Source organism: Ceratotherium simum, chromosome 15 (assembly GCF_057802395.1).
Source record: "Ceratotherium simum simum isolate JZ-2026a chromosome 15, ASM5780239v1, whole genome shotgun sequence".
NCBI lineage: Eukaryota > Metazoa > Chordata > Mammalia > Perissodactyla > Rhinocerotidae > Ceratotherium > Ceratotherium simum.
The window spans coordinates 48,742,377-48,886,555 of NC_141914.1; the positions used below are offsets into that span (position 1 = coordinate 48,742,377).

The window sequence follows — 144,179 nt, forward strand, 5'->3', positions numbered from 1 at the left end:
TGTCCTATATAAAGTGGAGGAAGATGGGCATGGGTGTTAGCCAGGGCTAGCCTTCCTCAGCAAAAAGGAGGATTGGCAGATGTTAGCTCAGGGCCAATCTTCCTCACACACACACACAAAAAAATCACAAGGCTGATATGTCATTTTCTTAAATACTATATACACATTTATCAAACTAAAAAACACAAATTATACTGATTACAAAACGTATTACTACTTTTATACGTCAAGCAGTTAAAAAAAGTATTAATATTATGGATTTAAATGCATGCTTTTCATTATTTATACACTATTCTCATTATTATTTCTCATTTCTTTTAGAGGTTGCCTTCCTAGGGTTACAGCAATATTAATTACCTTGAGAGTTATAGTACCAAATGAAAAAAACAAAAAACATCAATGCAGGGTAGCCAAGGTTACAGATTCTGGATTGTGAGCATATTGGGCCTGGTTGTACCTTTCAAATCTTATCTGCTGATCTCCAGGCTGTACTTCCTTTTCATACTTATTTTTTGCAGCAAAGACTCTAAGGTAAAATTTAGGCTAAGATATTTTGGGCAGAGCAGAGTCAGAATCAATATGAACAGCAGGGGCTAAATCATGAATATTAGGGCTAGGGAACACCTTAAAATCAGTCTCTGCTCACTTCATTTTCTAAATGAGGGAAAAGAGAAAGAGAAAGAATCAGCTGCTGGTGGCAAGGAGGCTATTGAGATGGTCTTTTTAGTAGTCCAGGAATCATGATTCTATGATCATGAACAAAGATGATGGCAAAAAAAAAGAAGGCAAATGTGAGAGGCAGGGTAAACAAAACTGAAGACTTGCTGGTGACATGTAGGAGAATAACACAAAGTCAGGTTGAACTGCAAGTTTCTATCATCAGTAACGTGCCATGGGGAGTTGATTTTATAGCAAGGTATAGCATATTTACAGCAGAGCTTGCCTTGTTTCTCAAGGCAGTAAAATCAGTAGAGCCACTGAATGGAGTGACTGCCGTGGCACAGTGCTATTTTATATCCCCAACAGGGTTGGTTATCAATTGGTTTTTCTTCATCCTATGCAATAATTGTAGGTGTTTTAAAACAGTGCTACTCAAAGCATGATCTGTAGATCAGAAGCAGTCTATAAACTGTTATCGATTCACAATGAGGTAAGTACAGAAATTGCAAGCAAGCATTTAGAAACTTTAATAGCAATTTAACATTGCTGTGACATCCAAGTGCATGATCAGAGTACCTTAATGAAAATATTGGTCTTAAAGGATTGAAAAAAACCCTGGTCCTTTACAGACAGTTTGAGAAGCTCTGTTTTCAAAGACAAGGGAAAATATTCACAATATATGAAGTTATAAAAGCAGGTGATAAAATTTTATATTGTATGAGACTGCATTTATAAATACACGCATTTGTCTATAGTAAAAGTGGAAATATATTAACTAAAAAAAGATTAAATAAAATAATGTATATAAAATACTTAGAACACTGCTTGGTGCATAGAAACACTCAATAGGTGTTCCTGATGTTGTGGATGATGACGATGACAACAATGCTGGGACCTCTCTGCACTTGCCAGTCCTATTCTTACTGTTCTATAACCACCAAGTATCTCAATTCTATTCCAAAACTTCTGCTACTGCAACTACTGTGCTTACTGGTCCCTTACTGCTGGTGCAGACCCCACCCCAGAGGTCTCTGCCTCATCAGTGTGCCATTCCAAACACACATTTATCATTAATCAAAGATTCTTCCTATGGCAGCCAAGCCTCATGGTTGTCTGTCTTTCTGGGTCAGTTTTAATAAGAGTTAACAGGATATTAAGCCTACCAAGAAACCTAGACTACATTATGCTGCTTAAAAATCAAAATGCGTAGTGTTGGTTGTACAAGTCAGCTTACATCTTCCTTGCAGTTCTTATCTAGATTTACAAAAGAATGCAAATTTATTTAGAGGGTTATAGCTGAAAGAAACACAAGAGATCACCTAATGGAGATTAAGGAGTAAAGCTTTGGTAACAATATGTCTGAGTCCGTAGTCCAGCTTTGCCATTGCCTAACTGTGTGACTTTGGGCAAGTTATTCATCGTCTCATATCTCCTCTCTTAGCCTGAGGTAGCAATATTACTTATCTCTCTTTCAGCACTGACCAGCAAAGCGTGTGCTCAGTAAAGAATAGCTATGATTATTAGCACAACCCTACCATTTACAGAGCAGGAAACTAGGTCAAAGAGGCCCAGGATCACATGGTTGGTCAGTAATTGAACTAGGACTTGATGCCAGCGCTCTTTCTCATCCCCTCACTGCCTTTCACAACTCTATTCTGCAATTCTGTAAGTTCCCAGAGATACCTCAGCATTGTGTTTATTTTGCATTCTTGGAAAACATAGGCAAAAAATATATGTCAGTTTCAGTATATATTTTTATTTCGTGCATTCAATAATTTAATTCTGGAAAAGCAGTGGGGTGGACCTATAGATGGAGAGAAAGGGGGAGAAAGAGCAAATGCAACTAAGTTGTAATTCCTGTGTATCCAGTGGGTGTACCACTACTGGCTGGCCTCTGCCTTCAGGAATTCACATATGTTAATAAGCTGGGTTTACAAAATATTAAAAATCATCATAATTGTGAATTTATTCTGTAAATGGTTATACTGGGGCTTTCAATTGCAAACAACAGAACCAACTCACTCTAGGTAGCTTGAACAGAAAAAGCCTAATCATTCTCAAAGGTTAAAGCTGCTTGAAGCAGTACCCAAAGCCACCATGAGACTGTCCACAGGGCCTCTGGGAACAATAAGCACAGCCACTACCAGCAACCTTCGCCTCTGACGCCACTGAGAGCTCCATGCCTCTCAGCCAGACTCTGCATAACAACTCCTTCCTCACGCTGCTTTTTTGAGTCATGGGCATTCCAAGAGGGCGGCTAATGACAGAATCTCGGGCACATGCTGGGTGTCTGGGATGCGAGAGAGACTGGGAAGGTAACATTTGTAGCTTCCAGCTTGCAGACCTGGGATTCACAATGTGAGAAATTACCAACATTCACAAAGAGTGTTCAAAAGATTCCAGGAGGCCATAGATATATATACCAAATGCCCACTATGATGCTCACGTAAGTTTTCTTTGGAATAATGTCCCATTCATATGCCCCTAAACATATTCACTAGAAGGCATACGAAGAGTCAGATGATTCACCTTTTAAACAATATGGAATAAAATGACTATTTCTGGGGAGTTAAGTAGTTTAAAAATATCCTTCTTATTCTCTTTCCCTCCAACACTCCTTTGTCACCTAGTTTTCTTCCTATTTTCCCTCCTTTTTTACCTTCTTTTCCTCAGAATCTATGATTTCTCTAAATATATTTATCAGTATGTATAAATGATGACTGTCATTAAATTTGAAGAAAGTATAGAGTGAATTTACCAATGCTTCATAATATTCATTCGTTCCAAATATTTGTTAAGTACCTATGATGTTCTAGGCACTGTTCTAGGCACTAGGGATACAGCAGTGAATAAATGAGACAAAATCTCTGTCTCCTTAGTGGATAGAATGAGAATTTTAAAGCACTTCAAGACCTCACAAAAAGTAATCAGCAAAGTAGGACCAAGTTCAACAAGAGAAAAGCAAAGTACAGTATACAATTCAATTTTCAACAATAACACTCTAAAATAAGGACTCTCCAGACAGCCCTGATCTAACATCCATGCTAATCCTCCTCTTTTTTGCTGAGGAAGGCCGGCTCTGAGCTAACATCTATTGCCAATCCTCCTCCTTTTTTTTCCCCAAAGCCCCAGTAGATAGTTGTATGTTATAGTTGCACATCCTTCTAGTTGCTGTATGTGGGACGTGGCCTCAGCATGGCCGGAGAAACGGTGCGTCGGTGCACGCCTCGGATCCGAACCTGGGCCGCCAGTAGCGGAGCGCGAGCACTTAACCACTAAGCCAGGGGGCCAGCCCTCTATGTGTTTTTAAAAATAATTATGATATGGGAATATATTAGCAGATATATAAAGAGCAAAAGTGAGGACACAACCCTGCAGTCCAGGACTTTTATGCGGCTTCCTCTTCTTCTGTCTACTGTTTACATATTGTTAGTTCTGCACTTCACCCTCTCTCTTTCTCACTTTTCATACTGTCAATGTTTTAAATATTCAAATTTACATCTCCAGCTAAGATCTCTATCCTGAGATCCACACCCAGACATTGAACTGCCTACCAGAATCTTCCTTTGGAAGTCTCACAGGTTCTCAAACTTCAGTAAGCCCCAAACTGAACTCAATATTATCTTACACATACCTTCTTCTGCTGTATTTTCTAAGTGAATGGTGCCATCTACCCAAATGCCCATGTCTCTAGAAAGCTTGGAGTCATCTTCCTCTCCTCCCTTTCCCCAAATTGTAGTAGCCCAGCAATCCTGTGTATTATACACCTCTAAACCTGTCAGGCTATTTCCACCCCTTCTGCTGCTATTTTATTCAGGGTCTTAGCTCTTCTCACCCAGATCATCACTTCCAGGCTGACACCCTGACTTTCACCTTGCCCTGCCCACTACAGCAGGCATACACCATCAGAATAATCTCTTTGAAAATGTAGATCTGATTATGGTACCCACCTTCCATTAGACTATTTCAGTGGCTTCCCTAGCCCTCAGGTCAAGATAAAGCTTAAACTACACCTTGACAATCAAGGAACTTCATGATGTATCTACTGACCCCTTCCCCTGCCAAGGGGCAAGGCTAGCCCTGAGTTGTGCCTTGGAGCCCAAGGGTCCAACTGGGGCAGGGTATTCTACCCTGAGGAAGGTATAAATGCACACTTTGGACCAATGATTGCTTTGCAGCACCTCAGGTTACCTTCCTCAAGTTTATGACGGCTTGCATTTAGAAAGAAAATGATAGTTATTTGTTTAGTGTCTGAAACCATACAAGATTGAACATTTATACTAACACAATTAAACCGAATCAACAGAGATTTTGGTTAGTTTTAAGAGAGAGAAGAGTTTTCCTGTTTGATTGATTACACTGAAAGCAAGTTGTAAAATCTCTAGAGGTGTTTAAAAACATAATCTTATTTTGAGTAATTAGATATTAATCTACCAGGAGACAGGCAGTTGTAGGAAAGAATTTTTTAAGAAACCTCATAGCATTGTGATTTTTGTGGTGGCAAATTTTATCTTCCCCACTGCTATGCCTGGTTAAATCTTTTTTGCTTCTTAAAGTTCAAAGCAAATATCACCACTTCTGTGAGCCTTCTTCTACCCAACCTCTAACTGGATGAATTAATTGCTCCCACCTCTGTGCGCAGTGGCACTTCTCACAGTGTATTATTCTTGTGTTTTGCTTCCTATAGTGTATTATTCTGAGCTATACAAGTGTGTCCCCTCTTTAAAGGCAGGAAAGTCACAATTTTGTAAACTCACTGCCCCTTGCCCCCTCCACTGCCCTCCAGCATAATGCATGCAATATGTATGCATTCAATATATTTTTGTTGGATTTAACTGAATTGCAAGTTAGTGTCTTTAATGCACTATGCTTTGAAGGGTTTGAGGTTTTTATTTGCTATTGTTGAATACATGAAAGTAGCTTGTGAAATCACTATTATTGCTTTACAGTCATACCTTCTGTTTGTAACTAGGACTTCTTAACATAGTTAGAGCATGAACTAAATTGAATATTTTTCCAAAGTCAAGTATTTCTAACCCTTAAATAATTTTTGAAAAGCATCATACTAATATAAACTGTGGTTAATAACAATGGAATATTTCAAGTGTTTACAAAATCCCTTTAGTTACCAGCATCTAAATTAACATATGTGTCATACGCATCCATATTTGGCATACTTTATAAAGAGTCTAGGTGATATTAGTGAAGGAGTTTATTCAATAATCAGTGTGAGGAGTTCAAACCCGGGAAAACAGTTCAACAGAGCACTCTGATGGAACTGCTCTGAGGTGTGTGAGTTTAAGTGCAGCTTGTATCTCTTTCACAAAACGGTACATGCGGGGAAGAGGAAAAGAAAAAAAACTTACAACTAGACGTCATATATGTCAAAAAAAGGGATAGAGTACATCTCAGCTCTTCTCTAGATTATACACTGAAGGTAACATAAACAAGAATTTCTTGGTTATACATCAGACGAGTTCAGAGATGCCACCATTTTCTATGTGTGGAGGGAGGCAAGGACCAAGATTGTTAATTAGTCCCTCAATCTCTAAGAAATAAACCTGGGAAATGTGATTGCGAGGCACCCGTTTATCTCTCCCTGTTGTGGATCTGTCCAGCTGGCGTCTTCAGTCATGAGACATGGGGTTGCAAGGTCATTTCGACACAGGCTGAATATGGCCTGCATGGCTGCTTCATAGTACAGCATGGATATTATTGTACTGACTTAAAGCCTATGCAGTTTGCTTGCTAGATTTGCCTGTTAGACCAGGCAAAGGAGTCCCAAAAATCTGGCCACAAGTGTAAATATTCTTTCAATGTAGTGGCTGATAAGCCATTAACACAGACCCAACAATGCTTTGTCTAAGAACTGAGATAAAGACATGGGAAAATTAACATTATATATTATGAATTTTAGTACTAAATGAAGGAGAGGTACTTTTTATCACTAGACTATACATCCCACACCACACTGAATGTTATTTTTTTTGCCTTTATATCCCAAAATCTAGCATAGTAATACTAACAGTAAATATTGTTTAAATAAATAAGTGAAAGAATGAAAATATGAATGAGACCAAGCAAAAGTCACACTTGAGAATGACAGTAGTATAATAATCAACCTCGCTAGAAAATTATGTTTCGTACTTTTTATACAGAGAGAGAAACTGCACTCTAAAAAACAGAATACTTTATATCATTATCTCCTTAGGTTTTTATGATCTGTAACCTTAGCATTTCCAAGAGAGATATTTCCAATAAAAATCCTGACTTTAATTTTAGTTGAGGTAGATGTAATTTCTGGGGCAACCAGAATATTTCTCTACCCTTATCCCTTTTTTGCACACAATGCATGATGTCTAAAAATTCTACCATTAAATAATATAACTGTGTTTCTAGTTTGAAGGGTCGCAAATTTTAAAAAACTAGGGCTTTTAAAAATATCATTTTTAGGGGCTGGCTCAGTGGCATAGTGGTTAAGTTCACGTGCTCTGCTTCAGTGGTCCAGGGTTTATAGGTTCGGATCCCAGGCACAGACCTACACACCACTTGTCAAGCTATGCTGTGGTGGCGTCCCACATACAAAATAGAGGAAGATGGGCACAGATGTTAGCTCAACACCAATCTTCCTCACCAAAGGAAAAAATATATATATATATATCATTTTTTATTTGTGAAGGAAGAATAGAGAAGTTACTCATTCTATCCTAAAGAGAGAAAGCTTAAAGAAAAAAATATAGACAGCCAGCCCTGACGGTCTAGTGGTTAAAGATCAGTGCATTCTGCTTCGGTGACCTGGGTTCTGTTCCTGGGCTCGGAACCACACCACTTGTCTGTCAGTAGCCATGCTGTGGCGGCAGCTCACATAGAAGAGCCAGAATAACTTAAAACTATACAACAAAACTATGTACTGGGGCTTTGGGGAGAAAAAAGGAAAAGAGGAAGTTTGACAAGAGATGTTAGCACAGGGCCAATCTTCCTCAAAAAAAAAAAAGATTGCATAATAAAGAATTCTCATTCTACCAATCTCACAGAATTATATGAATTAAATGAAAAAACACATATGAAAGAACTTTGATCATGGAGAGTTATACAATTATCAGAATCCAGACAGTAGTACAACAGTAGTACTAGTGACTGAAATAGGTGAGATAAGGAGCACAGGCATCTCCATTTTATCACTGAATGATCAGACCAGAAAGTGAACAGAAAAGTACCAAACCTGAGCAGCAATTAATTCCTAAGTATGGTAGATACTTTGACCTTCAAGATAGCTTTAGTGTTGAGTTTCTTTACTATCTTACAAATTCTAGTAGTTACGGTAATCTATGACCTGGCTAAAATGAAAGCTTAGCCTAAACAGTCAGGAGGCATTTTTCTCAGCAAGGAACCTGTAGGAAACGGGTCTTCTTTCAGAATGCCAAGAGTTCCCACAACAAAATTTGATTGCAGAACTGGCTTGGTTCCTATCAACTCAGTTTAGGCCTTGAGAAGAACAAAACAAATGGACTTAGAAAAGCTGGAAAGGATAAAATTTTATAACAACAAAAGTGAAAAAACATAAAAATTTTAAAAAATTAGTGGGGTGTAGTTATTGTGAGGTAGATGATCAAAGAATTTATAAAATCAATGAGACCTTCATTTAATATAAATAGGCCATCATATACAATAAAAAACTCAGTACATGTATGTTTTTTCAGACTAGCCAGAGAAGTAGTCTCTTTTTACTTTGTTATAGGAGTACAAAGAATACAACTTCATATGTTGGATGCTGAGATCTCTCCCACTGATTATAGAATTGATCTTGCAATTCTGTTTTTTAAGGAAGGCTCTATTTATAAAGTAATTTGTAATGAGTTAGTCATGAGTATTGCAAAAGCTGAAGGATTCATTTTACCTAAGGAAAGGAAAAATAACTTTAGGCCAATGAGTCTTGAAGAGTTTAATTATGCTCCATGTTTCTTCCTAGTGATAGAATATCTTGCCAAATATACATTCCTGTGATTTGATTATGAGCACCTATTGAGCTAATACTATATTTCAGTCATTACTTGTTTTTTTCCCACATAAATTCCTTTTTCATGATAACACTTGTATTTTTCTTATAAAAGTACATTTTTAGAGCCTTATTTAAACTGCCTTTTGGAATATGTTTAGCCTGTATTTCCATTCTCATATTCAACTCAATGAGCTACAAGAAAACATAGAAAGACAATTCAATTAAATCAGGGAAACAGTACACAAAATGAGATGTTTAGACGCCGGCCCGGTGGCGCAAGCGGTTAAGTGCGCACATTCCACTGTAGTGGCCCGGGGTTCGCCAGTTCAGATCCCAGGTGTGCACTGACACACTGCTTGGCAAGTGATGCTGTGGTGGCATCCCATATAAAGTGGAAGAAGATGGGCACAGATGTTAGCCCAGGGCTGGTCTTCCACAGCAAAAAGAGGAGGATTGGCAGATGTTAGCTCAGGGCCAAACTTCCTCACAAAAAAAACAAAAAATGAGATGTTTAACAAAGAGATAGAAATCATAAGAAGAACCAAACAGAAATTCTAGAGCTGAAGAATACAATGAATGAAATGAAAAATGCAATAGAGAACATCAAGAGCAGACTTGATCGAGCAGAAGACAGAATCAGTGAGATTGAAGACAGGAACTTTGAAATTATCCAGTCAGAGGAGAACAAAGAAAAAAATGACAAAGAGTAAAGAAAGCCTACATGAGTTATAGTATACCATCAAAAGGACCAATTTGTAATCATTGCTATTTCAGAAGGAGAAGAGAGGGAGAAGGGGACAGAAAGCTTATTTAAAGAAATAATGGTTGAGAACTTCCCAAATCTGGGGAGAGATTTGGATATACAGGTTCATGAAGCTCATAGATCACTAAACAAAATCAACTTAAAGAGACCCTCTCCAAGGTACAGTAGAATAAAAGTGTCAAAAATCAAAGACAAGGAGAAAATTTTAAAAGCAGTGAGAAAAAAAAAGCTTATAAGATAAAAGGGAACCATCAAAAGGCTATCAGTGGATTTTGCAGCACAAACCTTACAGGCCAGGAGAGAGTAGGATGATATATGCAAAGTGATGAAAGAAAAAAACTGCCAGCCAAGAGTACTCTACCTGGCAAAGCTGTCCTTCGGAAATGAGAAAGAGATAAAGACTTTCCCAGACAAACAAAAGCTGAGGGAATTTATCACTACTAGACCCACCTTATAAGAAATGCTGAAAGGAGTTCTTCATGCTGAAATGAAAGGACACTAATTAGTAACATGAAAATATACAACACACTGGTAAAGGTAAGTATATAGTCAAATTCAGAATACTCTAATACTGTAATATGGTGGAGTGTTAACCACTTAACTCTAGTATAAAGTTTAAAGGACAAGAGTATTAAATATAACTAGAGCTAAAATAATTTGTTAATGAATACACAATATAAAAAGAGGTAAATTGTGACAACAAAAACATAAAAGGGGGAGAGTAAAAGGGTAGAGATTTTGTATGCGATCAAAGTTAAGTTGTTACCAGTGTAAAATAGACTGTATATCTATAAGGCGTTTTATGTAAACCTCATGGTAACCATGAAGCAAAACCTACAGTAGATTCAAAAAAGATAAAGAATCAAAGCATATCAATACAGAAAATCATTAATTCACAAAGGAAGGCAGCAAGAGAGGAAGAAAGGATCAAGGCAACTACTAAACAGAAAATAATTAATAAGATGGTATTAGTAAGTCCTTATCTATTAATAATTACTCTAAATGTAAATGGATTGAATTCTCCAATCAAAAGACATTGAGTGGCTGGATGGATTAGAAAAACAAGATCCAACCGTATACTGCCTACAAGAGACTTACTTTAGTTTTAAGGACACACATAGCCTCAAAGTGAAGGGATGGAAAAAGATATTCCATGCAAGTGGAAATCAAAAGAGAGCAGGGGTAGCTATAATTATATAAGATAAAATAGACTCTAAGCCAAAAATGGTAACAAGAGACAAAGAAGGTCATTAACTAGTGATAAAGGAGTCAATTTATTAAGAAGATATAACAATCATAAATATATATGGGTTTAACATTGGAGCACCTAACTATATTAAGCAAATACCAACAGATCTGAAGGGGAAAATAGACAATACAATAATGGCAGAGGTCATCAATACCCCACTTTCAAAAATGGATAGATCATCTAGACAGAAAATCAACAAAGAAACATATGACTTGAACCATGCCTTAGACCAATGGACCTAACAGACATATACAGAACATTCCATCCAATAGCAGCAGAATACACATTCTTCTCAAGTGCATATGGAACATTCTCCAGGATAGACCATGTGATAGGTTACAAAACAAGTCTTAGCAAATGTAAGAGGGTTGAAATCATATCAAGTATCTTTTCTGACCACAATGGTATGAAACTAGAAATAAATGACAGGAGAAAAACTGGAAAATTCACAAATATGTGAAAATTAAACAACATACTGCTGAACCACTAATGAGTCACAGAAGAAAATAGAGGGGAAATTTAAAAAATATCTTGAAACAAGTGAAAATGAAAACACAACATACCAAAACTGTTGGGATGCTGCAAAAGCAGTTCTAAGAGGGAAGTTTATAGTGATAAACACCTATATTAAAAAAACAAAGATCTCAAATAAACAACTTAACTTTACACCTCAAGGAACTAGAAAAAAACAAACTAAGCCCAAAGTTAGTAGAAGGAATGACATAACAAAGATCAGAGCAGAAATAAATAAAACAAAGACCAAAAAGACAATAGAAAAGATCAATGAAACTAAGAGATGGTTTTTTGTTTGTTTGTTTGTTTTCCAGTGAGGCAGATTTGCCCTGATCCATCATCTGCTGTCAATCTTCCTCTTTGTTTGCTTGAGGAAGATTAGCCCTGAGCTAACATCTGTGTCAATCTTCCTCTATTTTGTATGTGGGTCGCCACCTCAGCATGGCTGACGAGTGGAGTAGGTCTGTGCCTGGGATCTGAACCTGCGAACCTGGGCCAGCAAAGCAGAGCGTGCTGAACTTAACTACTATGCCAAGGGGCCAGCCTCAAGAGATGGTTTTTCGAAAAGAAAAACAAAATTGATGAACCTTTAGCTAGACTAAGAAAAAAGAGAGAAGACTCAAATAAATAAAATCAGAAATGAAAGAGGAGACATTACAACCGATACCACAGAAATACAAAGGATCATAAGAGACTACTGTAAACAATTATACACCAACAAATTGGATAACCTAGAAGAAATGGATAAATTCCTAGACACATAAAACCTACCATGACTGATTCATAAAGAATAGAAAATCTGAACAGACAATAATAAGTAAGGAGATTGAAACAGTAATCAAAAATTTCCCGGGGCCAGCCCAGTGGTGCAAGCGGTTAAGTGCACACGCTCTGCTGCAGCAGCCAGGGGTTCGCCAGTTCGGATCCCGGGTGTGCACCGACTAACTGCTTGTTAAGTCATGCTGTGGGAGCGTCCCATATAAAGTAGAGGAAGATGGGTATGGATGTTAGCCCAGGGCCAGTCTTCCTCAGCAAAAAAAAAAAAGAGGAGGATTGGCATTGGATGTTAGCTCAGGGCTGGTCTTCCTCACCAAAAAAAAAAAAAAAATTCCCAAAAAAGAAAGTCCCAGAACCAGATGGTTTCCCTGGAGAATTCTACCAAACATTTAAAGAAGAATTAATGCTAATCCTTCTCAAACTCTTCCAAAAAAATCAAAGAGGAGGGAATACTCCCAAACTCACTTTACAAGGCCAGCATTACCCAGATACTAAAGCCAGATAAGGACACTATAAGAAAAGAAAACTAGAGACCAATATCCCTGGTGAATATAGATGCAAAAGTTCTAAACAAAATATTAGAAAACCAAATTCAACAGCACAATAAAAGGATCATACATCATGATCAAGCAGAATTTATCCCTGGAATGCAAGAGTGGTTCAACATACGCAATTCAATAAATGTGATACACCACATTAATAGAATGAAAGATAAAAGTCATATGATTATCTCAAAAGATGCAGAAAAAGCATTTGACAAAATACAACATCATTTCATGATGAAAATGCTCAACAAATTGGGAATAGAAGGAACATATCTTAACATAATAAAGACCATATATGACAAGACCACGGTTTACATCATACTCAGTGGTGAAAGGTTGAAAGCTTTTCCTCTAAGATCAGGTATAAGACAAAGATCCCCACTCTCCTTACTCCTATTCAACATAGTACTGGAAGTCCTAGCCAGTGCAATCAGACAAGAAAAAGAAATAAAAGTCATCCAAATTGGAAAAGAAGAAATAAAATTGTCTTTGCAGATGATAGGATCTTACATAGAGAAAATCCTAACTATTCCACCAAAAAACTGTTAGAACTAATCAACAAATTCAGCAAAGTTGCAAGACATCAAATCAACACAAAGAGATCAGTTGCATTTGTATACACTAACAATGAAATGTCTGAAAAAGAAATAAAGAAAAAAATCCCATTCACAATAACATCAAAAACAATAAAATACTGTGGAATAAATTTAATCAAGGAGGTGAAAGACCTATACACTGAAAATGATGATTCCTTTGATGAAAGGAATTGGAGAAGACACAAACAAAAAGATATTCCAAGTACATGGATTGGAAGAATTAATATTGTTAAAATGTCCATACTACCCAAAGCAACCTACAGATTCAATGAAATCCCTATCAAAATCCCAATGGCATTTTTCACAGAAATAGAAAAAACTATCCCAAAATTTGTATGAAACCACAAAAGACCCCAAATAGCCAAGCAATCCTGAGAAAGATGAATAAAGCTGGAGGCATCACACTTCCTGATTTCAAACTATACTACAAAGCTATAGTAATTAAAACAGCATGGTACTGGCATAAAAATAGACACATAGATCAATGGAACAGAATCAAGGGCCCAGAAATAAATCCTCACATATAGGGTCTAGTAATATTTGACAAGAGAGCCAAGAATACTCAATGAGGAAAGGATAGTCTCTTCAATAAATGGTATTGGGAAAACTGGATATCCACACACAGAATAATGAAATTGGAGCCCTATCTTAACGCCACTGTCAAAAATTAACTTAAAATGGATTAAAGACTTAAAAATAAGACCTGAAACCATAAAACTCCTAGAAGAAAACATAGAGAAAAAGTTCTTCAACATCGGTCTTGGCAATGATTTTTTGGATATGACACAAAATGCACAAGCAACAAAAGCAAAAATTAATAAGTGGGACTACATCAAACTAAAAAGCTTCTGCACAGCAAAAGAAACAATTGACAAAATGAAAAGGCAACCTACCAAATGGGAGAAAATATTTGCAAATCATATATCTGATAAGGGGTTAATATCTAAAATATATAAAGAAATCACACAACTCAGTAGCAAAAAAACCAATCTGATTAAAAAATGGGCAGAGGAACTGAACAGACATTTTTCCAAATAATACATACAAAGGGCCAAGAGGTCCATGACAAGGTGCTCAACATCACTAGTCATCAGGGAAATGCAAATCAAAACCACAGGGAGATATCACCTCATACCTGTTAGAATGTCTATCATCAAAAAGACAAGAGACAACAAGTGTTGGGAACATTTGTGCTCTATTGATGGGAATGCAAATTGGTTCAGCCACTATGGAAAACAGTATGGAGGTTCCTCAAAAAATTAAAAATAGAACTACCATATGATCTAGCAATCCCTCCCCTGGGTATATATCTAAAGAAAATGAAAACAGAATATCAAAGAGATACCTGCACTCCCAAGTTCATTGCAGCATTATTCACAATAGTCAAGATGTGGAACCAACCTAAGTGTCCATCAACAGATGTATGAATAAAGAAGATATGATATTTCTACATACACATAATGGAACATTAATCAGGCACAAGAAATGAGGAAATCCCGCCATTTGCAACAACATGGATGGAACTGGAGGGCATATTATGCTAAGTGAAATAAGCCAGACATAGGAACATAGGAAGACAAATACTTCATGATATCATTTATATGTAGAATCTAAAAAAAAAAAAAAAAAAAGTCAAACTCAGAAACAGAGAGTAGAAAAGTGGTTGCCCAGGGCTGAGGGGGAAGAGAAATAGGGAGAGGTTGGTAAAAGGATACAAACTTCCAGTTTAAGTCAGACAGAGAAAGACAAATACTGTCTGATATCACTTATATGTGGAATCTAAAAAATCCAAACTCACAGAGACAGAGAGTAAATAGTGGTTGCCAGGGGCTGGGGTTAGGGGAAATGGGAAGATGTTGCTTATAGGATACAAACTTCCAGCTATTCATACAAAGATGAATAAATTCTGAGGATCTTATGTACAGTGTGGTGGCTATAGTTAACAATACTGTATTATATACTTGAAAGTTTCTGAGAGCGTAGATCTTAAATGTTCTCACCACAAAAAAGAAACGGTAATTATGTGATGTCATGGAGGTGTTAGCTCATGCTATGAGGATAATCATTTTGCAATATTTCAGTGTATCAAATAACACATTGTATACCTTAAACCTTTACAATGTAACGTGTTAATTATATCTCAATAAAGCTGGAAAAAAATAAAACACAGGCATCAAAATTTTACTTTAAAAAAAAGGATTTGGGTATTTCTAAGTGGTTTCTCTCTCAGAGGGGATACTCAAAATTTTGGATCACTTTTCAAAATTTTACATACATAAAAGCAGATGTGAATTTAGTAAATTTGGTTTTTTTAGTTATTATGTTATGTACCATTCTTCACCTGATTATATTTAGCTGTGGAGGAGAGATAATGATCTCTTTTTCACATTGTCAGCCTTTTAGATCTAAATATTAGACTTTATCAGCTATATATATTGATTAAACTTTAGCTATGTGCCTAGAACTGTGTTGGGACCTGGATGTATGGCTTAGGATGTCACTGGATTAGGTAATAACTTTAATTTGGTGTTCAAATCTTTAAAAAGAATAACTTTCTGGGAATAAACTAGGGACCTAACAAAAGTAAATATCCAATAGAACTAATAAATAATTGATTTTTTCAATTATTTATAAAAAGTATTTAAAAATCAAGAGGCAGTAGAGAAATGTAACTGAATAAATAACTCCCTTGATTTATTTTTAATATAACTAGTTGCTAAAATTTAAATGTCATCCTGACTACTTGGCCTAAGAACTTAGGCCCGTGGACATTTTTAATAATTAATCATTATAAAGCATATTTTATCAATATAAATCACTTATTCTTGAGAAGTAGTCACTGATTATCCCAGCATTGATTTACATAAATCGGTGAAACTAAATCGGTGAAATAAATTCTGAGTGTAAATCACTAACTCTGGTTACACCAGTAGTTCACTTAAGAACAGATCTGAAACTTCTGCTGATAAATTTTATTATTTTATATCATTCATAAAATCAATAGAATTTGCTCCTGAAAGCATCAGTCTCTTGCACCCAAACCTTCGATTACCCAGTGTGCTTACATACACCTTTCTCCCCTGGTCTGTCTGATGTGCTTTTACTCACCTTTGAAGACTATTCTTTCTACACCTCTACTATAGCACTTACCAAGTTTTCTTCTGTTTATTTTCCTGTTGACTATTTATTTTCTTCCTACTAGACTGAGAACTCCTTCCACGTAGGGATACTGTCCCACTCCCAAGCATGGTACAGTGTTCAGTACTTAGTAGGTCATCGGTTAATGTCTGCCGATCTTAGAAGATAAATAACATCCATGCCCAAAGATAATTGTAACATATTGTGATATTATATAAGTTTGAATATTATCAATTCTTGATACAGTTTTATAACGGACCATGAAAAGATATCTGCTTCTTGAATGCACACATAAAATGGAAGGAGCCACTTTATATCAAGAACTATGAAATCATTTTCTCAGGGATTATAGGAATATAAGCCTTAAGCCATAGTTGTTTGCATCAGTCTGAAAATCTGAAAAAATGGAAAACGGAGAAAAGATACTTAACCAGGACTCTACTGAACAACTAGCTTTTAAGCAGGCAAATATTCAATAATCTTTCTGAAATAAGAAAATCATTTTAGTATTTTCAGAAATATTGAAAATTACTTTAAAACAGGTTCCTTCAGGATACAGATACCCAATAACATAATTCTCTTTCCATCTAACTCATCTCCATCTTTACCCAGAGGTAGGTCATTTGAGTTGGCTTTGTCAGAAAACTAAGACTCCTACTGCTTGTTGGTCAGTTAGCAGTTACGGAAGGTGCTTCTATGACAAGCTTCAAGGCCCAAACACACTACATGCTGAACTTTATAAAATATTGTCACTCTGAGAAAGTGACATTTCAGCAGATGCCTAAATAATAAGAATGGTCCAACTAGAATGAAAATAGCGGGCAGAGAGTGCAGGGTAGAGGAAACAGCACAGAACAACCTGTACAAAGACGCTGGGGCAGAAAAGCCTTAGCATATCTGATGTACTGAAAGGAAGCCAGTGGGACTGCAGCATAGAGGACAGGTAGGGGGGCACGAGGTGAGTTACAGAGGTAGGCAGAGGCAGACCAGCCAAGGTTGGTAGGCTTGGAAAGGAGTTTGGAATTTTTCTGAAGATAATATTTAAACTCACAGGTGATTGGCTGGAATCCTGAATGCCAATTCACCACTTTCCATCAGACACACCCCAGGACCAACAACTGCCCAGTTGTCTTCACGGGCCACAAACTAATTTTACAGTAATTTAAAATTGCAGTAAAATACAATAATTCACAAACTAATCCTCTTTTCTGGTGGGTAGATCCACCAAATACGCCAAAATAACAATCAGTTCCCTGGAGAGCACAGAAGTTTTTGTTTTTTTATTGTTTTTGTGAGGAAGATCAGCCCTGAGCTAACATCCATGCCAGTCCCCCTCTTTTTTCTGAGGAAGACTGGCCATGGGCTAAAATCTGTGCCCATCTTCCTCCACTTTATATGGCAGGCCGCGGTGCATCGGTGCACACCCAAGATCCGAACCCGGGCCACCAGCAGTGGAGCGCGCGCATTTAACCAGTACGCCACGGGGCCGGCCCCACAGAAGTTTTTAAAAACTGAAATGTGCCTGACTTTAAGCAATAAATACCTTTGGTCATGGGCCGGCCCTGTGGTTTAGCGGCCAAGTGCGCGCGCTCCGCTGCTGGCGACCCGGGTTCGGATCCGGGGCGCGCACAGACGCACCGCTTCTCCGGCCATGCTGAGGCCGCGTCCCACATACAGCAACTAGAAAGATGTGCAGCTATGACATACAACTATCTACTGGGGCTTTGGGGGAAAAAAAAAAATAAATAAAATTATATAAAAAAAAAATACCTTTGGTCAAAGACCCCAACTTGTGTCTCATGGCAGAGCAGCTTTCTCCTTCAGGAGTACCTGAGCTAATGCTGACCAGACGCTGGTTAAAAAAAAAAATTGGTTTCACATGTTTTCTACTGACCTTAAACCTTCTGATTTTTAAATTTCTATCTCATTTTAGAAGATAGGCGTGTGTGTGTGTGTGTGTGTGCACGTGCCATAGATTCTTTGGGCAGTACCAAGCTTATGTTTCTGCAAGGCACACAGCCACCAACACAGGCCATGATCCTCCTCACATATACTCTTCTCCTACAGCCTGAAATCCGAACAGTATAGCCAGTCTTTTGAGTTGAAAACAAAGAAAGTATTATTTCCAAGAGGCCATTAGTCAATTACAAGGTGCAGGAAAACTACATCCCCTACCCTCACCCCACTCCTTTTCCCACTAGCCTGAATTAGTTATTAGATTAGGTGTCAATCCAAAGACAAAAGCCTGAGCTTCCTAAGGTGAACAAGGAGAACATCACCTGTACAGGAGTTGCCCAGACTATCTCAGGAGGCCTGGAGACCACTATGGGGGTCGGGGGACCCAGCTAAAGTGCTTCCATTACTCATTTAACTCTTGGGTACTGTACTGAATTGAACAGTGCCACACACCCTTCCCAAACTCACTTCCTTCCCAGTACCTCAGAATATGACCTTACTTAGAAATAAGGTTGTTGCAGATGTAATTAATTAAGATGAGGTCATACTGAGATAGAACGGGCCCTTAATCCAATGTGACCAATGTCCTAAGAAGAAGAAGATAGGAGAGACAAAGACTGATACACAGGGGAGACAGCCATGTGAAGACAGAGGCAGAGATTGGATGCATCTACAATCCAAGGAACGCTGAGGATTGCCAGCAACCACAGAAGCTAGCACGAGGCAAGAAGGATCCTCTCCCACAGCCTTCAAAGAGAGCATGGCCCTGCTACACCTTGATTTCAGACTCCAACCTCCAGAACTGTGAGAATAATTACTGTTGTTTTATGCTACTCAGTTTGTGGGACTTTGTTATCACAGCAACAGGAAACTAATACAGTTACTGAGGGCAAGATTCAGAACACTGGGAGATGAGGCATAGAAGCAGTCCCTGACTTGTGGGTTTATGATGGGAAGAGGAGGCAGTATGATGCTCTCAATCAGGAAGCAACACTGCCATTTTTCTAGAGCTGCCTTTAGGCTGGTCTATGCTGGATTTTTTTTACAAACTCATGGATCTTTTGGATGATGATCTAATAGGATGGTTGCAAGGAAAAGAAAAACTTCCTTTTGTTCTTTGAAACAAGCCAAGGTTTTCTGTCTTAAGTGAGTATAAAGCTGTCACAATTGGCAAGACCAAGGATGAACTTCAAACCATAATCAGTAGAGGGTGTTATGCAAATTAGGCACACATGCTATAAATACAGTAATTCACAAACTAATTTTCTTCAACATATCATGTGGTGACTTTGACCTTAATCAAATGTTTAACATTGCATTTAGATCATATTGCTAAGAATGTTGCTGAATATAACCATGAGTACATCACAGGACTGAACCCATCATCTTATCTCCCAAGCTGCTCTTCATCCAATATTTCTTATGTCAGTTCATGACATTACCCAAACCAGAAACTTTGAAGTCATTATTGACTCCATCCTCTCTCTCCTCTTTCAAGAATCTAGTTAGGAAATTCCACCAATCTAACTTCTAAATAATTTCTTTCACTTTCACTACCCACCACTACTCTGTTTCTCTAGATCAGACAGTCCACCTTCTGGCCTCTTCTTCTAGACCTCTTTTGTCAACTTGTCCCCCTCCTTCTCCTAAACAGTAAATGACAGGGCCGGCCCCATTGCTTAGTGGTTAAGTGCGAACGCTCCACTACTGGCGGCCCAGGTTTGGATCCCAGGCGCGCACCAACTCACCGCTTCTCCAGCCATGCTGAGGCCGCATCCCACATACAGCAACTAGAAGGATGCGCAGGGCCGGCCCCGTGGCTTAGTGGTTAAGTATGCGCACTCTGCTGCCGGCGGCCCCGGTTCGGATCCAGGGCGCGCACCGACGCACAGCTTCTCCGGCCATGCTGGGGCCGTGTCCCACATACAGCAACTAGAAGGATGTGCAGCTATGATCATACAACTATCTACTGGGGCTTTGGGGGAAAATAATAAATAAATAAATAAATAAATAAATAAAAAAGAAGGATGTGCAACTATGACAAACAACAATCTACTAGGGCTTCAGGGAAAAAAAAGGAGGAGGATTGGCAATAGATGTTAGCTCAGAGCCGGTCTTCCTCAGCAAAAAAGAGGAGGATTAGCATGGATGTTAGCTCAGGGCTGATCTTTCTCAAAAATAAATAAATTAATTAAAAAAATAAAAAATAAAATGTTTAAAAAAATAAATAAAAAAAATAAACAGTAAATGACAACGCCCTCAAGCCTGCTTTTCTTCCTCCCCCCCCCCCAACATTCTCAGCTTCTCTCTCATCCACTGTCACAGCTTCAGTTAGACGATGAAGATTCCCATGCTTACATCTCCAGCTTGGACCTCTCTTATGAGCTCCTGACTTGTAAGCCTACGAGTCTACTCAATATCCCTACTTGGATGTTCCATAAATACCTCAAACCTAAATACTCCAGACTGAATTTGTCATTTTCCCTCATATCTTTTACTCTTCCACCATTATTTATCCAGATGCTTCAACAAAAAACTTGGGAACTCACCTTGACTACTCCTTTTCCCTCCCTCGCCAAGTGCTTTTGATTCTATCTCTTAGATATCTTTGACTCTTCAACCCTATTACCATCACTTGACACAAGTCTAAATTAATATCATCTCTTTCTTGGACATCTTAGAAGCAACACCCTCCCAACAACTTCGCTGCTCTCCCCCCACCAATATACTGTCCACCTTGCCACTAGATCTAATGGCAAACCCTTCAATGCCTCCCCATTGCCTACAGGATAATGTTCAAATTCCTTGGCATAACATAAAAGGTCCTCTATCACGTGACCTCTGTCTAACTCTTCAGGTTACACTCTCCACCTCCTTGCATTTGCTCCAGAAATATCAAACTACTTGACGTTCTATGTTCACACCACATTTCAGGATTTTTGTATATGTTCTTCTCTCTGTTTGGGATAGTCTTACCTAATGTCCACCTGCACACTCCTCTTCAACCTGCAGAATCTGCTCAGTCATCACCTTTCTTGTGGATCTTCTTACTCCCCACTCTTCCAGAACAGAACTAATCATGACTTCCTTTGTACTACGTCTCTGAACTTTGTACACATTTGGAAAAAATCTGTTTATCTGACTTTCACACTAGAGTAGACACTTTTTGTGCGAAAGGGACTATTTTCATCATGACAGCACCTACCACAGCGCCTTGCAGAGAGCAGGACTCAGTAAGTGTTTGTTGAGCTAAAGTTCTGCTTGTTCTTGGATGAAGAAGCCCACTTCACACAGCATAGTAGATGGCACTTTGGGTAAATTATTTCAAATAATAAAAATAAAGATTTTGTTAAACAATGATACTGCTATGTCAAATAATTAGGAGATTTTAATAAAAACTAATTTCAGATAATCCTATATAAATGGAAATGTCAATTGCTTGACTCAAATTACACTTTATTTCCTTAGAAGCAGAGCATTTTATTGACTCTTCTCTCTTTATCACCCTTCACTATCTGAGTATGTCCTATCTCCCCTGTCTCTAAAACACATCCTAAATCTGCCCGTTCTCTCCATCCCACTGTTACACTGCCACTCCTGGCCATCATCGTGTCTCATCTGGATTCCTGAAAAAGCCTCCTGATTGGCCTGTTCTATGCACAGCAGCTGGTGTGCTTCTTTTCAAATACAGAGCAGATCCTGTTACTACCCTGCTTGCTGCAAAGCTTCCAATTGCTTCCCATTGCACCAGAATATCCAACCTCCTTATCATGGCATACACAGTCCTAAAGGATCTATCCTCCTGCACCTGTGCTACCTCTCTGACTGTGCCAGTACCACCACCCCTTGCCCACTACTCCTGCCTCACTCGCACTCTTTCTGTTCCTTGACCTCATTAGCACCTTAGAGCCTCTGTACTTTTTCCCTGGCCTCTCGATTCCTGCATGGCTGTCTCCTTAGTCATTCAGGTCTCAGTTTACATGGTTTCTCCTTAAAGACGTCCCCAACATCAACCAATTGAAAGCAGGAACCAGCCATGTGGTGTCACAACCCTGTTCTATTTTCTTCATAGTCCTAATCACTTAGCAGCAGAGTTGAGCGGTAAAGCACAACGACGTGGGCTGACTCTGTGGGCTTCAAGCCCAGCTACACCTCTCACCAGCTGGGCGGCCTGGGGCTAAGCACTTCATCTTTCAATGCCTCTGCTTTCAGAATAATATCAGCACCCACTTCATAGAATTGTTATGAAGGCTAAATGAGTTAATACATTTAAACTGCTAACCACAGAACCTGGCTTATAGTAAGCGTTCCATGCATGTTAGCTATTATTTCTTTATTTATTGTTTGGCTCTCCTTTCTGTACCTTACACTCACCCCACCACCACCATCCACACCAAGCATGCAAATCAAAAAGAGCAGAGACCTTGCTGCCTTGCCCCTACTCCTTTATGTCCTAGCGTGGGCCAGGTATATTTGTTGAATAAAAGAAGTATTGGAAACAGTGATGAAGGCTTTTATCTCAAACTGGTCTCATTTTTTAAAACTCCCAGATCTATAGAAGAAGCACTAAGAATTATCGCGGTTTCTTTGTTCCTGCTTAGTTTCTATCTCTTGGTGCACCACTTAAGGGAAGTTGCACTGCACTGGGAGGCAGGAGAAGTAAATATTGGCTCTATCACTTACAAATGAGAGAACTATAAACAAGCCGCTCTGGGCCTCAAGAGGCTCATCCACTAAACTGAACTTTTTTTTTTTTTTTTTTGGTGAGGAAGATCAGCCCTGAGCTAACATCCATGCTAATCCTCCTCTTTTTGCTGAGGAAGACCGGCTCTGAGCTAACATCTATTGCCAATCCTCCTCCTTTTTTTTTTTCCCCCAAAGCCCCAGTGGATAGTTGTATGTCATAGCTGCACATCCTTCTAGTTGCTGTATGTGGGACGTGTCCTCAGCATGGCCGGAGAAGCGGTGCGTCGGTGTGCGCCCGGGATCCGAACCCGGGCCGCCAGCAGCGGAGTGCACGCACTTAACTGCTAAGACACGGGGCCGGCCCTAAACTGAACTTGTTACTAGCGGCTGAAGATGGAAAGATGGGTCAGGTGTGGGAATTTTTGTTGTTGTTTCTCTGTTTTGTCATCAGCTCTAAGATCTATGATTTTACGAATATAATCAAAATCCAGGAAGAAAATACTAAAGTCCACAAGGTAAAATTTTAACTTATTTTACAGTTTATCTGAAAGCAAGACGTGTTAAGCAATCCAGTAGTCAGCTGGGTTTATCTTTGGGATTATTTCTAATCACCCAAAAGATTAGCTTCTAACTTTATTCACATACATCCACCCACCAACATATACATCTTTACCTGTCTACAGTTATATGCTTAATTAGTAACCACAAAAAAAAGATACAAAACAATGATCTCAAACTTGCAAGCTTGAAACAACATTGAAGCGTGCCCTTCATATGAATGTTTTCTTCCAACTTTGAACACGAAACAAACTTTCTTCTAATAATCTCATTATTGGTCCCAAATTTATGATTATTTCACTTCTTTGGATCAGATTAAATTTAAATTATTATATTAAGGTGCAAAATTATATGCACCAGGTCTTTTAAGGCCTCAATCAATAAGTTTGGAGTTGTTCTCTCACCATCTCCTTGAAATAGTTCTTCCAAATGTTTCCCTCTGGATCTCGGGTTGTAGTTCTGCTGGTGAAGTTCTCTCTCCCACTCGGTACCCACCCCTGCTCCAATCTTTAACAAGAAATCTGGATTCAAGTGCTTTTTCTGCTGCCATTGACCCACTGAAAGAATTTTTTCAGGTGGTGTTTCCCCATTTATTTTTTCATTTATATTAGTATAGACTCCTGGATTTTTATTTTATTCAATGGTTTATAATCCATTATTATTATTTACTTTGATACCAAAGTCCCAGCTTTAGCCATTAGGAGATCCTTCAAGCTGCCACCTGTGTCCTTTGGACTAGTCCCCATCATTTTGGATCACTTCACTACCTTCTAGCACAACAGGTATTTTTGTGTATTTTACCTGCCCCAGCCCTGGAATCAGGCTTTTTTCCCAAAGAGCGGTGGCAAAGAGTTGTGGTTTCTTTTATTGGAGAATGGGACTTGGAAACCAGGACTTGGGTGCTAGATGGGCTACTGGCTTGTCGTTGTTGGAGCTAAGAATTTGTAATTATCATATCAGCTAGAATTTACATTCCATTGCAAGTCTGGCTCTAGAAGACCATGGATTTTTATTATCTTTCTCAGTATCTCCATTTTGAGTAAGAATGGCCCAACTGCTTTAGACAGACAGAGACTCGTCATCCTGAAACTATTCCAGGTTTCCATTCCAGAACCTTCAGGAGGGAGCCCTTGGTCACAGCGTGCAGTGCAGACCTGTGTCCTCCAGAGACCGCTGTGCTGCGCCAGGCGCAGCCCCAGAGCTTTCTCAAACCTGGAGTGTCTGCCGCACTTTGCAAGGACACCGAAGAGGGGGCACGTCAGCGCTCCTACTTCCTCCCGACGCCGCCTCTGATTGGCTCCCGGGCTTATAAGAAACCAGTGAATGAGCGGCTGGTGCTGGCAGAAACTTGCTGGAGGTCTTTGGGTGGCATCGCCGTTTCGCCCTCATCTACCCGCGGGCGAGCCAAGCCCGGGGAGGATGAAGTCGTCCTGTGTCCTGCTCACCGCCCTGGTGGCGCTGGCTGCCTATTACATCTACATCCCCCTGCCCAGCTCCGTGTCCGATCCCTGGAAGCTGATGTTGCTGGACGCGACTTTCCGGAGCGCACAGCAAGTGGTGAGACGCAGCCCAGCGCTGATTCTCTCTTCCTCCTCCTAAGCAGTATTTGAAGGGGGAAACAAAATTTCCGGACCCTGTCCCCCGAGAATGCATATTTTTCTAACGCAATGTGGCTATCGCTTTTTAAGGTGGTTCGGTCTGGCATTTTCAGTGTCGCATTCGCCTCCTTCTTGCTAGCAGCGGGCTAGATCTGTCTGCATTGGTGACGGAGAAGGTGAAGTTCTTGAATAGAATTTGACAACTGTTTAACCCTTCATCTGTCCTAAATATCCACCTCTTCCTTGGCTTGCAACGTCAAAAAACCATCTTTCAGCATTTTATAAACCATCCCTCCCCCATTTTCGTTCTCCTGTAGGGGCCGGCAGAGAGGAAGTTAAATGTTTTAGGAAGGCTCTGGGAAAAACAGGCTCTCATGCCGGGCGACGCAGCCACCTTAAGAGCAGTAGCGGGCATGGGCGATCGCCCAGCGTCCCCTGACTGTGGAGCTCTCCATCCCCGGGGGCAGCAGTCAGGGCTCCTGTAAGCCCTTGAGGACCCGCGGGGCTCTCCCATTTCGTGCGTGGCATTTGTCAGCTCAGCCTGAGAGGCCAGGAGGCCTGGCTGGAGGCGAGGCGGCGGAGGCGGCAGCAGCCGGTGTTCGCATGATGCATTTGTGTTCTGTCTGCCCTGCAGCATTTATTTTACGTCCTTGGAGGAGAAAACATTTGCCTGAGCCAGGATACCCTGGCTTACCCTGCCAGGGCAACATTTCTCTCTACTGTATCATGGGTGTGTATTTTTTTCCCCCCGAAGACAGGAAAATATAACTGTCTCTGGTTTGTTCTATGGTAAGAGGTGCTGTTTTTAGTGCCAGAGAATCTAAAATCTAGACTAGGATCTGCAGACCAGGCTGAGCCCTCAGATTGAACAGTATTTCTGAGCAGCCTGCTCCATCTAAACTCCTAACCCTCCTCCAGAACCAAGTCTCCTCCCTTCCCCTACCCTTGGGCATTAAAGGTTATTTTTGTAAACTCCTTTTTTTCAGGACTGACTAGAGAAAGAGAGACAAAAAATCCTGATTTTCCTAGAGGATTGATGCTCCTTTTCCTGTCCATTCTAATTGTGTGTAGGATTACGTAGTCTCTGAGGCTCTGGCCTATCAAAAATCTCCTTAGCTAGGGCATTGTAGCATATTCCTAGTAGGAATTTGCTTTTCTTGAACCCAGCCACACTCTCCACCCAAGCCACCTGTTGTCTCTTAGGAAGGGTCTATGAAGCTATAGATCCACTTCCTTCCCTCCTGCCTGCTATAATGTTGACATGGTGGAAGAATGACCATCCCCTTCTCTAGCATTGCTTCCAAGATAGGCAGTCGTCATGTAGGAAGCCCTGCAATCCTTCTCCTCCTCCAGAAATTATGTAATTCCGGAGTAACATCCTTCAAAGATTCTGGGGTACAATGGTATTTACCTGTGTGGGTTAAATGGCCTTCTACAATAAGAATAATGGCTAATAAGAATAAGAAAAACAGGAAAAAAAGAATCAAACAGAAATTATTCTTAGTTTTCAGGTCACCAAGGAAGTATTCCCCACCATAAGTAATTTGGGAAAATCCAGGTTTGGAGAAGAGCCTTTTATCCTCAAGTAGGCTGCCAAACAATCAGAGGCAAGGCCTTTGGACCCCATGGTCCTTTACAGAATGTGCCCGCGGCTGTTGCTGGGAATGATAGTGTTAGTAAGGCCAAGTCACAGAGAAGGATGAGGTAACAAAATATGGTCATCTGACACTGTGGCTTGAGAGTGGGTTTGCACAGAAGTGCCTCTCATCACTTGTCTTCTGAACTGTGGGATATCAGCAAGATCATTCAGATCACATGGAAGCATATTCTACCCAGTAAAGCAATTTACCAATGTCACTTCAAATTATCCTGGGGAAAAGGCAATGTGGCTTTGCCTTTTTACACTGTATGTAAATAAGAGCATAACTGTTAGAGTCAGGCCTCCCTGAATCCCATCCCAGCCAGGCCACTTGGTGGCTGTGAGGTGAGGCAATTTACTAACCTTCTCTGATCCTCAGTTTTCCCTGTAAAATTGGGCTAATGGCTACCTTGTAAGGTTGCTGTGAGGTTTGGTAATGTATTTAAATGCCTGGAATTTGTTGTGGTTATTCTTTTAAAAGTTGTCCCAAAGGTCCACTATGGATTGTGGGGGAAATCGGTGGGATTGCCCAACTTTGCTGAAACAATATAACAAATGTAAACTGGAAGCATTTTATCTCATTGAATCCTGGAGAGCTACCACTAAATTGCATGCCAGATCATTTTAGTTAGAGTTGATTGGCTCAATTACAAAAGCAACTGAAGCTACTTCAGAGAGATGAAGCTTGGCCTACTTCTTAACACAGCAGGCACCTGCCTAGCATCAAGAAATATGAATGCTACCTTTATTCTGTTGACATTAGCAAATGTGTCACCCCTCTGTGCCCCTTCTTATCTCCTTTATCTTGTGCAGATAAGTCAGATTATTGAGATTATGTTCCTTGTACTTTTCTTCCTTGGGGTCCTCCAATATTACCTAAGAAGAAGCTACTTGGGATCTTTCTCTAAGTAATCTCAAATACAGATGCTACATTAGAATCACCTAGAGAGTGCCAATAAACCCCAATGCCCAAGTCACACTCTATACCAAATTTATTCAGTATCTCTGGGAGGTGAGTCCCAAGTATCAGTGGTTTTAAAAGCTTCTCAGGTGATTTCAATGTGCAGCAAAATTTGAGAACCAGTGCTCTTTAAGATAAATAAAATGCATTGCAGATGTAGATAATATATTTTCCTTAAACTGCTCAAGTTATATTGCACACATGTTACTGAGAATGAGCCCCTTTACATTAGCATGGATTAGTGTATCAGATTAGTTGGTTGATACTTGGGCTCTAAGAGTCTAAGGGGATAAAATACTAGCTAGGCAAATTTCAGTGTTATAGCAAAGCCATTGTAAGACTTGAGCAGTGGAAAAGCGCAAGCAAAAGGGGGTCTGGGAAGAGCAGTGGAGAGAGAGGTTTAGAGGAAGATTGGGCAACAGGAAACCAGAGGGACACAAGGAGGGAGTTTGGGCAGTTTACTGGTTTCAAAATGCTACGTAAGCAAAGATTTTTAAAAATGGTAATCCCAGTAGAGGTGAAGATACTGAGAAGTGTACACTGCTGAGTTTGGCAGTATCCGTTGGAAGCGTCTTTATTCTTTGACCCAGCAATTTCTCTGGATAAATTTCAGTAATCACGGATATAGGTAAAGCTGTAGCTATAAACATGGAAGCATTTTACAGGATCAGAAACCTTGTTCAACTAGTGCAAAAGCACTGCTATTTATGAGAAATATGGGGGAACATTCAGTAACCTTTTTTTCTTTCTTTTTTTGCAGCATTATTTAAAAGAATGAAAACATAAGAACAATAAGAAATTGAGTAAATTATGATAAACCCATATTTTGGAATACTATGCAGTCAAAAAGTTTAGGTTGTACAATAACAGTGAATGGCCTGCAAAAGATTTGTATTGTATGTTAAGTGGGAAGATGCTACAAAACAGCATATACGCCATTATCCCATTTAAAATATCTGTATATCAAAACATATAGTTATGTATATCTATATATATATATGTATAGAAAAAGCAGAAGGATATAATTTAAAATATAGTGATTTTTTCCTGGGCTGTAAGGTTATATCTTCACTTTTCACTTCTGTATATTCTAGTTTTTTTCTACAATGAACATGTAATAATTAGAATTTATTTAAAACCTTTTTTGTAGTAGGTTTTTGTAGACTTCCTACTTCTAAAGTGGAATTGATGTGCATACACATATCAATGTGGTTAATATTTTAGTAATTGTTCTATGAAGACAATCAGATTTCTTTAAAAAAGGCATCCTGGATCCCCTGATACAGCTGTCACAGTGGATACTGCATGCTCACTTAGAAGTAATTCCGATTGAAAGCCTACTGTTTGAGGTTTTAGGGAGATGCTAAAACGACCTAAAAGAAACTACAGCCTAGTAGAATGGAGAAGCCGTGTTAATATCCAGCTATTAAAAAGTTGGGAGCTGACAGGTATTACAGAAGAGGTACAGTTACAGAAGCTCATAGGAGAGAGAGGTTATGTACGGTTTAGAGGGCTGGTAAAGATGGTGACTAAAGGTAATAAGGGTATCTGAGGGAGTTCAGAGCAAGAGCTTGGCTTGTCTTATCTTGATCACCTCCTAACTTACTAGTTCTTATACTATGTATCTTTTCGATGACATAATGTAAAAGAGAGGTTGTTGAAACTGATATTTCTGCTGAATGTCCCACCTATTTCTTATGGATGACAGTGCTTCTGGACTAGTTGAGCATGATTTTTCATCCTGTAAAATGTCTCCAACCCTGTTGAAATCTAAAGTGATCTCACCTGGATTTTCTGTGCATGCTGTGCCTTCGGGCTGTGTGGGAGTGGTTTAACTGACAGCTCAGCTGGATGTTATGCAGAACTCCAACTTGCAAACCTTTTTCATAACCATTCATGACCTGAAATGTTGACTAATGTCAGGTAAATTTCAAGTCAGGAACTTGAAAACATTAGTAAATAATAAGCTTTGTCTACCTTCTTCCAGACCTGCTCTGATACATATTTCTTCACGTAAATTAGAGAGTTCACCAACCACAATAATTTTTAGCTGATTTGATGGGATTTTCCTTAAACACCTGGCAGCAGAAAGGCTTTAAGAATAGCTTCAAGGGGAGTATTTAACCAGTACTAGTTCTGACAGGTGAGCAGCCTGGGTTGGTCTCTGTAGACAGCACCTCCTGGTGGATCCCAATCGAACATTAAGGTCAGATTGATTCAGCTACGAGATCTGTTAGACAATGCCTAATTTATAGTTTCATTATTTATTTTTCCTAGAACTCTACACATATAGCCCTGAGCACAGAAATGCCAACATTATTACTTTATTTTAATGGGACATCCAATTTGTAATATGTGGCTTGAGCTTGATCTGAAGACATTTCTGTGAGGTGTGAAAGTGCAATAATCATTCTTAAACATTCTATTAATGCGCAATTACATTTTTTAAAATAGTGATGGGGCTGGCCCAGTGGTGTAGTGGTTAAGTTCGTGCACTCTGCTTTGGTGGCCTGGGGTTCACAGGTTCGGATCCCAGGCGTGGACTTACACACTTCTGGTAAGCCACACTGTGGTGGTGTCCCTTATACAAAATGGAGGAAGACTGGCACAGATGTTAGCTCAGGACAATCTTCCTCAAGCAAAAAGAGAAGGATTGGCAACAGATGATAACTCACGGCCAGTCTTCCTCACTGAAAAAAGAAAGAAAAAAATAGTATATTTTTATTTTTACTGCCACATAAAACTGTGGGAACTGTTTACCACTTATTTTCTCCTTCATTTTATGTTTATAAAGAATTAAGAAATGTAATTGAATTTCCAAGTGGCAAACCTAGCTATATTTCCTACCTAATCTGTGACATATTATGAAATTTTAACAATCTATCTTTGTGTTTCCAAAATAAAATTAAAATCATACCATTTGGAAGTCATCATTCATTCATTAAATATTAACTGAACACCAGTGCTAGGAACTGGCAAAACAAAAATGAAAAGGCACCTACCGAATTTTGAGGAGTTTACAGTTGAGTAAGGGGGAGATAAACCTATTGCTAGTTACAGAGTGTGCACCTGAAGGATGGAAGAAGAGTTATGATAGAGGCATTTATGGGTTGCTGCAAGAGCCTTATTTTTTGGGGGGGGGGGGGCGGCGGAGAAGATTTGCCCTGAGCTAACATCTGTGCCAATCTTCCTCCATTTTCTATGTGGGTCACCACTACAGCATGGCTGATAAGTGGTGTAGGTCCGCACCCAGGATCCAAACCTGCAAACCCTGGGCTGCCAAAGCAGAGTATGCCAAACTTAACCACTAAGCCACAGGGCCGGCCCCTGCAAGAGCCTTAAAAAGGACATCTAATGTAGACCTGATCATCGGGAACTTTGACATCTAATCTGAGTTATCAAAGTTGAGTGTTTACAGTAAAAATAACTAACGTCTTTTAAGCACATAGTGAGTATTTACTCTGTGCCAGATTCTGTGCTATGTGCTTTGCAGGTAATTCATTTAGTCCATGCTATAATCCTATGAGGTGAGTGTTCTTATTTTCCTTATCTAACAAAGGAGGAAACTGAAATGCAAAGAAAGGTAACTTGCTCAAGATGACACAGTTTATAAGAGGTGGAATCATGATTCAGCTCCAGCCTGTGCTCTGAGCTCAGGAGCTTAACCATTGTACAGACTGTCTTGCCATGGGAGCTAGCTGAGTGAAAGAGGTGGAGGAGGGGAAGAGAGGGGAGAAAAAAGAGTGAGAAGGGCACTCCAGCCAGAAGGGACATTCCAATGGGAGAGGATGTTACAGCTAAGGAACTAAAAGTGGTTTAGGCTGGCTGGAGCATAAAGCTTAATAGTCAGGAGATGAGGCAGGAAGGAAGCACAGGCCAGATAATGAAGGGCTCTGTGGGCCAAGAAAGGAGCCACTGAAAGATTTTTAGCAGGGAAATCACGTGGTCAAATCTGTGTTTTAGAACGGTCTTTCTCAGTGGCAGTGTAGAGACTAGAGTTTAAGAAAGCAAGTGAAGGTGAGAGACCACTTAGGAAGTAATCCAGGTGAGAGGTGAGAGCGTGAACTAATAAAGTAGGGCTGGTTGGGAGTGAAGCTGACCGGAGATGCTGGCGGAGGAATAGTGTGGAGTGAAGGAGGGGAAGGAGTCAAAGTTGACTCCTGGGACAGACTCTGGAGTAACTGGGTGAATGCTGATGATGACCCTGAGTTAGGAAGAAGAGCAGATCTGAGAGTGAAGATCCAATAGAGTTTTGGACCTTGTTCTGCAGTGTCCATGCAACTAGTCCAAGGATAGCTGTTCATAAATAGCTTGTATATACAAGACCAGAGCTCAGCAGAGAGAGAGAGCTGGGCTGGAGATATGGGATTTGGGAGTGGTCAGTGAATGGGTGGTGGTGGAAGTAGCGGGAATGAATGTGTATGGACTGAGAGTAAGAGTGGGAGATCCTACCAAGGATACCCCGGAGGCACCAGTGGTGAGATGAAGAGGAGGCTAGCCCTAATAGAAAGGAGACCCTAAAGAACATAATTTTTATTATACCTTACGTTTATGTAGCACTCTAGGTTTCACAGAGGGTTTCACTTCTATCATCTCATTTTATTTTTACAGTAAATCACTGGTTGGCATTAGTTATTTCCATTTGTCAAGCGAGGCAGCTGAAGTTCAGAAAGGATCAATGACATCCCCAAGGTCACATGGTTAGTTATACTGGCCAAACAGGGACTGGAATCAAAATTCCTAGACTCTCAGTTTCATTCTCACTGCTGGGCCAGGCTGACCTGGAAACAAAGTCCTCCATGATGGACTGGCTCCTTTTTTGTCCCGGATGTTGTCTCTCTGACAGGCCCCTCATAGCTGCGGCCACGCGTATGGGAATACTCATGATAACTTTGTCACTAGTACACGGTATCCTGACTTTTTTTTTAATGTCCCACGGTTAAATTCATCTACACTAGTGTTTCCCAACCTTTTTTCATGCAAGAGACTTGATGACATCCGTAAAGATGCCGGGGGAGACTGGAGGAAATATGGGGGGAATCTGCATGGGCTTGAATGACAGAATTCACAAGATTTATAAAGAGAACTATGCAAATGGTTCTCAAATAGAATGCCAACACTGGTAAGTTTTTAATAGTTACAAAAAATGGTTTTAAGTTTTTACCCCCATAAAACACCTAAATATTGATATCTTGTGGCCTACCTGCTGGGAAGCTCTCCTCTCTATAGTTGGTAACTATTTAAATACATGTTTATTATTACTGCTATTAAACACAGTCTCCACGTTGCATATACCCAGGTAGCCATATAATTTATTGTCCAAACCAGAACTTTTTTGAGAGTGATAAGGGCTGCTATTAGTAATCACGCCAGAACAACCATTTTAAACCAGAATTATTCCCAGAGAAATCTGAACAGATGCTCACCTACATTTCTTTGACTTGCGTTGACCAGCATAATCAAGTCAAAGTTGTAGAATGATCCCTGTGCTCCCTGTTCTGCCCAAATCTGACTGTTAACCTTCCACTAACTCCTCACTCCCTAGCTTCCTGTCCCCCAGGATAGCAGCAGAATAAAAATACTAAGTTCCTTAGCTGGCGCTTAGGGCCTGCCACAGCCTGGTACCATTCTGCTGAATCTAGCCTCACTGTGTTCCCAGGACAGTCCACACTCTCTGTCTGACACCTTTCCTCCTGTTGTCACCTCACCTCCCACCCCCTTACTTTGGCCACATCCCACACATCTTTCGACACCTACTCAAAAATCATCTCTTTTGGATACTTCCCCTTTTTCCCCAGTCAGCCTTAATTTCTCTTTCCTTTGCATTCTGCTAGCATTTTGTTTTTCTTTTATGGCTCTTATATTTCTTTCCCTATGTTGATATTTATGTACAAGCTCCCCACCAAATCATAAGTTTTCTCACCTATCATAGGCATAAATTCTCTCTTAATGTTTTAGGCTTTTTTTTGGTTTGAAGGTCATTCACGATAGAGAAAATGGGAATTCGTGGTTCCGCTTTCTTTCGTTCTTCTTGTTACTTTATTTGCCCCAAGGGGCAGACCTAGTGCTTCCATGTGCTTCTGACTCTGAATTTACCCAAAAATGGCTTTTTGTTGTCCTTTGCAACTCTTTTTTTGCAAGCCTTGCTGTCTTCTGGGTTTCTAACTTCCTCATAGTATTTTTGCAGACTTATGTTTGTTTTTGAATTTGTAATGAATTATGTGCCTGTTTCTAGCTAAGCAGAGTTACAGGCTGTCTTCTTTAAAGATGGCTCTCAAATCCCACATTCATTTGATATCATTCTACCTTTTCCTTTTCCTCCTGAATGGATAATTGATGAATGCCCCGTAAGAAATTAATTTGACTGCCCCTCTTCTGTGCTGCCTGTGCCATAATAGTCTCTCTGCCCTGAGACTCAAATTACCTTTTCTTTGACTGTTCTGAAGTCTGCTTTTTTAAACTCAAAATGTTTATTTCACTAGTCCTAGCTTATGCATCAGTTCTGAGATGGGGTCACTCTGTCCCAAGGTTTCAGTCACTTCCATTTCATGGCACAGTTCTTCCTTGTCAGTGAGAAGCAAGTCTAGGGCAGCAATAACCCCGGCCTCCCTGACTTTCTTAGCAAGGCAAGTCAATTCTTCTGCTTTTAGAAGATGATCTGCTTTTAATAGAAAAAGATTGCTGGCAGATATCTGCATAATCATGGATCTATTTACTGAATGGTAAACACAACCACCTTGTGAGGTAGCAGTTAATGTCCTCATTTTGTGAGAAAGGAAATAGAAGCTCAGCAAGGTTAAATAACTGGTTCAGAGACACATGACTGCCTAGTGAGGCTGGCTGTGAGCCAGGTCTGCTCGTCTCCATAGCCCTTTCAACTCTATTCCACAGCTTCCTATTATGACCGTTCAGTCTCCCCTCTTCCCCTTCCCACCAGGCCCTCCACTCTGAAATTGTTTGTACTAGTTGGGTGATCCACATTAAGAAAGCATCACAGGGAAGAAGTGTATTATATACTTACAAATTTCAGTCCCGGAAAATTTTAATATATATTACACATTGAAAAGTGTTCCATGGTTAAATAAGACTGGGAAATGCTGAGTTAAACAGAGTTACCCGGGATTTCTTTTTTAACTGTAAAACATTTCAAAATTCCTACCATACTAATATGTATGTTGAATCTTAGAGAATAGACACTAAGACCCAAATTTAAGTGACTATAGATCCTTATTTTACAGGAAAACCTCATAATACTGATGGTATATTTACCGAATTTGGGGAACTGTTTTCATAGTGTTTAAGAGCATGGATTTTGGGATCAGGGAGACCTGTGTTCAAATCCAGACTCTGAGCATTAGCTATGTGACCTTGAAGAGTGTGTTTAACCTATGAGTTTGTTTCCTGATCTAGTAAACGTTCACGTGACTTAGCCATAATGTTATTGTGAAGACTGCATGAGATAATGTGTATAAAGCATCATTGTTTGTCATCATCATCACACATTACTTAATATGTAAAGCACTTGGAACAGTACCTGGCGCATAAGAAATATATTTAGTCCCGATCTGATTTTTGGCAATTGTCTGCAGTAGACTCCAATAGTAATATGCTGTTTTTTATTCTTTTGTTTTCACCATTATTCTTGTCAGTCTGCTACTGCTCTCAGGTTTATGGATTTCTATACAGGTGTAGATCTTCTTAACCTGGACTGCTGTTGGCTACTGCTGCCGGGTTTAAATCCTGGCAGTAGCAGTTGCTAGTTGTGAAATTAGTTGGGCAAGTTACTTAAATTCTCTAAGCTTTAGTTTCTTTATCTATAGAAGTGGGATAGTGACACTTTTAGTGCCTCCCTGAAGGCTTGCTATATGGATTAAATGTGATTGTGTGTATAAGATTCTTAGCACAGTGGTTGGTATATAACGAGAACTAAAAACCTCTTCCTATGGTTAAAGTTCTAGTGTCCATGGGCTTATTAGTTTGCTGATGTTCTAATTGGATATATGAATCATCCACATCATCATCGCTAACTCATATTGTTCTATTTTACATGTATATTACCTTAATCTTTATAACAACCCTGTGATATAAGTACTGTTTTTATTCCTATATTGTAAATGAAGAAATTGAGGCACAGAAGGGTTAAGTAATTTGCCCAAGTTACACACCCAGAGCCAGAATTCTAATTCAGGCATCATGGCTTTGGAGTTAGTGCTCCAAAAGCTGGAGAAATGGTAGGTCACTTAGACTATCGCTGTCTTAGATCAAAGATCTCCACCAGGCTTTGCCAAGGTATCAGTCCGTTTTAGAATATTATGTGTCAACTGAAAAGAGTTCCTTAGAGTTTAGGTACCTAAGGTATAGCTGGTGACGTGACATTTTGTTATATAAATTAAAGTGCTTTACTTGAATTCGGTCCCGATAGGCTATCTTGCTTCCATGTGAAGGTAGCGAAGAAGTGCTTGCAAGCAGGGTTGATGTTTTCCTCAACAAGTGGCTTTGGATTTTCTCAAATGATTGCCGTCTGTTGGGCCCGGACATCTGGCCTATAACTATGGAAAGGATGACTTTGACCGCAAAAGTTATTAAAGGCAGGTGTCTTCAATTGACCACCATCATAGAGGAAATTCACCTTGGCCTCTATCATTAGTTAATTGAGCAATCATAATGTGCTGGGCACTGGGGTTATAGCAATTCACAAAACAAACAGCATTTGGCCTTCCTGGGGCTATAATCCTGTGCCAAAAATATGTGACAAATAATTATATAAAGGAAAATGTAGGAAATATGGGGAAATTTATTGGCAGGTCAGTGATAATTGAAATCCAGTAAAGACATGAAATCCCCTAAGGAAACAGCGTTGAATGAAAGAGAATAGTTTTAGAGTTGCCGAGAAGAAGTGGAGCCAACAAAGGAGACAGAGCAGTCAGGGAACAGAGGAAAACAGGGGAAATATTGTCAAAGAAACCAGTGAACCACCAGGTGGGGATGGTCATCTGTGTTGAATTCTCCTGAGAGATTGAGGAACATGAGGATGAAATCAGCCATCAACTCTGTATCCTGGTGGACCCCTCAATGTTTCAGCCACAGATGTATCAGCCCGGCAACTGTGGCTTGTACATTTCAGCCTTTCAACCTGTAGCCTGTTTGTTGGAACCACTTCAAGGATGTCTGCCAAAACTAATGTCTTGACTTTGGCAAGTTGATATTGAGCTATCATTTCTGCCTGGAAATAGCCAAAATATTTTACAGCTTGTGATTAAAACCTGAGGTGGAGGTTACTGATGGATATTACTGATGTACTAAATAGTTTTATATATAAATATATGTAATAGTTTTATATATATATATAACATTTTAGTACATTTAAAAAATAAATATATATTCAAAAAAAAATTAAACAAGGGGAATTAAGTAAAGAAACTTCCCTTCCCCAAATAACTAACTTTAACGTTGGTTGGTTCATCTATGTGGAAACATATTTTAAAATCTGGACTTTTTTTTGTTTTGTTTTGTTTGTGTGTGAGGAAGATAAGCCCTGAGCTAAAATCCATGCCAATCCTCCTCTTTTTTTTTTTTTTTTTTTTTTTTTGCCGAGGAAGACTCGCCCTGAGCTAACATCCGTGCCCATCATCCTCCACTTTATGTGGGACACCGCCACAGCATGGCCTGACAAGCGGTGTGTCAGTGCGCGCCCAGGATCCGAACCCCGGGCCGCCAGCAGCAGAGCACGTGCACTTAACCACTATGCCATGGGCTGGCCCCTAAAATCTGGACTTTTATATGCTAAGTAGCTTTTCCTGTCTGCTTCAAAATGAGGTTCACAACAGATGAATATTCAACTTGTTCCCTTCTAGACTGATGCCTATTAATTCTATGGTTAGCAGTGGACGGTTTAAATGCACATACTATACTTTGTCAAGGACAGTGGGCCAGCATTTTACAGGACACACCACGTGCCAGGTTTGGGTCTGAGCAGCCACAGAAGCTCCTACTGCCCCAAACTAATAACTTGTCAGTCTTATTTCCCCATATAGCCAACTAAAATTGCATAATTCTGCAGCTTAAATGAAGATAGATCTTGGATGAAAAGAAAAAACATTGTTATTGGTTATATCTACAGAAGGAACCTCTTTGGAAGTGATTTTCCATTACTCTAAAAACATTAACATGATTTCCTGACTCCATAAAAGCATATTTTTGGGCAAATCATAGAATTTTAACTGCTTAGAAAGTTGGACTTTCATTTGAGTGTTTTCAGTGGTTAAATGTCTTTATGCCGTTCTCTCCCCTCCCCCACCACCATTTTTTTCCATTTTCATGTTTCAAACAGTGGCAAACAACCATGGGTAGCATTTTTAAGTTCTATATACCTGTTATCCTTAAAGTTGTTGCAATACAGATTGGTCCCCGTGGTTTTATGTGCACGTGCGAGAGCCAGGTTTACTTAGAGTCTTTTTGTAAACACTGAAGTTACACTTAAATGTATAGTGTTACACTCTGTTACAGCTCTTCCTCTCTCTGTTCATAGAGGAAAACCAGGCATTATTCATTCTCTAAAATGCCAATGTATTTTCAGCAAACTAATCACCTGGAACATGCTAGACACTGCAGAGATCTTGAGGTGCTCACATCCTAGTTTGGAAAAACCAACAAGTAGGCAATTCCAAGAAAACATGCTGAGTGCTGCAGTTTATGGTCCAGAGTGGGCACTGTGGGAGCCCAGCAGAGGAAGCCTCTTATGTCTGGGGAACTCAGGCAGTGGATCCCAGAGGAAGTGCCGGCTGAGCTGAGTCTGAAAGGATGAGAAGCAGCACATCAGACAGACAGGGAATGACGGGCATTCCAGGAAGAGAAAACAGCAGGTGCAAAATTCTGGGAGAGTATGGCACACATAGGGAGCTACTTCTATTGAGTTTCTGAAAGGTAAAAAATAAAAGTTTGAAGGAGATCTTTAGACAACCAGTCCATGGGTGGAACTAGTCTCAGTCTTGTGTTGTTAAGATATATTTCACCGTCTGGGCCGGCCCCGTGGCTTAGTGGTTGGGTGCGCGCGTTCTGCTGCTGGCGGCCAGGGTTCGGATCCCGGGCGCACACCGACGCACCGTTTCTCCGGCCATGCTGAGGCCGCGTCCCACGTACAGCAACTAGAAGGATGTGCAACTGTGACGTACAACTATCTACTGGGGCTTTGGGGGAAAAAATAAATAAATAAAATTATTAAGAAAAAAAGATATATTTCACTGTTTTAATTGTGGTAACTTTAAGTAAGTTAATAGTAGGATTATGAAAGCACACAACCAATGTATGATTTTTTCAAGAATAAGTATTACTTGGCAAATTAAGCTTTAAACTACTTATTAAAAATATTCTCTGTTACAAACCTGTAAAGTAGTATTTAAATTTTGGTGGCCAAATATATGTTGATTGAAAACAATTTGTTTTTCTAACTGTTTGGTTTTAGTGGCCGTTTGTCTTAAACAAAAACTTCTTTAAGTCAGTCTTTCTTGTCGTGTCCCTATGGCACTGCTTCAGAAAGTCATTCTTTGTTTAGAGTTTGAAACAAACACAGCAGTTGTTGGCAGCTATGGTGGCTTACTTGAGACAAACGCTTCTTGCGTGTTTGTCAGAGGAGTTGGGTGTAAGGTTAAAGAACCTGAGCTCTTGTTTTAACCCCCAACTCCCCAGTCTAGTGTCCCTCTCACCCTGATTTTTCTCTCTCATTCCACCCTGTTCTTCCCTTCCATAGAACAGACTGCCATCTGTAATTGTTTAATTACTCCTAAGTAGTTTGTCTCCCTAAGTAATTCTGTCTCCCCTAACAGGCTGGAAGCTCTGTGAGGGGAGGGAGCATGTCTGTGGGCTTCATCACTGTGTACCCAGCTCCTAAAAGTCCCCGGCACAAAGTAAACACTCACATTTGCTGAGTGAATAATGGTGAGTGACCCAAAGTCCCTGGACAGCTTCTACAGTAAAGAGGGGGGTGACAACATCCTGACAGGAAATTTTCCCTGTACATTCCCACATCTCAAATAAGGCAACATCATTGGATCAACCAGGAAACTATGTTTGCTTTTGCCCTGGATTCCTGTCCCTTCTCCACGAAGAGCCCAAGTATGAAAATGATAAAGAGTCAGCTGCCTACTTTTTCAGAAAGCATGAACTTAGAAGCAATAATGAAAGGAAACATAACATATATTCATCCTTTCAACAATTATATCGAGCACTAATTATGTACTAGGCAGTATGGTAGACCTAGGAGAACAGAGGTGAAGGAGGTAGATATAGGAACTGATAGTGACAATACAACAAATGTCAGAAGTAGATGCTTCTGTACTAGAGAGTACTGGGGCAGGAGTGACTGAGGAGTGAGTTGAACAGGGTGCCACAGAGCAGGAGGCATTTGAGATGGATACCGAAGGATGAACTGGAATTTGGTCATGAGAGGAAGCAGGAGAAATTCCAATAAGAGATGGAACCCTACAGTTCACCCTTCTGTATCTTTGAGGAAGGTAGATACTGCATGGGTGAGACAGACAAGCTGTGCAGGCAAAGGTGTGTACAGGGAAGTGGTGTGTAGGAATGTGAGTAGGTAAAATGTGCATTTAGGCAGTAGGTGGATGTCAGAGGGTGGAGAATGTTCTTTAAGTTCTATAATCCCTGGCTGTCACAGCTACTTTTAAAATTTTTCCCATAGAAGCATCCTTTAGTAAATTAGAGGACTGAATTGTTTTTTATCTACCATAACAGGTATATAATTATGCTATAGAAAATTTAGAAAATAGAAAAATTCACCTATAGTCTTAACATAACACAGCTACCATTTGCTTTTTGTTATAGTTGTTTTCAGGCTCTCTTTGTGTGTATATGTTGCTTACCTTTGTGAGACGCTGTCACACAGAACATACAATTTTATGCATAATTTATTTTATTTATCATTATACCAGAAGGAGGTACCACATTATTAATGTATAGTATTCCCTTCTCTTTATAATGGATGCATCAAAACTTATGTGCTATTTTTAATGTAACTATTCCCCTATTACCAGAAACTTAGACTGTTTAGTTACTTGCTATTATAAATAATGTTACAGTGAACATATTTGTGAATATAATCTTTTTGTTTTTAGGACTTTTTCTCAAGAGATTCCCCAAAATTAGAACTACTAGATCAAAGAGTATAAATATTTTTGCAGGTCCTGTTTCTATTTCCAAGTTATTTTCCTATTTATATGGCTAATAGCAATGTGAGAGAAGACCAGTTGTACTGTACTCTTTCCAGCATGAACTATTATAATTGACTTTTTAAACTTTGGTAATTTAATAGCTTAAATGGATACCTTGTTTACTTGTAATTTCTTTGAAAACAGTTGAAGTTAGAATTCTTGTTCATTCCTTCAATTACTATTTATTGCACATATATTTTGTATCAGCTCTATTCTGGAGAAAAAGTAGTAAACAAGTATAATTCCTGCTCTCACACTTTATATTCTTCCACTTAAGGAAAGAAACTTTCATTTAAAAAAAATACTTGAGAGGTAAAATATTTTCACAAAATTCATACAGCTGGTAAGCAACTAAGAAGGGATTCCAACCTGGTCTTTCATTTCAATCCCATGGTTTTTGCAATCCGCTACACTACCCTGCAGAAGGAAATATAGGGGCTTGTCATCAGGGTGCCTGTTCCTCCAAGTATCTTTCTCTAAGCTTTAATCTAATGGTGATGCCATTGATAGTACTCAGAATGTGTCTATAAAACATTTTTTAGAAATTTTATTCCAAGCCGTTTCACAAGGTGCGCGTGAACATCAGTCTCATTGCTTCATAGTTTCTCCTTGTTTATGAACAAAATACAGTCCTCAGCTTGATTATACATCTTGTTATCTGGAGGAACTTTAGCTTTTCCAGAAATCAATTCAACCTCAGGGAAAGAAGATTTGTCCCCATTAAGGGTATACAAAGGAGTGAACCAACGTCTCTGGAAGCAGTTGTAAAAAAAAAAAAAAAAAAAGTACTTTAGTCAGTGGTAGCCATGTTGGATCACATGTGTGAACTCCCTACTTTGCAAGGGTGAAGACATTTACATGCTGTGCAAGTTGTTTTGGTTTTCAGTTTGCGTGAGGACTGTCAGCTTCCACTGCTGCTTGGGTTGTAGGGCTCTGTGTGTCCAGAGCATCTGTGGGTTTCCACCAAGTGTTTAACGCATCTGTCAACCTCAGGGAGAAGCACCGTGACCCCTAGCACAGTATTGGGCACCTATCATAAGACCGGTTATAAATACCCACTTCCTGGCATCCTTGGTAGGGGGTAAAGGAGACAGCAACCAGGCAGCTGGGACTTTCTTTCATACTTATATTTATCATATATCATATTATAGTATATTCTCTTTAACACATTTCCCCTTCTCTTCTAACTCTAACCCAGTTAATTATCTCAAAAAAATTAATCTTTGTCCCCCCCATTTCTTTTGTGATCCCCCATGAATGACCATAATTACCTCTAACTGTACTCAAATCAAGGAAAAGGAAATTTGTGTGTTTTGAAGGGAAAAGAAATTTTAAAAAGAAGCAAGTGCATCAGCCTCTGCAGTCCTTGAGAGGACCTGTAAATCCCATTCCGATTCCCCATAATCCCATGTCCATTGTCATTGCTCTCTAATTAAACTGCATCTATGCATTGTCATAATTTAAAATATAAAGTAAATAAAACCAAAAAAGTCAAATATTTCGAATTTTATGCTTGATTTTGTTTACTATTATCCAGGTTGGAGGATAGAGCACTGTCAATTATGTGTATTGTTTATATGAAAAAATGTGATCTGACTTGCAAACAACCAGCCTGAGAGCCAGAGACTGACTTGCAGATATGTTATTTTTGGGCCACACTGTATATTAATCATTTTTAAATTCATTGCCAACACTTAAAATTCAGGATCACACAATAATCTGGACTTCCTGCTTCTCTGGCAACACTGGGCCAGAATTTCCACATCACACAATCACCTGGGGGAGAGTAACATCTTCTTCCTTATTCAGGACATTGTGTCTCTAGTTTGCCACAAGCCTTCCCACTTCCTGATGTTTTACACCTGTTTTACTCATTTGCATTAGCTGCCTTGGCCCCTGAAGACATGAATTTATGACTTATGTTCTACAATGAACATTCATTTAATGTTTCATGTAGTTAACAAATATTTATTGAACAATTTTCATTTTACACATGTATTCCAAATGGTTCCTATGCTCAAGGGGTTCAGAATCTATTTGGGGAGACAAGACATAATCACACAGCAAGTAAAGTAATATAAGAGCATAAGCCTAGAGATGTCCGGAGGCAGTAAGTACATGAGTAATTTTCAAATGGGCAGTACAATTCTGGCTGTGAGCTCAGAAAAGGGTGAAGACTGTGAGCCAGAATGACCTTGGAAGGGTTAAGATCAAAGCTGTACCTTGAAGAGTGGGTCAGAATAGCGTTGCAGGAAGGCTAGGGGAAAGGATGAGAGAAGGAAATTATATAAAATATGAACAAAAGCAAGTTGGTAAGAATGAGCATTTTGGGGAACTGTTTGATAAGCCTGTGTGGTTGGATAAAGGAGCTGTTTAGAAGAATATAGGCTACCACTCATCAGTGAAAACAGACCTCCATCTTTTAATTCTCCCTATCATTGTCCATTCACTTCACAATTGTTCTGGAAATGCCCAAACAGAAAGGCAGCAAGCAGTTTGTGCAAACACTGGTGCACCTCCCTTTATGCAAAGCATGTTTTCCACTTTCTTAAAACTCCTTCTTTGTGTTACTTTTTCCTAGTTCTCCCTTCCCCAAGAAAAAATGGAGAGGAGGAGTTGATTGTTGTCATAGTATGGTCTCTAGAATCAACTGGGAAAACTTGGAGAAAATAAAAAGGAAGCACAGAGAGGAGGAAAGGGCAGTTTGGCGTGTACTACCAACTTTTTAGAGGGGCCCAGGTTCACTCAACCTGTTCATCTAAAGACTAGGGCCCCCATCTGAAGAGTCTCACCTTCAGTTCACATTCTGGGCTTGTTCCTTTAGTTCCCTGGAACCCCTGAGAAAGATCCTTAGGATGGCTTTGCATGCCCAGGTCCCAATGTTTAGTGTCGCATAAAAGTTGTGTAACTGGGGAAACCCAGCACAGCCCAATGTCTGATCGGATGTAGAATCAGGCTGAAATAATAAGATCAAGCATCCACGCTCTCACCTCCCCCCACAGGCATATACTATGTGAACATTTGCAGTTCATTCCAGGGCAAAGGGTTGGATATTGAGTGTGCTGGAGACCAGAAAGAATTGGATCCAGCAGAGGCGAAGTAATACTTAGAGAGCTCACAGTCCCTGGCCTGGGTCTCCGAGCTGGATTAGAGCCCTGGCTCTGGCCCCAAAATAAAGCAGGGCCTTGGTAAGTCATTCAAATGCAGATTCAGTGTTGATCTGTAAAACTAGGGGGCTGGACTAGGCAAGGCCTTCCCAAACCAGTTTTAAGGAAATTTAATAGGTATGAAAAGATTCAAGACTAAGCAGAGTTAAATAAATTTCTCTTTTACTACTGGGACTTGGGTCTTTAAAAAGATCATGAATTTCTGAGAGAAAAATTGATATGCCTCATTTCCTAAGTTTAGTTAATCACAGGATCACAGAACCCTTCACTCTGTTCTCTGTGCAAAATTATCTCCCCAAACTGCTGTTCCATAGAACTCAGTTTGGGAAAAGCTGCTCTGTGGTTTTCCTTCCAGCTCTAACATTCTAACGTTCTAAGTGTGTAAAAAGGCAACAAAAGCCTAGGAAGCCAGAGATGTCAGAGACCTCGGGGACCAGGTCAGCAGATAGTGAGGATTTAGAATGATGCTATTGAAACATGGATGCTGTAGCTCTAGGTCTGACAGGCAGATGGAACAGTAAAGTGGGAGGGCAGAATTAAAAGAACAAAAATAGGTATACAGTAAAGCAATTTTTCTATGAAGGGGAGAGAAAGAAAAGTTACGGTCTCAGAAACTTTCTGAGATAAACTGGAACTTTTTCCATAGAGAAGTAGTGTAAGAACATGGAACTACGAATCTGCTGACCTGAGTTCTTGTCCAAAGATGTCAGTAACTGGATGATTCGGGGCTTGTCATCCACCTCTCTGGGCATCAGTTTCCTCAATTTTCAAAGAAGAGAGTCTCTATATATGGGCCTTTTAGGTTTTGAAATTGTTTGACTTTATTTGCATCCAGTTTAAGTTAGTAAGGATTGAGCCCTCTGGAAAAGGATTTGGCCAGGAAAGATGTGCGAGGAAATGAGGGCTGAGACCTAGATTAGAGAGAATTAGGTCAAGAGAGGCCCTTGACAAGCTCTGCGAGGATGGATCTTTAATGGACTCTATGAAACTGTGAGTTCCAACTACTGGGATTTCTCTACAGAATTGCACATAGACTAGATGGTATCTGTTCAGTTGGCTCCTTGTGTTAACATGGCTTAATTTCCCAACTAAACCCACCAGACATCTGAGCTAGATTGAGTTATCATTAACTCTCCTAAGGAATTGATTTACTTGATTAACTTTCACCCAGGTTTACGGTTTTTTTCATTAGTAGAGTACCTGATAATTGCACATTAGTGAGCCATTTCCAATTTTTGTCTGTTTGTAGTCTTGTGATATATTCTAGATTTGATTTTCTTGGGTATTTGCTAAGATTTAGTAATCTCATAATTATGAGACACAGTAATGCATGTCTTGGTAAATAGTTTCAGATAGACGGGAAGCACCAGTGTATTTCTTTTTCAAGCATTAAATACATAGTTCTAACTGTGATTATGGACACTCATTCATTCCACAAGTGTTTGTTGTATCCATACTGTATGCCAGGCAGTGTGCTAAGTGCTAGGGATGAAGCAGTGAGCAAATGCATTGTTATTATCCTTGTGACCTGTGTGGATGGGCACCCAGCTTCAAACAAAGAACTATAGCCTATGCAAACATCCACTCCCTCATTCATTTTCATTGAATTATCCTATTCATTTTAAGTCGTAAAAGAATGATAAAAGGGTAACTTTCAGCGAAGCTTTATCAGAAAGAAAATATGCTTAGTCACCTTATTTACCCAATACCCAGTATGAGAGGAGGAAAATGTTTGATAATACGAAGTTGTATTAATACCACAGTGGTAAATAACCTTATGCTTATGTTTCTTTTTAAATCACTGGGTCACACACAATTCAAAACCCACAAACAAACTGAGAATCTTTACATTAAATGTGTTCTTCCTGAAAATCCTGAACTGCTATATGCCAGTCTATCTTCAAGCAAAATTTGATTATGTGCCATTTTATATTTACACAGCAAAATAATGAAGGCATAACTAACGCAGGCAAACTTAAACCTTTTTTACTTCTGAGCTGGGGGTGGGGGCACACACTTGGATTGGTGTTTTTCGCAGCCTCATTAACAGTAGTGTCCTGATCTCCAACACAGGCTTCCTCCAATCCACCACTCTCCTCTGAAGTGTAAAGCTGATGATCTCTGAGTTACAAAAGATAGCATTTTTCTTGAGTTCTGCTTTTTCTGCACTAGGAAATTTCAGGGCTAAAGGAGTTGAAGAATTAAGCGCTGAGCACATGTTCAGTTTTGCCTTGGGTCTTCCATGTGTAGTGCGATGAATGGGTTTCAAAATGAAAATCCTTAGTTCATACCTACTTGACAACCCTTATAAACCTCAATTTCCAATCCTCACCGATGAGATCATGAAAAAATAGTCTCAAGTTTAACTCTTCTTCTTCAACACCTTTGAATATATTGTGTTCAAAATGAGAATCAAATTCAAAACTAAGGGGCTGGCCAGGATCTGATTGCTTTCATTTAATATATGGATTTTAGGAACGTCAGAATAGGTTCACATTGTATTTTAATCGAAAACCTGAGCCTTTTTAAAGTTCACCAAATATTTTTAAATGTTTTAGTGGGGTTTTTTCCCCTTCGTTTTCTTTCTCCTCTTCAATCTCTCCCTCCTATTTCTCGGTGTCATCAGATACCTCAGAGTTGGGATCCTCATCATTAGACTCTACCTCATCTTCCTCCTCCTCCTCCTCTTCCTTTTCCTCCTCCCCCCACCTTTTCGTCCTCCCTGAATCCTCAGCCTCTAAGGTCCATGCGGATCCCTTCATTTCGCAGTGAACTCATGGATCTCGGCAAGTAAGGCCTTATAGATGTCATTATACTTTTTCCCCAGAGCCTGAAATTTCTTATCAAATTTGTCTTCTATCTGATCACGTCGCGTCTGCAGCTTTTTGAGGGCAAGAACTGGGCATTTCACAGAGCGAGGCAGGCTCTTACTAAAGCCGTTGTTAGGTGTTGGTACAATGTCTTCCCGGGCCTGGGGCTCCTCCGCCAAGTGATCGGCGCGCCGTCTCCTCCTCGCTGCGCCCTGCCCCTCGCCTTTACCTCCTCCGCAGCCGCCTGGCTCTGCTCCGAAGGTGCCTTGTTTCCTGAGTGTGTCACGTTAGAGGACAAGCGACAAAGGTGAAGGGTGGCTCCGGAGGAGGCCCGGCAGCCCAGCAGCACCGGAAAGGAAAGAACGTGGCCGCAGCGAGGAGGAGCTGGGGGCGGGAGGAGGTGGAAGGAGGGCGGGCCTGAGACTAGAGCCGCGGCCCAAAAGGAGGCGGGGAAGCGCCCCACCTTGATGAAGTCGCTGCCACCCCCATCCGTTGCAGTTTTACAGCCCTCTGCGCATCCACTTATCTCTGCGCACCGGCTGTGCAGGAGCCTGGGTGTTGGGTACGCATATGACTCCAACCGGGTTTCTACCCTCCAAGAGTTCACAGGGGAGACAGACACAAACCAAACCTCACACGGAGAAAGGACAGGTGCAGAAATGGAGATGTATTCAAGATACATCTTGATAGAGAGCATGACACGCAAGGCATAAAGCGATCAGTTCCCTGCGGAGGAGGGGCTTGCTGGGGGAGCTGAAGGATGGGAATTCGGGGAAGGGACCTTTCAATCCTAAAGGAGGCAAGCAGTGGTCATGCAAACGTCCTACCGTGGCTTGTCATCGCAAGCCCTGCTCTTAGCAGCATTGCTCCCAGTCTCTTCACCCGTTACCGTTGCAAAGAGTCAGTAACAACAAAAACTGCCTAACACAAGACTATTTCACACTTCGAATTGACTAGGCCAGTGCTTCTCAACTGGAACCTGTAAAAGAACCACCTGGAGAGACTCCTGGGCCCCACTCCTGGAGATTATAATTCAGGATGTGGAGTTGGGGCTCAAGAACATGCATTCAGATGCTGCCGGTCTGTGGGCCACCCTTTGGGTAGCATAGGACTGGACAACTTGCTTGGTTGTGTCATGGTGATAGAGATAAGATATAAAAGAATAGTTCTCAATAACCTTCTCTTAAAAGCAGGTGAATTATAAAAATTAACAATTTACTAACCTGTTGGTGAGCCAAACTCCTTTCATCTCTTTGGTTGGCATCTCTCTTTTAGTGGAACCAGAATTTTCTTCCCTGGGTTTTGTCCTGGGGGTTGAGAAGGAGGGAAGAGGAACTGAAAAGGGAATAGATGTTCTTAAAAAGCATCATAAACACCAGATTCAAAGTCATCAAATTAAGAATATTTTACTACATTAAAATACAGTGCCAACCCTATTTCTTTCAGGGCCATAGGACAGTAGCCCACCCCAACCTTCCAACAAGCCTTGCTCTTCTGTACCTTTGTATGTTACTATACTTTGTTCCACTGTGTGGACCGGCCTTCTTCCCCCTTTTCTTCTGGCAAATTGATATTTGTTCTGACAAGAGATTTTTACATATTGAGGTATATGGGGTAGCTATTCAGGTTCAAAACTGATTTGGCTTGAACTGAAGAAGCCTGACTTATGGCCTATCAAACATACATTGTCTATCTGCTTTAACCATTAAAGTAAAGAATGCATTCTCAAGATAAGAATGCATACTTCCCCTCCCATGCCCTAGTTAGTCCCTTTCTGGACATCAGAGTCATGTTGACCTGCTAGTTCACAACTAAATACCTCTTTGAAACTTTGACAGATATGTATCCTGGGCGTGTTTAATGTATGTCCTTGGTTCTAAAAAGATATAAGACTGTACTGAAAACCATGGTTCTCTGGAATGTTTTCTTCCTTTCTGGAAAAGGCCTTCCTGGATTATAATCCTCACTCAGGCTCAATTAAAATTTACCTTATCTCTCTTGTCTATAAAATGGTTATAGGTTATTTTGCCTTGACAGTTCTTAGAGACCCAGATCAAATGTCACCAATGCTGTCAACACATAGCAAGCACCTCCAGGTGGAAATTGTTACTTCTTTCTCTGTGTGTGTACCCGTGGTACCTATCACACTATGGCATTGCAGTGTATATTTCCGCCCTACACACTGTCAGCTTCTTAAGGGTGGAGCCCATCTTTGTATTTCCCAAACCAGTTTTGGTGTCTGGCACACAATAAACACTCAAATGTTTGCTGAATGAGTGGATGAAAAATAGATATGAGCCCTGTTCCTCATGACGGGGTATCTAACCTATAAATTCACCTCAGGAGGGCAGTAAGGTTATCTCATCTGTTGTATAGATATTTTGATTTAGACTTAATGTTAGACATTAAACACATTAGATTGTTTGTTGTAGTTGTGGATCTTGACTCAGTGTTTGTGAGGAGTGAATTGTTTCCATTTCCTGAATCGGTTAAAGGCCCCTCTCCTGGGGCGGATTTAAAACCTCCATTGTTAGGGACTCCAGATGCTATCACAACAGCCCTGCCTTCCTTCTTGAACCTCTGGGACTGGTGGCAACCATCCTGTCTCCCATGATGCCTCAGGCCAAGGAGGCACTGAGCTGCAATGACTTGAAACTGCTGGCTGTAGAAATTCTAACTGCCGTGAAGCCACCGGCTTTTGTACTGATGCCAATATTCTTAGGCACTGTTTACATAGGCAAACTAGTCCTGCTAACCAGCACAGCAGATGTGCTGGCAGATATGCTGCCAGAGTTGGGGATACATTTCATGTATCCCTTCCCCACCCTGATTTTAAACCTTTTACTCTTAAAAGTTCAAAACCTGTGTGATGGGAGACGCTCAGCTTTAAATAATGGTTTGGTTAGTGATTTTCTTCTGAGCTCTGAGTAATAACATTCAGAGTGATTGGGCAGACAGTTGGGCTTTTGGCTTCCGGTACTCAGTTTGCCTCTTGGAGGTTTATGATCCTAGGCAAGGCATTTAACTTCTCTAAGCGTCAAAAGAAGATAAAATGACTGTAGTACCTCCTCCTCCTGTTTCCCAGGTCCTTGTGAGATTCAAACAAGTGAAAGTTCAAATGGTAATAAACTGTAAAACATTATACAAAAGAGTAATGATAATTTATTATGTATTTTATATAGTATGTGTTAATTTGTTATAATCACACTCTGTGTGTACACAAAGGGGTCTTAATTATAATCTTCATCTGAATCTGGCACTTCAGACATCTGTAGAGATCCATAAAAATCATTTGCCTTATATCTTTGGGGTTTACATGCCATTTAAGAAACCATTTTTCCAAGGTCATGTCTAATTTGCTGCTTCCTGCGCTTTACATAAAGCAGAAGATTGACTCAACTTCTGGAGTGTCCTGTGTAACACGCTTGTGGAGTCAGGCAGAGGGCGTGAGTGGGTAGGCTCTAGATTGCTATATAGCAGAGGGGAGTTTGGGAGGTTTTGTTTAGAGGTTTAATTCTTTTGTGCTGCCTTTAGTCAGCTGCTGTTGGGAACACTCAAGTGAAAACAAACACTGCTTGTCCTGGCAATCAAGGGAGGCTTTTAGCAGCTTGAGTAGCCTTATGAAGGACATTTGTTTATGGCCAGCTGTACATGGGGCGCTGGAAAAAAATGATACCAAGACACAGACCTTGTCCTAAGGAGTTCACAATCTAGTTATTGCTATTATAGGTAACAGAGATGTGAGTAAAAAAGGACTCAAATTAATTTTGTAAAGTCACGTTTCAACCCTCGTGTGTGTGTGTGTGTGTGTGTGTGTGTGTGTACGGAAGGCAAAGGGGAGTGAGACAGGAATAGGACCCAGAAAGACGTGTTACCAGAGAAGGCTTGAGAGAGAAATGTGCTGGAGAGGAAGAGCTGGAGGAAAGGGGAAGACGGGGATGCCTCCTTGGCCCAGAGCAGTCAAGACTAGAGCTGCTCACCCTGGGTGAGTCCTGTATCTTTTCTGGGCCTCAGTTTCCCTTTGTGTAAATATGGGAGACTACCTGTTCGTTCTAGATGCAAAATCTTCCAGTTTTGTGATGTAGGCTTGAGAATAAATCAACTTGTGAGTGGCAGTAGAGGATGATGGTTGAGGGGTTCTGGAGCCAGAGTGCTTGGGTTCAGATCCAGCCCACTGCTTCCCACCTGTGTGACCTTGGGCGATTCACTGGACCACTCTTGGTTTGAGACTCCTCCACTCTGAGAGCAATGACTGGCAGACAGCAAATGTCAGTACCTCTGAGCTATTATTCCCCTTGACATATCTTGATAGAATATAGGAGGCCTTTGGAGCCGAGCAAGTACTTTGGCAATATAGAAACTATTTGTATTCTGTGTGATAGTAAAAACAAACAAAAAAGTGTAGGAACTGGAAAGAGACAAGCTTATCCTTTCTGTGCTCCCATAGATTGAACTGCAGCCTGGGAGTGAGAGAACAAACTGAAGGCTTTAGAGGTGAAGGGGTTAGGGTATCGGATCCCTCTGTGAGCTCTTTCCGTTCTCTGTTCTAGGTTACCTTGTTAATTGAGTAGTGGTGAGGTTCTCCTCAGGTTTCCTTTGTAGCTTGTAACGAAATATTTGGATACAGGACTAAACACATTTGAAAATCTGTAATAGAGCACTCTCATCAGAGAACCCAACTGTTACATAATTATATTTGTGCTTCACAAGTTGGCTTAACAATTCCCTCCAGTGCTTTGCTACATGGAAAGGGCGCAACTGTGCCCCACAAAGAACTCTTTTGGTCCATGCCTACTCTCAGAGTGTGGGACAAAAGGTTTATTTTACAAAAGTAATGCTGAGTAAAATAAATAAGGGAGGAAGGACTGCTCTAGGAAGGGTCCCTACCCAGATGGGGATCTACCAAAGGCCTGAGCAAGGCTCCTGCCCGTTCTGGGCCCCGGGAGAGAGGGGACCACAATAGGTCATGTGGATTTACTCCTCACCTGCCTTCTTTTTTTACTTCTTTATCTGGGAAACTGGAGCCCAGAGAACTTAGGAAGCTTGCCCAGGTCATGTAGCTAATGAAGGAGAGAGCCAGGACTCTGCTCTGGTCTCTGTCCAAGGTCTGTGCTCTTTCCTCTCCATCATACTTCCTTAACCCTTTCTGCCCTCCTTCAAAGAATTTCAAGGCAGGATAATGAAATGTGATTCTTCACAACCTTGTCTTCTGAGGAAGCCTTTAAGATGGGGTTTACAAGCTACAAAGAGTCTTCAAGGGCTCTGCTACCCTGAAGTCCTTGTATATCTCTCAGTTTAGGAACATGCAGCTGGTAATTCAGCCTGGCTCCAAGCTTATGTGAGATTTACTTTGTGAGTTACCAGAGCTAAGCTAAGGTAGTGAGACTTTATTATGTACGACAGACTGAAATGCTATGAAGGACAGACATAAGCAAATAAAAAGAAGTAACATTGTGAGCACTTATACTAAGTTCTATGCCAGGTATCCTTTAAAAAAAGCACTATAAAGTAGGTATTATGGTCACCCCAATTTTAGAGGTAAAGAAAGTGAGGCAGAAACAGGTTTAGTGACTTGCCCAGAATCACCCAACTAGTAAGTGTCAGAGCCAGGATTGAACCTTGGCTGACTTACTTCATGGTCCACACCCTAAAATACTATGCTATGCTTGGATGAGCAGGGAAAGAGGAAGGGTGAAGCGGAGGAAGTAGAATGCTCTCTGGGGGCTGGGGAAACCCTGATTTGTAGCTATTGCTTATTTCCATGATGTAGATACTCCCGCAGTGGCCAGTTTCAAGCTACTGACCTGATGTCAACTGTCTTATAAATTTAACAATTAGTTTTCATGACCTAAGGAGAACTGGTTCCAGCACACCACTGAAGGGCATTGCCAAAGAGAATAGCAGATAAAAAAAATAAAGTTATGAAAGTTATGCTTAAGTATGCTTGACTCTAGAGAACTAGAAAGTACAAGGGGTGGGGTGGTGTGAAATGTGATCAGAACGCACAGTGGGATCACACTAGGATGCCAAGTTCAGATGTGTTTTTCTGTAGGAAACTGGAAATCGATGGAAGTTTTTAAGCAGCCAGGTAATGTGATCAGCCTTTTAGGGTAAGAACTCGGACAGCAGTATACAACAGGTTATAGAGAAAGAAAAGTGTTGTCTAGAATTCAAGTTAGTAGGCAAATACAAGGCAGCAGTGCGAGTGGGGTGGAGGCTGGGGGTAGAACTAGATTCAGAAGATGTTGGCAGGTGGAATTGACATTAATTGGTGATTGAGTGGATATCATGTGACAGAAGGAAGGAGATGAAGAAAATATCAAGGTTTCTAGCTTGGAAGCTAGACTTATGGTTAGATCGTTAATTGAGAATTTAATGGAGTAAGTTGCCGAGTTGGTAGTGGAGAAGGGAAAGTAGAACATGTTAATTTTTGAAGAGCTTATTGGCTAGATCCTGGAGATGGTTGGAAATATGGACCTAGAGCTTAAGAAAAGATCAGAGATAGACATTTGGAAGTCATCAGCATATGGCTAGTAAGCACCTCCTATTTGCTAGGCATTGTGCCATAGTAGTACATTGGCTTGCTTGGCAAAGGCAAGAATTACAAAGTTGAATAAAATAAAAAATGGAACCTTGGGGAACACCATCAATTAAAGGGCCAGAGGGCAGGAGAGGAAGAAACAATCAATGAAAGACACAAAAAAAAAAAAAAAAAAAAAGGAATTAATTACTAGCATGGGAAGAGAAACAAGATTGGAGAAGTTAAGGAGGAAGACAGTCTCAAGAAAAAGCAAGTTGTTAAATGCCTGCAGAGAGGCAAAGTAGGTCATTGGTGTTGGCAGTGGGGTGGTGGGCCACTGGTGAACCTAAGAAGGACAGTTTTGTCAGAGTTACGGGGGTGGAAGCCAGTTTGTAATGGGTTGCCTTCAGAGAGGACAGTCTTTGAAAAGCCACTGTCTCTAGGGTAAAGACAGACCTGATCTCAACAGAAATCAAGTTCTGTTTAGAGGAGGTGCTCTCAGCTTTCCTCCCTACTCCCATAAACGCACCCATTACAGCCTCCCCCAAGGCCACCCCTTCCATTGATTTTCCAGATCCTATCTCCTTCTTCTTCCAGGGTCTCAATTCACTTGTCATTTCTCCTCTACAACCTTTGTCTCTCCTTATTCACAGGCTCTTTCCCTACGAGCATGCTCAAGTCTCTCTCATTAAAAGAGAAAAAAGTTTATTTACTCTTTCCCTCAGCCTACTGCTTTCCTTATCTCTACTAACAGCGACAGTACTGTCTACATTCACTCTCTCTATTTCTTCACTCCCACTCACTTTGCAACCCATTACAATCTGGCTTCCAGCCCCATATCTCTGACTAAACTGTCCTTCTTAGGTTCACCAATGATCCCATAACCCCAGTGCCAACACCAATGACCTACTTGGCCTCTCGGCAGGCGTTTAACAACTTGCTCTTTCTTGAAACTGTCTTCCCCCTAAACGTCTCCAGTCTCTTGCTTCTCTTGCCATGCTAATAATTAACTCCTCCTCCTCTTTTAGAGGGTGGGGAGATCTTTTAATGATTGGTTCTTCCTCTTCTGCCCACTGTCCCTTTAAATGATGGTGTTCCCCAGGTTTCGTATTTTATTTTATTCAACTTTACAATTGTTGCTTTCCCTAAGCAAACTGACTTTCCCTCTCTGGTGGAATTTACCATGTGGCCTAAATCCTCCCAGAAATGGTGCTCAGACAGCCCTGTCCTTTCATCAGAGTTGGATTGGATTAGAGACCCAGCCCCTAGCAAGTAAAGAAATGTTTTTATCTTTGTAATTGGGGTGGGAACAGGAAAAAGGACTTTGATGCCTTCCCATCCTTACTGGAGGAGAGGGATGCTGAACACTTGTAAAGCAAAGTGTGGTTGGTGGGCAGAAGACTAACGTGTGGAACACCTGCCCCCACCCCACAAACATCTGTGTGCTTTTCCCCACCCTTCTCTCCTTCTCCAGTCTACTCTTCTTAATTAAAACTCAGTTAACTTAGCTGATACTGTCTCCAGGCAGCCTCTCTGGACAGCCTCTGTCTCTTCTCTCCCAGGCTGCATTATACATACCTTTGTACTTTAAGGTGCATGTCTCTATTTTTGAGGTTTCTACATCATATCATAATCATCTATTGCGTCTAGGATACTCCCACATTTGTATGTTCCCCCAAAATAGGCCCTTGTGCTTTGTCCATCCTTGTACCCCCAATGCTTTGACCAGTCATGCCCAAATAGCTACCTAATAAATGTTGGTTGAATGAATTAGTTGACTAGATTTACTTAGTGCTTCTCAACCTTGCTGTGTATCAAAATCACCTCAAGAGCTGAAAAAATTCCCATGCCTTAGGTCACATTTCCAGAGGTGAGTCTTTAATAGGTGTGGGATGGAACTCAGGCACTGCTAATTTTTAATTAGCTTCCAGGTAATACTTATATGCTGCCAATTTTGAGAACCGTTGGATTAAGTGAATAAAATAGATATACCAGTGTCTGCTATATACCAGATGTTTTAATTAAATTCTCACAATAACTCAAAGGAAATGAGATTTGTTTTTGTTAACACATGGGGAAAAACAGAGGCTCAGAATGATGAAATAACTTTATAAACCAAAGTTGGTAAGAGGCAGGGCTGGGATCTGATTTTGTTACCTTACATGGCCTTTCCAGCTTCCCAGGCAGCTTCTCTTCAGTGGTGGAGAATCCATTTTTGTCTCTTATCTATCCTTTCAGAAATGGAGCCTTGGCCAACTGGCTGAATTGTGTAACATTTGGAGAAATGTGGCATTAGCTCTAGTCTACCTCCAAGAATGAGGTTGGATGGGAGTCAGCCCATGCAAGGGCATGTCTGTGTCACAGCTATTCTCTTTCACATTTATAGGACAATTACGCCTTTTTTCTGGGCTGGGCACTCAATCTTGCCTTCAGGTCTCTTTCTCTGGAGGATGGCCATTCCAGTAGCTTGTTAGCCAACCCTCTACATACACCCCACCCTCCACTCCAATACTGAAATGAGCCTATATATAAATCTTTTTTTGTTTGTTTTGTTTATTGCAGTAACATTGGTTTATAACATTGTATAAATTTCAGGTGTACATCATTATACTTCTATTTCTGTATAGATTACTTCATGTTCACCACCCAAATACTAATTACAACCCATCACCACACACATGTGCCGAATTATCCCTTTCGCCCTCCTCCCTCCCCCCTTCCCCTCTGGTAACCACCAATCCAATCTCTGTCCCTATGTGTTTGTTTATTGTTGTTATTATCTACTACTTAATGAAGGAAATCATACGGTATTTGACCTTCTCTCTCTGACTTATTTCACTTTGCACGATACCCTCAATGTCCATCCATGTTGTCGCAAATGGCTGGATTTCATCGTTTCTTATGGCTGAGTAGTATTCCATTGTGTATATATACCACATCTTCTTTATCCATTCGTCCCTTGATGGGCACTTAGGTTGCTTCCAAGTCTTGGCTATTGTGAATAACGCTGCAGTGAACACAGGAGTGCATGTATCTTTATGCATTGGTGTTTTCAAGTTCTTTGGATAAATACCCAGCAGTGGAATAGCTGGATCATATGGTAGTTCTATCCTTGATTTTTTGAGGAATCTCCATACTGTTTTCCATAGTGGCTGCACCAGTTTGCACTCCCACCAGCAGTGTATGAGAGTTCCCTTCTCTCCACATCCTCTCCAACATATGTTGTTTCCTGTCTTGTTAATTATAGCCATTCTGACGGGTGTGAGGTGATATCTCATTGTAGTTTTGATTTGCATTTCCCTGATAGTTAATGATTTTGAACATCTTTTCATGTGTCTGTTGGCCATCTGTATATCTTCTTTGGAGAAATGTCTGTTCAGGTCTTTTGCCCATTTTTTAATTGGGTTGTTAGTTTTTTTGTTGTTGAGATGCATGAGTTCTTTACATATTTTGGAGATTAAGCCCTTATCAGATGTATGGTTTGCAAATATCTTCTCCCAATTGTTAGGTTGTCTTTTCGTTTTGTTGTTAGTTTCCTTTGCTGTGCAGAAGCTTTTTAGTTTGATGTAGTCCCATTTGTTTATTTTTTCTATTGTTTCTCTTGCCCAGTCAGACATGGTGCTTGAAAAGATGTTGCTAAGACTGATGTCAAAGAGTGTACTGCCTATGTTTTCTTCTAGAAGTTTCATAGTTTCAGGTCTTACATTCAAGTCTTTAATCCATTTGGAGTTAATTTTTGTGTATGGTGTAAGGTAAGGGTCTACTTTCATTTTTTTGCATGTGGCTATCCAGTTTTCCCAACACCATTTGTTGAAGAGACTTTCTTTTCTCCATTGTATGTTCTTGACTCCGTCAAAGATTAGCTGTCCATAGATGTGTGGGTTTATTTCTGGGCTTTTGATTCTATTCCATTGATCTGTTTGTGTGTTTTTGTGCCAGTACCATGCTGTTTTGGTTACTATAGCTTTGTAGTATATTTTGAAATCAGGGAGTGTGATACCTCCAGCTTTGTTCTTTTTTCTCAGGATTCCTTTAGCTATTCGGGGTCTTTTGTTGTTCCATATAAATTTTAGGATTCTTTGTTCTATTTCTGTGAAAAATGTTGTTGGAACTTTGAGAGGGATTGCATTGAATCTATAGATGGCTTTAGGAAGTATGGACATCTTAACTATGTTAATTCTTCCAATCCAAGAGCACGGAATATCTTTCCATTTCTTTGTGTCTTCTTCAATTTCTTTCAGCAATGTTTTATAGTTTTCAGTGTACAGATGATTCACATCTTTGGTTAAGTTTATTCCTAGGTATTTTATTCTTTTTGTTGCAATTGTAAATGGGATTGTATTCTTAATTTCTCTTTCTGTTACTTCATTGTTAGGGTATAGAAGTGCAACTGATTTTTGTATGTTGATTTTGTATCTTGCAACTTTACCGTATTTGTTTATTACTTCTAAAAGTTTTCTGGTGGATTCTTTAGGGTTTTCTATATATAAAATCATGTCATCTGCAAATAGTGAGAGTTTCACTTCTTCCTTTCCAATTTGGATCCCTTTTATTGCTTTTTCCTGCCTGATTGCTCTGGCTAGGACTTCCAGTACTATGTTAAATAGGAGTGGTGACAGTGGGCATCCTTGTCTGGTTCCTGTTCTTAGAGGGATAGCTTTCAGTTTTTCACCATTGAGGATGATATTAGCTGCGGGTTTGTCATATATGGCCTTTATTATGTTGAGGTACTTTCCTTCTATACCCATTTTATTCAGAGTTTTTATCATAAATGGATGCTGTATCTTGTCAAATGCTTTCTCTGCATCTATTGAGATGATCATGTGATTTTTATTCTTCATTTTATTAACGTGGTGTATTACGTTGATTGATTTGCGAATGTTGAACCATCCTTGCATACCTGGAATAAATCCCACTTGATCATGGTGTATAATCTTTTTAACATATTGTTGTATGCGATTTGCTGGTATTTTGTTGAGGATTTTTGCATCGATGTTCATCAGTGATATTGGCCTGTAGTTTTCTTTTTTTGTGTTGTCCTTGTCTGGTTTTGGTATCAGGGTAATGTCAGCTTCGTAGAATTAGTTAGGGAGCTTCCCCCCCTCCTCAATTTTTTGGAAGAGTTTGAGAAGGATAGCTATTAAGTCTTCTTTGAATGTTTGGTAGAATTCACCAGGGAAGCCATCTGGTCCTGGACTTTTATTTTTGGGAAAGTTTTTGATTACTGTTTCAATCTCCTTACTGGTGATTGGTCTCTTCAAATTCTCTACTTCTTTTTGATCCAGTTTTGGAAGGTTGTATGATTCTAAGAATTTATCCATTTCTTCCAGATCATCGAATTGGTTGGCATATAGCTTTTCATAGTATTCTCTTATAATCTTTTGTATATCTGAGGTGTCTGTTGTAATTTCTCCTCTTTCATTTCTGATTTTACTGATTTGTGCCTTCTCTCTTTTTTACTTGGTGAGCCTAGCTAAAGGTTTGTCAATTTTGTTTATCTTTTCAAAGAACCAGCTCTTGGTTTTATTAATTTTTTCTATTGTTTTTTTGGTCTCTATTTCATTTATTTCTGCTCTGATTTTTATTATTTCCCTTCTTCTACTGATTTGGGGCTTGGTTTGTTCTTCTTTTCCAGTTCCTTTAGGTGCATTGTTAGATTGTTTATTTGAGATTTTTCTTGTTTGTTGAGATAGGCCTGTATTGCTATAAACTTCCCTCTTAGAACCGCTTTTGGTGTATCCCATAAATTCTGGCATGTTGTATTTTCATTTTCGTTTGTCTCTAGGTATTTTTCGATTTCTTCTTTGATTTCTTCGTTGACCCAGTCGTTGTTCAGTAGCATTTTGTTTAATCTCCACGTATATGTGGCTTTTCTGATTTTCTTCCTATAGTTGATTTCTAGTTTCATACCATTGTGGTCAGAAAAGATGCTTGGTATTATTTCAATCTTCTTAAATTTATGGAGACTTGTTTTGTGGCCTAACATGTGATCAATCCTGGAGAATGTTCCATGTGCATTTGAAAAGAACGTGTATTTTTTGGTTTTTGGATGGAATGCTCTGTATATATCTACTAGGTCCATCTGTTCTAGTGTGTCATTTAAGGCCAATCCTTCCTTATTGATCTTCTGTTTGGATGATCTATCCGTTGGTGTAAGTGGAGTGTTAAAGTCCCCTACTATTATTGTGTTACTGTCTATTTCTGTTTTTATGTCTGTAAATAATGGCTTTATATATTTAGGTGCACCTACATTGGGTGCGTAGATATTTACAAGTGTTATATCCTCTTGTTGGATTGTTCCCTTGATCATTATGTAATGCCCTTCTTTGTCCTTTTTACAGTTTTTGTTTTGAAGTTTATTTTGTCTGATATGAGTACTGCTACCCCAGCTTTCTTTTCATTTCCATTTGCGTGGAGTATCTTTTTCTATCCCTTCACTTTCAGTTTGTGAGTGTCTTTAGGTCTGAAGTGTGTCTCTTGTATGCAGCATATATATGGGTCTTGTTGTTTTATCCAGTGCCACCCTATGCCTTTTAATTGGAGCATTTAGTCCATTGACATTTAGAGTAGCTATTGATAAGTATGTACTTACTGCCATTTTTTAACTTTTTTTTTTCTCAGTGTTTTAGTAGTCCTTCTCTGTTCTTTTCTCCTTCTATACAGAATTGATGGTCTCTTTAGTTTGACCTCTGTCTGAAAGCTCTACTCTTTAACTCCCCTCCTCTCTCATTTTATGTTTTTGATATCATATCTAACCTCTTTTTTGTGCATTTGTATCCATTACCCTCTTATCATGGAAATAGATAATTTTTCCTATTTGTGTTCTTCTCTTTTCCCCTTAAATCAGTCCCTTTAACATTTCTTGTAGCACTGGTTTCTTGGTGACAAACTCCTTTACTTTTTGCTTGTCTGGGAAATTTTTGATCTCTCCTTCCATTTTGAATGATAACCTTGCTGGGTAGAGTATTCTTGGCTGTAAGTTTTTTCCTTTGAGCACTTTAAATATATCATGCCACTCTCTTCTAGCCTGTATGGTTTCTGCTGAGAAGTCAGCTGATAGCCTTATGGGGTTTCCTTTGTATGTGACTTGTCTTTCTCTTGCAGCTTTTAGGATTCTCTCTTTATCTTTAATTCTGGACATTTTGATTATGATGTGTCTTGGTGTGGGCCTCTTTGCGTTTATCTTGTTTGGGGCTCTCTGTGCTTCCTGTACCTGGATGTCTGTTTCCTTCCTTAGGTTAGGGAAGTTTTCGTCTATTATTTCTTGAAATAGATTCTCTGCCCCTTTGTCTCGCTCTTCTCCTTCCAGGACACCTATAACATGGATGTTAGTGCGCTTGATGTTGTCCCAGAGGTCCCTTAGACTGTCCTCACTCTTTTTAATTCTTTTCTCTTTTACCTGTTCAGCTTGGGTAATTTTTTCTAGTCTTTCGTCCAGCTCGCGGATCCGTTCTTCTGTATCCTCTACTCTGGTTTTGAGTCCCTCTAGTGAATTTTTCATTTCCAGTATTGTATTCTTCATTTCTGATTGGTTCTTTTTTATATCTTCCGTTTCTTTGTTGACATTCTCACTGAGTTCATCTATTCTTCTCCCCAGATCAGTGAGCATCCTTAACACTCTTTGTTTGAACTCTCTGTCAGGTGGGTTGCTCATTTCTGTTTCATTTAGTTCCTTTTCTGGGGTTTTGTCCTGTTCCCTTACTTGGAATGTATTCCTTTGCCTCCTCATTTTGCCTCTTTCCCTGTGCTTGTGTCTATGTATTAGGTAAGTCAGCTATGTCTCCTGCTCTTGGATAGGTGACCTTATGTAAGTGATGCCTTAGGAGGCCTGCAGTGTGCGTCCCTCAGTTCTCAATGTTCCAGGGGTGACCCCTTTCTGGGCTACATGTGTCCTTCTGTTGTGGCCTGTTTGCTCTCCCTGTAGGTGCCCAGGGAGACCGAGTTATGCTCCTGGCCAGCTGTTGTAATGCTCAGCTGCTTGTAGTTTTTGTGGGCCCTTCAGTCTCTTTATCAGGTGTGGGGAGCCCCAACACAGTTGGCTACAAGTATATGATGTATATTTATTACGAAGAGAAGTAAAGAAATCACTTAGAGTTTTTGGAGAACTTTATCATATCCCACATTCACTAGAAGATATGCTGGGATCTTACAAGTTAAGTTAAGCAGAAGTTACATCTTAACTTAAAAGTTACCGATGGTCAAGTTTTTCTAAACATTTAATTTGTAAGTTTTAATAAATTAAGCAAACATTCCCTAAATACTCTAGTTAGTCTTAAAACTTGCTAGACATAAACATTGTCAAGTTTGTTCTGTGGTATATAAACTGAAGTAACAGTTTTATTTTATAATATTGAGTATCAGTTGGCGATAATAATAAACAGTTACATAGTACTTAATATGTGCGAGGCACTGTTCTAAGTGCTTTCCATAGGTTAACTCATTTAATCTTCAGAATGACTCTATGAGTTAGATACTATTATTTCCATTTTACAATGAGGAAATTAAGGCACAGGACATTAACTAAGACATACAACCAGTAAGTAGTAGAAATGAGATTCAAACCCACGCAGTCTGTCTTCCTAGTCTATGCTGTTAAGCAGTGTTCTGTATTTGCCTGAACACACAGCTTGGGAATTAGGGCAATTTTGTACATTGACAGAGGAAGATTGATATCGTGCAGTAATTCCTGAGTATCACTTAACCTGGACTGACACTTTTACCACTTGGCCTGAGCAACCGTGAACATGGGAATTCTCAGCAGGTTGGAAGGGGAGGCATAGGAATATCTTGATGTAGTCAAAAGGTCATGATGACCATTAAATCTTTTAAGGGAGCAGTCGTCAGAGTGCAGAGTGGGCACATCATTGTAAAGACAATGATGATGAGGATATTGAAAGAATTGGATTATGCCTCCATGATGCACCTAAAACTTCTCTTGGCTACTAGTGATGACTTCCTAGTTATGTTAATGGTCATTTTTCAGTCCTTAGCTTCCTTCCATTGCCAATTGTCAGCTTTTTAAAAAACTTGTTCAAATTTGACTTTTGTACTATGATTCACTCTTAGTTTTCCTCTTGCCAGTCTCTAGATTTCTCCTTCTAGATTCTTCTTTCCAGCCTGTCAAAGAATGTTTTCCTCCATGGTTTGTTTCTTTGTCACTGTGTTTTGTCTCTTTGCTACCTCTCTGAGTCTTACTGTTGTTTGAGTTGTTATCAGTTACCTCTGAGCTCTTCTTCCAGGCCTGACCTCCTTGAGTCTCTGGCCCTGCATTTGCTCTCTGCCTTTTGGAGCTGTCTACCTAAATGTTTCATTGGCTTTAAATGGAATAATTCTAAAATGGAACTCATTGTACCTTCCCTGGCTGTTCTTCTGCCTATGTTCTGTTTCTCATACCCCAAGTGAAGACCCTCCAGCATCTTTAAATCCTGCCTCTGTGTCCCACCAGCCTACCTGATCCCACTCCCTCCACTCTGTGAGCAGTTGCCAAGGCCCATCAACTCTGCTCATGATCTCTCTTGTATTTCCCACCCCCATATCCTCCTGGGGCTGACCTTCATTTTCTCCTCTGTGGACAGTTGCCAAATTCTTATAGCTGATGCCCTTGCCTCCAATCTCTCTGTCACCAAACTATTGTATACACCTCAGCTGCATAATTCTTCCCAAAGTATAGTCTCATTAAAAAAAAGTGTCCAAAAATCTTTACTGTTTCACCATTGACAGCTAACTAAGGTCTACACATAAGAGCATTTAACCTGCCATCGTCTTTCCAGCTGTACCTTCAGTCAGACTGGATCGTCCTCTACATCAGAAGTTGCTCTGGTGGCCTGCAGTCATGTTTTGTTTGGTCTGCAGCTTAAAAAAACAAAAGAAATTAATGTGAATCAATGCTTTAAAACCAGAGGATTTCCCTTAAAAGTTAAAGTCTTAGGGAAAGTCCAGAGGACTGTGAAAGCTTAAGGAGAGATGGAAATTTGGGGAAAGGGAGGGAGTCGTCAAGATTTAAATTCTTAGCGGCCAGCCCCGTGGCCTAGTGGTTAAGTTTGGTGCATTCTGCTTTGGTGGCCCAGGTTTGGTTCTTGGGCACAGACCTACATGGCTCATCGGTGGCCATGCTGTGGCAGTGACCCACATACAAAGCAGAAGAAGATTGGCATGGATGTTAGCTCAAGGCAAATCTTCCTCAGCAAACAAAAGAGGAAGATTGGCAACAGATGTTAGCTCAGGGCCAATCTTCCTCACCAAAAAAAAAAAAAAAAAGTTCTGCATTAGTGGATCTCAGGTGATCTGTACAGTGGTCTTAAGTGAAGTCATGTAATTTGCCTGCCAATAAAAAAAAATTAAATCTGCATTTAAAAGTACACACAAACTTTACAACATTTAAGAACTATAACTATAATTTTCATGCAGATAAATGTTCTATGAAATTGTTTTCCTATAATAGGCAGGAGTAGAACAGAATCTGGAGAGCAGAATGAAAAAGCTGTTTGACAGGATGAAATGGCCATTATTGGAAAAGTTGGAGAACCACTGACGTAGAATACAAAGATTTGAACATGAGAAATGAAGCAGGCAGTGAGTTACAGTAGATGTTCTGTCTAATGTGGTTGGTTCCTGTTGAAATTTGACCACATGCTAATTACTGATGTGTCTGGAGTATCAATGTACTGTGGCTTTTCCCCAGCCTCTGCCTTCCCCTTTGACATGAGCATACAGAAGAACTTTTTAGAGATAATTATTTTACATCTGTTTAACCTATTATCATTTCAGAACTTGATAATCAATATGGTCCTAATAGCAAATGTACATAATGGGAAAAATGATAATCTCAGCTTCCCTAGAAACATTGGACTATCTGACTAACTAGACAGAAGTAATACCTTCCTTCTCTGAGCTTGTGCAACCCTTTATCTAGGCCTCTCTTAGTAAGCTTGTATCACTTAGCTAACTAACATCAGCTATTCATTTACAAGTCTTGGTTCTTCTCTATTTCGCTAAGCTCCAGAAGACTGTCTCTCTCTCCCTCTTAAGATTTCCTGCCCACAGAATATATCCCCTAATTTATATGTTGAATGAATTAACAGAGAACAGCCCCATTCACAAACCTGACAACTAACTTGCATGTTAAGAAGCAGAATGCCGTTTCTGCTTGGCTTCCTTTGATTCTTGCTTGCCCTCTGACCTTCAGTCGTCAGACCTGGGTAGAGAGCCAGTGGCCCACCTGTTTTGCGTGTCAGGTTCCACTGAGGTGTAATGAGTACTCTTCATCCCTTTCCTTCTCCTCAGGCAGAATTCCCCTCCTAGATCCTGGAATGGTTATGGGGGCCAGTTTTAAGACCTCTAGCACTGCTTTCAAGTACTTCAACTAGCCAAGACTGGGTCAATTCACAACCTGTGGGGCTCTTAACACTCAGCTTGCTTCTTTGTGCTACTGGAGTTTTCCAGCTACTTCTAAAGAGGTTTCAGAAAACTTTTTCAAGAATGTGTCTTGGGTGGATCTGAATCTCATTTCACAAACTCAAGGATGCAAGAAATATAACTTGATCTTATATTTTGAGCCTTCATTCTTTAAGTAGGACTTAATCCCAGTGAATTTAAGTATTCCCCCATTGCTGTTTGCTTTTAGGTTTTGGAGGGTCTTATACAATGTTGAGGCATAATGAGCGAGGGATGCCATCTGGGTACTTATTCTCAACCCACATCATTGTTCCACCTGGTCCTTGGTGTGTGATCCTTACAAGCTGCACTAGGATATCCTGTCTTCTTATCTATAAGAGCCCTTCAAGTCCATTAGTGCTCTCTTCTATTCCAGTTGGACCCTTGAGAACGTATAATGGATTTTGGATAATGGAGAGGTTGTCTCAGATCCATCTGCAAGACACTCATACAGCCCTTGCTACTTTTAGGTCTCTTCTGTCACATGGAATCATTCCGCTGCTCCTGCACCAGCTGGAGCCTGAGGAGCTCTCTGAGGCCGTTTGAGGCACTGTCTTCCTAGGCATACCTTGCAGTCACACTTCCCTAGAGTCTTGCCTCTTTCCAAGTTTCTATCTGGGCGTGGGGCACGTGTCTGCTGCTCTTAGATTTCACAGAGATGTCTGCAGGTTACTGTGTCTCAAGGTGCTTTTTTCTTTGGATCTCAGATATCAATCCACACATTCTTCATTTCATTCCAACACTTTCTCCTCCCCTCTCCCCCCACCTAGCTTGGAGAATCATTTTCTATTCTAGGAGACTTCTTATCCATCACGTAATCTTGTAGATCAATGTCTATTTTTTAATTCTCCAAAGGATATAGGCTTTTGAAAAGCAAAAGCAGAAAGACACTCCTGTTTCTTTGCTATTTGTTCTCATGACCCTCCCCTGAAGTAACAACTACAGACAGACTTGGCTACTGATTTTATTTGCTGGGCAGTAGGGATGGGAGGGGAGTAGTGAGAAGAGCTAAGAGAAAGAGTTGATATTGGAGGAAAAAAGTTAGATAATATTCACAATTTTATCATGCCATATGACATCACATAGACATGTGAATGTCACGCCAAACTGGATAGGACTCAGAACAGCTTCCTGGGCCCGCAGTGATCTACACCAGCATCTCTAGGGCAATTCTGTATGTTCTGCAGCCCCCTCATAAGTTTCCAGAATCCAACTTCTGCACTGGTTATTTAATCTTTAAGCTTCTTTTCTCTCCTCTTCTCAAGTAGAATAACAGTACCTCACAGAACTGTAGCCAGAATTCAACAACCTACCCTAGCACTGTAGGCACTCAGGCAGTGATAACCATTATTAATAATAGTAGTAATAAAAGTACTTAAAGACAGATTACTGTTTATTTCAAAATTTGAAAATGGAGAGAATCAATCTCGATATTGTCTCTAGGATAACTATTTTTCATTCTCTAATTGATCAACACAATTCCAAACATTAGCACAGTTTTATTTTAGCACCTTTCCGAGTTTTTTTTCTACCCATCCACCCTTTCTTACCCGCTTCTGCTTATGTTTTTTTCCTGCATAAACCAACTGTCCCTTCTCCAATCAGCACTTCTGCCCCCACACCACCCTGTCAGTATTGTAAACAATGCAGATAGTTGTTCAGAAGTTCTGTTAATGCAGATGATCACAGGCTAACACAGCAGAAGTGTTTCTGGAAAGGTATGGGCAAATCAAGTCAAGTCTGCATGCACTCAGAGCGTGCAGTACACAAAGGAAACCTGAGGTGGAATCTCTGCAAAATGAACAATCTTCTCCGATCTGTTTTGTAAAGATAACTCACTTGTTTTACAGCTTTCCTATAGCTGAAGGAACTCATATATAATTTGTCTTAAATATTCAATAAAGTCTTCATTTAACTAAAAAAAAAAAAAAATACAGTCCAGAAAGTAACAGAGCAAAGTCTGCCATTTCTTTGTTCATATTTTCTTAATTCATGCCTATCAAGCTACTTGTCCTGTGAGAAATGGAAGGACCCTTTGTGTTCTCTATTAATTGATAACAATGTTGAAAGTGTTTATCATGGGAACTCTAGAAATCTGAGTGAAAGCAGTCAGTCTCAGCTCGACCCTGGCAGATCTCAATATTCCCCAAGTTAGACTGATATTTTACCACAAGACTCAAATGATGATTGCCTTTTCCCAATTTGCCAAAGACCTTAAAATGATGGTTAGAATCCTCTGTATGTGCATGTCCGTGCACACACACACATTTATTTGTTTGTTTGTTTTATATCAAGAACATTAACAGTTAAATTTTTCAGTAAATTGGGCAAACGATAATATAGAAGTTGAATTAATTTATTAATATTCATTTGCTCTGCTGCTGCTTATATTGTCAGCAAATGCGTATTAATAGAATTGCTGGAATAGCTGTTCATGGCTAGATTAATTGCCTCTTGTTCTTGTGTTTCATGAACAGTGGCTAATGGCTTCATAATTCAGTGCTTTCCAACTCTTTTCATGGCAAGGCATATGTATACAGTAATAATATTTTACATGGGACACTGGGGTAAACGGCTCAGGAGCTTGGCTGCCCAGGGGCTGAGGGATCAGTCACAGCACATCTGTGCCCACTTCAAGGCACACAGGGTACCCTGTGCACATGCTGGGAAGCTGTATCATGGTGTATCGCAGACTTGATATAGTCCTGATTTCTGCTAGTAACATTGTTTCCTTGATCTTATGATGGCATTAAATATTTCACTAACTATCAATGTTCTGTTTCATGTTCTACACAAGGGCATTGTTACTCTCCAGCTGTTCCCTTTCCCTGGGTTTGAGAGCCGCTAGGAGATACAGTATCTAAGTTCATGCTCTGTGCCAGGAAAGTTTCCAAACACTCTTTGACACTTCTGGTCCTCTCTAGTTTGACTAGTCACTAGCTTCAAGTTGGCTTCCAATTCTCCGGCTTTGAAACATGGCCATTAAGCCCTGGAGGGAGGTCAGTTTTATAAGTGTACTTAATAGGAAGAGCTTGTGTAAGAAGTGGACAGAGGGGAATACGCGCTGCAGGGTCTTTGCTGGGTGGATGACTTGGGTCTCTTCTCCCTAGGCTCCATCTCCAACCAGATACCTTCCTGTGAACGCTTAAGGTGGAGCTTGACGCCCTCGGGGTTCAAAGGAGAAGAGATGGCTGGCTGAATGTTCTTTGCATGTTTCTGAAAAGCTCCTGGTTGTGTCTGAGCTGGTCTGCTTCTAAATGCCAGGGCTGCAGTTGACTCTGCTGCTTCCCTCTCACACATTCATTCCTTTCTCCTACTCTCAAAACAACCAGACACACTTAAATGTATAATATATAATATTTAAGCTAATATAATATAAATATATAATGAGCTTAAAAAAACTTTTAAAGTACAGCAAATATGAAACCTTCCTTTCTTTTATTTGCATTTAAATAAAGAATTCTTCCTCCACTCCTAGTATGTTATTGGAACTGTGATGTGCTGGTTTAGTGGGAAAAAAAGGGACTGAATCCTGGAATTCACAGTTCCTAGGTTTGAGTCCCAGAAGCGCCGCTTATCCAGCTAAATGGGCAAGGTCAGCTAATTTCTAAGCCCTCTCGATAAAATGGGCCTGATATTTCCAGTCCCATTTCCCTCTCGGAGCTGATCTCAACATCAAAGATCTCCTGTATGAAAAAGCTTTGGAAGCTCTGACAGTAGAAGGTAAACACAATTCCTTCTTGTATTGAAAGAGCCCTTAAGTATTGTGGCAGTTGCTTTAAGAATGCAAATACTAAGAGTTGGTGAGTGTGGCTCTGGTGGTGACGAAGTTGACTGTGCTGTCCCTTTTTATTCCCTCCCTCACCCTGCAGAGCAACCTGATACACTACGTGGGCCTGAGCCATCATCTGCTGGCACTGAATTTTATCATCGTTTCTTTTGGCAAGAAAAGCGCACGGTCATCTGCTCAGGTGAAGGTGACCGACACTGACTTTGATGGTGTGGAAGTCAGAGTGTTTGAAGGCTCTCCAAAGCCAGGAGAGCCGCTGAAACGCAGCGTGGTTTATATCCATGGAGGAGGCTGGGCTTTGGCAAGCGCGAGTATGTCCTGGTCACCTTCGGGTTCTTTGGGGTTGTGGTTGGCCGTGGGAGAGAAGTGTGATTGAGTTGAACTTTCTTATTGGGTAAGGAGAGGGGGTCCATTTGACATGATTCTCCTGGACAGTCTCAGTTACCCCTATTGTCCCAGCAAAATTATTAATATTGACCCCCTTTCACATGAAAGGGTCCTAGTTTGGATTATTAATTATGTGGTTACCCTCCACAAAGATTTTTGCCTGTTTGTTTGTTAATTCAGACAAACTGTTTTGAAATTATTTCCTGTGACCTAAATCATAGACTAACTTATGGTAAAGTGCTGACCATAGCTTTCTACACCAAAACAAGGTGAAGTTTCATTGGGCCAGAATATGAGGCAATTATCTGTAGCTCTTTTGCCAATTTGTGTTCTGAAGAAATCTATGAAACAGAACAAGTATCTCTGAGTACACATGTTAACTCATCAACATTTCATCTGCTTGTGAAACCAAAGGTGAAAATATAAAAGGTGTGCCACCACTAAAAGGAAATGATCTTGCAAAGGTTAAGAATATTCTCTGTAGCATTGGATAACTTCATGAGCAGAACACGTTCAAAATGGCAGGCGGCGAAGTGGAACAGCCCAGCAGAAAGCCTACTCAGGAGGATGTAAGGGCCTTGTCTCTTCCTGTAATTACCACAGAGTTACTTCATCTTCAGCCCAGAGTTTTTGGCATCTGCTAAGTTTAAATGCAAGGGCAACTTGTTCTAGTTTCTTTGGTTTTTTTAATAACACATTATTTTTCTAAGGCAGCAAAGGCTAAAAAGTATAACTTTTTCTAGTAATCCCATTACACTTAACTCTGTATTCATCATTTATTCTTTTATTCACTGATTTGTTCACGTTTTCAACAGATATTTGCTGAGTGTGTAGGTTTGCCGAGGACTGAGGGGTTTCATACTTTCAGTACAAAAACGCAAACAGTTATGTGTAAACCGGGACCTTTGATTACCCTAATTTGTGCTAGAGGATGGGGATATAAAAATGAATAAGACAGAGTCTCTGCCCTGGAAAAGATTGAGTCAGTAGCATTGGACACTTGCTAGGCCAGATATTACATTAGAGGCCAGGAAGTGTAGGTGCCAGGAATGGTGTGGATTATACGAGTCAACCTGGCCTTTTCCACATAATTTTGACTGATCACTCCTGTTGGAGGAAGAGCTTGGGTTGGGGAGGTATGCAGGTGGTTATGTAGTTATTAAACTTCTGATTCTAAGACTGCCTTGGAAAGCCTATAAATAAGGGAATATTTGATTTTCTCTTGACACAATCCAGCTCTTAATTTATGGGAAGAACAGTTAAAGGATTAAATTTTTCCATATTAAAATTGCTTCTGTCACTGCAAACCTTTGAATCCTCTTTCTAAGAAATCCTAATGGGGCCAGCCCGGTAGTGTAGTGGTAAATTTCGCATGCTCCGCTTCGGCAGCCCGGGGTTCGCAGGTTCGGATCCCGGGTGCAGACATATGCACCGCTTATCAAGCCATGCTGTGGCGGTGTCCCATATAAAGTAGAGGAAGATGGGCACAGATGTTAGCCCAGGGCCAATCTTCCTCAGCAAAAGGAGGAGGATTGGCAACGGATGTTAACTCAGAGCTAATCTTCTTCACAAAAAAAAAAAAAGAGTGGATGGTATTAAATAACCTGTTTTATAGTGATTGCTCCTCTGTCTCTTTTAGAAATCAGGTATTATGATGAACTGTGTACAGCAATGGCCGAGGAATTGAATGCTGTCATCGTCTCCATTGAGTAAGTAATTAATATTAGTCATAGAACAAAACCATTTTTAAGAAAGGATCTTAGATAACCATCTAGTTACTTTATTTTATAAGCAATAAAATAAAGTGTAAAATAAAGATCCAGTGAGGTGAAGTGATTGTTCCAAGATCATGCAAAATGATTTCTGATATAACTTAGAATTTCTTGAGTTAACTTGGTAGCACCTTGAATTACCTTTTTATTTTAGTTTTGGAGACTTCTCGAAAAGGAATTAACTGAAAATGAGAGAAATATACAATCAGCTATCTAGAGCATGTAAGTTTGATTACTGCCTTTTTAATCTAAAACCTACTCAGGGCCGGCCCCGTGGCTTAGCAGTTAAGTGTGCGCACTCCCCTGGTGGCGGCCCGGGTTCGGATCCCAGGCACGCACCGACGCACCGCTTCTCCAGCCATGCTGAGGCCGCGTCCCACATACAGCAACTAGAAGGAAGTGCAGCTATGACATACATCTACTGGGGCTTTGGGGGAAAAAACAAATAAAATTATAAAAAAATAAATAAAACCTAATCAGCATTTTAAAAGAATCTTTCCTACAGCCACGAATTGGAAAAGTTATTCTTCTGGAGTCAGGTTCTATAACTCAGACCTTGTAAAGAGTAAAGTGTTCAACAAATCTTGGTTGATATAGTTATTATTATCATTATTAGTAGTAGTATTAATATCAATGTTTTGAGTTGTTTCTGTTCTAGATTAGCCATTTTTCTGGGAAACTAAGAAGAATGTGAATAATAATTATAACAATTATGATGATGGTAACAATACAAAAATCACAGTACTGGGCCGGCCCCGTGGCTTAACGGTTAAGTGCGTGCGCTCCGCTGCTGGCAGCCCAGGGTTCGGATCCCCGGCGCGCATGGACGCACTGCTTCTCCGGCCATGCTGAGGCCGCGTCCCACATACAGCAACTAGAAGGATGTGCAGCTGTGACATACAACTATCTACTGGGGCTTTGGGGGGGGGAAATAAATAAATAAAAATCTTAAAAAAAATCACAGTACTTATTCCCCGGCAGGCACTGTGCAGATGCTGTTGCATACGTTGTTTCTCCTCTGTCAGATCTTTGTTCAAATATCATCTTTTCGGCAAGGCCTTCCTTGACACTCCTATTTATAATTGGAACCCACTTTTCCTCTGCTTTATTTTTCTCCAAAACTGTCATCAATATCTGACATCTTATGATGTATTTATTGTACTGGGTGGAAGTAGACAATGTAATTCCCTAAAGGCAGAGATTTGGGGGATTTTTGTCTGCTTTGTTCATTGTTGATCATTAGTGCCTGGAAATGTCCCTGGCAGACAGTGGGCATTCAATAAATATTTATGAAATGAATAAATAGTCTTGCTTAATTCTCATATAAACCATTCAAGATAAATATTTTGATATTTTCTTCATAGATGAGGAAATTGAGGCCCAAGAAGTTAAGTAACCTGCACGAGGTCACATAGCAAGCCAGTCACGTAGATAGAGTGGGGAATTGAGCCCAGGTCAAATCACCCCGAGGCCCCTGTGTTTCTTTGATCCAGTATCAAGCCAGTATTTTTTTTCTTTTTTGTGAGGAAGATCAGCCCTGAGCTAACATCCATGGCAATCCTCCCCTTTTTTTTGCTGAGAAAGACTGGCCCTGGGCTAACATCTGTGCCCATCTTCCTCCACTTTATATGGGATGCCACCACAGCATGGCCTGACAAGTGGTGCATTGGTGTGCGCCCGGGATCCAAACCCGGGCTGCCAGCAGCGGAGCGCGCACACTTAACCGCTACGCCACGGGGTCGGCCCCTCAAGCCAGTATTGAAGGAAGCTGATAATGCTGAGTGACAGGGTTATGGTGACATCAACCACTTTCCATGCCCCGTGCTTATCCAGCTCTCCTCTTCTCTCTGCCTTTCTCTGCCAACTGCTGTCTGGTTCATAGCTCATCTCCTCCTTGCCCCTACTCCAGATCTGAGACTTAAGAGAATCCTTTCTTCTGCAGTCCATTTGGAAGGGCTGGTCTCCTGAGACATTTAGGCAGTTCTGATCCTGTGAACAGCAGCCTCGGAGTCACACAGAGTGGTGCTGTGGCTGCCTCCTCAGTGGATTTGGCTCTAGACAGCTCCGGACAGCTCGCAGGCCTCGCTCGATCCTTAGCTAGGCCTCCCAGATCAGTCAAGGGCCCTCAGTGCTGTTTTGTAATGCAGGTACCTTCAAGTAAATGATTGCATCATCTGGCCTGGGCAGCTGGCCAGAGGAAAGCAGGGGCAGTTTAAGCAGCCAAGCCCCATTATGGAGCAAGGACCTACACCTTGATGCTGGGGAGCTAGCCTCAGGGCCCCTTGACTGGTTTCTCCAGCTCCTCAGAGGCCTCGGGAAAGGAGGGAAGTTGCGCTTCCTGTACTTGGCACCACGAAGGCCTTACCCTCCACAGGCCTTACCCTCCAGGGCTTCAATATAAGCAATTGGCAATGTGCCTAAGCTCTTCCTACATGCCCTTCTCCACCTGCCAGCATCTGTCTCAAATAAAACAGGGGTTCTTTTAAGTCTAGGCTTATCATAAACCACACAAGGATGGATAGGATGTTTTTAAGAAGACTTTTTAAAAAGAACTAAAACATAAAAGGGACTGCTTTTGTTTTAACTTTTCATTGTACCTAATCTATGCAGTGTAGCATCCAGAAGTTTATCAACGGAGGGGTATCAGAGCAGCAGGCAGGTACCATTACTCATGACTGTGTGACCTCAGGCAAGTCATGTAACCTCATGTGCAAAATGAGGTTGGGAATCCTTCCTGTGTATCTAGAATGTGAGCTACTGGGAGGAGAAATCATATCTTCTTTCCTTTGGGTCCGTATCACCCAGTACAGGGCTTAGGGCATGCTGCTAAGTAAATATACTTTGAGCTGGGTTAATGACTTCAGAGAGCTGTCATGAGAATCAGTTCGGACAGTGGAGATAAAAGGGCTTCAGATGCTCTAAAGCGCTAGACACGTCTGGAGGATTAGTGCTCCAGCCCACAGAATGGAAAGTTCCATCCTACAAATTTCTTTATCAACGTGTGCTTGGAACTCACAGCACTTTTCTTTGCAGAAATAATGAGCTAAAGTGGTTATTCTAACCACCAGGCCAGCCAGCACACAAAGAGCCACATAATCTATGGTTTTTGTTTTGTTTTGCTTTGTTTTTGTGAGAAAGAATAGCCCTGAGCTAACATCCGTTGCCAGTCCTCCTCTTTTTGCTGAGGAAGATTGGCCCTGGGCTGACATCTGCGCCATCTTCCTCTACTTTATATGGGATGCCACCACAGCATGGCTTAACAAGTGGTGTGTCAGTCTGCGCCCAGGATCCAAACCTGCAAACCCTGGGCCGCAGAAGCGGAGTGTGCAAACTTAACCACTACACCACCAGGCCGGCCCCTAACCTATGTTTTAGTTGAGGTATAGCCAACATCATATGATCGTGATGTTTCTCTTGAAAAAGATGTTCAGAGGTCTAACTTGGGAACATATTTCTTCTCACTGCTCACCTCTTTCCTCTTTCTTTTATTCCGTAAACATCTATTGAATTCCTGTTATGTGCCAGTTCCTGTGTTAAATTCTGGTGACATAACAGTGTGAGTAAGACAGATATAATTCCTGCCTTCATGGAGGTTACAATCTATATGAGAAAGCAAACTTTGAACAAGTAATGTTGAGTGTGATAAGTGATGTGAAGTAGAGGGGTAAGTAGTAATGGAAGCATCTAATAGGTAAGATCTCACCTAGTTTGAAGCATCAGAAAACGTGTCTTAAGAAAGTCATGTTTGAATCGAGCTCCTAAGGATGAGCAGAACCTAGTTAGACAAAGTGAGTTGGTCATGGAAGTACAAAGTGGTATATTAAGAGGGCTTGGGAGGAAGGGAAGGAGACAGAGAGCATTAAGGGAATGAAATATGAGAGAAAACAGATGGAGGGACTTATACTTCTGGTGATGACTAAGGAAAAGAAGAAATAAGGGTGGATGATGCTGAGAGTCTTCAGGAGGATGGTGGACCCTTGGTTCTCCTGGGTTTCCACCTTCTCCTAGCAGGGAGGCTATCTAGAGACTGCTGCTCCTTATCCTGAAGGCCTACAGGAGTGGGTAGTGGTGCCATGGCTTTGCTTCATGTGGGTTGGCCTTGGAGAAGGTCATAATCTGAGGAAGCTGGCGGGCAAGGGTTAGGGGCAGCCCTGGTAATGGAACTGGGCACCAGGAGTTGGGACTCCTCAGGTCATGTCACTGGTGCTGGCTCAAGGTTCTGGGGACAGACCCAGCAACTGAGGTAACTACAGCTCTCAAGGTGTGAAAACAGAAGCCATGGCTTCTACTCAGTAGCTTTTACAACACTATGCTATTTTTATAATTGCATAATAAATTTAATAGGTTTGTTAAGTGAAAAAGTTCATCTTATAATACCTAAGATACATGGATGTATCCTCATTTATGTAATCTGGGAAGGTCTAATTTTATATTCATAAACTTATTTTCATAAACTTCAGTGCCATTTAGCTCTAACATGGTACCTTTTTACCTGTAGTTTATATGATAAAACACAACACTAGGACTATAAGACATACGGAAAGAGGAAGATTAAATTTCTTTTTTTTAAAGATAAAATGCAAGGTAATGACAAAGTAGCCATGTTGGATATTATTAAATTCTATTTAATTCTATAAATTCTATTATTAAATTCTACAAGGCATTTATGTTGCTTTTTGGGTGTGGAAAACTGTTTGAAGTTGTATTTTGCTGTTAATTAAGTCTTTACTACACTTATAAACTCTCCATTTTATGTAAATGGAGACCTATTCCCATTCCGCCAAATGGCAGGTGCAACAAAACTTTACAGAGCTGTGAAGAAGAATGTTGCTAATGGAGACAGAGAAGAAGCTGGAGCGCTTATCTTAGTTTGCTGCTAACAGGGTTATAAGCAGTGAGACTTTTATGCCTCTGTTTTTTCCATCCATAAAATCACAGTGGTTTTAGGAGGCACAATACAACACACATCTCGATAAATTGTCGTTCAAGTGCAATACTCTGAAAAACCCAGAGCGACGATGACCTGGCTGTGCCTTCCCTCTGCTCCTTCTCCTGCTCTTCCTCTGAGTCCTGAGGGGAGAAATCCTCATGCATCACTGCCACCTGGGCAGCCCTGGAAGGTGGGCAGACCAAACTCCTAACAGTTCCCCTCCAAGAAAGGGGAGATTTTGCTCAAAACTCTCCTTTTACTCAGTCCAGGCCAACCTTAGTAAACCTGAAGGCCAGCATCACAAATAATTTAATGCTACAGAAAGATGATACTGTGGCTTCTTTTAAGAAGTAGATTGTTTTATTTTCTTCAGTATCGTTAATTAAGGAATCTCTTTTTAGACATATTTGACTAATGTCATCTTGGCTCCATTTTCTACTAACATAAAACATCCACTAGTGTCTCTCTTGTGGTTTAGATCTGTTAGAATTCCTGGGGGGCGGAATTGGAGCTTTATAATTAGAGCTTTCTTTAAAACAGTCAGTGCTGCAGCTCCAGAACACCTATGAGCTCAAAGCACAGTGAGGTTGTGAAGCCTAGTTCCACCCCCACCTGAACCCTACGGAGCTATGTTTCGCTTCTGAAACCACACAGGGAAAGGACGCCAGGAGAACGCGGCTCCAAGCCCGCATGGGCTGTAGCCTCTGGGGAGTGCTCTGGCTCTCTATTTACCATCGAGGTGAAAGGCGAGGTTGGCATCTGAATGGGAGGAGGCAGTTTAGATAAACACAGAGAGCCTGGGGAGCTCCCTGCTGTGTACATAGATAAAGTCTTCAATTGTGAACAGAGCCTCAGAGAACTGCATCATTTAAATGGATCACAGTTCTAGGCTCAGTCACTCCTAGGATTTTAGTGAAGCATCCTGACCTTGGTCACTTCTTTTGAACATTATACTTATCCAATCAGCCAAGCCTTTTCTAATCTCTGCTCTCCTTCGCTGAGTCACTGGTAGTCAAAGCCATCTCCAGGGCCAATGTTGAGAGTAGAATCAGAAAAGAAGACCCTTCTTCAACCTTTATGTGCAAACCACATTTTCAGAACAGCAGGAGTAACAATTATCCATTCACAATCCTTCCTGTGCAATTTGATTATATGTTCATTTAATGGAAAGGTAGCTTCCACCTGTTAGAGGAATAGATTATTCCTCTGGAGTTGTCTCCCTCAAATAGAGAGCACAATGTGGATGTAATTATTGATTTGATTCAGATAACCCCTACTGAAGATATGGGTTCTCTAAGAGTGAGGAGAATATTAACCTTTTTGTGTTCTCAGGATGAATCTATTGAGCTCTTCTTAGGAGATGGTGAAAAGGGAAAAAAAAGGCTAAAAAAGGAGTGAGATTTTCTCTCACTCCTGCTGAATCTAATAGGAGTATAATTTCATTCCAGAATATCACATGTACCTTTCACCTAACTGGCACCACATGAAGAGAACTCAGTGTCCTTGCCGACAGCAGAAGACTGTACACTGGTTTCCAGGTTAGGTTATTTTGAGGGCGAATGCACATTACAACACTCTTAAAACACTGGTGCCATTCAGGGCCTCAACTTAACAGGCTTGGAGCAACTCACATTTCCCCTCAACTCCGGGCTTGTGTGTGATATCTGCCTTTGACTCTAGGAGCAATTTGTCGGTCATTATGAGCATTGCTCCATCTCCCTGGTCACTGTTAACAGATAAATTAAGTTAATAAAGTAAGTAATAGATCGTAGAAATGGTGCTGCTTATTTCCGGTGTGTATTCATCAAACTCTTTAGTACATAATTATGACTTTTCATCTATTTCTAGAGGAAGTTGAGGTATCTGTGTTATGACCTCATGTCAGACTTTGAGTGTTCCGAGGAAGGAGAGTTATTTTGGCTGGGCTCTTAGAAGGTTTCATGGAAGAAGTGGCATTTGAGATGAGATTTCAAGGATGGGAATATTTAATGAGGAATTGCTGGGGGGAAGGACATAGGGGATGGAGAGAGGGACCAGTGCATTGGGAGCAGGAACAGGGAGATGTGTGGCTCAGACCTCGGTGCTGTTTTTGTTTTTGTTTTTTTGTGAGGAAGATCAGCCCTGAGCTAACATCCGTGCCAATCCCCCTCTTTTTGCTGAGGAAGACTGGCCCTGAGCTAACATCCGTGCGCATCTTCCTCCACTTTATATGGGACACCGCCATAGCATGGCTTGACAAGCGGTGTGTTAGTGCGCGGCTGGGATCCAAACCCTGGGCTGCCAGCGGAGCGCACGCACTTAACTGCTACACCACGGGGCTGGCCCCAGACCTCAGTGTTTTTGTAAAGCTCCCAAGATTATCCTAATTTTTTTTTTTTAATGACCACTTTATTTATTTATTTTTTGTGAGGAAGATCAGCCCTGAGCTAACATCCATGCCAATCCTCCTCTTTTTCCTGAGGCAGACTGGCTCTGAGCTAACATCTATTGCCAATCCTCCTCCTTCCTGCCCCCCCCAAAGCCCCAGTAGATAGTTGTATGTCATAGCTGCACATCCTTCTAGTTGCTGTATGTGGGACGCGGCCTCAGCATGGCCGGAGAAGCGGTGTGTCCGTGCGCGCCCGGGATCCGAACCCGGGCCACCAGTAGCGGAGTGCACGCACTTAACCGCTAAGCCACGGGGCGGGCCCCCAAGATTATCCTAATGTGCATATAGAGTTGAGAAACTCTGAGCTGTGCATAGACTATAGGAAGTGGGGCCCTTGGCCAGACGAGTAGATGAGTTAGGAACAATTTTTTTTTTTTATGTTTTTAAAGCCATATAGTTATTACTTTTCCCACCACAGATAGTGTTATATGACATATATTTTATATGTAAAAGGTATAAAATAAATGTTTAAAATTTTGTTTGGAAGGAAGAAAAGTATGTTATTGAGGGTGTACCATGTGCCAGGCACAGTGCTAGGTGGTTTGTTTAGAGAATAGTGCAAAACCATTGAAATCAGGAGAGATGTTCAGGGATGTCAGAAATCCACAGTTTTGAGAATTTACTGCTTTGGTGAGGTAATGAGAACACACACACATATTCAAAAGGCTGTGGGTTTTGAAGATTGAGAATATTCTAAAAGGAAGGGAGGATACCTTTTAAAGTCAGTCGTGAATTCAGATCACAGCTTCGCCACTTACTAGCTGTTGTAGACGAGTTACGCATCCTCCTCTAGCTCATGCTCTCATCCTTAAGCCCGCAGGTTTGCTCTGAGATTTGAGTGAAACACAGCTGTGGAGCACCTGGCGAATGCCTCACCTGGCAGGAATAAGATAATTTTTATAGAGTGTACACACTTATTAAATTGATTAAACCCCATTCCTGAGTTTACACCGAATTTTGTTCTTCTAGTAGGAGGGATGCACAGCAATAGATAAGCAGAAGCTGGCACTTATCTCTGCAGTGAGGTGGGCAAATTGAGAATGTATTTGCCATGAATTCATCAGGTGCTGTAACTCAAGATCTATGATTTTAAAATTAAAAAAAAAAGGCAGAATCCTCTTTCAGTACTTTGCAAGGACATAGCTGTGAACAAAAGCAGCAGATAAATATATTTATGCATGCTTTCTGTGGCTACACCACTCATAAATTTCCTCCTGCCTCTGTTTTCTGTGTCCATAAAGACATTACAGAACTTTTGTTGTACTGCTCAGGTCAATTTCAAGATCACCATCTTCCGCTAGGTGATCTCAGAAATATCTAGTTTTACTCTATTCTCCAATCTATGAAAATAATATCCCTTCTTATTGGGAGAGAATGTTTTCAGCTTGAACAAAGGGGAGGGGTTAGAAGATAGATCTTTAAGGGTGCCCAAAAGATTTTTGCATCATAACCTGTTTGTTTTTAAGTATATTTACTCTGTTATCTGAGCCAGTTGTTAATCGATTGATAAGATTTGAGGCAATAGCATATTCTTTTATTTATTTTTTTTTTTTAAAGATTTTATTTATTTAATTTTTTCCCCCCAAAGCCCCAGTAGATAGTTGTATGTCACAGCTGCACATCCTTCTAGTTGCTGTATGTGGGACTCGGCCTCAGGATGGACGGAGAAGTGGTGCCTCGATGCGCACCCGGGAGCCGAACCCGGGCCACCAGCATTGCAGCGCGCGCACTTAACCACCAAGCCACAGGGCCGGCCCAGCATATTCTTTTAAATTACCAATTTGCCTCGATTCAAAATCGCTAAGATGTTTTGTGAAACATCGGAAAATTTAATTCATGTATGTGTGCTAGTAGAGTATGTTAATTCATGTATGTGTGCTAGTAGAGTATGTTCTGACCTCCAGGGCCACTGGGAAAACAGTTTATTATGATATGTGGAATCTGGCTGAGACAAATAGCCTTTATTTTCACAACTTGAGTCATGAGGTGCATTTGTTTTTATTTCATTGAAAGAGTTAAGAAATCAGCTTGGTAATACTGAAGTTAAAAAATTGAGACCTCGTCCCAGACTTGGGGGTAAATAGAATCATGTGAGATGTCTCCACCTAGTGGACAAAATGGTGTAATCCTACTCCTTTCCTCCTTTATGAACAAATGGAAAAGTGTAGCAGCAGCTTGAAGACATAATGAAAATCAACTGGAGGAAAAACGTTTTGGATGATCACCACAGATGGAAAAATAAGAAAGAAATTAGAAAACTTATTTTATCTGTTATAAGGCGACCACTAAGGGAATTTCTTATTTCATTTAGAATTTTAAAATGTGGTAATTCCTGAATGACCAGATCTGCATTCACTACATATCAAGGTATTTCACAAATATTTGTCCATTTGATTGTATCTGCACTGAATGTCAGGACATTTAATTAACTAGCCAGATTTCAGATGGGGGGAAATAAATGGCCTTATATAGAGTAGCTTAGAAAAAAATTAGTTTCTGAGAATATGCTAATTATAAAATGGAAATTAAAAGACCTGAGTCTTAACTGACTATTATTAGATTTCAATTAAGTCATTAGTTTCTCTCCAACCTTGTGTTGATCTGCATTTGACTTATTTTAGAAATCAAGTAATTCTTCTGTGCCTCAGTTTCTTCATTTGTAAAGTGAAAGTATGTTAATACTCAAAAAAGATTTACTGGTTGGATGATTATGTGCCCAGCACATTGATAGACACTGGAAACACAATGATTAAAACACAGTCCCTGATATCAGAGAACACACTCTTTAGAGGAACTACATAAAGAGATCATTTTCATACGAGACAATAAGAACAGTAATATACCCCAGCACATAGAAGTACCAAGGAACGGTAGCCAACTCAGCCCCAGAAGCAAAGAAGGCTGCCTGGAGGAGGCCAAACCCTCGAGTAAGGCTTAAAGGATGAGTGAGAATTAGTAAGCAGGGAAAGAGGGTGGAGCCTGGGAGGGCGTCCAAGCTGAGAGTACCAATATGGATTTGTAAGATGGTGTTATGGGTGGGACACACGACAAAACCAGGGTTCTTTGGAGCTCTTAAATGATTATGAATCCTAATAAGTGTACAGAGTAGGATCCCAAAGGGACTCTGATCTTATAAAGTGGGATGGTGGGAGAAACCCCGGAGGTGTCCCGGAGGGCCTGCCCTGGGCCGTCTGGCAGACTTGGCTTACCTTTTGTTGGTTGACAACCAGGCTTTTAGTCTCAGTCCCCAGTGAGTGAATGTGTTGGTTGGGTTTAATGTCAGGCTGGCTTGACCTCTTCAGTGGAGTTCAGTTTTACTATATTTATCAAGTAAATCTTGAAGAATACCATAAAGACTCATTAAACATGAGACCAATAAAGTGGTTAATGCTGCCGAGTCACCTTCTAACCCAGAGCAGTTGTGAATGGAACACTGACTTCCAGAAATGACATTCCAAAATCTATTGTGGTTCTATCCATATCTTAATAATCAACATTTGCCTTTTACTTTGAGGTTTTGTTTCTGCTTTAGTGGTGGTGATGGGTATTTGGTTTGGTTTGTTGTTTCATTTGGTGGCTGATGGTGGAAAAAAAAGAATTATTACTTTTACAAAATCATTACATTTTTAAACTAAGTATTTGATTTGCAAGAAAATGGATGTTTTATTCTTATATTAATTCCTTCTCTGTTTATTTCTGGTGTCAAAAGAACCGGTTTCTTCTTAAACTTTAAATGGCCAGTAAAGACTTGGTGAAATCCTTCAGTGAATACAATTTTGTCTTCACAGATACAGGCTAGTTCCAATGGTTTATTTTCCTGCACAAATTCACGACGTTGTACGCGCCACAAAGTACTTCCTGCGGCCGGAGGTCTTACACAAGTATTCGGTTGACCCAGGCAGAATTGGCATTTCTGGTGACAGTGCTGGTGGGAATTTGGCCGCTGCCCTGGGCCAGCAGGTAACAGACTGCCCTGAGGTGCTGGTGGTGGGAGGGCGCGTGATAATGTCCAGCAGACCAACACATCCTCCACTGTGCATGGCAAAGGCTTAGCCGGTAGGCTGGTCACTAGGGGCCAAGTTATTCAGATGACCACACTTAGAGACCTCTCAGAGATCTCTCCGAAGTAGAAAGAGGGGTCATTGAAAGAAGCATCATTTCTGAGTCCTCATAAAGGCCCTGATTTCAATTAATGTGAGAGGAAGGGCTAACACTTTAGAGGGCTCCCTTGCTCCTCAGGGACATGCAGGGAAATTGTGTCCCCTGCTCCTTTTCTGTGTTGGACTTGCAAAACAGGGTATTTTTGCTTAAATTCCAATTGCTAAGATTATTTCCTTGGAATTTTGAACCAAATTAAACAATGTTTCCCCAACTTTTTAATATAAAAAAAAATTAAATGGTTCAGGCACTTGACTGTTATAATATGAGTTAACCGGAGCTTTACCTGGTTGATTCTTTGAAAACTATCCAGCTCTAATAGCACCCAAAATTTGGGGCAGCTGTGTAAGCTCAAAGAGAAGTACATTTTCTTCCTCTTATGGATTTAATGACTGAAGAATAGCATCTCTGTCTTCTCACCTCCACATTTCTTTTGGTATCCTCAAAGAGCATCTGCCTTTTTATCTGTGGTGTCCCTTGTTTCTTCTCCTTTGCTATAGTTAAAGAACTTGGTTCTCCACTTAGCATTGGCAGGTTTGCTGTCCATGTGTCCAAAGGTGGTAAGAAGAAAGTCTGGGGCAGTGGGAAGAACATCGTAGGGGTTAAAAGCAGACAGAACTGGGATAGAATCCAGTCCCCCCCTTTGAGAGCTATTTGGGCAAGTCCCTTAACCTCTCTGAGCCTCAGGAAAATGAGGATAATGCCATCGGACTGCCAGGACTTAGTGAGATGATGTATGTATAATTCTTGGCACATATTAATAATACTATTAACTGATCATTTCCTCATGCTTTTACAGATCAGTTACATCTTCCCTGGGGATGGAGTTCTAAAGTCCTGTGTAAACAGAATTGTATGGCTAAAGTGACCTCAAGGATGGTTTAGTTGCCTATGAGACCCAGTGACCGAGTTAGCTGCCCTTTGGATGTTACATGAAAAATATATCATCTTAGACACTAGAGTTACAAAATGAGGCAATATATTCATGTTTCAGGGAGGCAGGGGGGAATTGAGATCTGCTGAGGGGGGAGATTCGTTCACATTTCTGTGTCAACTTCACTCTGGGGCACGTGCTCATTCAGTAGAATGGAGGGTGCGATGTCAGCACTATTTAAATCCTCGCTCTCTCTCGGAGCATGAAGACTAGATGCTCATCAGAGGAGGCACCCTGAGGTCCCACTAAAACACTTTGGAGTCCCATCATCTGCTCGTTTAGCTTTTCCTACTCCTCTCCTCTGGAAGAGTCAGACTAGTTTTTTCTCCCTAGTAAGCCATTGCCTTTTGGGGACTTGCAGGCAATATGAAACAAAATAAGATTCACACATTATCCATCCATAGTACCCAGCAAGGTGTGCTAAGTGCCAAAGGAGAAATACAAGTGTGAATGGGGGTTAAAGACCTAAAAGATCAGGTACCTTTGAAGTGTTCGCTCAAAACTGAGTGGCAAACATCATACCTTTCTCAGTCAATATCTAGAGGCTTGATAGGGTGATGGTGGAGGTGGGGATGGAGAATTAGTTATTTTTTAAACTACATTATTTAATACCATGCGTGGTAGAAATTTAACACTTATACCCTTTTGATTGATTCAAAATAACACATTAAACTACTTTATAAGATGTGGTTTCTGTCAAAGGAGCCATGCAAAATGAAATAATGTGTTTGCTTCTTCTCCAGTTTAGTCAAGATGCCAACCTAAGAAACAAGCTCAAAGTGCAAGCTTTAATTTATCCAGTTCTTCAAGCTTTAGATTTTAACACACCCTCATATCAGCAAAATGTGAACACCCCAATCCTGCCCCGTTACGTCATGGTGAAGTACTGGGTGGACTACTTCAAAGGCAGCTATGACTTTGTCCAGGCCATGATAGTGAACAATCACACTTCACTGGATGTGGAAGAGGCTGCTGGCCTCAGGGCCCGTCTAAACTGGACGTCCCTCTTGCCCGCATCCATCACAAAGAACTACAAGCCTGTCGTGCAGACCACTGGCAACGCCAAGATCGTCCAGGAGATCCCTCAGCTGCTGGATGCCCGTTCTGCCCCACTCATCGCAGACCAAGAAGTCCTGCAGCACCTCCCAAAGACCTATGTTCTGACATGTGAGCACGATGTCCTAAGAGACGATGGGATCATGTATGCAAAGCGTTTGGAGAGTGCCGGTGTGGAGGTGACCCTCGACCACTTCGAGGATGGCTTCCATGGGTGCATGATTTTCACCAGCTGGCCCACCAACTTCTCAGTGGGAATCCGGACTAGGAATAGTTACATCAAGTGGCTGGATCAAAACCTGTAAAGGAGTAAAATTTCTAGAAAGCTTGAGCCCCTCCTGACCTCCTGCACCTGCTTTGGAAAGACACGCACTTTTTAGTCGACTAATTTCCCCTTGTTACTTGTGAGTTATGGAATCTCTATTCTCTGCAGACTTCATGTTAATTTAATTTTTTTAAATGCATTTGACTAACGTAAGTGCAAAAACACCTGAATCTGGTTCTGAAAGTGGTTGTTTTAGCCAAACTACTACTAATACCCACAGCTGCAGAAAGCAGGACTAGGAGCTGGAAATAGCTCTGGGTCCTGCCTTAGTCAAGAAGTTCTTTTTAGAAGAAATTCTTCCAGCCATGGATGATAGAGTGATGTTGAATGAGTTAAGAAAATGTAGGCTCTTCCTCAGCTTGCTAGAGTTTGCTTTGAGTTCAGAGCAGTGTTAAATGTGTGTACTTTAAGGTCAGTGCTGGGTACCAAGTGCCCTCTGTTCTTCATGAATGGATGGTTTTGTTTCCTATGGGAATTTCGGCAATGGCGTTCTAGCAAGGACAGGTTCCTCAAATGACTTTCTTCCTTTATCATGTTAATTTTATGAGATAGCTATCTGTAAGTCCAGTTGGATGATGATGATACTTGAAAGTTACTTTCTACCACTATTATTAAAAAATATAAGGTTTGCATGCACTGGATATCTGTACATTGTTAAGTTCTTTGGTTATGCCGTCTCCTTGGGGGAGATCTTTGGGAGCAAATTTATTTAGATTTAGAATAAATTTTCCATTACAGAACAAGTAAAAACAAATGAACCAACCTATTGTTTTCATAATGAATACTTCTGACATGAATTACCAAGAGCAGTATGTATATATTTGGCGTAGTCAGAAAAGAAGATACATTTAATATTAGTTTAAAATTATGAAAAATACCTTTAGAGGGTCTAGTTTATTCTTGAAAACTCAACTTTTTCACTTACATGGCTTTAAAGTGGGGCTATTTTGGTATATATAATGTATTGTTTATTTTTTTAAGTTATTTAATGTTAATATATGTGGCTAGACTTAAGATTTTTCGGAATAATGTCAGTAACGAATATTAGAAATAAGGATATTTTTAAAAAACTACCTTAGAGTCTAAAAAATTAGAATTATATCCACATGTAATTTCTGGAAAGAGGTAAAATAGCTATTAATACTACTATGCATTAGGCTTAAATATTTTGATGTTTTTATGCATATACAAATTAAAATAACTAGAAACTATGACTATACCTAGTAAAGTCGTCTAAGTTTATAGTTCAATAGCTTAGGCAAGAAACACATGCTCATTTCTCTCTATGGTCAGAGGAACACTAGCTCCTGTCCTTCTGGATGAAGGGCGTACATTGGCCCCTGGCGCCTACATCTCTCATCGTGTCCTTGCAGCCAGGTCTAGAAGTTACAATAGCCCAAGCTTAATTTCGTGTAAAGCCTTCACTGCCAGTGGGAACATCTTTAGCATAGCAGGAAGCTCCGATTCTGATTGAGCTGAGTACCTCTGCCCTCCTTCCTGCCACTCGGACTTCTGCCCCACTCCATGCTGCTTTCAGGGACTGCAGAGAGCAGCCATGCAGCCGAGTCATGATACAGGAACTTCGTCAGTGGAGAGAAAGTAGATTTTACTCATTTGAAAGATGAAATATTTTTGGCAGTGAAATAACAGATGAAAATCTGCATCCTTATTTTTCATTTATTATATAAGCCAGTAGCATTTAATGTACAAAACAGAAGTAAATGCAACACTGTGTGTATGCGTGTGTGCCTGTGTGTATATAAAAATAATCATACAAATTAATGTGCTAATGTACTCAGGCAAGTCACTTAGCTTCTCTGGGCCTCTTTTCCTTTTCCTCTAAAATCAGAGAATTGAATTATTAGATCTCGGAGGTCTCTTCCAACAATAAATTCCAACCGTTTTGTCAGACTGGCAAACTGTATTGGCCTCTTTTTCTATAGTGGTTTCTTTGTAGGTCATTATTCCATATACAGAGGCACACGCATCATCAAACATTTTTTTTCTGTAAAACTAGGACTTTAGTTCTTACTCTGTGATAGCTACCCTTCTCATTTAATACTATACTTTGTGACACCATTTGAAGGAACCAATGTTTGGACCTTATTTTGAGGTTATCTATGTCTAAGAAAGCAAAGAAAATATAATACGTGCACAGAGTTCCTTAAAATCATATTTTCTCAGAATTGCAAGCCAAATCCTTCAGTAATTACAATGAATGATTCCAGATCTCTAAAAAGGCTTTCTCAGATGAAAAGAGAATGAAAGAAAAAAAAAGGACAACCACTGTTTCTGATGAAATACTTGAGTTTCATTAAAGCTTTTATATATGTGAATAATTTGTCTAATGACTTGCACTGTATCCCACCTCAGACCTTGCTTGAAGGTCTTCCTTGAAATTTTCCTTAGAATGATAACAATTGTAAATCATGACACACAAAAACCACAACACACAAGAGAGGCTAACCCAACCAAAAATCTGAGCACTGAGAACTCCTTTGGGAAGCCTATAGAGTTCATGTTGAAGATATTTTAGTTTGGAATGAGTTCGTTTTTAGTTTTTGTTTTTATATAAAAAAAAAGTTTATACTCTGCAGATTTTTTTTTTAGTGTATGGCTTTGTTTCATTTTCCTATTTTATGAAAAAGCTGATAGTCTTTTTGTCATATCATTGTGAAATATGAACAGAAATATATGAAGAAAAAACCTTGAAGTCTTGTAAAATATCGTGATGTGTAATGTTTTCTCATGAATTTGTGAAAAATTTCAGACAATTGTATAATTATCTTGGTGGATATAATATTTTACGCATGACCTTTTAACCTTTGACTTTTTGCTTATTTCCCACTGCAAAGGGGAAGGCAGATTTTATGAAGGATTTTAGTAGCAAATCTGTTTTGTAAAACGAAAATCCAGCGTGGAGGTAGGAAAGTATGTATCTGTTTTGACTCATGTTTGGAAATAAAATGGCTCCATCTGGGAATGTGCCTCGTCTCGTTTTCTGGTTCCCTTCTCTCTCTTTCACTCTGTGCCCAGAGCCACAATTCCACTCAAATCTTCTGCCCACTGGAGGACTCCAGCTGCCTTTCAGTCACTGAGAGGTGGTTCAGTGGCCTCCTTGATGACATTCATTTCATGTCTGAATACAGTATGTGCTGCTCGTATTGGGGAAACCTGCCCTGGACTGGCGAGAATATTCATAAAAGCCAGGCAGGCCCTGAGACTATTTTGGGACTTTTCAATACACGTATTAAGAAGAGATGATCATAGTGCAAATGAATTTGGATTTGAACTAGTTCAGCCAAAGAAATATCAATATCACCGAAGGCAAGTTCTCAAATTGACCCTGTCATTTACAAGCAAATCTAATAATTTCACATCTGGGTATATTATGCTTAGTTTATATCAATATAGGAAATTACAAAGCTTTTTTTTTCAAAATGAATTGTTTGTATTGGTTCTAAATGATCACATACATGTGATGGGCCAGCCCTGTGGCTCAGCGGTTAAGTGCACGCGCTCCGCTGCTGGTGGCCCGGGTTCGGATCCCGGGCGCGCACCAATGCACCGCTTCTCCAGCCGTGCTGAGGCCACATCCCACATACAGCAACTAGAAGGATGTGCAGCTATGACATACAACAATCTACTGGGGCTTTGGGGGGAAGAAAAATAAATAAAATCTTAAAAAAAAAATGATCACATACATGTGTATAAATTAGATTTTTGTATTTAATTATACTTACTTTCATCTTCTCCAACAAAACCTCTGGTGTGTGGCTATATTTTGCTCGAGGGATCTACTAACACTTCCAACAATTCTCCTTTGGGGCATTTAAAATGTACCCTATAGTGTTTTACTATTGTTTTTCTTGTAATTTTCATTTTTTTTTTTTTTTTTTTTTTTTTTTTTGGCTTGAGGAAGTCTGGACCTGAGCTAACACCTGTGCTAGTCTTCCTCTAGTTTATATGTGGGATGCCGCCACAGCATGGCTTTTTTTTTTTTTTTTTTTTTTTTTTTTTTTTTGGTTCTTGTTTCTTTATTCACTCTGACAATTTCTGTCCTTTAATTGGTGTATTTAGACCATGTACATTACAGTGATTATGGATATATTTGGATTAATGTCTATTATATTTGTAACTGTTTCTATTCATTCTTTGTCTCTTTTCCCCACCTTTTTGTGCTTTCTCTGTTTTTTTTTGTTTTTGTTTTTGTTTTTTTTTTTATTGCAGTAACATTGGTTTATAACATTGCAAAAATTTCAGGTGTACATCATTGTACTTCTATTTCTGCATGGACTACGTCACGTTCACCACCAAAATACTAATTACAACCCACACAGCATGGCTTGATGAGTAGTGTAGGGCCATGCCTGGGATCCGAACCCACGAACCCAGGGCCACTGAAGTGTAGCGCACGAACTTAACCACTACACCACCAGGCCGGCCCCTCTTCATTCTTTTTTTTATCCCTCATTTTTTTAAATAACATCTCATATTTTCCAATGGATCCCCTATTTAAATATCTAGAAGATACTGATATCAGTACCACATTCCCCAAATCTCAGAGACTGGAAAGGTAGATATGATTTCCAGTAGGGATACATGGATTGCTCAGCCCTGTCACCCAGCACCAGCACTTTGTGCCATTAGAGAGAGAGAGAGGCTGGTAACATTTTGTGTCTTGTTTGGAAGGCTCCTCCCGCAGATTTTCTCACTACTGGTTCAGTGTTGACATTCAGACTGGCAGCTCCGCCTTCTCAGACAGACCCAAACTAGCCCCCACCCCTTCCAGTCCCCACCCCTCTCTCCAGCCCCAGGCCCTCTCCCTTTGATTGCTATCCTTATTATTGCAGTTTTCTGCCTCACTTCTCTGCAATTCTTATTCATTATTTGATTATGTGCTTGCTTTCTGTTTTCCCCATATTTAAATGGAAGCTCCATGAAGGCAGGTACTTTGTCTTTTCCACTCCTGTTTCCTCAGCATTTAGAACAGAGCACATAGGGTCCAGCCCCATGGCATAATGATTAAGTTCAGTGCACTCCACTTTGGCAGCCCAGGTGCAGACTTAAACCACTCGGTGGCCATGCTGTGGCTGCTACCCACATATAAAATAGAGGAAGATTGGCACAGATGTTAGCTCAGGGAGAGTTTTCCTCAGCAAAAAAAAAAAAAAAAAAGAACAGAGCACATAGTGGACTTTTAAAACGTGTTTTTATATAAATAAATCCTCACTGAAAAAAATTGAGCTTATAGGAATTATGGTATTGTTTTTCTTTTTCCATGTATTTCTTCTAGAAGTAAATTAAGGTTATGTCAAATGTAAAAGATCACTTAAGAATAAAATTACTTACTTTCCTCAAAACTAAATATATCTAGGGGCCGGCCTGGTGGTATAGTGGTTAAGTTAGTGCATTCCACTTCTGTGGCCTAGGGTTTGCTGGTTCGGATCCTGGGCGCAGACTTACTCACTGCTCATCAAGCCATGCTGAGGCGGCAACCCATATAGAAGAGCAACAACTCTACAACTATGCTACACAACTAGGTACTGGGTCTTTGGGGAGAAAAAGAAAAGGAGGAAGATTGGCAACAGATGTTAGCACAGGGCCAATCTTCCTCAAAACAAACAAACAAACTAAATATATCTAAGCAAAATTAAATAATTTCAAAGTAATTTCATCCTTGTTTTTAACTACCAAATTTTAAAGCGAAAAGTGTTTTTTTTTTTTAATTGATGTTTTAATAGTTTATAACATTGTGAAATTTTTGGTTGTACATTTTTTTTGTCCATCACCATATATATTTCTCCCTTCATCCCTTGTGCCCATCCCCCCTCCCCCATTGCCCCTGGTAACCACAATACAGTTTTCTCTGTCCATGTTTTGGTTTATATTCCACATATGAGTGAGATCATACAGTGTTTGTCTTTCTCTTTCTGGCTTATTTCACTTAACATAATAGGTTCCAGGCCCATCCATGTTGTTGCAAATGGGATGATTTTGTCTTTTTTATGGCTGGGTAGTATTCCATTGTATATATATACCACATTTTCTTAATCCAATCATCAGTCGAGGGACACAGGTTGCTTCCACTTCTTGGCTATAGCGAGTAATGCTGCAATGAACATAGGGGTGCATAAGCCTCTTTGGATTGTTGGTTTCAGGTTCGTTGGATAGATTCCCAGTAGTGGGATAGCTGGATCACAGGGTATTTCTATTTTTAATTCTTTGAGGAATCTCCATACTATTTTCCATAGAGGCTGCACCAGTTTGCATTCCCACCAGCTGTGTATGAGGGTTCCTGTTTCTCCACATCCTCTCCAACACTTGTTGTTTTTTGTCTTGGTGATTATAGTCATTCTAACAGACGTGAGGTGACATCTTAGTGTTGTTTTGATTTGCATTTCCCTGATGATTAGTGATGTTGAACATCTTTTCATGTGCCTATTGGCCATCTGTATATCTTCTTTGGAGAAGTGTCTGTTCATTTCCTCTGCCCATTTGGAAAAAGTGTTTTTGAGTGAATGGATAAAGTGAAGATTTTTTTTTCTCCCACAACTCAAGTCCATCCTGTACTTTTTTAAACAGATATTGAGGTTTTTCTGTGTTAATAAACTGTTACAAACTGCCCTAAAAGAATGATCTACATAACGCATTCCACAAGTGTTCCTTGGAAGTCAACTTAAGGGTTTGAGAAATTTTAACCAGTCAAAGCAATTCTACTCCTTTTAGGATGTTGTCTTCTCTTCTTTCTGTTCTCTTTATTTTTAAATAGGGAATCAAATTCTATGTTTTTTTATTCCAGTTAAATTCATGAAATAAAAAATACTTATTTGCTTGGCCACAGATTAAATTTAAGTATTCTGCTTTAAAATAAATGGCTTACTAAGCTAAGTAGTAACATCTCCCCTGCTGACTTCATTTCTTCCACTCTCATAGAATGAAGTAAGTTCCCTGCCTTCCATACAAAGCCAGTACCTCAATTTGTGTCCTTAATCCAGTTCATTATTGTCTCCTCCAAAGATGTGCTGAAATATCTCCCCTCTCCTCTGTACTTTTAGCTCTCTATTCACTCCTTCCTCTTAGCTCTAAAAATATAGTCAAATCTATTCTGTCCAAAGAACTTCCTTCCCTTTATGTCTGTTCTATTTTCCTTCTGATGCAAACAAAGCAAAATTGTTTTGGTTATCTATTGCTGAGGAACATATTATTCTGAGACTCATAATTTAAAACAAAAGCCATGTGTTGTTGCATGATTCTGGGTTGACTGAGCTTAGCTGAGTGGATCATCTGCTAAATGTAGTGTTGACTGGGGCTGCAATCATCAGAGAGCTCCACTGGGCTGGAACATCCATGATGGCTCACTAGGTGGCTGGCAGTTGTTGCTGGCTGTCAGCTGAGAAACTTGGTTCTCTTCCACATGGCCTTTCCTCCTGAATTGGAATTCTAAAAGCATTGCATCTGGGTTCCAAGATGGAACATTCTGAGTGTGCAAAAGTGGAAAGCTTTGTATCTCCTAAGATCCAGGTTTGGAAGTTACCCAGCACCATCCCACCATATTCTACTGGTCAAAGCAAATCCCAGGACCAGCTCAGATACAAGAGGAGGGGAAATAAACACCACTGCTTACTGGAAGGGATTACAAAGAATTTTCATCTTTAATGCACCATAATTCCTGCCGGGAGAGAACTTCCATTTTCACTAGTCTTTGATAAAAACAAAATCCTCTGCTTGCATTTATAATATATTTGATGATCGGGAGAATTCTCCACAGATAACTTCTGGCCCCACACATTTTTAACCTTGTTTTTCCTCCATTTCCCCTCAAACTTCTGGTGCTGAGTGCAATAGAATATTGCAACACACTCTGCTGAAGTGCCGGGCCAGATGTCTTGAAATATGAACATATTCTTGGTTCTAATACGGTAAACATCAATAAATATCCCACACATTAGTGTGGGATAGAGATATTTCCGGAAGTTATTCCTCTACTGGGTGAGTCAACAATAACTTAATTAAGCAGCTGCAAATCACATAAATACATCCCACTAAACCCAAGCCAAATGCATCTCCAGCTCAATTTTCCCTTGACTGGATCCAAAAAGTGCCTGCAGCCTCTCTAAGCCATCTAACACATGGGGAGTCATGATGGAGGAGAATTGGAGTGGAAAGAGTCAGTGACAGTAACCAACTGCAGTTAAAAGGTATTTCTCAGTTTTAATTTCTAATACGGTAAACATCAATAAATAAAATCCACATGAACAAAAGCTCTTTGGGAGGCCTCAATAATTTTTAAGAAGGTAAAGCTCTGATGGGGCCGGCCCCATGGCTTGGCGGTGGGGTGCGCGCAATCCGCTACTGGCGGCCCAGGTTTCGGATCCCGGCGCACACTGATGCACCGCTTCTCCGGCCATGCTGAGGCCGCGTCCCACATACAGCAACTGGAAGGATGTGCAGCTATGACATACAACTATCTACTGGGGCTTTGGGGGAAAAAAGGAGGAGGACTGGCAATAGATGTTAGCTCAGAGCTGGTCTTCCTCAGCAAAAAGAGGAGGATTAGCATGGATGTTAGCTCAGGGCTGATCTTCCTCACAAAAAAATAAATAAATAAAAACTGTTTAAAAAAAAAAAAAAAAGAATGTAAAGCTCTGAGACCAAAACACCCGAGAAGTGCTGTTGCCCAGCATCGTCTCTGGGCAAGCCTTGCACGTTGTGCTAAGTCACAGCTGGCCAACGCTGAATTTATCATCGTGGTTCTGCACCCTTTCTGCACAGCACTGTTTTCTCTTACCTAGTTCTCTTTCCTCTACCTAGAACGCCTTTTCTTTGCCTTTCCTTTTCTTCCTTTGCCATCCTCCTCCAGGAAGCCTTCCCTAACTGCTCCCTCCTCAGGATCCTGGAGAGGTCCCTCCTCTCGTCTCACTTGCACTCAACGCGTGACACCATACCTGTCTGTTAGTGGGTCTGACTCCCCCACCGGACTGTGGGATCCTGATGTAGGTTGTGTCAGCATCACCTTTGTGACCCCAATGCTGACAGAGTGCCTCTCACGGAATAAACATTCAACAAATCTTTGCTGAACAAATGTTCTTATGTTGTTACAGTTCCAACATAGCGTTCTTTTCATGACATGTAAAATTATGCCTGATGCTATTATATGTAATATATTTGCTTATTTATATTATTAAGATAAGATCTCTGGGTTTTTTCCCCCCCTTCTGATGTTTTTTTCTACTACTGCATTAAAAACCTCATTTCGTCAACTAATGAAATCCAGAAGTCTACAATAGAATATTTTGTAAATTCAAGGCAATAGCCAGCAGAGGGCGCTCTTGACAGTAGATGGCATTGAGCCATTCGCATTGCTGCTCATGTTTCACCCGGAATTGAAAAAGATTTCCCAATAGCTTTCTGTTACTTTTTACAAAGGGTAAATAAAAAGCCATGCTAAGGTTAGGTGCGCGCGCTCCGCTGCTGGCGGCCCGGGGTTCGGATCCCGGGCGCCCACCGACGCACCGCTTCTACCGCCATGCTGAGGCCACGTCCCACATACAGCAACTAGAAGGATGTGCAACTGTGACATACAACTATCTACTGGGGCTTTGGGGGAAAAAAATTAAAAAAAAAATTAAAAAAAAAAAAGCCATGCTATATTTCATCACAGAATAAATTAAATTGGGTATTTTTTAAAATACAGAGACTTCAAAATCCTCATAAATAACTGAAAGAAAATGACAATTCTCAAAACAGAGCAAAACAACAAAAAAGGACTCACATCGATTGTTTGTTAAAGCATGACTCATCTCTCTGCCTGGCAGAGTGTTTTGTTTTTTTTATTTTTTTACATGTTTTTATTCAAGGTAGATATTTGCCATCCATTTGGAAAAAGTCTGACAGAAAAATGGTGTTCTGTGTTTTTGAAGGACCATTTAGTGCTGCAGGAAATATAGGACCTTTACCTTTTATCGCGCCTGTTGGCAAACCCCAGGCATCCAGCCCTGGGTGGATCCTTAGATGTGAAGGCAGTGCCTTTGAGAACAATAAGTAAGGCAGAGCTGGATGGCCTTCAAAAGGTAAAGCACATTTTCAATTCAAATAACGTTTAGTGTGACATTTGCAGAATTGCCATACTTTTAAAAATAGATGTAATATGTTCCATGGTTAAAGGGAAAAAGCTTGACACTTAGTTCACGGGGAACAGAGGAAATTGCATGAACTAGAATTTAGAAAACCACAATTTCGGTTCTAGCTCTGCTAGCAAATATCTCAGTAAATTTTGGTAAGTTTTCGTTGGTGCCTCAGTTTCCCCATTTTAACAGTTAAATTTATCTAAACTTCTTCCTTACTCCACAAAAATACTTGAAGCAGCTTATAATTAAACAAAAAATACAATGAAATAGTGACAGAGAAGTAGGAGTTCATAACCAAGGAAAAGAACAAAAATATGCCAACTAGAAAAAGCAGTTGTTAACCACAACTAGTTTGGCTCTGAGCACCCTGGCAGTTGAGGGAAAAGTGAAAAACACAACAAGTGATTCAGCCTTTCTGTCAGGCTTTCTGAGGCATTCCAGTTTCTCTGGGGTGATGGTCTTTCCCCAGCACTGAATTCAAAAAGAAAATCCTTACATGTGACTTAACGAATAACGTCCTCAATGATTTTAAAGCAAATACAACAGGAACTCTCACACAACTATTTATTTAGTGAACCTCAGTGAAAACAGAGGACATGATTTTAAACCTTAGAGTATTCATATGTCAAATCAATGAAAGTAATGTTACCAAACCAGGTTTGTTTTGCCCACTGCAAGATTATGCCATCACTAGGACAACAAGTTTGCAAAGAGAGAGGATTTAATCACAAGGCACCCAAGTGAGGAGGTGGGAGAATAATCTCAGATCTGCCTCTCTGAAAATGGGGACTCAGGGATATTTATGGGGTAGGGGGCAAGGTGGTCTGAAGTGTGGCAATAGATGATTGGAGGGGATGAGAAATGAGGTAATTGATGATCTGCCCAAGCATGGTCCAGCTTCATGGCTCTTCATAGAATGCGTGTTCACCAAACGGCAGCATTCCCACGATCTGAGGGTGGAGTTTTTAGCCTCTCAACATCAGAACGTCACTTATTGGGCACCTGCGCAGACTCAGTTAATGGATTGGTGGTCTCAACCAGCCTGAACTGGACAAAGTGGGCCTAATTCCTGAAAAACAGCTAAACATCCATTACCGTGGTGACCCAGGTGCCAGGGAGATGTTATCTATAGGAACCTAGTGGAAGCTGGATAGTATATTGCCTAAGCAGCACAGTTAACAATGGGTGGGAGAACAAGTAAAAGCTATAATTAGTAATTGAAAAAAAAAAAAACAACACTATAGTTACTTGCTACCTAATCATTAATGGCTGACTATTACCAGTTTCAGTACCAGTGCTTGCCCTACTGCCTGCCTCCAAGGACTATTTTAACAGTAAAGCTACAGAAGGGCATTTCAAAAAGTTATGAGTTACACAAATGTCAGATATTATTAAATACCTCTAGGTATATTGATAATAAGATGATCAGCTTCCTGGTTTTTTATTGGTGCCAAGGGGAAAAAAACCAGGGGGCATTATAGGTACATAGAAAAATTATTAAAGGTTATACAAGACATTGTTAACTCTTTACCTCTGGAGAATGGGAATAAGGGTCCTAGGGGAAGAAAGATCTTTTTTTCTACTTTGCTTCCCTCTGAAAATTTTGAGTTTTTTTATAATGAATATGTATTATTTAATATTTGAAAAACAGAAAAGGTCATTTACTCATAAATGATACCTATATAGGGTCTGCAAAATGACTCCAAATCTCCATTTTAACTTTTTTTTTAGTTGTGATTTAGTTCATCTCTTTGCAAGTCATCTCTTGCTAGCTTAAGTAAAGAGAGAGGTTTATTATAAGGATGCAACCAGAAATCTCCTGGACATCCAAGATCAAAAAATGAAGGAAAGCCTGCTTTCAGGGAGCTTGGTATAGAAAATTCAAGAACCCAAACTACTTCCTCTGTCTCTTTGTGTATTTAATTTCTGTTTCTTCTTATCTTCCGAAATATCCAACTTCTCTCAGCAGATAGGCTTTCTTGACTTGCTTTACGAATCCATCATAACTTTGTATGATCATAAATGACCACCAATTCTAGATGGGGTTAAAGCGTCCACTATGTACTGACTTTAAGATATCTATGTCTCTTAAACGAGCACTTCTCAAACACTAATCTGCATGTGAATCACCTGGAGATCTTGGTAGACTGCAGATTCTAATTCAGTAGGTCTAGGTGGGTCTCTAGAATCCCAGGTGATCCCCTGATGCGGCAGGTCGGCAGACCACACTTTGAGTAGCAAGGCCTTACTGCATATTTTTGAGAGAGGCATATGATTGGTGGCTAGCCAGCCAATGAATTGGGTTGGACGTCATTATCTGTGGCCTGGGGTAACTGTATGACATGTGAAATGTTGACACAAATAATCCATAATCAATCTATAAATCAAAATTGAGGTGAGTTTGTTATGAGCCAGATGTGAGGACTAGCCTGGGGCATTCCTTCCCCAGGGAAGGAAGGGCACCAAAGAAGAGGGGTGTACAGAGAGGTTATACCATCTTGGAACAAGCAGCATACATCACATATGATAGGAAGGTCCCTTTTACAATTGTCACGTGATGCTTATCTGGCACGGCAGATCAGTGGTCAGCAGGTCAGTGGTCACAAGGTGAGCACAGCAGGTTGGTAATTAATCCTTAGTTTCCAGGAAGAGATGTTTATCCTTAAAGAAATGTTGATATGCAGGGAAGTTACATCCCTATCTTTAATGGCATCATTCTTGTCTTTGGGACATGGTAAGTATTTAAAGCAGATATATAATGCACGCTCAACAGGCCATGTCAGGCACTTTTAGAAAAATAAAGTCAGGCCAAATTAGTTTTAACCCAAATGGCTTCCTCATATACTCCAGTATATGCTGTTGCTTGTCATTTATTCATCACCACTTAACAGGAGTTATGGGTGAGAGTAGAGTCTCTGAGACAGAGAGGAATGGGCAGGCAGGCACCTCAAAACATAGATCAGACATTCTGCTCTTGTCTGCATCTAAAGTTGCCACAAACATGACCCAGTTACATGCAATAGAAACCCCCTCTCTGTTCCCAGTAAGCAACAACCTAAAGTCAGGTCCAAAGGTAACTGGTTTCCTCAGAGCACACAGCCTCCAGATCATGTACATTCTTCCTTCAGGTTTGTGCTATCTATTCCAGCTGTGGTTTCTCACCATTTTGAGCTGATGGAGGAATCAGTTGTTCTCAAACTTGAGAGTCTGATTCAGTGAATCCAGTGTGGGGTCTGGGCATTGGGATTTTGAACAAGCTTCATGAGTCCTTCTGATGCATCAATGCATTTCAGTCTGAGAACCACTAAAATGAAAAGCAAAAAATTCCTTTGCAGTGGAGTGGGGGTTGAGGGAGTGGAGAATGGAGAGAATGTAATTTACTTACATTAAAATGCATGTGTAACCGTATGTTACATCAGTGGTTTTCAAACATTAGCATGTATTAGAATCCTCTGGAAGGCTTGTTAAAACACAGACTGCTGGCCCCACCCCCAAAATTTCTGACTCAGTAGGTCTGAGACTGAGCCCAATAATTTATATTTTTACAAGCTCCCCGGTGACGCTGTTGCTGCTGATGCTGACCACACTGCGAGAGCCCCCGTATGAGGTGATCCTGTTACTGATGATCACCCACCTCACGAACAGGACTGGTGGAAAGAATGCATGTAGATATTTATGAAATAACTTAGAGCCATAAAAACGTCCCATAGTAGTTAGGGAATTACTCAGAGAAATGGGTGGAAGACGGTTTCCATTCTGGCCTTTGCTAATTTTTAAGGATCTAAGAAAGGCCAACTTGCAGATGCACTACGCTCTCTCTGCACATGAGGTGTAGGGTCAGAGTCCTGGCAGGAAAGAGATGGCATGCTTAAACTGGTTCATCTGAGAAGCATTTAACAAAGGGACTCTATGCAAAGATGTGGGCAGGGTTTAAGGAAACCAACAAGAGATAGTGGAGTGCTCTGGGGCCTGTAGCAACAGGGAGCTGTTATCTTGTTTAGAGCTGGTAACACAAAGGAAGGGAGTAATTCCCCATTCTAAGAGAGGATAGCTATGTGAAGAAAGCCTTGCATCAGCGGTGTCCTTCGGTAGACTATCAGAGAAGGAACCAGGGAAATAAATTCCCCAAACTTTATCCTCCTTCTGCAGTCTGTTCTCCTGCCTGTGCCTACCACGATCTGAACGGGAAGGGAGGGAGCCCGTTCAAGCAGTCTATATTGACCAGACTCCGTGGGCCCACAGCAGGATGGAGAAGGAGGAAGAATGGATCTGGAAACAGAAGACACGTAGCACACGGGGTCTTAAGATGGACCCCACATCTAGTGCTTTTGTAGCCTGGGGTTTTGCAAGACAGATAACAAGAGGAGGCAGATGTTTTCACATCCATTTCACACAGGCAAATTTTAGCTCTTTATACTCTCTGAAGTAATTACACTTAAAAAAATCATAGAAGTGAGGTTTAATTTAGGATGGCACTCAGCAGAATTATTAGGTGTAGCTCTATTGCAATATCTAGGCCTAGTGGTTATTTTGGCTCAAAATTTGTAAGTGCAAGAACTAAAAATATACTACTGGCCTTTCCCTTTAAGTATGAGTTTTAGGGTCAAATGATTTTTCCTGCCTACTTTGGAGCAATAACTTTGGCTTAAGGTAGGCAAAAAAAGGAACTCATAAACTATAATTCCAACATTTATAGGGATGAAGACTTCGAATAAACTGTCATTTTTAGGGTCAATCAAGAAAGAGAATTGTACTTCTCATGAGGACCGTCTGGAAACAGAAAAGACATAAAGATGATATACTCAGCAAAATATTGGATCTCAAAATACCCGCTTCTCCCATGGTCTATCATTCATACATTCATTCACTCATTTAATAAATGTTGTTGCATTTCTCCTAAATGCCTGGCACAGTGCCAGTCCCTAGGATCAATGGTGAATAAGGCCCCCTCCAGGCCCTCAAGGAGCTTGCAATCCTGTGAAAGAAATGGAAAAGTTAATGATATTGATCCAATTATGAAAATAACTAAAAGTGTTTATAAGAATCCATGGCTTACCAAAGCATTTTTTTACACATGTTATGTCATTTAATCTTCATTCAACTTGGGAAGTAATTTTTATTGTCCTGACTTTACAGTAATCAAGTAAATCAAGACTCTGAAAAGATAGGTACTGATTCATAACTGGTGGAGATGGAAATGAAGCCCAGGTTGTAGGACATACACCTCTCTGCTGGGCATTGCTCTATAATTGCCATCTTTAAAACCCAAATACACCCGGAAGGGTAAAATATCAAGTCATTGATTCCAAAATATAAATCAGCTTTAACTGTGACAAGAATAAAATACCTTGAGAGGGCACTGAAAAAGAAGGAGGTACGTAATGAAAGTTGGCCTGGAAAAGAGGAAAATAGTATAAAAATAGAAGATGAAGGTTACCCACAGGCAACATTCACGGCTTCATAATTTCACTTAGGTCTGGCCCTGTTGCCTACAGGGGTTCTGTGACTGCTACCCCCACAATTCATTTCTAGGGTTGAGTTTATAGCCATGTCAACTATAACCGAGTCTGGATTATTTGTTCCAGCTTTGCTGAGAGGGAGTGGGATACCAGGATAATGTGATAAACAATGTTCTATCTGCCCTCCTGGTCAGCATTTGTTCTTTTCACCGGAGCCATAATGAATTTGTACCCCAAACAGCACATGAAGTTCTATGTCGCCAAATTAAAGTGCCCCGTAAGTGGTCCCAACATCGTGTTTTCTTCAGTCTCCAAATTGGCGTGACCTAATAGAGAAAGAGTGCTGTAAACAAGAGGGAACACTTTATTGTCCATCAATGGAGACACGTCCTATTTTCGCCTTGGCTTGCCTTGCCAAGTTTGGTATACCAGTGACCCACTGAAGGTTCAGGATGTCTCAAAATCAAAGCACATAATAGAGGAACATGGAGCATATAAAATATTAATATCATAGTCTGGTATGATTTTCAAGATTTTGTTTAAAGTTGTGGATATGATACCGGCTCAACACAAGGTTGACATAAGCCATATTGTAGAAAAAAATCCTATTGTAACTTTGAATAACCTCTGATTAACTAACCCAGCTGGATATACACCCTCCAGGAGAAACACATGCTCTGTAGATTTTATGGCCACTCCTAGCTGCAATAAGTCGATAACTTTGTTCTTTTGAGTTCCTTAGGAGTGTGATGACCCCCAGGCAGAGAGACTATGCTGATAGCTGTCATTGAAGACAACTGAAAGATCTGGATATAGGGCCTTGTTCCGGTCTCTGCTACATATCCAGTACAACAAAAGATTGTCAGGAACTAAGACCAGATGTCTGCCCCCACTGGGAGATCAGATGGATGCCCCTACCCAGAGACCAGATGCCTCCTCCACCCGGAGACCAGCACCCTATATAATTGGCCTGTAGTCTTTGTTCTGTCAGATGGTTCTTCTGGACATTAGTCGGCCATCTTCCTCCTTGCTAGCAAGCTGTAATCAAGTCCTGTCTCTCCTACCACTTTGCCTCTTGACTATTGGTGTGTCTTGCGGCTGGCAGACAACCCCCTTGGGCAGTAACAGATACACTTCAATGATTTTAAAACAACACTCAACATACCTTAAAAAATACTATATTCAAGCTACTCTGATTCATCTTCCATCTACAAACTATTTTCTATGTTACCTAATTATTTTCTGGAACAATGTTACATAAATCCTGAGGGAAACACTACTGGAAGTAGATATGATGTATTGAATGCTGGTGTATGTGGCAAGCACATCACACATATTTTTCCCTAAGAATCTGCAATGTTTTCTGCTTTGTGAGTAAGGAAATTGAGAGGTTAATTTACCCAAGATCACATAGCTAGAAAGTGGGTGAGATGGAGGATTTGAATCCAGATCAATTTAACTCCAAAGTCTGTGCTCTTTCACCACATCACTCTACCCCAAAGGAGGTGAGTTTTCTATCCCAGACTTCAACTTTAAGAGCTGAATTGATTGTTTTGGGCAGTGAGGGAGATCCTATTAAAACAACTTATGCTGATTAATTATATGTGTCAACTTGACTAGACCACAGGGTGCCTGGATAGCTGGTCAAACATTATTCTGGGTGTGTCTCTGAGGGTGTTTTAGGGTGAGATTAACATTTGAATTGGTATTAACTAAAGCAGATGGCCCTCCCTAATGTGGGTGGGCCTCATCCAATTAACTGAAGACCGGAATAGAACAAAAAGGCTGACCCTGCTGTGAATAAGAAGGCATCTGCCCTCTGCCTGACTGTGTTCAAGCTGGGTCATTGGTCTTCTCTGCCTTTGAACTTGGGCTTGGACTGGAGTTTATTCCATTGTTCAGCTTGCTGACTGCAGATCTTGGGAGTCCTCAGCCTCCAAACCATGTGAGCCAATTCCTTATAATAAATCTCTTTATATATAATCTCCTATTGGTTTTGTTTCTCTGGAGAACTCAGACTAATACACAACTCTTCTCATCAAGTATCCTGAGATCGGCAATTAGCCAGCTGTTACATAAGTTTCATCTGGTCCATCTCCAAGCTCCTACACACTCATCTCTGGTAATACTCTAGAAATTCCCTACCACACTTCCTTGTTGGCAAAATTCACACCCACTTATCCTTGGTGTTACTGAGAATTTCAGGAAATAAAAAGTGGCTCATCGTCCAAAAAGAGCTGAAATCTTCTGTTTGTTCTAATTAAAAAACTTTAAACAAAAATTTATTTTTTAAAAGAGCAAGTTCTTTGGTTCAAAATACAAATTTATTTTTATATTTTTAGTTTGCATATTCAGTTCAATATTTTTTAATAGATAAAATGCACTGCCTAAATTACTTCAAGTGTATCTCTAGCCATATGAAACATATAGGTCAGAAAAAGGGACATCAAAAAACTGAAAGGTATAAAAATTGAAATGCATAATTAACTCAATTTCTAGGACCATATTTTGAATTAGATAACATAAGCAACTGTGCCATACCTAAGAGTGTTTTTCCACCAGTCTCCTTAATTGTATTGAGGAGTCTGTGAAACAAACCAGTTGAATATGATGTTGCCTTGGGCAGGAGCATCCTGGCCACCTGGGGAAAGGTTGGCTGCATATCTGCCATCAACGGGCTCTGGCCCAGCTCTCTGATCTATTTGACATTCAGGGAATTTTCTATGAGTGCCCTATCTCTGTGGCCTGTAGGAATTAATGTGCCCACAAAGGAGAGCAAATTCATTTCCAGTATATTAATGAGATCAGACCCAAGGACAACTGAGCAAGAATCCTATTTTTAAAACCTCAGAAAAATTTTCATGAATGAAATGCAAGGAGAATCTGCAAGTCATTTGCTACATTCAAATATCCTGACAAAGGGAGGTGTTTCGTGTGTTATGGCATGTGCCCCCAAGCTTGTTTCGTAAATATATATTAAAAATGTGTACTTAATTGCCAGCTACATCGATTCATTCATCCATTCAATACGTATCCATTAGCCTTCTTCTACTCTTTTTAGCCATTATGCTGAGTACTATAAGAGGTTTCAAGATAAATAATAGAAGTGTAAGGGTAAGACAAATACCCAAATAACTGAAATCCAAAACAGCATTATAAGTGCTGAGAAAGAAGAAAAACAAAGGATTATCAGGATTCAAAAGAGTACTAAATTAAACAGAGTACTACATGAAGTAAATTGGGAAATACTTCATGAAGGATGAAGCACGTGATTTTAGCTTTGAAGAATGGCGGGCGCTTCTGGCAAAGGGCCACTACGAGCACATGTGTGGATGTGGGAAAGTTCAGTGATCAGCAGTCTGATTGATGGGAATAGCGTGGGAGATTGGAGTAAAATGAAGGACCCAGCTCAGATCAAAGGAGAAACCAGAGAAGCATATAGGGATCAAAGGTTGAACTCAACCAGAAAGAAATCACCCTGTGCAGACTGTAGCCAATGTGATGTGGTGAGGCAGACACTGACGAGACTGTGAGTCAGAAGGTGTCTGCTCTACTCTGGGCCCTTCCTTGTCTTCTGGGGGCTCCTTTCACCTCTTTGGGCCTCAGCGTCCATTTGCCTAAAATGAGAGTACTGTGCTGCCTACTTCACGGGGTCATGAGGATTAGATAACGCAGATGATTGCTGATTTCCAGTGTAGACTTGTAGACCAGCTGGATAGAACCCTGCTATGCAACTTTTGAGAGCTGAGAACACTAAATAATTTTTAATGTAAAATATCCTTCAAAATTGTCTTTAAACAATCTTACTAGACCTGCAGAAATATAGAGCAAAAACAATTTAATCATACACCATAGCAATGACAATTATAAAATTACTTACATTTTTTACAACACTTTTGACATGGATGCTATTATCACCCCTAATTCAGAGGAAACTGAAAATTAGAGTGGGTGCGTCAGTTGCCTACAGTCATGGACTAGAAGATGACAGAGCTGAGTCTATGAACTCGAGCAGTCAGACACAAGACCACGTACTTAACACCGGGCTATACTGCTTTCAGATAAAGCAAGAAAGACACAACCTTGCATATGGCTTTAATAAAAGAAAAAATATCTTCAGAATCTATTATCCAAAAGAGTATTAGCCCAAAGAGACATAATTTTCAATTCTCTCTTTTATTAAAAAAATTACACAAAAGGGAAAATATTTAATGTCAACATTATAACTCAAGGAATTGAAATTAAATGAGATACTACTTTTAGTTAACATTTTAGCAGATACTTTAAAAGTTATTTGCATTTTTTTCTGATAATAAATTAAGAAGGATCACCATAGAAAATTGAAAAAATATTGAAAAATGTAAAGAAGACAACAAAAACAACCTGTGATCCCATTATTAACATTTTATTAAATGTCTTTCCAGTCTTTTTTTATTAAAAGATAATATTTTTAGGCTTTTCTGTCCCTCGTGAAATATGCTACATTGTTAAGAATTAAAAATATATGCATTTGAAGGTATAGGTTCCTCAGCAACATAATTTTCACTCACTGCTAGCTTTTTTCCTATATTGTATATATAATATAATATTACATGTATAACATATAAATTATGTGTGTACAATTTACATACAAAATGTACAAATTAAGTGTACAGTTCAATTAATTTTTACTTATGCTCATGTAACCACCACCCACATCAAAATACAGAACATTTCCAACACCCTAGAAGGCTCATTTGTGTCACCTCTGAGTCACTACTGCCCCCCACCCAGGATAACTATTGTTCTCATCTTGATCACCATTGATTAATTTCATCTGTTTTTGAACTTCCTATAAATCATACAACATATATTTTTGGTGTCTTGTTTCTTTACCACATTGGTACATATCTCAGCAGTTTACTCGTTTTCATTACCATGTAGTATTCCATTGTATGAGTATAACACATTTATTCATCCACTCTACTGTACTATTTTCAGTTTGAGGCTATTATTAATAAAGCAGCTGTGGAAATGCTTATACCTGTCTGTCTTTTTGGTGGATATAGCAGTTATTTCTGTTGAGTATAGACTCAAAAGTAGAATTGCTGGGTCATAATGTATATAGGCTTTCAGTTTTAGCAGACACTGTCAAGCAGTGTTCTAAAGTGGCTACACAATTTATAGTCTTATCAGCAATTTTTGAGAGTCCCACCAACACATGTATTGTCTGTCTTTTTAATTTTAGCCATCTGGCCCAGGTATAGCAGTGACTCCTTGAGATTTTAATTTGCATTTCCTTGATGACTGATGATGAGCACCTTTCCATATGTCTACTGGTCATTTGGATACCCTCTTTAGTGAAATGCTTGTTAAAGTCTTGCTCGTTTCAAAAAATTAGGTTTTAAATCTGGGTACAAGTCCTTTGTTGGATGGATGTATTATAAATACCTTCTTCCAATCTTTTACTCTTAGTCATGCATTTTTTTTTTTTTTTTTTTGGTGATGAAGATTGTCCTTGAGCTAACACCTATGCCAATCTTCCTCTATTTTGTGTGTGGGATGCTACCACAGCACGGCTTGATGAGTGGGTTATAGGTCTGCACCCGGGATCCAAGCCCAGGATCCAAACCTGTGATCCCTGGGCCACTGAAGCAGAGCGTTTGAGCTTAATCACTACGCCACTGGGCCGGCCCCCTTTGTCCTGCTTTTTGATTAAACTACTGGCTTTTTATGTGACAAAAAATAAACTATTCTCTTTACTGCTAGAAACAATAAATTTAATGTCATTACTTTTTAGTTTTTTTGATATCAAATTACCGGTAGTTTTTAATAAAATATAAAATTATTTTCCTTATGTTTGCAGCATACTTATAAGGAGAACAGCCTGAATGGACTTTAGGAGACATTGATTTAGAGCACCAAGTTAATGAAACTGATCTTATCAGGCAAAGTTAGCATCTGTCAACGCCCAGACTGGGAACTGACAAGCAAATGCTAACCCTTTATATGACAGTAAATGTGGTTCAGCCTAAATCCATTATGGCTGAACCAACAAAAGGAGAATTCTTGGTTAGAAAAAGAGGCAATATCAGGGAATCCTTATCTGAGTTTTCATTACCCAAATTCCTTTAAGACATGGCTATACAGGAAGGAAAAGTTTGTCATCACGTGAAAGTATTCACTGATGAACTGAGTACTCGTAAAATTGTTCCCCTCTCAAATAACCTCCCAGCTCGGCTTGACTGACTATGCCTGATCAACCAACCACAACTTTCTCTGTCTGTCTCTTACTGATTGTAGGATATTGTAAACATCTGACAACACAAGGCAACTAGGTAGCGAATCTAAGTTGTGATTCTTGCAAAAGATGCAGAATTTCGTGAAGCTGATGTTGGAGAACTGCTGCAATCTCATGTATAGTCACGTTCAAGAGACTAGGTAAAAATTAAAGAATAAATAGAGAAGGAATCAGACAAATTAACACTAAAGAAGAGAAATGAGTAAGGATGATGATCCGATAAATGCTTCCAAAAGGTAGTAGCTTAAATATCAACGAATGTTAAGAATCCTTTTGGGAGATTGATTTTTTTTTTTTTGGAAAAGTGATCTTCCTTGCATGGTGTTGCACAGGATAACATGAACTAAAGGATACCGCATGTGACTTCCTACAATTTTGTCCAAGGAAACATGTGTCCTCTCCATGCCAAGTCAGCTCCCCAAAATTTCTTGGAGAAAAATTAGTGCATTGGTGCAATTAATCATATAAATTCTGTTAACTTTAAGATCTTTCTTTTCCAATTATTTTACTGAGGTCGTAATGGTTTATAACATTGTGTAATTTCAGGTGTACATTATTATTTATCAGTTTCTGTAAAGACCGCATCATGCTCACCACCAATAGTCTAATTTTTATCCATCACCATATATATATGTGTCCCTTGGGGCCAGCCCCGTGGCTTAGCAGTTAAGTGCGCACACTACGCTACTGGCGGCCCGAGTTCGGATCCCGGGCGCGCACGGCCACACTGCTTGTCCAGCCATGCTGAGGCCACGTCCCACATACAGCAACTAGAAGGATGTGCAACTATGACATACAACTATCTACTGGGGCTTTGGTGAAAAAAAAAGGGAGGAGGACTGGCAATAGATATTAGCTCAGAGCTGGTCTTCCTCAGCAAAATGATTGGCATGGATGTTAGCTCAGGGCTGATCTTCCTCATAAATAAATAAATAAATAAATAAATAAATAAATAAATAAATAAAATGAATAAAGTGTCCCTTTACCCATTTTGCCCACCTCCCAACCCCCTTCCCCTCTGGTAACCACTAATCTGTTCTCTTTGCCCATGTGTTTGTTTATCTTCTACATATGAGTGAAATCATGTGGTGTTTGTCTTTCTCTGTCTAGCTTATTTGACTTAACATAATACCCTCAAGGTCCATCCATGTTGTTGCAAATGGAACAATTTTGTCTTTTTTACGGCTGAGTAGTATTTCTCTGTATATATATACCACATTTCTACCCATTCATCAGTTGGGGGCGCTTGGGTTGCTTCCATGTATTGGCTATTGTGAATAATGCTGCAGTGAACATAGGGGTGTATTAACCTCTTTGAATTGTTGATTTCATGCTCTTTGGATAAATACCCAGTAGTGGGATAGCTGGATTGTATGGTATTTCTATTTTTAATTTTTTGAGAAATCTCCATACTGTTTTCTGTAGTGGCTGCACCAGTTTGCATTACCACCAGCAGTGTATGAGGGTTCCCTTTTCTCCACATCATCTCCAACATTTGTTATTTTTTGTCTTGGTAATTATAGCCATTCTAACAGGTGTAAGGTGATATCTCACTGTAGTTTTGATTTGCATTTCCCTAATGGTTAGTGATGTTGAACATCTTTTCATGTGCCTGTTGCCCATCTGTATATCTTCTTTGGAAAAATGTCTGTGTTCATATATTCTGCCCATTTTTTGATCAGGTTGTTTTTTTCTTGTTGAGTTGTATGAGTTCTTTATATATTTTGGAAATTAACCTTTTGTCAGATATATGATTTGCAAATATTTTCTCCCAGTTGGTGGGTTGTCTGAATTTTGTTAATGGTTTCCTTTGCCTTGCAGAAGCTCTTTAGTCTGATGTAGTCCCATTTGTTTATTTTTTCTTTTGTGTTCCTTGTCTTAGTGGACATGGTATTTGAAGAGACGTTGCTAAGACTGCTGTCAAAGAGTGTATTGTCTATATTTTCTTCTAGAAGTTTTATGATTTCAGGTCTTACATTTAAATCCTTAATCCATTTTGAGTTAACTTTTGTGTATGGTGCAAGATAATGGTCTATTTTCATTCTTTTGCATGTGGCTGTCCAGTTTTCCCAACACTGTTTATTGAAGAGATTTTCCTTTCTGCATTGTATGTTCTTGGCTCCTTGTCAAAGATTAGCTGTCCATAGATGTGTGGTTTTATTTCTGGGCTTTCAATTCTGTTCCATTGATCTGTGTGTCTGTTTTTGTGCCAGTACCATGCTCTTTTGTTTAATATAACTTAGTAGTATATTTTGAAGTCAGGGATTATGATGCCTCCAGCTTTGTTCTTTTTTCTCAGGATTGCTTTAGCTATTCGGGGTCTTTTGTTGTTCCATATAAATTTTAGGATTCTTTGTTCTATTCCTGTGATGAATCTCATTGGGATTCTGTTTGGGATTGCATTGAATCTGCAGATTGCTTTAGGTAATATGGACATTTTAACTATGTTTATTCTTCCAATTCATGAGCATCTTTCCATTTCTTTATGTCATCTTTGATTTCTTTCAATAATGTCTTATAGTTTTCAGTGTATAGGTCTTTCACCTCCTTGGTTAAAGTTATTCCTAGATATTTTATTATTTTTGTTGTGATTGTAAATGGGATTGTATTCTTCAGTTCTTTTTCTGCTAGTTTGTTATAAGTGTATAGAAATGCAACTGACTTTTGTAAGTTGATTTTGTACCCTGCAACTTTGCTGTAGTTATTGATTATTTCTAATAGTTCCTGGTGGATTCTTTAGGGTTTTCCATGTATAGGATCATGTCATCCACAAACAGCAAGGGTTTCACTTCTTCCTTTCCAATTTGGATGCCTTTTATTTGTTTTTCTTGCCTAATTGCTCTGGCCAAAACCTCCAGTGCTATGTTGAATAGGAGTGGTGAGAGCAGGCACACTTGCCTTGTTGCTGTTCTCAGAGGGATGGCTTTCAGTTTTTCCCCGTTGAGTATGATGTTGGCTGTGGGTTTGTCATATATGGCCTTTATTATGTTGAGGTACTTTCCTTCTATACCCATGTTATTGAGAGTTTTTTTCATAAATGGATGTTGGATCTTGTCAAATGCTTTCTCTGCATCTACTGAGATGATCATGTGATTTTTATTCCTCTTTTGTTAATATGGTGTATCACATTGATTGATATTCAGATGTTGAACCATCGCTGAATCCCTGTTATAAATCTCACTTGACTGTGGTGTATGATCCTTTTAATGTATCGCTGTATTTGGTTAGTCAATATTTTGTTGAGGATTTTTGCATCTACGTTCATCAGCGATATTGGCCTGTAATTTTCCTTCTTTGTGTTGTCCTTGTCTGGTTTTGGTAACAGGGTAATATGGGCCTCATAGAATGAGTTAAGAAGCATTCCATCTTCTTGAATTTTTTGGAATAGTTTGAGAAGGATAGGTATTAAATCTTCTTTGAATGTTTGGTAGAATTCTCCAGAGAAGCCATCTGGTCCTGCACTTTTGCTTTTTGGAGGTTTTTTATTACTGCTTCAATCTCTTTACTTGTGATTGGTATATTCAGATTCTCTAGTTTTTCTTGATTCAGTTTTGGGGGATTGTATGAGTCTAAGAATTTATCCATTTCCTCTAGGTTGTCCAATTTCTTGGCATAGTATTCTCTTATAATCTTTTGTATTTCTGTGGTATCCACTGTAATTTCTCCTCTTTCATTTCTAATTTTATTTATTTAAGACTTCTCTCTTTTTTTCTTAGTGAGTCTGGCTAAGGGTTTATCAATTTTGTTTATCTTCTCAAAGAATCAGCTCTTAGTTTCATTGATCCTTTCTACTGTTTTTTTGTTTTCTTTTTTTTTTTTTTGGTCTCCATTTCATATATTTCTGCTCTAATTTTCATTATTTCCCTCCTTCTGCTGACTTTGGCCTTTGTTTATTCTTCTTTTTCTAGTTCTGTTAGGTGTAGTTTAATATTACTTATTTGAGATTTTTCTTGTTTGTTGAGGTGGGCCTGTATTGCTATGAATTTCCCTCTTGGAACCAGTTTTGCTGCATCCCATAAGAGTTGGTATGATGTATTTTCATTTTCATTTGTCTCCAGGTATTTTTGGATTTCTCTTTTGATTTCTTCATTGATCCAATGGTTATTCAGTAGCATGTTGTTTAGTATCCACATATTTGTCACTTTCCCAGCTTTTTTCTTGTAGTTGATTTCTAGTTTCATAGAATTACAGTCATAAAAGATGCTTGATATGATTTAAATTTTCTTAAATTTTATTGAGGCTTGCCTTATTTCCCAACATATGGTCTGCCTTTGAGAATGTTCCATGTGCACTTGAGAAGAATGTGTATTCTGCTGTTTTTGGATGGAGTGTTCAGTATATATCTCGTTAAGTCCATCTGGTCTAGTTTTTCACTTAAGGCCACAATTTCCCTGTTGACTTTCTGTCTGGATGATCTATCCATTGATGTAAGTAGGATGTTGAGGTCCCTACTATTATTGTGTTGCTGTTAATTTCTCCCTTTAGGTCTGTCAGTAGTTGCTTTATATACTTTGGTGCTCCTGTGTTAGGTGCATATATATTCATAAGTGTTGTGTCCTCTTGGTGGAATGCCCCTTTTATCACTATATACTGCCCCTCTTTGTCTCTCACCACTTTTTTATCTTGAAGTCTGCTTTGTCTGATAAGATATGGCAACACTTGCTCTCTTTTGTTTGCCATTTGCTTGGAGTATCGTTTCCCTTCTCTTCACTCTGAGCCTGTGTTTGTCTTTAGAGCTTAGATGTGTTTCCTGGAGGCAGCATATTTTTGGGTCTTGTATTTTTTTTTTTTTTTTTTGGTGAGGAAGATTAGCCCTGAGCTAACATTTGTTGCCAATCCTCTTTTTGCTGAGGAAGATTGGCCCTGGGCTAACATCCGTGCCCATCTCCTTTTACTTTATGTGTGGGATGCCTGTCACAGCATGGCTTAATAAACAGTGTGTAGGTCCACACTTGAGATCCAAACCAGCGAACCCCAGGCCACTGAAGTGGAGCACATGAACTTAACCACTACACAACCAGGCCGGCCCCTAGGTCCTGTTTTTTAATCCATCCAGCCACTCTGTGTCTTTTGACTGGAGAATTCAATCCATTTACAGTTAGAGTGATTATTGATATATGAGGGCTTAATACTGCCATTTTATCTCTTGCTTTTGATTGTTCTATATTTCCCTTGTTTCTCTTCCCTTGTATTTCTGACTGCCATTTCAATTTGGTGGTTTTCTCAGTTTTCTCTTTATTTATGATGTGTGTCTCTGCTCTGATTTTTTATTTAGTGATTACCATAAGTTTTGTCTAAAAGATCTCATAGATGAGATAGTCCATTTTCTGATAGACTCTTATCTGCATTAGCCTAAGCAGGTTCCATCCCTTCCCTCTTCACCTTCTAAGTTATTGTTGTCACAATTGTTGTCTGTTTTGTGTTGTGATTAAAATGAAGTGTTTATAGTTATTTTTGATGCTTTCCTTCCCTTTATCTTTTATGTTACAATTAAGTGTTTGCTAACCTGCTCTGATAGAGAGCTGCAATTTTATGATTTTGTATGTCTATTTATCTCCTTGCTCAAGGCTTTGTAAACCTTTGCATTTTTGTTTCAGGTATAAGGGCATCCTTGATCATTTCTTGGAAGGGAGGTTTAGTGGCAATGAACTCCCTCAGCTTTTGTTTATCTGGGAAAGCTTTTATTTCTCTATCATATCTGAAGGATAGTTTTGCTGGATAGAGTATTCTTGGCTGAAAGTTTTTTCTTTCAGTATTTTGTTTATATCACTCTATTCTCTCCTAGTCTGTAAGGTTTCTGCTGAGGTATCTGCTGAAAGCCTGATAGGGGTTCCTTTGTAGATTATGCTCTTCTGTCTTGCTGACCTTAATATTTTTTGTTTGTCGTTGACTTTTGCCAGTTTTACTATTATATGCCTTGGAGAAAGTCTTTCTGCATTGATGTAATTAGGAATGCTATTGGCTTCATATACTTGTAAGTCCAGTTCCTTCCCCATGTTTGGGAAGTTCTCAGCTATTCTTTCTTTGAACAAGCTCTCTTCTCCTTTCTCCATCTCTTTTCCTTCCGGAATACCTATAATCCTTATGTTGCTTTTCTTAATTGAGTCAGATATTTCTTGAAGAATTTCTTTATTTTTTTAAGTCTTAGCTCTCTCTCCTCCTCCACTTGGAGCATTTCTATACGTCTGTCCTCTAAATTACTAATTCTGTCCTCCATAACGTCAGCTCTGTTTTTTATGGTTTCTAGATTTTTAAATCTCATTCATTGTATTTCTCATCTCCAGAATTTCTGTTTGGTTTTTCTTAGAGTTTTGATCTCTTCTGTGACGTTTTTCTTCTGCTCATTAATTTTATTCCTGAGTTCATTGAACTGTCTTTCTGAGTTTTCTTGTAACTCATTGAGTTTCTTTATGACAACTATTTTGAATACTCTGTCATTTACAGCGTAAATTTCTGTGACTTCAGCATTGGTTTCTGGATACTTGTCATTTTCCTTCTGCTCTGGAGTGTTAATGTAGTTCTTCATGGTGTTTGATGAAGTGATCTCTTGCTGGTACATAGTGATAGTATCAGGTCACAGATCCCACCTGCCACCACTAGGGGGCGGGGGCAGCAGCTGTGTTTTCTGAACCTGCCGTGTCTGCTGGAAGTTGTGCCAAAAGGGCCCATCTGCACTTGTCTGCTGGCCACAGCCACTTGGCAGGTCACACACACACACACAGGTGCTCTGGTGCAAAACCTCTGCCTTGGCTGGGGACCAGCTGAGCTGGTGTGCTAGGTGGGAGGGGAGAGTGCTTTCTTTCATGCACACGGGCCCACTCTGCACTCACGGGTGGTTTGCCTGGTCTGCTGCTCTTGGTGGGGGCACCCATACAGTGACTGAGCTGCAGCACTTGGTGTGGAGCATTCCCACAGCCCAGCTGCAGCTCCTAAAGCAAAAGTGTTCCCATGAAGGCCTGCCTGCTCCTCCACCTCCTCTTACAGTTGTGTGCCAGCTGCTGCATGAGGACCCCCTATCTAGATCGCTGCCACTGGGGAGGAGGAGGGGATCTGCTCACCTCCTTCCACTGATTCACAGGGACACAGTGACCCCCCCTTCAGATGCATGGCTGCGTGGATCTCTCAGACGTCCAATTGTGCTTTATAGGGAATCCTCTGTTGGTTAATGAATGTCCATTTGGTTGTAACTTAGGGGAGAGAGACTAAGGGAATAGCTCACTCCTCCATGATGCTGACGTCACTCCAAATTTAAGATCTTTATTTTCACTATTTACCTTGAAATTTGCTCTTTATTATAAGAGGATTAATTCACTTTGGCCCTTTGCTGGTACCATTTATCCTTGGATAATGAGTGCTTCTTATAACTCCGGTCTCTGTGAACAACTTTAGAGATGTAATTTATTTACTGTATCCACACTGTTCTCACTTTGCCAATAACATAATAGAAGCATAGTGCAGATAAGTGATGTGCAAAGGCCACAGTGACGGTGTTTGCATCCATGTCTGTCTGACTCCAGAGTCTGTTCTTTTTAGGTCAGAATGCCTCCAGGACCTCAAAAGTGGGAGCATCCAGAAACCCAGGGTGATTCCTTTTACTCTCCAACCCTCAGTCCATGAATGAGAAAATGATGTCCGTATTATTACTCTTATTAAGCAACTACTAATACTAAGGCTTCATGTCTTCATAGGCAAAGCACCTCCACATACATCTCATTTGTTCCTTACTACCACCTGAGGAGGTGGCAGAGAAACAGACAAGCAGAAATCTCAGACTCAGAAAGCTGAGTGACTTGTCTAAGGACCCCCCAGCTCAAAGCAGCAATGCTGTGACTGGAACCATCTCCTTTAGACTACAGTGCAGTGCTCTTTTCTCTTTACAACTCTGTCTCTTGGCATGGGAAGTTAGAAGAGAAATTCATTGACAAAGTTAACATCTAAGTAACATCTCCACCAAATACATGGCCCTCATATTGTGACATTTTCCAGGTGAATAATTTTGGCATCTGCTTCCTGAGAGCAGTGCCCACAACACCAGCAAGAGGGAGGCTTTGAGGTCACAATTCTCCTCACTTTGGAGGCTGAAGAAAGTTCTGGCTTTTGAATTCTATGTTAGTGAGAAAACAAGCTAAAAAACCCCTCAATTGTCTCAGGCCCATCTAGTGCACTATTCAGGGGAGCTGACCGAGGGCAGTTACCGAATACAGATCCTGTGAAAATCAACAGCCTTTGAGTCATTTTATTTCAAAGGCTTTGTCAGTTTTACTTTCTATTTCTTGAATTGACTTCTCATTCTCTGTTGATGGCAGGAGAAGGCTGAGACCACAGCAGCAACGTGGCCAGGATTTATAAACTCTGTTTAGCCCTATTTCTTATAGAACTCTAGGCTCTTCAAATCTAAGATTTATCCTAACAAGCCCCAAAATTTATTAGATTTCTCTCCCACCACCCTCCACCCTGGCCCTTTCCCCATCAATGCACACTCCCTCCCCTTCCTGATATAACTGGTGATAACAAAAAAATCAACGGGGTCAAATTTTGAACTAACAATTGCAGGCAGTCCTGCACAACCAATGAGAGGAAGCAGGACTTGAAATAAAAACAAACTCATCAAATCCCTAAATACACACTCTGAGCTCATCTACATCTAAAGCTAATTCTTAAAAATTATTATTATTATTCCTTTGCCCTTCTCTATCATGTTTATTAGGATTTTCTCTCCATTAAGGGAAAGTTTTTTTTTTTAGATTAATAAAGCTTTTGCCTGGTTTCTTAGTTGAATATGAACATGCACTCTCATATCATCTTGAACTCAATTCAAAACTCATCTAAAACACTCCACCCAGTCCTCAGGAAATCCCAGATTAATTCCCACCAGTTCTGCTTAATTAGTTAAACACTGGGTTGGCCACTCAAGAGAGCTGTTTCTAGATGACTGAACCTGCTCAGCTGGATTCAAATACCTTCATGTCCTACTGAGTTGGGACACGCATTCTCTTTCCCTGAGGAATAAAGTGTGAAGGGAGGATACTTTTCTCATCTAAGAGAACAACAAGATAGAAAAGACATTTCTACAGCTTTAAGGATACAGATATATAAACTAGTATATATTCAATTTATATGAATGAATATATATAATATGCATAATATATTTGTGTGTGTACATATATATATATATATACATATTTATTGTGGTAGCTAGTTGTGAAGTAATAATTCCTTACCTCTGGAGAACTCCAAGTGTAATTACAGCTATTATTTTCCTGTCCGTATTATCTTTGGGAGGGAGAGAAGGCAGAAACAAGGGCGAGAGGGAGAAATCGAAGCTGAGGTTCCCTCAGAGGTCACTTGGTGAATTTGGCCAGGCTTGCACAGGAACACCTGCCTCTGTTAGACTTTTACACCTGTAGGAAAACAAAGTCCACACACACGGGCCATGACTGCCTTAAGTCACTTGGAGTAGATTTGCCTGGGCTGAGTTCTGGAGCCTCCTGAATTTAAGGAGAAACAGTAAATTCTTCCTTGGTCTTTGCTGTGTATAGAACAAAGCCAGCATGATGTTCATATCCCCAGGGATATGTGGAGAAAGCTTTTTCCGAGTTCCGGGATGCCCTTCCTACCATAGCACTCATCACCATACACACATCACGGCTTAGAACCATGTCGCCGAGAGGCTCAATAAATATTGCTGGGCAGGCAAGGGAACAGAGCAATCTATTTCAGGCTTCAGGACCTCGCCCATCTTTCTACTCGGCACCTCAAACTAGGAAATGCAGAGGTTTCAAGCAAGTTCACCAGTGGAGGCCCCAGTATTTAAGAAAATCCGCTGGGATATTCAGCAGACAGACCTGACATTTCCTTTCCTTTCATATTTCAATCTTAGATCCTCAGAACTTTCGTTCAGGAGAGAAAACCCCAGGTAGCTGCTGCTGCTCAGCTTAAAGCTAATCTGATCTCTTGTGACCGGAAGTCCATGGGTCACAGAGAGCTCTGCTCCCTTACCAGAGATGAGTGAGGGAGTGGCAGCTGGACCCAGGAAAAATATCGACTAAGTCTTCCCACATCCTGCCCTAACAAATGGAAAAAAAAAGTCTTCTTTTAATTTTTTGTGTGTGTGTGTGAGGAAGATCAGCCCTGAGCTAACATCCACGCCAATCCACTGAGCTAACATCTATTGCCAGTCCTCCTTCTTTTTCTCCCCAAAGCCCCAGTAGATAGGTGTATGTCGTAGTTGCACATCCTTCTAGTTGCTGTATGTGGGACGCGGCCTCAGCATGGCCAGATGAGCAGTGAGTTGGTGCACGCCCGGGATCCCAACGCTGGCCGCCAGTAGCGGAGCGCACGCACTTTACCACTAAGCCACGGGCCGACCCCAGTCTTCTCTTAATTTAATACTTTGTCTCTCTTGTCAAGATTTAGCTCACCCTGCTTTGTGGGGGAAAAAAAGTCACAATAATAAGAGTTTGGCTCTGTTTAAAAGCCGAGGTTCTTAACCCCCAAGGGTCTCTCTGAAGAATTATTATTATTTCAAAGAAAAAAGTGCATTGGAGAAAATAGACGTATACATATTTAATTTGTAAAGAAGAAATGTAAAATAAGTTCTTTTCTTTAGATAATGACTCTACTATATCTTTGCAGTATTTTATCCTATAGTAAACGGATTAAAGAGATATTTTTCTTGTGCTCAGACCTAAATCCTTTTCCCCTGTTTTCTCTTTTCTTTCTCTACTCTCCTTTTCTCATCTCTACTCCCTTTAATTTTCCTCAGTTTCTGAAGATAGAATCAGGAAAAAAAAAGTGAAAAAAAAAGCTACCTGTGTACTGACCACACTTGTCAGACTTCCAAAACGTGTTTAAACTGGAATAAACCACTATGGAACAATATGAGCCTAAGCATGCCTAGATGAACTGGCAAAATTTGCCTTATTCTCAGTTTGGTCTGAGAAGGATCAGTGTACTAAAGGTCCAGAGCCCAGGAGGAAAAAAATGCCCATTACACTAGCTTATGCTGAATTCACTCATGTCTTCCTCGGGCTTAAATAAAACAAGGTGCTTTCATGAGACGCTTTTTTCACTGCATGTGTCTGTGTGGAAGAGTGACTATGTGCGACCATGTATGCGTTTATGCACTCCAAACTTCCTTTGCATGGATGCCTGATTTCCTAGAAGTAACCATGTGTAAAAGAATTGTTAAGTTTCCTTTTACTTAGCTCTTTCACTTTTGCTTCACCTTACTCTAAATGGGATGATCAAAATTTAAAGCTGGAAGGATTCTAACCCTCTCATTTTACATATGCAGAAAATTAGGACTGGTGGCTTGTTCAAGCCCTGCCTGAGCTCCACACAGTGCTCTTTTTTATGACTTTATTTTGGTTTTATACTTTAGGTAAAGATCCATACTCTTCCATTATCTGTTTGATTAAAGTTTAGATTTATAACTACACTTGAAGCCATCTAGGAGTTAATTATATTAAGCAAGATGATTATCCATGAACAAAAAAAATATATTCAAAGGACAGTTTAGATCAGTGTCTCCCGCCCAATTAGGCATGATGTTCAGCATATTTAATAGTTGGCTGGGCACAGGCATTGACCCATTGAGGTGGACATCAGCTGTAAACACCTGGCCTTGGCTGAGACAAGCATTGGGGAGCATTCACTTTCTGGGGGATGTACTATGTAAGCCTATTTCCAGTTGGTGTGGGTTCTGGGGTCTGGGGGCTGCATCAGGAGTTGTATTTTTGTAGGTTTTTGGTTTCTTGGGTAATAGACTTGCGATTTCTCTGGCAGCATATCTCCTTCGAAGTCTATTAACCTCTATTGATTTATATTTATTCAGCTCCACAGATCTTGATTAGTCATGGTTCTTGAATCAAGAGCTAAACCTGAGCGATTCTGTCATATAGCTACAGGGTCTAGTGCTTCATCCATTCTGCAAGTTTTCAGCATTCAACTTGGCAGTGGACCTCTTTGCAGTGAAAAACTGTAGCCTGGGTTGAAGAAGATCAGTTACTTTCCCCTTACCCCATGTTACACATCATGGAACGCTTTTTACAAGGCAGGTAATTGTCATCTTTGTCAATAAAAAGTGCCCAAAAGGATGTGTTAGGGGCTGGAGATTCAGACTCTCCAGGTCTCCATGTTATATCCAACCACACTTCCCCTTATTGCTTCTTCTCGCTATCTTGGTGCAGGGAATCCAACTTTTTAACTCTGCAAATCTCGAGCCCATCTGCCATTCAACCAAATTGGATTTATGGCCATAGGCAAAACGTATCTTTCTTAGAAAAGCTGTATTTTCCTCCCTTCCCAACTTTCAGGGAGGCCACATTTGATAGAAGCTTATCATTTGTATGACTTTACTGAAATTTGCAGGAAGTAGTCAACACACCCTAATATCCTAATGTTTTCCCACCAAGCTCCCAAAAATCAAGGCTTGGTACAAGGATATGCTCTGATTTTATTTAAAAAACAGGCAGGAAGAAAATATTTGCAAAAGGCATATCTAATAAAGGATTATTATTGAAAATTTACAAAAAACTCTTAAAACTCAACATAAAAAAAACAAACAACCTGTTTGGAAAATAGGCAAAAGACCTGAACGGACACCTCACCAAAGAAGACATACAGATAGCAAATAAGCATATGAAAAGATGTTCAACATCGCGTGTCATTAGGGAATTGCAAACTAAAATAAAAATAAGATACACTACATACCTATTAGAATGACCAAAATCCAAAACACTGAGAACACCAAATGTTGAGGAGGATGTGGAGCAACAGGAACTCTCCTTCATTGCTGGTAGAAATGTAAAAGGGGACAGCCACTTTGGAAGTCAGCTTGGCAGTTCCTTACAAAACTAATCATGCTCTTACCACACAATCTAGCAATCACACTTCTTGCTATTTACCCAAATAAATTGAAAACTTACATTTGCAAAAAACCCTGCACATGGATATTTCTAGCAACTTTATTCATAATTGCCAAAACTTGAAACAAACCAAGATTTTCTTCAATAGGTGAATGGATAAATAAACTGTGGTACATCCAGGTAAAGGAATATTATTCAGTACTAAAAAGAAATGAGTTATCAAGTCATGGAAAGACTTTGAGGAAACTTAAATGCGTAATACTAAATGAAAGAAGCCAATATGAAAAGGCTACTTAACTGTTTGATTCCAGCTATATGACATTCTGGAAAAGGAAAAACTACAGAGACAGTAAGAAGATCAACGGTTGCCAAGGGTTAGAAGGCAGGGAGGGATGAATAGGCAGAGCACAGAGGACTTTTAGGGCAGTGAAACTATTCTGTATGATACTATAAGAGTGGATACATGTGGTTATGCATTTGCCAAAACCCATATAGACCCTAATGTAAACTATGGACTTTGGGTGATAAGGATGTGTCAATGTATGTTTATCACTTGTAACATGTGTATCACCCTGGTGTGGGATATTGATGGTGGGGGAAGTTGTGCATGTGTGGGGGCAAGGGGTGTATGGGAACTCTCTCTACTTTCTGCTCAATTTTGTCATGAATCTAAAACTGCTTTAAAAAAATAAAGTCTACTAACAAAAAAAGGGTGACAGCTTGGCCGACTGCTTTGTTATCACCTATCAGGGATCATTCCACTTCAGCCAGGATAGGAGAGTTTTCACAGCCCCATGATGCATGTTGTCTTGCACAAGTCCATAATTTAGGGTCTGTCCTATGTAAAACCTCATCTCCATAGACCACCTTCTAGAGTAGTTAAGACCATTTGAGTTATTCAGAAACCCAACTCAAACTGGCTTAATCCAAAGTGAGAATGCATCAACCGTGTAACTGAAAAGTGTAGGAATAAGACTGGATTTGGGCATAACTAAATCCAAGTGCTTAAAAGATGCAGTCAGATCTCTCTCTCTCTCTCCACACCCAAGCCCATGTTGACCTCATTCTCATGAGGGCTGGTTCTCTCCATGTGGAGGCCATATGGAGACCAGCATCTCTAGACTCATATTACACTTGTTAAGCCATACTTAGAAGAAAGAATGCTCCTTTCTCAGGAAAATTCAAGCTGCTATCTCATTGGATAGACTATAGCCACTTGCCCACAACTGAAACAACTTTAGTCCACTGTTTCCAAAAGTTTGTATGGATGTCGCTGTTGCTCCACGCGATGATTTTAGGTAGTAGGCACACATTTATTTTAATTTTAATAGCTGTGTTAATTTTCATGTGTATTAAAAAATAACTAGAGTATCAAACGTTCTTTTTTGCTTTGGATGAGGCTGAAGTAGAAAGGAAGGTAGTAACCCACTTTTCAAGAGGAGTTTTGGGTGTGGTGGTCAGGTGTGTTCGTGAACGTTTCAAACCTTTGATAATCTGAATAGTCCACCAAGACTTCACCTTTTCCATGTATGCTAAGTGTTGCACAGGCAGAAAATTCTAGTCACTATTATAAACTGAAGGGAAAAAGTCTGGGGTAATTTAAGTCTCTCAAGGCTTCTGGAAAAATCCCTATCATGTGATTACTCATAAGGCAGCTTTCAAAATGAAGTCAATACGCCGCAAATGTCTGATGGTTTCACATTCTATACCACAGCTGATAAATGAAAGATTTACTCCTGTGGAACGTGAAACCCATTCATAGCATCAATCTTGTCGCACCTAAGGGAGCTTGAATTAATGAGATATAACTTTGAAACTTGAGTATAACTTTGAAAATCTTTTCCCTGCTTGAGAAGAAAAAGTGTCATTTTAGTATAAAATAAAATTAATTACATAACTGAACCATCCACAAATTCCTTGTCAATCAAAATTATATAACTGAGTTTTGTTCCTTCTGATTTGTGTTTACGCAGTTTGTTTCCAAGAGGAAGCAGCTTTCTCAAATTTAATTCAAATTCTATTCTAGGAACAAACGGAAGCTGTTTCTTTTTACATTTTCTTTGCAAGTATCGCTTTTGTTTCTCTGGTTTCACTATGAGAAGTAACCCAAGGAGGAAGAAGACTGTTACAATACGTTTGCATTTATATACTTGAAGGAGTTAAAAAGTCCTTCAGGTAAGTAGAGTATAGAGTTATAATGTAATTTTCATTTATTTGTGATAATGAAAATTTATGAGGATTCATCCATCATGAAAATGCAAAATAAACTTTCATTGTTCTATACAAATGATTATTCTACATAACGATCAATATACAAAACACCAATTGTCTGTATCCTTCTTATGGTCATTGTTTCTTTTTACTCATTTTGTCACACATTTTTATCATCATTGGTTCTTATATTTATTGAAACATAGGACATGAAAGACCTCATTGAATCTGTACCCACAATCAAGGCAAAGCAAAACTTAGGATGCATCCAAACAGTGGTCAAAACAGAAACAAGAAAGAAGTGAAAATTAAAAATAAGCATATGTAAGGTAAGGAAAGAAAGGAAATGGATATTTACTGAGCACTTTATTATACATGTAATTATATAGTAATTACACAGTAATGCATGTGGAATGTTATTTCTGTGTATATATGTATGTATATATATATATGTGTGTGTGTGTATATATATATATTTTTTTTTTTAAGTAATTTAGAGGCTAAACAACTTTCTGAAATTCATCCAGCTTGTAAGTGGTATTTTGTCTGATTCCAAAGGAGTTGCTTCACCGTTCAGCCTCAGGAGGAACAATGTCATAGGCAAAATTAGCCTACCTTGTTTGAAACTCTTGGAATATCTTTTGTGCATTCTAATATGTTCTGCCACATTAGAAGGTGATTTTTCTCATAAAATAAATCAGGAGCAAGTAAAACTGTTACTTGGCTAGCCTGGTTTTTTGAGAGCAGGAAGAATGAAAGGTCTTGCTCAATAATAGGAGAGGTAGACACCCTGGGGAGCCTTAAGGAAAACTCATAGGATGGTGGGAGCGGCTCATAAAACTGTTGAGACCATGCGAATATCACTACCCAGCTATAATTTGCTCTTGCCCAAGCACTCTCTAAGCAACAAATTGTGAAATCCGATGTTACGAGCTGGGGGGAGGGGAGGGGACGTTTTTGGGGCCTTCTTTTTTTAAATGGAGGGTAAAGAGCAACTACCAGTTGAAATGCTGTAATGGAGCCAGGCTGCAATGGAAGGGCCGTAATAACAAAGAGCAGCCAGTGGACAAGGAAACAGAGGGACTGCTTAAGCCCAGGTGTGGCCTTATTGCCAGGCTCAGGAGCCACGTGGATCCACCACGCTTTACTATAATAATAATAATAATAATAATAGTAATATTAATAATGCTTTATCATAGATACTTTAGGTATATTATTTCTTATTCTAAAAACAACACTGCAAGGTAAGTATTAGCATTTTACACAGAGGTTCAGTGAAGTTCAGAAATGCAAAGCCACCCAGCAAGGATTATGGCTGAGTTAGATCCTAACCAGGTCCTAGGCTATTTGACTCCAAAGTCCCTGCTCTTTACACAGCTGTACCAAACAGAACACACACATTAAATGTGTAGCATTTACGTAGTACATAATAGGGCACTCAGTAAATTTTAGTTCCCTCCTTCCTGCCTGTGACTTACCTGTCAGAAAGAACTTCTGGCCTTGTTTTATTCTTGGGTCTGATTGTCGGCTGTCTGTATTAGCATCCTATTGCTGCTACAAATTTAATGGCTTAAAACAACACAAGTTTATTATCTTACATTTCTAGAGTTCACAAGTTTAAAATCAATCTCACTGGCCTAAAATCAAGATGGTGACAGGACTGGTTCCTTTCTGAGGTTGTAGGAGAGAATCTCTCGCCTTTTCCAGCTTCTAAAGGCTGCCTGCATTCCTTTGCTTGTGGCCTCACATCACGTCTCCTTTTTCTCCTGCTCTTGTTATCACATCATCATGACTCTCACCCTCCGGCCTCTCTCTTGTTAAACCTTGTGATTACCCTGGACCCACCTGAATAATCGAAAATAGTCTCTACTCAAAATCCTTAATTTAATCCCATCTGCAAAGTCCCTTTTGCCATGTAAGGTAACATATTCACAATTTCTGGAGATTAGGACGTGAACGTCTTTGAGGGGCCATTATTCAGCCTATCACACCATCTCTTTCTGTTTCACCTTTCACTGGGTGGTCAGGCTGTGCCACAGGATAGAATACAACAGGAGTGGGGTCAAGGCTAAAAGGCAGGTAAGTTTGCCCAGGGAAGAAACCAGGGCATGATTCGAGGTTGCTGAGAACAGACAACACACACACCAAGCTCAAGTGGTATAGCATTTACTTATAGCAAGAGGAGAGAAGTGTGCACAAGATCCAGCTCCTTCCAATGTGTTGGTCCCCCAGGGCCAGTTGATGCACTTCGCAGCTGATTGGGGTAGTGTGGTTGCATGCACCCTGTTCCCTGCTGCAGTAGAAGGACCCTGACTCTAACCCCACTCCTGTGGGGTCTGACATACAGAAAGCTGGGGGCATGCCTGAGGGCATTGACGCTTGCACTTAAGCAGAACAAAGGAGCACACACTGAGTCTGAAACAGGGAAAGCTATTCCCACAAAGGCAATAAGCCCAGCCCAGGGATGTGGGCGACCTATCTCTTGGTAAGGAAGTATTCTAGGCCCAAGGCCCATTTTTATGTGGCTGAGTGGGGGGTGAAAGACTGCATGCACGACACTGCCTTTCCCAATAATTTTTTTCCATCCCCTTCCTTGGCAGCTGGTTTGGGAGCTGCAACTAAGAAGTGTAGGAATAGCTTCAATTCCCACCCCACCCTCAAATCAGCCACAACTCCCATATCTCATTTTTTTCTATGTATCCCAAGTGTTTCTCTTCCTCTGCCTTTCTCTTGACTGCCGGCATTGTTCCTAAAGAGCTCATCCTTACTCCTCTTTCCTTCTCACTCTATACATCCTTCCAAATAGACATCTCCAGCCCAGGCCTCCCTCCTGGGTTCCAGACTGAGATCTCTAACTGCCAAGGACTCATCTTGGCTGCCCCTCCTACAGGTATCTCCACAGATCCAAAACTGAACTCATTTCCCCTCTTAATCTGCCTCTTCTGTGTTTTCTTTTTCATTGACTGGTCCTTGATGAGCATTTACTCCTCCTGTCCCAGAAGCGTCCACAGACTTCTTGTATCTCAGACATCTCTATCTGAGGCTCTTTCTGTGTCACAAGATTTCCTGCCCACAAGTTCCCCTGGTTACAAGAAAACCAAGTCCCAGAGCCACCATCTTTTCAGTTGTGAACTGCACAACCCTTCATTCATATAGTGCCATTCATATAGTTGGGGGTGCCATTCACATGGTAGACATTGTAGACTTGTATATTTATTACATCAATTTTCCAACAGATGGAAGTAATGTGTCTTGAGAAAAGAGTTCCTTTTTCTAATCTGCACAATTGTGTATTATTGGCAAGCAGTGGGCCTGCTCTGCCCTGAGAGGAAGAAAAAGCAGCTCTGGGTCCAGGGGTGGGGAGTGGGCAGGGGAAAGAAAGCCTCATCACAAAGAAAGACTTCTCATAAGGAGTTCTTTAACTGCTTTCTCAAGGGACTCTGCTTAAGGATGTTTAAAAGAACAATTATCACTTGAAGATACCAAGTAGACTAGGAAGTTAAGTCACTCCCTATTCTGAAATTTTGAATTGATGATCTTCATTTTCACAATATTTTGTATCACTTTATTTTAGTCTTGGGAGACTTGGAGCAATTCCTATCAAAATCCAGCAGAGGTGACTGCAGGATGAGAAACAGTGATAAGGCAATGTCTTGCTTGTGTCTCTTTTCCTTCCCTTTTACCCTTGAGGGCTGCCCTAGCTGGGCTCTCATCCTGCACTTCACTCAGTTCAAAAGCTCTGCCATCTAAAGGAGGGAAGAAACACTGGGCTTTTTGTCTGCCCATCATCCATCAGTCTAGCCTCCGTGTTACTCCACTTCACGTATTTTCTGTAAGATCTATAAAAAGAATGGCGTCCAGCTTACAACCCAAGGCTAAAACTACCTACTATGGACATATCCAAGACACAAATTGAAAAGGGAGACCCACCTATGCTCATCTATACTGGCCCATTATGGTCACCAATCTGTGAAATACTTTAAAATTTAGAATAGATAAACTGAAATGACCTTAAACTGTAGTTTTCCTTTGATAGATCTTGAAACATCTAAGGAAAATCATGGAAAATGCTCTTCTTGCCTAGATGGATTTATGGTGTGTGTGTGTGTTTGTGTGTGTGTGTAGTTGGGGGAGATGAAGCTTGCTACCAAATACCCAAGATCTCGTTGAGGATCTTGAGAAAAAAATCTCAGTGGGCACCTCCTCAACTACCTGTAAAATCCCTCTGGAAAATGGCCCCCAAGATTGTACTGTCGCCACCCCACCCCACCCTTGACAGGAGCATAAATCTTCTATTCAGTTAGGCTTCTCTCCTATTCTGTCCTCAAAATTCCCTAGACCCTCTTTGCACTGAATCCTCAAAAGCCTCCTGAGCAACCATCCCAAAAGACGCCAGAACCCCATGCATCAGGTTGCTTCACAATAAGATTGAGCCTTCAAGGCATTATCTCTAAAATCCAAAAACACTTAGGAAGACCCCCCCCCCCGGAAATAATAGACTCAGTATCCAAGACATTTGTTCTCCGTAGTTGGAAATTGGAACTAGTAAATAAGAAGCAGCTCCGCCCTCAGAGTAAGCCTGGATTCCAAAAGGCAGAGGATAGAGCAATTGCCTGTACCAAAGCATCTGTATCAAGCAAGAAGCGTTAATAGTGAAAACTGAATAAGCATAACTGGAAGCAACTTTGCCTCTACAAGTGGAGTAATCTTTGTTTTACAGATTTAAAAAATATTTCCACAGGAGCTTAGATATAATATTAACATACTTTATGATTATTAAATAGTGGAAGGCAGAATTAGTTTGCCCAGTTGGGACTCACGCATTTGAATATTACACACACCATTTATTTAGTTACTGTTGATGAATCAAATGGTAGCTTAAATGAAACTCATACACAGAACTTTGTAGATTCAGTAGCTGACATTTTCCCTCCTGTCTCTTAAGGGACTTTTGCTCTCCTCTGAAGAAAAACTAAAAGCTTCTAAAACCTGAGAATGGTCACCTGTAAGAATATTATCAAGCTCAAATTGAAAAGGAACAGAAACAATCATACATTAGACGAGTGTTTCTATAACTTATCTAGAAATGAGAAATTGAGAGTGACTTTACACCAAAATGAGTTGACTGTACATCCATAGTAAGGGGTATTTTAAGGACAAAAGAAACTGAAAGAAAACCTTGAACTTCATTCTACCATTTTATTGTTTGTATTAATGATGTTATCGTTCTGGAATTATTTTCTTTTTATTGTTGGTAAGACAAATAAGTAATAATATTTATTTTGTTAAAAATCAAGATTTTTCAGCATAAGAGAAATGGAAATGCAATTATAGAAAATAATTTAGAACACAGTAGTGTTAGCGCTGAATTAGAAATATCATTATAAATTCATGCCTTAAGAGAAAAAAATGTATCTTTTCTAGGACTATCCACTAAATTTTTTTACTTGTTTACTAACTGTGGCATCCACATTGAACACACTTACTATGTATCCTTAGTTTATGGTTTATAATAACATCTTCCCACAAAAACAAACCAGGATTCCTTGGAAAAATAGCCAATTCCATGTCTGGGTCTAGAAAGGCACAAGAGGCAGAAGACAAGAAAGTTTTCAAAGGTTGATCTGCACAGGTACTTTAAAATATTTTTTTTTGACAGAATTTCAGTCTTACACACAAGTTGCAAGATTATTACAAAGAATACCCGAATGCTCTTCATCCAGATTTCCCAAATGTTAACATTTTAGTGCATTTGCTTAATTTTTCCTCTCTCAGTATATATTCTGAAATATTTGAAAATAAGTTGAAAGTTGAAAATAAGAAAAGAAATGATTCTTTTACCGCTAAATACTTTAGTACATTATTTTATATAATCATACAACAATAATCAAAATTAGGAAATTAACAGTGATATAATTCTATTATACAGTATACATATCTTATTCAGATATGGCCAGTTATTCCAATAATGTCCTGTATCACAAATAAAAATCTTGGATCATGCATTGCATTCAATTATCATGTCTTTTAAGTATCCATTAATCTGGAACGGTTCCTCAAATTTTTTTTATGACATCAACATTTTTGAAGCATACAGACCAGTTATTTTGTAGCATGTCCCTAAGTTTGAGTTTGTGTTACCTTGTCTCACCATTAGATTCAGGTTATTAGTCTTCAGCAGGCATATCACTCACACGTTGCTGTGTTCTTCTCAGTGCGTCGTACCAGGAGGCACATGGTGTTGATTTGTCCCTTCGCTGATGATGTTAACTGTGGCCAGTTGGTTAAAGTGGCGTGGTAGAAGTTCATTTCTGTATATTTCTTCTTTACATTTCAATTCGCTTTATTGGGGCTTACAAAGAAGACAATTAATTCATATTCATTAGAAACTAAAAGTAAAAAATTAGAAAGTATTCCAGCAGAGATTATATATGAGAAAGTATTATATAAACTGGAAAAGTACTTAGATGAATATAAAGGATTGTAATTATTCTTAGCAATGATTCTACTTTTAACATTTCCCAGGAAAAATGATTTAATATGTGAAAAGGTAAGACTCTCAGCTTTTTCTTCTGGATTTTGTCAGGTAAAACAATCACAGGAAAGTAGCATGAATCCAAAGTCAAATGCCCTTTTACTCCTGATGGAGAATAACTTCTATTTTTCTCAAAATCTTATGATCTCAGCACATTCACCTACACTTTGGATAAATTATTTAGAGTCTCTGAGTTTTAATTTGTTCTTCTATAAAATGGAAAGAGAGGGAGAAATAAACACTCAGGTTGCAAAATAGTAGGGAAAAACAGATATAAAATACAATGTGCGTAGCATAATGCATAATGCTTGGCAAAGTCAAAGTGGAAGAGAAGATAAATTATTGTGGAAGTGACCCCCGTCTGCACTCTCTGTGGGTCCCCACGAGGTAGGGAGGATAAGTATTTATTATTATCTCCATTTTGCATGTGATAACTGTCTCCAAGATCACGTAAATCAAACCAGATGTGGGGCTGGTGCCTGCTTTGGAGTTACTATTCTGTTGCTCTTTCTTCTTCATTATAGCCATAACCTTGTGTTTTCTGCCTGAAGAACTCATTTTACATTCAAATGCATACACAGTTTTGTTTACATTTCTCATAGATTCCACTCAGATCAAAAAGTGATGGGGTAAAAGATAATAATAGCTTCTATTTTATATCAATTAAGTCATTTTGTTCTTTTACCTCTTGTATTGAAAAGAAAGTTCCCAACAGCATGAAAGGTGACCTTAGTATGATAGCAAAACAAAGTCATAGATCAGTGTTGTAGGCACCAGCAATAAACACTTCTCTAATCTGAATTCAGGGGCATTCTCACCAATCATGCTGGCAGAATGCAAAGCAACATTTCTTTTACCTAGAGCAAACTCCACTTGACTGGTGACCATAAAAACACGTATGATTCCTTCCGCTGAAAATATATTACCTTGAAAAGCCCCCGGGAGACGCAAATAAGTCTGTTTCTGTGGCATTCAGTTTTCTAATCGCAACCTCACTTTTATCAAACTGTTTCTCAGATCTACAGCTTTAACTTATGAATACACTTGTCAAAACGCGAAGAAAAATTTTATTAGTTTTCTTTAGTTTGGTGTTACATAATCTAGAAGTCAAAGGGAACCAGGACATTGCTAAATAGTTAAGCAATTTAAATTGCTTAATCATTTGCAAAAGGCCCAATTAGGAGGAAAGAATGCTAATAGGAGGCTCCCAAGGCAGTGTGTATTCCTGGAACTTCCCCTGTCTCAGGGAACCCAGGAGCAGGGTAGCAGACCCACCCAAGCACAACCACTTCACTCCCAGCTCCCAGGTCGCATTCTCTCTGTCGCTCTCTTTCTGTCTTTCTCTTTCTCCTTTCTGTTTCCCGACTCATACGTTTTTTGTGGAAACAACATTAACTTTAAAAGTAAAAGCTGGATGCTGATGACTCTTAAAATAACTTTTGAGAGAAAACCTCTTTGTCCTTCTTCTCATATGTAAATGCAGATAATACTGTGATTATTATTTTTTCTTCTTCTTTAGTAACACAGGACCATTATTATTAGGGTCTGGATCAACTCCTACTAACTTGGTTTTCATCACCAAGGCTAGTGTGTGGCCAAATTGTTAAATGGGTAAAGTTTTGCTTCATTTCTTCCCTCTCAAAAATATGTTTACCATTTGACCCTGATAATTCTGAGTTTTCAGGTTGTGTAGAATTTTTCAGTTAATGGTGAAAGTACTCCTGCAAACTCACTCCAGAACCAGGAAGCCTAGAGAGTTCCAAATGAGATGAATAAGGTGAATCCAAAGAGACCCACACTGAGTAAATTATAATTAAATTGTCAAAAGATAAAGACAAGGAGAGAATCTTAAAAGCAGCAAGAGAAAAACAACTTGTTACATACAAGGGAACCCCTATAGGACTAACAGCAAATTTTTCAGTGGAAACTTTGCAGGCCAGAAGGGAGTGACATAATGTATTCAGAATGCTGAAAGAAAAAACCTGAAAACCAAGAATACTATACTCAGCAAAACTGTTCTTTGAAAATGAAGATGAGATCAAGACTTTCCCAGACAAAAAAAAGCTGAGGGAGTTCATCACCACTAGACTGCCTTACAAGAAATACTAAAGGGCATTCTTCAAGTTGAAGTGAAAGGATGTTAAACAGCAACATGGTAGCGTAAGAAAGTATAAAACTTGTTGATATATAGACAAATACAGAATACTGTATTATTGTAATGGTGGTAGCTAAATCACTTTTAACTGTAGTATAAAAATTAAAAAGACAAAAGTATTAAAATAACTATAACTAAAAAAATGTTAATGGGTACACAGTACACGTAGATGTAAATTGTGATCTCAATAACATAAAGTGTGGTGTGTAGTAGTAAATTACATAAGATGAATAAGTTCTGGAGATCTGTTATACAACACTGTGCCTATAGTTAACAATATGGTATTATACACTGAGAAACTTGTTAAGAGGGTAGGGCTCATGTTAAGTGTTTTTAACGCGATAAAATTTAAAAAATAAGAATTTTTTTTAAAAAGGAAATACATAAAATGAGGCCATTAGGGTGGACCCTAATCCAATCTGACTGGTGTCCTTATAAGAAGAGGAAATTTGGGCACACAAAGCGATGCCAGGGATGTGTGCACACAGAGGAAACATTGTGTGAGGACACAGTAAGAAGGCAGTCATTGGCAAGCTAAGGAAAGAGGCCTTAGAAGAAACCAAACCTGCCAACACCTTGATCTTGGACTTCTGACTTCCATACTGTGAGAAAATAAGCTTTGTTGTTTGAGCCACCCAATTTGTGGTATTTTGTTATGGTAGCCCTAGGAAACTAATACAAATTTTGTTACTCGGAAATAGGATGTTGCTGTAACACCTACCTAAAAATGTAAAAGTGGCTTTGGAACTGATTAATGGGTACAGGTTGGAAGAGTTTTGAGATGCATGTTAGAATAAGCCTAGACTGCCTCAAAGAGATCTTTGGTAGAAATATGGGTGTTAAATGTGCTTTTGGTGACGCCTCAGATAGAATTGAGGAGCATGTTATCGGATATGGGGGGGAAAGGAGATCTTTGTTGTAAAATGGCAAAAAACTTGGCTGAATTGAGTTCAAGTGTTTTTGGAAGGTAGAATTTGTGAGTGATGAACTTGGATATTTAACTAAGGAGGTTTCTAGGCAAGAGTCGAAGGTGCAGTCTGGTTTCTCCTTACTGCTTATAGTAAAATGTGAGAGGAGAGGGATAAATTGAAGAAGGAATGTTAAGCAAAAAGGAAACAGAGCTTGAAGATCTAGAAAACTCTCAGCCTATACATATTGCAAAAAATGAGAAAGTGTTTTCCGGAGAAAACAATAAAGATGTGGCTGGACAATATGATGAAGAGAGTATGGGTATGACTCATGGATCCAATCAACCAACTCAGCAGAAACTCTACCAGCTTGGACTGAAGCAGACAGAGAAGAGGCAAAATGAAGTAAGGTTGTCAAACTTCTGGGATTCTACAGAAAGAGACAATAGAGCTATCTGGTTGTGAACATACGTTATCCTTCAAGGAAAGGGAAAATGATCTTGAAGGCAGGGTTGTCTCCTCCTCAATTCCAGAAGGGAAGGCCAGCTCCTCAGTTTGACCAGGCCCAGCTGCTGCTCCCCAGGTCTTCAGGAGCAGGGCTGCCACCCAAGGCCTTGGAGGTAACACTGCTGCCCCAGTGGATGCAGAAGGCAGGGCCACCATCTGGTGTGCCTGGAGGACAGAGCATTGAGCCAAAGAAAATTATTTTCAAATCTTAAAGTTGAATAGAATTTTCTCTTTTGGGTTTTGGTCTTTAGGTTTTGGTCTTGCTTGAAACCTGTGACTTCTTTCTTCTTTCTGATTTCTCCCTTTTGGAACAGGAATGTCTATCCTATACCTGTCCCACCACTGTATTTTGGAAGCAGATAACTTGCCTGGTTTCACGGGTTCACAGCTGGAGAGAAATTTTGTCTCAGGATGTATCACACCTTGAGTCTCACCCACACTTGATTTAGATGTTTAGATGAGATTTGAGACTTAGAGTTGATGCTTAGAGTCAAGAATTTTGGGCTGTTGGGATCAGGGTGAATGTATTTGCATGTGAGAAGGACATGAATTTTGGGGGGACAGAATGTTATGGGCTGGATTGTGTGCCCCCAAAAGTCACATGTTGAAGCCCTAACCTCCAGTACCTCCAAATGTAACTGTATGTGAAGATAAAGTCTTTAAAGGAGAGATTAAGTTAAAATGAGGCCATTAGGCTGTGCCTTAATCCAATCTGACTGATGTCCTTATAAGAAGAGGAAATTTGGAGACAGCAAGAAACAGCAGGGGTGCTTGTGTACAAAAGAAAGACCATGTGAGGACACAGTGAGAAGGTGGCCATCTGCAAGCCAAGGAGAGAGGCCTCAAAAGAAACCAAACCTGCCAACATCTTGATCTTGAGTTCTAGCCTCCAGAACCATGAAAAAATAAATTATGGTTGTTTAAGCTACCCAATCCATGGTATTTTGTCATGGCAGCCCTAGTAAACTGATACGAGAGTCCACCATTGATCACTGACTCACCAGGTGACTTAGCAGGATGCTTCTCCTCTCTAGGCTCTGGTTTCCACATCTGAAAATAACAGGCTGGACTAGACAGTATGTGAAGCTCCCATCTGTTTTTATGGTCAATTGTTCTAGAATTGTTGTTGATTTTTATGTGACAGATTTTACTGGGAGAGAATAATCACTAGAACAGATGTGCTTTTGTTTTTTCATCTAACTTCCCATTGTCCCTCATCTCTAAAAGCCAGCAGCAGGGGTTATAATTAGGCACGGGTGGATTAGGATCAGGGGATTTACCAGGGTTTCCATGACACGGTACCACAAACTGGGCGGCTTAAACGAGAGACATTTGTTGTCTCACAGTTCTGGAGGCTGGAAGTCTGAAATCAAGGTGTCAGTAGGGTGGGCTTCTTTTGAGGGCTGTGAGGAAGAATCTGTTCCTGCCTCTCTCCTAGCTTCTGCTGATTTGCTGGCAATCTTTGATGTTGCTTGGTGTATTGAAGCATCACCTGGATCTCTGCCTTCATCTTTATATGACATTCTTCTGTGCATGTCTGTGACCAAATTTCCCCAACATTAATCACATTGGATTAGGGCCCATCTTAATGACCTCATTTTAACTTACTGACCCCTGCAAAGACCCTATCTCCAAATAAGGTCACATTCTGAGGTACTGGGGGTTAGGATTCCACCATAAGAATTTTTGAAGAAACAATTTGACCCATAAATAACAGCACCTCTAACTGCTCAACTCCCACCTACCAAAGAAAATATCACATGGAATCCTCCAGGTCAGCCTCCTGTCATAGTTTTTCTCACATCTGCATGTCCATCCTGGGTTCTCCTGCCTGCTGCTCTGGGTCTATTACCTGGTTTTCTCTCTCTGACAGCTCCAGAGTCCACAACAATTTGGAGAACCTGTTTGGTGATCAACTTCACCTTCCATTGGAGGCTACAAGAGTGCAGGTGTATATTTTCCTAGCCTCCCTTGGATCCATATTCTCCAGCCTGTGGACATGCCCATTTTTAAATCCATCCAGCCAAGGATCCCCACCTGAGTCAAAACCCTAGACCCTCCCCCCAACTCATCTGAGAGAGGAGTGTGAACAAGAAAACTCACAGTAGATTAAAAATGACCTCTAAAGCAATAAGCAGAAGTAGAAGAAAGGCAATAGGCCAAGGATTAGCACCCCAATTTGTAAAAATATTTATTTTGCCACACCCCACTCCTTCCTAGCAGGTTGCTTTCATTATCTTAGAAACTTGGGTGGTGGAAAATTCCGCAGGTTGACAGCAGCCTCCTCACTTTCATAAACGCAGAAGAAATGTCACCTAGGATCAGGCAAGAAAACCAATTCACATTCTCTCAACCTTTTGGAAACCCTGGCTTAAGAACTAATTTACTCCCCTGGGAAAGCACAATTTTCATTTGTCATTTAAGGATGTTGGTGCACTGAAGGATCAGAATTAAATAACATATATAAAGAAGATGGTTACTTAAAAAAAAAAAAAAATGGATCCCTACAGAAACGCTCCACTGATGCTCAGTACACCAAAGCACAATTAGAAATGGCATTTTCAGGAGCCAGCACTGAGGTTGCCATGGTAAGAACAATTTTTTTACAGTTACATAGAGAAAGAAGAAAGTATCAGAAACATGTGCAGTTTGTTAGGTTCTAAACACTAGCATAAGGATGTTTTTCTTTTTCTGAAAAGGAGAATTTAATGGAAAATAGAATGTTCTATTCCAGACCATGCCTCCCCACAAGGGTTCTCATTTCAAAGAAAACTGTAAACACATTTGAAGGGATGGGAGCCCACATCCTGTAAAATGTCAGCGAGGAAGCAGTTGGGTTCTTTGAGATGGCCTGAAGAGCTGGAGATAACATCATCTCCCTTTTCCAGTTGCTGCAGAAGTGTGCACTTATCAGATATCGCCTTTCTCCCGGCCCCTCTGTCTGTTATGTGCTATCTGTTTCAAGCTGAGCCAAGCCGGACTCACAGCTTAATGCCACTGGATTCTTTGAAGTTGTTAAAGAGAATTCACTTGCACAAAAATATTGCAGACTTTCTGAAGACGTCAGAGAGGAAATGAAGAAGAAGGGTTTGAGTTGCACAATTGCCCCCTCTCACCATCTCAATTTAAAAAAAAAAATCTCTATAAGGTATTTCTATTCTCTAATGTTCCTTCTTTGGTTGTTTTTGCCACCAAAGACTTCTCCCTTGGACTCTTTCCTTGCGTGGGCACAGGCTTACAGGCCACTCTTTCTCTTTCTCCTCAATTCCTCCTCATCGTTGTCCCTCCTCCCCTTGATTTTGCAGAAGAATTCAGATCTGCCTTTAATCTCACACCCAAAGTTGCACAATTCAAACCATCATGAGGTCCAGCAAAAGTCCTCTGTTACGTAAGAGTTGGAAACACTCTACATTAAGGACCATGCTCACTGCCCAGCCCATAGTAGGCCCTCAAGAATGTAGTATTAGTATTGGTATAATCCTCCTTGAAAAACAGTGTCTTTGAAATTCGGCCTCTTTTCACTTCTTCAACCTTTTTCGTCCCTCACATCGTTCACTGCAGTTCCAAGAATCAAAGACTGCTGAAAGCTGAAGGCCAAAAAAGACTTTGGGGAACAAACTTCACCTTTTCACTTTATACAGATCGATAAGGCCCAGAGAAGGAGGGGACTGAGTTGCCCAGAGTTACACAATTAGTGATGGAATTGGGATTTCAGCCAAGATCTCTCAGTTCTCACATCTCCCAACACTCTTTCCACAGCATCAATGACATTCAAAATATTTTTGACCACAACCTACAGTCAGAAATACATTTTACTTTAGGGCCCTGAATATCCATATGTACATAATTATATGATCTACAATACCTAGTCTTATTACATGTGATGCATGGTGATATTTTCTATTCTGTTCTGTTCAATTTCACTTTTTTTTTTTCCTGAGGAAGATTCGCCCTGAGCTAACATCTGTGCCAGTCTTCCTCTGTTTTGTATGTGGGTCACCACCACAGCATTGCCGTTGACCAGTGGCATAAGTCTGCACCTGGGAACTGAATCTGGGCCACCAAAACGGAGCATGCCAAACTTAACCACTAGGCCACAGGGCTGACCCCCTCAATTTCACTTTTTAAAATATTGGTCTGGCCGGCCCCATGGCTTAGCCGTTAAGTGCGCGATTTCCGCTGCTGGTGGCCCGGGTTCAATCCCGGGCGCACACTGACGCACCGCTTCTCTGGCCATGCTGAGGCCACGTCCCACGTAGAGCAACTAGAAGGATGTGCAGCTATGACATATAACTATCTACTGGGGCTTTGGGGGGAAAAAATAAATAAAATTATAAAAAAATTATAAAATATTGGTCATAACTCTTTAACTTGATTTCAGGCCCCAATAATGGTGTGTAACAAAGAGTTTGGAAAACACTGTACTACAGGCCACTATCAACGTCATTTGAAGTTAGGGAAGTTTCCATAAAAAAGTTAAGGCTTATGTTGGAACTCAGTATATGGGCAGAAGATGTCAAGATATGTAAATAAGACAGAGCAAGGAAGAGGAAGGTAGTGGTTAATAGCATGTATGTAAATATCTCCTTAGATAAACTATTTGAAGAAATGAAGAGAATAATTTAGGAACCAACATGTGGCAAATTCCGGTAAAGAGGCTATCAAAGAGAATTAATAAAAGAGGGAGGAAATACTTACTATCAGTTCAAAATTAAAACCATTTTATACTATAGAGAAAATCTTATTTGTACAAATTGTGAACAACTATGTAGGAATGAGATGAGTTGCAACCACAGGATTTCATTTGATTCACGATCTTACAGATTTAAAGCACTGAGCCCTCGTTTGCCGTCATCACTGTTCTGGCCAGCTAATTCACCCTCTATCTTCCTCTTTTCCTCCTCCTTCTAGAAGAAGCTGGGGCTTCTCTCAGCTGCCTGTATCTCTGAGGATCAAGGTTCTTTACTGACAAGGCCTCAGGATCATCTTTCTTTGTTCAGACCTCTCTCTCTAGCCATGTGTATTTCAGCACATGACTACTGGACTCTTCCCATAGAAATTCCCAGCCATGCCTTACTCTTAGCTCTGCACTCTCAGCCTCCAACTCCTCCTCCTGTGTGGAGCCTCAGTCTGGAGCTTCTTTCTTTCCCCAACCTCTAAATATGCTCCTTTATTGTTCTTAGTGGTCCCAGTGAGCTACTTACACGCACTACTCCTCATTCTCATTTAACCCACTCATTTAACCACTTTTGCCTTTTGAGCTTCCAGAATTCATGAAAGGACTAAGTTCTTTTACAACTCACTACCTCATTTTGATCCCTTGCATTGACTGCTTATCTCAGCCTCCATTTTGGCCATCTTCCTGCCCCAACCCTCACTGGGAGCATCTAGAAGGCCCAAAGGTCACATCTGTAAGGCTCAGATTTAAGCCTCATTTGACTGCCACAAGCCACCTTTGAATATTCCAGCATTAATCCTGCCCTTACTATGCTAGGAGACACTCTACACTTAACTATAACCAAGGCATCTTTCTCCATCCTGTGTAGATTTTAAGCCTGTTACAGAAGCAAGACAGAAATTCTAAGGTAAAGGATGGGATATGAGGAAGTTCCGGTTTTGATAGCTTTTCTCTCTATTGACAAAGCCAATTGTGGTCCAACTGTTTAGCTGGAGTTTCCTTCCTCCCTCCTGCTCAGTGTGCTCCAGGTGCACCTCCCTCAAGAATGCCATGTCAGGAACGCCTTCTGACATAGATGAAGGAGAAATTGCTGCTGGTGAGGGGTGGCATGCAGTGCAAACAAGTCAGAGACTGATTGGTGTCCAGGAGACCCATAGAAGCACTCATCCACGTTTTTCTGGGGACAGCGGCGTAGAGATCCCTGCAAAAGCAAACCTAGGTGTTCTCAGAATGGAAGAATCCTAGAACCAGAGCCAGGAGTAGAGAAAGAACAGGGGGGACCACAGAGAAAAAGCCTTGAGGCTCTATAGCAGCCTGGTTGGACAAATTCTGAATACTTGTCTCCTTCCGTCTTATGCCTCATCGCTAGCTGAAATTCATTGTTGTACACCTACAACATTGCCTCTTTACTAAAGCACTTCTTTCGCTCAGATTTTCATTAGAGGTATTTAGGTTGTATCTCCAACCTAAATAAATAAAGTGCCTGCCCCATGCTGTATGCATAGCAGGTATGTAATCAACAACTGTCCGATTGCAGCTATGACCCCATGTGCATCCTGGGTTGCAGCTGCAGTTGGTGCCTCCACCATACGTCAACCCACATTTCCCAAGAAATGCTCTTTACAAGATGAAAGGGACCAAAGTTCCCAAATAAGATTGATCGGTTGTCTCTTTTGGGACATTCTCCACAACATGTAACTCAGGGAATATCCTACCCAATCCTAGAAAGGTGATCATTCAGCCCCTTAGGAAACTTTACAACCTCATAAGTTTGTTAGGTAATGAGATGAAAAGAGAAGGTTGGATAATTATGATATTAAAATGAGATTCATACATCTACTTAGACTATGCAAATATTATTTCTAAGCACACTTGCTTTACATTCTCCAATAGATCATGCCCGTGCATTTGGTATACTATTTAGTGCCTACTATTTTTCTTATAAGTTTAAGTGTAGTCAACAAATGACAATTGCACTGGAAAATATCCTCTATCTTTAGAAAATTACAGATAATCCTTATAGATTTGACAAGTGTTCATATTTTTCTTTAATTCTTAAGCATATTTATAATAACTGAACATCTCTATCTATTAATTTCATTATCACTGTTAATTCTGAATCTTTTTTAATGGTAAATTTTTCTCCTCCTTGTGACTTATATTTTCCTTGTTTGCATGTCTAGAAAATCTTTTATTGTATGATAAATACTCTCCGTGCTTTAATGTTGAGTGCCTGGATTTTGTTTCATCCTTTAAAGAGTATTATTTTGTTCTTGTGGGCAGTTAATATTCCTGCAGATCAGCCTAATCTTGTTGAGACTGGTTTTAAGCTTTGGTGTGGATGCTTGTGAGTTGCATTTACCCTCGTGCTAGATTAGCCCCAGGGTCTGGGGACTCCATGAATGCCCGGAGTGTACAGAGAGGTCCCTCCATTCTGGGTGGTTGGATCTGAAATATCTTCCAGCCCTCTGAGAACTCCAATGGCTATTCAGCCCACAGTTCCCTGGTGGTTTGTCTTTCCCCAGAAGTCCTTCTTCATCTAGCCTCATGAAGTTGCATCCAGGAAATGGGCAGATTAGTACACAGAGACTCAAGGGACCACTGTGTAGATTTCTCTGTGTGGCTCCCTTCTCTCTAGTACTCAGCTCAGTGAGATGGCCATGCTGTGCCTGGGTTCCCCCTCCTTGTACTCTAGTCTGAAAAGTGCCTACAGGCAGAAAGCCGAGTGATCACCAGGCTCACCTTGTTTATTTCCTTTCTCTCAGGAATCACTACAACTGCCAGTTGTTCAACATCTGAACAGTCATTGCATACACACATCTGGTTATTCATGGTGGGAAGACTAGTCCAGTACCAGTGATCCAACATGGTTGGAATAGGAAGTTATGTTAGTTAATTTAAATCTACACTCAACCTTAAGTGAGAATACACTCTCGGGATTTACAGTAACTTTTTAAAACCTACCAAAGTGCTTCTGCTATCTCTTTTTAGATCAACGAAAGAGGACTGGTTAATTCGCTTCTAGAAATGAATTTTTCTTTGGTGGAACAAGTGGTGGTCAAGATGTTCGTGCTCTCCGGGGATTTTGTACCAGCATTTCTGTGCCAGCATGGACAAGGTCTGAGTGTCTAGTCAGCCCAGCAGTCCACACCACCCTTTGGTTTAGGATCCCAATGAATTCTTTTGCTCAGCAGATTTCCCCGAGGATTGCTGTTAATTGACTCGAACTAGAAAGTTAGCTGAATTTTACTGCTAGAATTTATTGCTTTTACCTGAAGTGAGCCTTCCATGAAAGATATGAGTTGGGCATGTGTAGAACAGAATTTGGACTTGATCAGGTTAACAAGGACAGGTGACACAACCGTTGCTGGTAAGTGTTTGTTTGTGTAGCAGAATACTGCCTGACCTTTAACTTTATTGTTACCTGGAAGCTACATTGTGTGGGAGGAGGAGAGTTCTAGCCCTTATCTCCTTCTAAATATTGGAGGTTACCAAAAAGAATCTGATTTCTAAAACCAACCAAATATGCTTAAGCCAGTTCACAACACCCAATAGAGTGTTGAACAGCTAGAATTTTTCACCTTTTGCTCAGATCCTCTTGGCTCTGTGAATTATAGATGCATCAACATGGCAATGGCACTATTTTCCCTTCTATAATTTTGTTCTAAATAGAGCTGAGAGGAGGGGTTACAGAGATCTATGACTAACTTCCAGGCAAATATACTCGACAAGTTCTGAATAGGTTCATTTCCTCTAGCCATTCTCCCTTGTCTGAGGTAACACAATCAGAGAGGCAAATACGTAATCACCTGTATACTCAGAGGACGTCATACTTTTATCTTAACTTTGTTTGGAATTCTTGCCTTAAATATTATCTTTCCCTTAACATATCTTATACTCTCCAAACCATAATACCTATTTTTTTTTTAAATAATATTTTCTTGCAAACAAACTTTGGGAATGCCTGCCTCTTACGGTTTTTTTAGTAGTTAATGATAGTCATTGAAAAAGTTTGAGGTGACTGAGTGTCATCTACTCTGCACAACCTTGTTACCAGGCTATTATGCAAACAAATAGTTTCAGATTTTAGCCAATTCGTATATCCTAAATACCTTTAATTTCATCAGTGAGAATTCATTTTTATCATTTGTCAGGCTAGTTAATCAGCCATTATTTTCACCAATAAAAAACCATTTCTAATATTCACTATGCCAATTAGCAAACTGTAGGGTATTTTTTGAGGTACATATAACAGAAGCATTTGAAATAACCACTTCTGGAGTTTAGAATGCCAGCTGACCACCTGAAATGTGCATTTTCTTATAGGGCCACAGACTGAGTCCACGCTCAAGTTCTTTTAAAGTAAATTGCAGATATCTTAACATGTTTTCAGACCCAATCACAAGTATTTCCATTGTAAAAGGCTGTGTTAAATAAAACTCAACAGGTTTTGGGCTTCTTAAAACCTTTAATAGATTATGTGCACTGTAAATTTCCAAAGGGGTGATGGGGAGAGTGGTGGTGGATCCAGTATACAGCAGGTCCTAGAGTTAGCTGACCATGGAAGCCTTTTTGTAGTGTAACTCATGGGTTACGTAGTGCTCCTTAGAAATCATTTTGGAAAATGGCAGTCTAACTGAATTATGTAAACAAATTTCAAGGGAAAAAACCTGGAGACTGGGAGACTGGGTATGATGCTGTAACAGATATGAGATAAGAACCTAACTAAGAGTGGGAAAGGGAGAAATCTTGGAAAATCCAATTAGACATTTGAAAGAGAGAAAAGAAATAACTTGGAACATCAGCATAACTTTAGTACCTTGCCTATACAGACAGGCAGAGCCTTCAGAGATATGCATAATCCAGTGTGATGTTATCTAAATATCTGTAAGTGTTGTGATCTATCCAGAGAGGAATAACATGAGAAGAATTCAGTATGGAATCCAGACGTTAACAGATTAGTTGAATTTAATCAAGTGGTGAAGAATCTGTGTGTGTGTGTGTGTGTGTGTGTGTGTATACATGTGTGTGCAGGTGTGTGTAAGATCAGATATGCAGCAGATTTAGACCTACTTCCCTTTACAACAAAACTCTTCAATAGAATTGTCTATTCTTACTGTCTCTACTTATTCTCCTCCCATCCACTGTTGCACTGAAGTCAGTCTTGTCAAGGTCACCAACTGCTTCTAATTGTCAACTCGAGTGGGTGATTTTCAGTGTCTTTGAGTCAGTTTGGTATATCATATGTTTTCAAAAGTTCATCTATTTCATCTAATTTTCACATTTATTGGCATAAAATATCTCACAGTGTCCTCTTATTATCTTTTAAACATCTACAGCAATCCCAAATTAGCTGTTGATCTCTACCTACGTCACTTTGAACAATTTTTATAGGAGCTTCTAGGCCCCTTAAAATTTGCATTTTAACGTTCACCATGGTACTCTTCCTTTGATTCTTTGCAGCATTTTTAGCACTATTCCTTACACAACTTTAGTTAAACATTAATAGTTTAAAGTACTTTACAAAATCCCAAATAAATTGCAGAAAAAGAAATTACAGTGGAGTAAACTACACATTTCAGAAACCACAGAGTTCAGAATGGCATGCCAAAGTACTCATTGGCTAATAGTCCTTGTGTTTTGAGCTAAAGTTCATTGACCGAGAGTGTAAAAAACAACTGCAGCCCTTGCTTTTGTTTCCTGAAAATATACCATAGAACTCAAAACATGGGAACAAAAAAATGTTAATATATAAATAAATATGACACAACAGCACGGAGATACACACATATTTTTTAAAAAACTTATTTCTGAGACAGATAGGATTATAATAAATTAGTGCTGCCCCAGGCGGCATAAATAGAGTATGCTTGTATATATCAAAAGGCAGGGACAAGTGTACTGTAAGACAGAAAACCAGAGACCTCACAGGTATTCCTATGATATTATCCAGACACTGGATAGGACCTGGTCACTTTACTTGATTGGTTTGCCCTTTGAAGTTTAATTCCATGCAATTCAACTAACAATCCATACTTATTAAGTATAAGGTACTGGAATTTGTAGTTATGCATTGTAGACATGGATAACTACCATTCCTTCAGGATAAAATGCAGCAATATCTGCTAACCAGTAGGACACTAACAAACCCAATTGTCTACTTACTGAGTTGCTCCTTCCAGGTTTTGCCTTGGAGTTAACACGACCGCTGGGAGAGGGCTGGGAAGAAGGACAAGTCTCTTCTGCGCTGGGCTCCAGGTAAGAGCTGTGGCCCAGGCCAATTTGTCATTAGGCACAGTGGGCACAGTAACGCGGGTCCACTGTGCTTATAGAGGCCCACGAAAACGTTTTAATTTATTTTAAAATCAGAAGAAAAAACTTTAGGTTTAGGTTGGATAAAATGTTTTAATATATACTATTTATATATTCATCTTTATACGAACACGGTCATAAAATGTAACTTAATATTTTTTTGAGGAGAAAGGGGCCCAAACACAAAAGTGCCTAGAACCCATTTGAGTCGGAACGTAGTCCTGGTTGTGGCCCAAGGGGAAGGTGGTTCTTTGACTGCAAATTTTTTAAATAGAAGACAGAAAGTATGCAGAGAGATAGCCTTTGGATTTTCCCATGGCAAAAGGAAGAGGCTGTGCTTTACAAATATCCCCATATATTGATTCTTCCTGCCCCAAATCACAGCGTTGATCCATAACATGTTGACACAGAATGGAGTATGGGTAGCTGTTTCCTGCTCAGGGAGGTGGCATGACTCCCTGAGGGGTCAGAGTGGATTGGCTGGTGCACAGTGTGCAGAAGCAACAAGCATGCCCAAGACAGGTATGGTATTAGCAACATCATCAAACTTTTGTAAAAAAAGAAGCAAATCTGTGACAATAACAATTTGAAATGGGGGAGGGGGTCTGAGCACTGTTCTGTCAAGGACCAGCAAGTCATCAAGGAAGTAGATTAGTGCAGATTAGAAGAGAATGTTGCAGAACAGTGTCCCTGGATAAACTATTCTGCCTTATCATCCTCACGGAAAAGGGGTGGATATCCAAAACATCTGGAGAGATTTTACAAAGAGAAGGACCCCACTAGAGTGTCTAATATCACCCCCTCCCAGGGAAGTTTCCATATCCTCCCTTTAAAAATCGCTGCCATAATAAACTACCATTACTGATAAGAATATGTTGTATTTCTCACTGTGATGGATCAGGGAAAAAACCCAAATAAACTAATAACTGCTGACGTAGAAGGCAAAGGAATACTGAGATACCGAGAGCCAGCACTTCCCTTTCATTTACCATGTCCAGTTACTGTAGTGCTTTACATATTTTAACTCATTTAATCTTCACAATAATCCAACAAGGGGGTTATTATTACTATGCCCATTTTATAGATAGAGAAACTGAGACAGAGAGGTTAGGTAAATTGACTAAGGTCACACAGCCAATAAATGGCAGTGCTGGTATTCAAGCCCAGGCAGCCTGGCTCTGGAAATGGTGCTATTACTAGTCACTGAGTACAGGAATTATTGTCAAATTAACACTCACATATGTTACACTACCTGTCCGTGTGAACTATTTAGTAAATCTATGTATTTTACTAATAACATCACATGTGTTTTTCTCAAGTTTTGTTTTATAAAACTGTAGGAAAGAATCCCTTTAATTATCACCGACATAAGAATTCTGAAATCATGGGTGGATTCAGCAGTTCATCTGGAGGGCTCTAGCGAAGAACTATCTTGTTCCAAACTTGCCAAATGAAGTAACTTGCCAAATTATGAAGTAAATAAATTCATACTTTGAGATGTCACATGTGTTAAAACAAGTCTGGACTTATTCATATTTGTGATCATTTGCCCTAATGTTTTGAC

At 40.0% G+C, this 144,179-nt stretch overlaps 1 protein-coding gene and 1 pseudogene across 1 annotated transcript; one reads left to right on the forward strand and one right to left on the reverse strand.

The window, feature by feature from the left end:
- The first annotated feature begins 24,746 nt into the window (after positions 1 to 24,746).
- Positions 24,747 to 87,554, forward strand: NCEH1 (neutral cholesterol ester hydrolase 1). The gene is made up of 5 exons (XM_004424728.3): positions 24,747 to 24,997; positions 68,664 to 68,892; positions 70,608 to 70,677; positions 81,887 to 82,058; positions 83,934 to 87,554. Exons 1-5 carry the CDS (start codon positions 24,764 to 24,766, stop codon positions 84,549 to 84,551), a joined length of 1,323 nt encoding a protein of 440 aa, XP_004424785.1. The 5' UTR covers positions 24,747 to 24,763; the 3' UTR covers positions 84,552 to 87,554.
- LOC147915203 (nucleosome assembly protein 1-like 5) lies at positions 45,999 to 52,475 on the reverse strand (annotated as a pseudogene).
- Positions 87,555 to 144,179: the final 56,625 nt, after the last annotated feature.

Coding starts and splice junctions, on each gene's coding strand:
- NCEH1 (XM_004424728.3), top strand. CDS start 24,764: ATGAGCGGCTGGTGCTGGCAGAAACTTGCTGGAGGTCTTTGGGTGGCA. Junction 24,998..68,663: donor TCCGGAGCGCACAGCAAGTG/GTGAGACGCAGC, acceptor CTCACCCTGCAG/AGCAACCTGATACACTACGT. Junction 70,678..81,886: donor GCTGTCATCGTCTCCATTGA/GTAAGTAATTAA, acceptor TTGTCTTCACAG/ATACAGGCTAGTTCCAATGG.